The sequence below is a fragment of the Gordionus sp. m RMFG-2023 genome, chromosome 2 (genome assembly GCF_954871325.1).
Source record: "Gordionus sp. m RMFG-2023 chromosome 2, tfGorSpeb1-WG-v2, whole genome shotgun sequence".
Taxonomy (NCBI): domain Eukaryota; kingdom Metazoa; phylum Nematomorpha; class Gordioida; order Chordodea; family Parachordodidae; genus Gordionus; species Gordionus sp. m RMFG-2023.
The window spans coordinates 36,840,752-36,983,224 of record NC_088776.1 but is presented as its reverse complement, the minus strand read 5'-3'; the positions used below and the strand labels follow the sequence as shown (position 1 = coordinate 36,983,224).

The window sequence follows — 142,473 nt, the reverse complement described above, 5'->3', positions numbered from 1 at the left end:
TTTTAGTGATGCAGATATTTTTATTAAGACAATTTTAAAAATTTACAATCAAAATTTGATTTTAATAACTTTATTTACAAATGTATAAATATTATGACCTTGGAACAGAAACCATCAATTCATGGTTTTTATAATTTAATAAATATATTAAAAATACCGAAAGACATTGATGTCTTATTTGAGGAGATTGTAATTCTCTCTATTTTTTATGATTCGCCAAAATACTTAAAGTTAGATGGTCTATAAGCAGAGGAGAAATAGGTAGAATATTTTCGTAATTACGATAAATCCCCATGCTTGGAAAAAATATGCTAGTATATCTTCTCCTTACCTCATTCTAATGCCTCATCCGAGCGCATTTTTAGCCTGATGAGGACTGCCTGGAAAAAAGAGAGAAATTGGATTGCTTTAACAACATTAGAGGCCGGGCTAATGGTTAAAACAAATATATAATATGTCATGCCAGGAATTTTATAAATATCTCAATAACGACGGTAAACATTTAGTTCTATTATTTAAATCTCAAATAAAATATAATTAAGTTTTAGCAAAGGCGCCATAAAATTTATTGTCAATTTTTAACTGTAAAGATGAACAAATCTGCAGCATAATTTTGTGAATCTTTGTTAAGATTCTTCAGATTATAACTATACTTCAATAGCTTGTAGATTTCCTACATGTGAAATCATTCCTAAATATACCTCTGCCATCATTATTTAAGAAAATTTCAAAATGTTATGACAGCTTTTATAATTTTTATTTAAGAAATATATTTTTAAAGGTTTATAAAATTTTAAAATTCTATCGATGGCGGGTATTAGTAACATATCGCAACCAACATTGTGCTGACTCAATCTGCAAATTAGGGCTGTGCCAATATTAAATATCAGATCGGATCGGTACAGATATTTAGCGTTTTCCAAAAATATCGGATCCGACCGATACTTGCAAAAACCCCGATCCGATCCGATCCTTTTAATAAAAATGCAATTCTTAAAACTTTTGAGTAATGAAACTTTGAATTATTATTACATCATATTTATTATTTTTTTATTAAAATTTTTTTTTTTATTTAAAAAAAATAAATAAAAAAATAATAAATTTTTCTGAGTTTCAGTGAGTTTCTATTTTATATTAATAATATTTTCTAAATAATTTTTTTTTAAACAATGCAAATGTTATTTATTTTTTTAAATAGATTTTGAAAGTTTTTTTATAAAAATAGAAAGGAACACCCAAAGTTTTATTTATTTTTAATTTTTTTAAAAAATAACACTAATTTTATTATTTATACTTTAAATTAAAGAATTATTTTTTTCTGAATTATGGAAATATTTTGATAAAAATAAATAGAATTTAGCAAAATGCGTTATCTGCGGAATTCTAATTTCACGGGGAGGAATAATGAAAAATTCATTGAATACAACAAATATTAGGAAACATTTAAAGCGATACCATCAAACGGAATTCGAAGAGCTAATACAAAAAGAACGAGAAATATTAGAAAAAACAAATGAAATTTTTTTAAAAAAAGCCATGAAAGTCAGCCAACAATATCAGCCATGAAAGTCAGCCAACAATATCAGCCATTCTTAATAAAACTAATATTGTGAAATATTCTGGCCTGAAAATCTAGAGGCTTTTATATTTATTTTAAAAAATCTAATATATTATAATTTTATATGTTAAATATTACAATTTCATAAACCAACAAAAAATGGATATATTATTATATTTATTTTATCTATTATAATATAATTTTTTTTAAATTATTGTTAAAATAAAAAAATCAAATTAAATGCATAATTCTTTTGCATAAAAAATATCGATTTCTTAATTACATTTGGTTCAAAGAGGGGTGGTGAAAAATCAATATAAATTTTCGGATCGGTTTTGAACAAATACCGGATCGGATAGGTGAAAAATATGTGGATCGGCACAGCTCTACTCTAAATACACTCTGTTTTTACAAAATTCACTGAGGCATTATCAGATCAGAAAGTTGACATGCAATTTATTGATAATCTCGAATCTGCTATATTTACCATTATATGGTTAGCTATGTATTTGGATTTTTCACTATTTGAGGGGAAAAAATTTAATAGTTTTATTGAAACGACCTTAATTTTGTTGAAATATAGGAGGATCAAGGGAAATATTTTAATATTTCCCTTATTAGATGCATCTGTTAGAATTGCATATGTATGTCATCTTTCAAATCGTCAAGAATTGACCTCCTGGATTTAGGTCCTAAAACATTGATGATAGCCTTGCTCATTTTTGTTCTAAAAGTATAGTTTTCATTTATACTAGAGTAGTTAAATATTATGGGAAAAAGATTCTACCAACATTGTGATAAGTATATCTGTGAATGTTAAACTACAAGATAAATGATTACAATTGCCGCAACTGTAGTTGCATCTGTATTATTTCTTATTTTTGGAGTACCTTATTATGTATTTAAACGTGATACGTGATAATTAAGCGCCTATCCCTATAAAATTATACACACACACGGTAGATTTCCAATGGTGGTCGTTTTGCGGGACATTCGCATAAAATATATTTTTAATTTTAAAAGTAAAATCGTTTTTTTTATAAAATTTTATCTTGTTTACATTCTTTTATATTTAAAAAATATTGTTGGTTTTTTTATATATATTAATATATTTTAATAAATCAAGATGTTATTTTATTTTGAAAAATAGTTACCGACTTTGTATTTATATAAACTAATTATAAAAAATAATAGGCGGATAATTAAGTCAATTCAAAATCCCGGCCGAAGGCCGGCACTATGAGGGCCTTCAGCCCGCAAATTTTTTTTTTAGCAATTTTCATATTTCTCCCCCATAATACCAAATTTCTCCCTCAATTTAAAAATTTTGACCTGGCAACCCTGGTCACAATGTAATTTAGATAATGATTATTTACTTGTTTTAATATGAATGTTAATTTATATATTATGAACGTTTATGGCAAATAAAGAATTTGAAGGGTATAAGTCTAATATTTTTGTTATATGTACAAATGGCAGCAAGATTATAGGAAGGGTTGAGAGTAAGGGCTACTTTACAGTTGTTGACCGTGACCTAGGATCAGGAACACAAAAGTTTAGGTACATAACGCAATTATTAACCACTATACAGGGTGTTAGAAAGAAGTGAGATTAATAGACTATAGCATTTTGTTTTAGATATTTGGAAAATAAGAAAAAGGATAGAAAGTATGAAGTGAGTTTTAGGACTGAAAAGGAAAATAATTAATTTATTATTTATATATGACGTATAATATATATTATTGGTTAATGATATTTGATTCATTTTGGCCCATTTAAGACAATAATATTTGTGGTATCATATGTCTAGATTTATATTTTTACATCCAATGTTTGACAATAAGTTATTGTCTTATTAATTGGTAGGCCTTAAGACTCATTGAATGGCGAATAGGTTTCCATCATTAGGAAAACAGACCTCACGTAATGCAGGACAGAAAAGATTGCTGAATATTTAAATGTTGGGGATTATAATGAGCAGGGATATATGTGTATATATAGGGTTAAAAAATATTCAATTGGTGATTGTAAGTGTGATTAAGATATAAATTTGTGTAATTGAGGATTTATGAAAATATATATAGAAGTGGATTTGTGAATAATTTGTTATATATTTATGCATTTGGGTTTTCAAAGGGATGGACATGTGTGGGATGGTTTATTATTAATTAATGTTACTAAATTGTAAATGTAATCCCGTTTCAATTAGGGTTGATATATTATTAAGGGATCTATTGGGAGTGTGTTAATGTTATTTATTTTGAAGTAATTAACCATTTTTATGAAATATTGTGAAATGTGAATTACACATATGATATATTTAATTATTAATGATAAACATATATAGGATACATTTAGATTTAAAAGGATATCATTGGTGAAAATATGAGGTAATGTGTCTGCAGTGTTATGTAATAGCTTGTGAAATACATTAAAATTAGAGGAATTGAATTATGATGAAGTCAGAATAATATCTATAATGTTATACGTGGATAATTATTTTTGATTTCATGTATGAATTTGATATATATAAATTTGGTATGGATTTATATGATATATGGGTAAAATATGAATTTGATATATATATATTATATATATATAGATTTGGTATGGATTTATATGGTATATTGGCATAAGTTTGATACATATATAAATATGGCATGGATTTATATGATATATTGGTAGAAATTATGGTACTTAATATATTATTTTTTTAAATTATGAAATCTTTATATTTAATATTTTTTTTTTAATTATAAAATTTTATAAAAATTTTTATTTGCATGTATTATACTGTGTTTATTGTAATGTTTATTAAAAGGAAAATATTTTTATGGATAAGGTTAGCCATGTGTTGTTGGGTATGTCTTAAGATGGAAATATTGTTTAGTTTAAATACTTGAGAAAGTTTTTTTTTTTTTTTAAATTTTTTGTAAATTTATTTTGTGTATTACATTTTTTTTTATCTTTGTAATAATTTTATAGCACATCACATTTTACTATGTATATTATGAACATAAAAAAAACTCAGATTATTTTATATTGTGAATGTTTTATTAAATATTCTCTACATATATACCATATAGCCCAGCCCATTACATTCTCAATTTTTGTTACTTTGCATTCTACATTTCTGTGAATTCGTGCTAATTGTGATGGCAGGGTTAAGTAGAAATGGTATATTTTTCTTAGGATACTGAGTAATTCCTAGGAGAAAAATATTTTATTTTCTACATATTATATATTTTTCCTCCTAAAATATTAAGTTTATGTCTATACATATTCCTTGTGATTTTATTTAAAATCTTTGTTCGACAAATTTTCGCCATTATTTTTAATACATAAAAATGGATTTTTCTATCTATTTTAGGAGATATTTATAAAAAAATGTAGCTTTGCTATTTTTTACATGACCAGCGTCTACATGAGAGGGGGTAGGGAGGGGGGGGGGGGGTAGGAACAGTTTGCATCCTAATATCTATAAAGGGGTAGGCATTTTGGGGGGTAGGCTATAATCAGCGTCTACATGACAGAAGAAAAATTACATGTTGTTGAAATTGCATTTTACACATGAAGCATTTGTTCACATTACAGTATTGTATGTAAAATAATTATTTCCTAATTCCCATTAATCAGACCCTGAATAATGTATATTATAACTCATATTTTCCAAATGTATTAAAAGGAATTAATTAGTAAGTTTTGCTTATATATTATATTGTCAATATTACTGTTCCATAGATTACAAATATGGATACCACGATGTAAATGTTGAACATGGATTAATATTTTATTATAATGGTTATTATTAGCGCAAATGTTTGTATCTTACATTAATTAAATTAACACCATTTTTTCATTTAATTGTTTAATAGACTTTTTGTATATATAAAGGATAAATTTATAATAGTTTTTTAGTTAATTTGTAGTTAAACATTTTAAAATATATTTATGTAAAAAATTTTGTTTAATCTTGCTTTGATCCCTGCCAACCTTTACATGGTGGCAGCGAAATTTACGACTTTAAATTAAATTTATTTATTTTCACAAAAAAATATAAATTAGATCAAATGGATCAATCAACTATGAGAAGAATTGTTAAACTAGATATCAAACTAGACGGAGCTATCATGGATAATGGAAATGATTACTAAAATTGAGCTATGATGACTTACAAAATATTCTAAATCCACAGACAACATGATTTTAGCTACTGAAATATGGTCAACTAGATAAAAAATTCTGGAATGTTATATTTATTCTAAAAACATGTAAGAAATAATTAATTTGAAAAAGTAAAAAAAATTTATTAAAATTTTAATTATAAAATCTCTAAAATATTTATAAAATAAACATATTATAAAAATAAATATTATGATATTATCTTTTCCGGAGTATAGAGGCAACATGCAGTCTTATATTGCTGAGGCTGAGAATTTTTTTAAAGATAGTAAGCTCAACAGTAGTTGTGAGGCTATGCTATTAACTGTTAATTTACCAGATAATATCTTTAGCTTAATTAGAGCCATGTCGACAGACGAGGAGTTTGAATCTCCAGATGCTTTGTTGAAAAGGCTCAAATGGATATATAAAATTAATGACATAAATCTTATAAATAAAAATATTGAATTGAAACCCAATATTCAAAAGGAAAGAGATTCTTATAAACTAAAAGAAATAAATTATATAATAAAATTTGAAACATATGTTATTATAGAAAATAAGGAAATAAACTTTAAAGAAAATAAGGAAATAATCATTAAAGAAAATAATGAAAAAAAAAACTTGTATAATTGATAAAAAATTAAATAAAACTGTGAAATGTAAAACAATTAAAAAAGTTTTTAAGAATATGATATGGAAATCATATATTAGATATGGAAGGCGAAATAAAATTCATTTTAGAAAGAACAAATTAAAGATAATTTATGATATTAAAAAGTTGTTTATATTGAAAAACAAGGAAGTAAAATTTAAAAAAATAAAAATAATTGAAATTTAATATTAATAAATTATATAATACGCTACAATTAAAGATATTTAAAAATAAATAAATAAAATTGAAATTTAATATTGATAAAAATTATTATATAAAACGCTATTATTTAAAAAGCAATATTTATAATATATAAAATTAAAATAAAACGTGACCAATTAATTCATATTATTTCGATTATTCAATATTTGATTAATTTATTCTACTTCAAATATTCTTATTCAAATTCGATATTCATTAAATTAATTCTATTTCGATTATTCGGCGATTCTTATTCAATAATACATATATTCTAAAATTATTCAAAAACAAATTATGATAATAAATAACAGAAGGATGACAAAGTCGAATCACATACTAAACCGTTTTTTTAAAGATTTGGAGGGAGCAAGGCAAGATAAGATTTTACAACCAAAATAACTATCATTTATCAAGACGAAACTATGACAGATTTTATGATCAATATAGATGGGAAACTCCTTGAACACAAAATATTTTCATATAAAGAGAACCCGGGTTTCCTGTAGAGGGTGGAATGTTGAACATGGATTAATATTTTATTATAATGGTTATTATTTAGCGCAAATTTTTGTATCTTACATTCATTAAATTAACACCATTTTTTCATTTAATTGTTTAATAGATTTTTTGTAGTGCTGTAAACATTTTTAAAAAAATCGAACGCGTTCAACGTTTATTGACAAAAATAACGCGTTCACGTTCAAATTCAAAAAAAGGAACGCGTTCAAGTTCATGAACGCGTTCATGCGTTCAAAATTTTATGATAAATTTTTTTTAAAATTTAATTTAATATAAATAAATGCCTTATATTTTTCAACACAATATATTAGCCATGATAAAAAATAATAGTTTTATTTTGATAATATAATTATAAATACATTATAATAGAGCGATAAAAAAATATATAAAAAATTTTTCTTATTAATTTTTAATAATAATTGCTTTTCAAAATTTTCATCTGATAGGCATGAACGCTGGCAGTTAATACAGCGTTAGCTATACTAAAAACTCGCTCAACAGGGGCAGATGAAAGGATTGCGGTGTTATACTTGATAAACAATTCTTTTAAAAGGGGGAATTTATTAAAAACATTTAATGTTTTATCCATTGTTTCAAAAATTGAGCTATGCTATCATCCTCCAATCTGCCCTCTTCTTCCTCGTCAAAAAAAAAGATATCTCGGAAATGACAGTTCTTTCATTATCAATTCTTGGGGTTTCAATGCCTCTTTTCAAAAGAGCATAAGTTTATTCTTTAAAGGTTCATTTTGTGGAAGCTTTATCCAAGGCCATTGAAAATATCGGATGTATAATTGCTGAAAGAAGATATTGATCTTCATATATATGTTGAAATCTTTAAAAAGAATAAAATATATGTAATTAATTTGATAGTGATAGGTTTAATACCTTTTATTAATCCCATTTAATACAGCATCTATCAATGGTTGCCCATATTTTAGACCACTGAGTTTGTTTAATTTTATAATAACTATTGTTATTGTCGGGGTTAAATATCCCAAATGCATCTTTTCCTCACTTTCTAAAATAGTGAGAGCTGTTGCAATAGGCTCCATGATCTATTTTAATATTTAAAAAAATTTATTCTAAAAAATTTTATTAGGACTTACAATACAGTACTCTTTCAAAAAAATTTTATCTTTGTTTGAGAGTCTAGCTAATCCTCCCATATCACAGACGTTGTCAAACAAACTAGAATTTTCTTTTACTAAGGAATCTATTAATTTCAAAAAATTATAATAAGAATTCCATCGGGTAATAACAGGCCTAATAAGTAATCTTGACAAATTACTCTTTAAGTCTGCAGCAAATGATGTTGACTGATTTTGTTTGTTCCATAAAATTTTGCATTTATCAAATGCACTATTTAATATTCTTTTAAAAGATACATCTTCTAATGCTTTTTCAGCATCAACACTTGCCACTAAATTAAGATTGTGGCAAGCACAAGAGTGATGTTTGGGGAGATAGATAAAGTTTTCCTCCCTATTTTGATTTTCAAACACCTCATTTAATGATAATGATTCAATTTCATTTCCCTCATCTTCAGATATTTTCTCAAATAATCTATAATTTTTTTTAAAATATTTATACCTAAAGGCCTTTAGAAAGTTTCTTGCATTATCAGTGACACATAATGTTACCTTATTATGTATTTTAAATTTCTTTAGAAGGTTTGAAATTGTTTCAGTTAAATAATCATATGTGTGTTTGCTAGTTAGCCTTTGGCAAGCTAAGCATGCCGATTTTCTTTCTAAAGTGACAGCATCTAACCAGTGTACAGTCATGCCTAAAAACGAAAACGAATTGATATATTCAAAGTTTAATGTATAAAATACCGATGGTATGATGACCATGAATCTGCTGTGATGCAAAGAATTGTTTGATTGCCTAAACAAGTTATCATTTTATCTATCATGATATTATAATCTTTTGATATTCTTGACACAAGGGTCGGGCGTGACATAACCTTTTTATTTGGTTGTAATGTGGTTATCATTTTTACAAAAGCAGGTTTTTCAACAATATTAAAAGGCTCTAGTTCTTCTATAATGAAGTTAATTATTGCATCATCAATTTGTGATTGAATCACATTTGATGCATTTTTTTTATAATTTAAGAGTGTCTGTTGTTTAAATTTCTCAGTCTTTACTTTTTTTTATAATTGTATCACTATAATTTGTTAAATGATCATTAATTTCTTGCATCATACTATAATGAGAACTCTGTAAAAATTAGGGAATTTTTGATAAATTATGCTACAGATAATATTATTTTATTAAATTGGTAGCAGTACCACGAATACTTGTTTATAAGATACAAGATCCTTTTGTATCTTGTACTCAGTACTTTTTGGCATTTTTAAGTAATCTGAAAAGAATCTTTTTCATTTTCTTGACAAAATATATATTCTTTTTAATATTTATGTTTTTTAAAATTTTACATATCACAGTATATATCTTATTTTCCCCTATTTTAAATACATTGACAAACAAAATTAGCTCCCATAAAAATACTAGTTTCCCTTTCATATCTATGCTAAGAATGGACTAATACTAATATTAAAATGCCTTATTATAATTAACTATATATATATATTATGTAATTATTTTTACTTAGAACAATTAAAATAAATTATTAACTGGCTATATAGTTATACATATAAAATAATTAATGTTACAATCAGATGTCTTTTTAAATTGGAGCTTGAAGATGTTGACACTGATATAATACTTTTTGGACACATTTTACATTTGGTAATTATTGAATTACCTTTTGATTTTAAAACAGTGAAATATTTTTGATATTTGGGCCATGGTAATTCTAATTCATCTAATATTGAATTTTGATTTTCAGAATCTGATGATGAAATATTTATATCCATGCAAATGCTAATCTATTAAATTAAAATATAAAATATTCAAATTAATAAACTTTAATCTTATCTTCTCTAGCAGTAACACGTTATGATACGTTAATTGCAATATGAAAGAGGAAAAAGTAAAAACAGCTGATTAAAAAATATAAGACTTTTTTGTTAAAAAATTGGATTAAATATTAATTTTTTAAATAAATAAAAATATAAGACTTTTTTGTTAAAAAATGCGGATTAATATTAATTTTTCAAATAAATAAAAATAAAAAGTGTTTTTAAAATTGAACGAACGTAAAATTGAACGCGTTCATCAAAGAAAAGGAACGCGTTCACGTTAAAAGTTCGTCAAAAAAAGGAACGCCGTTCATCACCTTTTTTCAAAAAAACGAACTTCGACGAACGCGTTCATTTTGAACGTGTTCGTTTACAACACTAATTTTTTGTATATATAAAGGATAAATTTATTATAGTTTTTTAGTTAATTTGTAGTTAAACATTTTAAAATATATTTATGAAATAAAAAATTTTGTTTAATCTTGCTTTGATTCCTGCCAACCTTTACAGTAAATGTCATTATTGATTTTTTTCAGCGATTATATATTGAAATGTATCGGAGATATTATACTATAAACCATCATAAAAGGAGACGATTCGATTAATTTCCTGAACGTTTTCAAGGCGTACCGAAAGTTGATACAATTCAAATGACGATTCGATACAATACCACTAGAGAGAGAGGTACGCTGGACCTGTGAAGGGTGGGCGTGTTGTAGCAGTTAGAAAAAAGAAGAAATAAATTTAATATAATATACTAAATGTCAGTCAATTTTTCTGACATGAACAGTTAATTTTCCTTGGGGAGTAAAGTGTGATGTGGAGATCACGGGATGATGTGGGAGGACAAAATGATCAAGAATGCACGGAATATATTGGATGAATTGGACTGATTTTGAAGATGTCACAATGTAATTTAGATAATGATTATTTACTTGTTTTCATATGAATGTTAATTGATATATTATGAATGTTTATGGCAAATAAAGAATTTGAAGGGTATAAGTCTGATATTTTTGTTATATCTACAAATGGCAGCAAGATTATAGGAAGGGTTGAGAGTAAGGGCTTCTTTACAATCTGGACCCCTATCTTTGTTGTTTTTCATATGCTTGAGGCATATGATTATTTATTGTTCTGTTATTGGTTGTACAAAGTTTTGACATGGGGAGTGTTCATCTAGATTTAGTATGTGGGGATTAAAGTTGAGAAGCTCCTGAAAATATTCTTTCCATCTATTCATTATTTCTTTTTCCTTTATTATCAATTTCCCATCTTTATTTTTGATTACTTTCGGAGCTCCGTATCCCTAGAATTCTTTTCTCACCGTTTGACTAATCTGTATATTTTATTTCGCCCTTCTTTGGTATATAGTTCTTCATACATGTCATCGTATGCCATATCTTTGGCCCTAGCTACCGCCTTTGTAGCTATTCTCTTGGATTTTTTGTTATTTGTCTTGTATCTGGGTTTTTGAATTTGTACCATATTTTATATAGAGTTTTTTTTTCCTGTATAGTGGTTTGTGACATCTTCAAAATCAGTCCAAGTCATCCAATATATTCCATGCATTCTTGATCTCTTTGTCCACCCACACTGTCATCCCGTGATCTCCACATCACACTTTACTCCCAATGAAAATTAACTGTTCATGTCAGAAAAATTGACTAACATTTAGTATATTATATTAAATTTATTTCTTCTTTTTTCTAACTGAACACAGATGATATTCCAATAGAAAGTCTTAAAGCACTAGGAGTTGGTGGAATACATCTCCTCACAAATCTGTACAATAAAATACTGGGAAATAAAGAGATCCCTCAAAAATGGAGGCAGAGTTATTTAGTTCGTATCTTCAAAAATAAAGGGGATCCACACAATTGTCAAAATTACAGGGGCATAAAACTAATGTTACACTGTTTTAAACTCTACGAAAAAATAATAGAAAAAAGGTTAAGAGACATAATCCAAATATGGGAGACTCAGTTTGGCTTTATGCTTAGAAGATTAACAACTGATGCTATCATGCAATTAGGCAAATGAGTGAAAAATACAGGGAAAAGAACAAAAAGCTACCATGGTCTTTCTCGATCTAGAAAAGGCCTTCGACCCAAGAAAACATATCTGGCGGGCGCTCACTAAAAGGTTTCCGAAAAATATATAAGAATAATACAGGATATGTATATGGGCCATACCAGGGGCGTCGCTAGCCTTTATAATCTCAGGGGGCTCAACCCTAATTTGCGGGCCTTCGGCCGGGTTATATATTAATATATTTTTAAAAATCTAAACTCTTGAAGGATTATTCTTATTTTCATATTTTGTTTTTTATTATATTATACGTACAAAATAAACTAGAATATAAATAATTAAGACTAGAATATTGATCATTAAGACTAGAATATTGATCATTAAGACTAGAATATAAATATCATCGAGACTAGAATATAAATATCATTAAGACTAGAATATAAATAATTAAGACTAGAATATAAATAATTAAAACTAGAATATAAATAATTAAAATAATACATTTCGACAAATTTTTCAATACAAAATCGATTTAATACAGTATAAAGTATTTTAAATTGCTGATATAAAAAATTTCGCGTCTAAAGAATTACAAGTGATAAAACCGATTAATTAATTCATACATATGCCTCAATTGTTAATGTTTTAAAAAACCCCATAAGGCAATATAATTCTAAGCAACTAACATTAACAAAAGGTCATGAAACTAATATAACTCTCTCTTACCATTTTAGACAAAGTTTTATAGAATGGACTAATAAGGAAAAAATTATAGGCCTAACCAAATCAACAATTCTTGAAGAAGAGAATATAAACGACCAATCCAAATCATAAAGCTATATGGTGGTTAGAGCTTCCTCTTAGATGACATGATGGAAGCTAGATAAGTAATAGAGAAAATTATTGTGAGATATTAAATTTCTAAAAAATTATCTTCCATTTTTAATCCTATATAAACTACTGGACAGTTGATCATTGTTGCTCATCTTAATTATGCAATCATATGCCTCAGAGCTGTAGTAATAATCTTAAATTACATAGCCACACAAATAATAGATGCTGGTGAATTTGCAGTCATAGCCATTTGCGTTTCAAAAATTATAAGGTTAAATTATTTATAAAATAAGTTCTCTACGCCGGTTAGTCATTATTGCATATTCATATATAATGTGATCTATAGGAATGGTATTAATAATATTTTTTTCTATGCTCAATAGAGCCAACGAATTTAATCGTTCCTGACCCATTGTCGATCGAAGATATGTTTTCACCCGTTTTAATGCTGAAAACGATCTTTCACATGAGCAGGAATTAAAAGATATAGTTAACGCAATTTTAAGGCAATTAAATATACGAGAGAATATATCTATGGGTAAGATTTTTATCAAATCTATTATTTATTTACACGTAGATTCGTGTTTTTTATTATAGGTTAAAATATAGCCTTTAATATTATGTATTCTTCCATTGGATCAGGAAGATTATAATGTAAGATAAATGGTTTAATGATATCATTATTTAAAAAAAGGGGGGAGAAGGGATGTAAAGAATTTATAGCTATTAAAATATCTGTGTTTTCTTGGCAAAATCTCTTTTTTAATTCATTTATCATAATATCCAAAATTGGATAAAAGACATGACACTTATAAAAAGTTTCTGTTTGATCAGAATGATTAGAAGAAACAATATCATCTATTTGAATATAATTATTCAAAATGGTAGAAGGTATATTTGCTCTTTTATTTGTTATTTTTATATTATATAAATTGCAAAATTTATTTACTTCGGTAAATAATGAATAAAAATACGAATTATTTCTTAAATTTGACAAAGAACTGATAAGAGACTCAATAAGAGCCAATGCAGTTGATATGTCCGAATCTGATTTTTGCAAAAAAATAGAAATATTGGAACACATAGATAATAATTTTTGGAATAAAAACATACACATAATTGTATCATATTGTAAAAGAATATATAAAATTCCCTTTGCTTTCACCACATCACCATGGTATAATTTTCTAGATAAGAAATAATTGCAGGGAAAGTCATTTTTACTGCCTCTATAGGTCTAATATGGGATCCCCAACGTGTAGAACTCAAGGCATCAATATTTTTGGATTTTAACCCTAATCTTAATTGCAAATCAATAAATTTATTGTGATGGATAACAGATATTGAGAAAAAGCATGAATACCTTCTAATACATTAAAAAACTTTCTAGATTGAGGTACTGATTTGCAGGCAGAGATCAGTACAAGGTTGAGTTTACGCGCATAGCAGTGCACATATATACCATTTTGTGATTTTGGCGATATCTTTCCTGGACTCCTGAAAGATGGCCTTTCATAACACTTGCACCATCATATGCTTGATCGACGCAAATTGCATTTATGGAATTGTTGTTTAAGGTTGTTATTAATGTCTTCGTTAAAGACTCTGCATCTAAATCTTCAACTTTTTGAAAAGATATAAAAGATTCCTTTGGTGTTTTTGTTTTATCAACATATCTAACACATATACTAAATTGCTCATATGAGATAACATCACGAGTGTCATCAGCCATGACAGCAAAATAGCCTGCCTCCCTTATTTCTGATGCTATGCACTTTACGATTAAGTTTCCAGCTGCAGATAGCATTTGATTTTGTGATTGAGGTGAGCAATAATGAGCATTGCCTGGTGGTTTATATGCTATTAAAAATGGATCATACTCTTTCAAACAGTTTAATATTTCACAATAATTTCCTTGATTATTGCTTGTCTTACTTTCATAATGACCTCTAAGGGGAAGTTCCAACTTACCACATAGTATTATAATTTTGAATAATCGTTTCAAATATTCTCTTCTTTCAAGTATTGTTGATTTAGTTAGAGCTATAAATTTTTCTTTATTGGTGCCTTCTATCAAAGATTGTTTAAAAAGGTTCCAGAGAATTACATTCGTTGCATGACCATTTGTTGCTCCGTGAGTTGTTAAGTATTCTTTTACCTTACGAAATTTTTGATAACCTTGATTAAAAAGGTATCCTTTATGAGGTTGAGTGGGAAAATTACGACAAGGAAAACAAAAAATAGAGTTTCTGGTTATGCCAAGGGAAAGGATTTGTACCACTGAGTTTGAAAGCATCGTTTATCTTTACCCATTCCAATATATGGATAGGCACCTAATATAGGTTGCATAGGACCAGTTGTTTTAGTATCCAGATCTAATTCTTCTGAAAAAAGTGATAAAAATTAATAAATGAATTAAAATATTATTGGTTTTAGAAAATTATGACAAATATTATATATTTGAAGAAAAACATTGTTAAAATAAAAATAATACTTGTATAAGCTCTTCTAAAAAAGTGACAAATATTAATATAAAAATTAAAATATTATTGCTTTTATGAAAATTATGACAAATATTATATATTTGAAGAAAAATATTGTTAAAATGAAAAAAATACTTGAATAGTTGTTATTTTTAGATTGGGCCAAAAGTATAGCTTCTATTATTTTATAAATAAATATAAAATATCTTATAAACAAATTAATTTACTTATTTCCTTTCCTTCTGTATCTACAATATTTATAATCATGTCATTCACAATACTTTCTTCATTATTTAATAAATCTAAATAAGGTTAATTTTAAAATGTATTTCATCAAATGTAATTTGTTGTAATAAAACTTCTTTATCCAATATACCTTTATATTTACTGCTATCAAGAATCTAGCTTGTTGTAGTATCCTCTTCAGAATCGATGTCTAAAATTTTATATTTAATTATATTTAAAAAATTAATACCTTCAGAGATATCTATACATTGAATCTCACATATATCTTCAGATTGAGCCACACATATTGCTTCAATTATTTTATAAATAAAATATCTTATATATAAATTAATTTACGCATTTTCTTTCCTTCTGTACCTACATTATTTACAATCATGTCATTCACAAATCACAATACTTTCTTCATTATTTAATAAATCTAAATAAGATTAATTTTAAAATGTATTTCATCATATGTAATTTGTTGCAATAAAACTTCTTTATCCAATATACCTTTATATTTACTGCTACCAAGAATCTGGCTTGTTGTAGTATCCTCTTCAGATTCTATGTCTATATAAAATTTTATATTTAATTTAATTATATTTAAAAAATTAATACATTCAGAGATATCTGTACATTGGATCTCACATATATCTTCAGATTGAGCCACACATAGTGCTTCTATTATTTTATAAATAAAATATCTTATATATAAATTAATTTTTTACCTATTTTCTTTCCTTCTGTACTTACATTATTTACAATCATGTCATTTACAATACTTTCTTCATTATTCAATGAATCTAAATAAGATTAATTTTAAAATGTATTTCTTTTCAGTGTATTTATTTTTGTAAATATAATATATAAAAAGTAATATTCCATATTATAGTGTCCATTTTTCAAAAATATATATAAATAATCAAACTATTCTAAATTTATTTAGCATTTTTATTAAAATATAGTTTATTATTAAGTTAGGATAAACAAATAAATATATAATTATCCAATTATGAAAGAATGATTGAATAAACAATTTAGCCAATATTATCTTTATTAATGTAAAAAGAATAATAGTGTATGATTTTTTAAGATATTAACTATTTATATAGAAAATATTTACTATGTTTTATTTAGCTAATATTTTGACATCACCTTATGTGATTATAATAGAAAAATTAAAAAAAAAATTTCCATTTCTAGTGTCCTGCTCCTGAAAGGTGAAAATATATTGTAAAGCAATTTTTGCTTGCCTTGAAAACTAAAGAAATCAATATTGTTTAATACTCTGGTGAAAAATGACTTAAATAGAAATTCTATAGAAATTAGGCAAATTTGGGAGAAAATAGGAAAAACATATAACTTCAATTATGATCAAGTGAAAAAGAAACCTTCCATTAAAATAGATAATTAACTAATAAATTTATTTTTTCTTAAACTTAAATGTCCAAAGTGTTTTGTTATTAATTTGTGAAAATTTTAAGGATTTTTTCAAAACATTTTGGACACAGACTTATTTATAAATTTATTTACCTATTTTCTTTCTTTTAACATTTTTGTTTTCAATATTTATATCTTTTAAAACTACAATTAATCGTCTTTCAACTAAATCAAAGTTTGAATTTTAAAAACTGTATAAAATATACTTTGTTCATCACCAGCTTTATTATTGAATCCTCTTCTTTGGTCCTCAAGATTATTGCTACTTTTATCTTTAGTTTTTTTCATAAAGTCTTTAATGCTTAAATTTTTAAATCGCAAAGTCATTTTATTTAAATAGTGATTTTAAACTCGGTTTAAAATATTAAATTTGTTAATTTTCAATTAATAAATCTTTATATTTATTTAATTAGGGTTATATAATAATTTAATTAATAAAAATCAATTAAACTTCAACTGTTAATGCTAAATTGATATTTAAACATTATGCATGGTATTGATATTTTATTTTTAACAAAGAATTTGATTGCAAGCTGACATAGTGAAACTATAATTTATATGTATTAATCTAATCTAATAAAATTTAGATAGTCTTATTAATTTTTAAATAATAAAATTAAATCTATATATTACTTAATAGAATTATAATAAACAGGGGACAATCAAAAAAGGTTCTTTTTAGTTTAAGGGGATATTAAGAAACCATTAAAAAAAAATTTTTTTTGCTTCAGGGGGCTATTCAAATTTTTCAGGGGGCTTGAGCCCCTGAGCCCCCCCCTCCTAGTGACGGCCATACAACAATGGTCCGTAGCACACAATAGCCGAGGGAGTTCATCAAGGGTCGGCTCTCAGCCCCCCTTCTCTTCATAACAGTAATAGATATATTACCAGAGTCTATACCACAAACAGTCCCGTGTAATATGATAATTGCAGATGATATTGTGATATTTGCCGAATCTAAAGATGAAATGAAAGAAAAATTAATGATCTGGATAAATAACCTAGAAAAGCACGGATTAAAAGTAAATAGAGAAAAGACGGAGTATATGGTGATAAGAGGAGATGAAACAGAGAACATTGATATAAATGAATGGCAGATTTCTGTAATTGAAAGCTGCAAATATTTGGGCTCCACTCTACAAACAAACGGCACAATAGAGAAAGAGATAAAGAGTAAAATTAATCAAGGGTGGTTAAAGTGGAGATCTTTATCTAGAGTGCTCTTTGACAAAAGAATCCCACACAAATTGAAGGGAAAAATTTATAGTTCCATAGTACAACATATTCTATACATTTCGGAAACTGGCCAACCAAAGAATCAGACGAGAGAAGTCTACAAACTATGGAGATAAAGCTGAGGATGATTGCTGGGGTAACAAGAAAGGATAAGGTGAGAAGTACAAGAATACTAGGAAGTTTAAAGGTAGTGCCCATTAAGACTAAGATAATGGTAAACAGACTTAGGTGGTATGGGCATACAATGAGAAGGCCTATGAACTACATAAGGTTGAGAGTTTGGAAGTGATGGGTAAACGTAAAAGAGGAAGGCCAAAACTTTAATGGGGCCATAAAGTTAGAGCTAATATGAAAGTATACTTTAGATAAAAGAGATATAACATAAAGTGGAGAGAGATATTGAAGGAGTTTACCACCAGAAAAAATGAAAGCTAAAGAGAAAAAAATGTACTAATAAATCTAGTCATTATCACCTTTGGGTTACGCGCGCAGAATAAAAGCAAATATGTATATTAATATAAAAAAATTAAAATACTCATATGTCTAGGCATCAAAGTTATTTTCTTTCAATAATATTGTGTAGAAATTAGGCAATTATATTTTTTGTTGCATAAGAATATCTTAAGTTAATTTAGCAGTTTATCAAACAGCTGATAAATAATTTTATAAAACTCCAGCTATGGGAACGAAAGAGCGAAAAACAAAAGAGCGAAAAGTTGGGAATATTCCCTCTAAATGTTCCCAAGATGGAGAAAATTTTTGATATGGAGAAAATGGAGAAAATAAATACCATGAAAATCCCAACTGTCGCTGATAATTTGAAAACCAGTTTTAGGCGGAGGCAATTAGATATTCAAGTATATAAACTTTTTATAAACTTTTTAATTTTTTTTTTATAATTTTAGAAAACTCAAAAAAGACACAATTTCATAATCTATAAAGGTTATGAATATATACTTCATAAGAAAGGTAAAAATGCTACTTATTTTACGTGTAGAAAAAGGTGTGGTGGCCGAGGAAAATTGTTGGCAGGTTACAATTTTATCATAAGTGTGAAACATGATATAAATTGTAAGTCAAATCAAGGTACATAAATTAAATCTGATATAATAAATAATTTCTCTTCTAGAAGCCCAACCTTTACCAAGTATAATATTTCATAACATACAATTCCAAATAGGTATCTCTCAAATTATTGAATTAAAAGTTTCTTTTACTACATTTGTTTTATTTATTAATTTAAGGCTCAAATTTTCAGCTTAATGGCAATAATGATGCACAGGCTTTGCTCACTGCCATTGAAAGTAGAAATTTTTTTACCAATTAGTTTTTAATAAATTTAATGATTTTAGATGCAAATTCAATACAATCTCCAAGCAACTCTCTATTAAGACAAAGCCATGCCTTTGCTGCTGAAAGTATAAATTTTTTTACGAATTAGTTTTTATAAATTTAATGATTTTAGATGCAAATTCAATACAATCTCCAAGCAACTCTCTATTAAGACAAAGCCATGCCTTTGCTGCTGAAAGTATAAATTTTTTTACCAATTACTTTTTATAAATTTAATGATTTTAGATGCAAATTCAATACAATCTACAAGCACCTCTCTATTAAGACAAAGCCATGCCTTTGCTGCTGAAAGTATAAATTTTTTTACCAATTACTTTTTATAAATTTAATGATTTTAGATGCAAATTCAATACAATCTCCAAGCAACTCTCTATTAAGACAAAGCCATGCCTTTGCTGCTGAAAGTATAAATTTTTTTACCAATTAGTTTTTAATAAATTTAATGATTTTAGATGCAAATTCAATACAATCTCCAAGCAACTCTCTATTAAGACAAAGCCATGCCTTTGCTGCTGAAAGTATAAATTTTTTTACGAATTAGTTTTTATAAATTTAATGATTTTAGATGCAATTTCAATACAATCTCCAAGCAACTCTCTATTAAGACAAAGCCATGCCTTTGCTGCTGAAAGTATAAATTTTTTTACCAATTACTTTTTATAAATTTAATGATTTTAGATGCAAATTCAATACAATTTCCAAGCAACTCTCTATTAAGACAAAGCCATGCCTTTGCTGCTGAAAGTATAAATTTTTTTACCAATTACTTTTTATAAATTTAATGATTTTAGATGCAAATTCAATACAATCTACAAGCACCTCTCTATTAAGACAAAGCCATGCCTTTGCTGCTGAAAGTATAAATTTTTTTACCAATTAGTTTTTATAAATTTAATGATTTTAGATGCAAATTCAATACAATCTCCAAGCAACTCTCTATTAAGACAAAGCCATGCCTTTGCTGCTGAAAGTATAAATTTTTTTACCAATTACTTTTTATAAATTTAATGATTTTAGATGCAAATTCAATACAATCTCCAAGCAACTCTCTATTAAGACAAAGCCATGCCTTTGCTGCTGAAAGTATAAATTTTTTTACCAATTACTTTTTATAAATTTAATGATTTTAGATGCAAATTCAATACAATCTACAAGCACCTCTCTATTAAGACAAAGCCATGCCTTTGCTGCTGAAAGTATAAATTTTTTTACCAATTAGTTTTTATAAATTTAATGATTTTAGATGCAAATTCAATACAATCTCCAAGCAACTCTCTATTAAGACAAAGCCATGCCTTTGCTGCTGAAAGTATAAATTTTTTTACCAATTACTTTTTATAAATTTAATGATTTTAGATGCAAAAAAGGTTAGTATATAATATTATATAAATATAATCTTCCTTTTTTTTCAACCCTTTAAATAAACATATTTATTAAATCTATTTTAGATGATGATGATTATCAAATTGATGTTGCTAATACGTTAATTGATTTACATCAATACAGTCATAGTAAAATAAAATATATAATGACTAATTATTTTTTTATTTATTAAGGCCCTCGTTTTATAAAAAGCCAACAAGGAAAAACATTGTTATTTTATAACAAGTTTTTGTACAGAATTGATCATAAAAAGGATCTAATTATTTATTATCGGTGTCGAAATAAAAGCTGCAAAGGTAGATGCAAGTTTGATGGAACATATTCTATCACGTTTATGGCGAAAATGCCAAACATTGGGATTATCATCATCGTACATGGGGCATTCGGATGTACATAAAGTAGTCCGAAGAATGAGCACACTTCCATTCTGTAGGGAAGAACATGTGGCAATAGTACGTGATACTTGCTATCAAATGGCTGCTAACAATAGTTTGTTACTAAGTTTTATGCAATATATGGATACAACTTGGCTCGGAGTTAGACCACTATTTCCTTATAAAATATGGTCAAGGTATAAAAGATATTAAATTATATAATATCTAATTTATATATTGTTAATTTAGGTATAGAGTACTGGGTCCCCGCACAAATAATCATTTAGAGGGATTTCATCATGCCCTGAACCGAAAAATATCCTATGCTCATCCGAATATTTATACATTAATAAAAATTTTAATAAACTATCAAAACAGTAATGATCTAAAACTTATTCAAATAAATAATGGATCAACGGTTAATCGCATTAATTACTCTTACGAGATAAAAGATCGTATGATCTCAAATTTAACAGATATTTATGAAGAAAGCGAAGATGTTATTACATTTTTGGACGAGGTTTCCAAAATCATTAAATTAAAATCTTAATTTTTTATTTTATTTATAAACATTTTCACAGTTATTATCGCTCCTTTACAAATATGTATTTCCCAATTTATCCAATTAAATATTTTTTATTACAATTACATGAAATTTAAATAATTAATCAAAATCTATGCATATAATTTTAATGTAAATATTCCGTTCGCTTTTATTTTACAGGTATATTTTTTATATGATTTTTTTAATAAATTATTTATTTTGTTATATTACATTATATATAAACGCTATATTACTATTGGCATAATTTTATATATATTTAATTTAATATGAATTATGTCTATTCAATTTTTATATTTTATGATCGCATATTATATCATGATTGGGTTTATTAATATTATATATTATTCAGTGCAAATATAAATGATAAATCCTTCTTTGCAATGTATAAATACTTAAGATAAATAATTTATTAATATATATATAGAAGGCTTTAACACTAAAAATCAAAAAGTGAATGTAGAGATATATTTAATACTGCCTTTTTAATTCTAGATTTTTCTTAACATAATAGAATGAAATATTTGAAAAACTAAAACAACACTTGCTTTATTGAATGTTTAGGCTAGTGATAAAAGATATAGATTAGATTAAAAATATATAGAACAAAATGATATTAAGAATAATTTTAATAAATTATTTTTATTATATATTTAAAAAATTAATATTAAACATTAAAAAATACTTAATATTTACCATATATAACTATCAAAATAATAATATTTATTAATAGAATTCATGACTTTTTTAGTGGAGTTATAAATTATGGGAACATTTTTATCAAATTTTTTTTCGCTCTTTTGCTTTTCGTACCGAATTCAAAACTCCAGTACAGACACACAGCTATTATTTCAGTTAGGCCAAGCTTATAATTTTTTTTAAAATATTTTAGTCTAAAAAAATTAATTATGGATATTCAAGATTTGCAACAAGTAAAATTATCAAAGAAATATTTGGAAAATTTTAGAAGTATACAATTACTAATTAATGAAAATTTGATAAAACAGTTTTCTCATGAATCTTTTGAATATCTAACATTAAAACATATAAATTATAAGATTGATAACTCACTTGATCCATTTGTCAGCTTTTTCTGGGATGTTGATATGGCTGATAATTCACAATCTCTATTTGTTGATCAAAATATGTTGATAGCAATCCCTAAAATTATATATTATTCCTTTTCATTTGCAACAACTGATAAAATTGATGAATTCTATAATAAATGTTTTAAAAAATTTCCAAATGATAAATTAATATTTTATTATTTAGAAGATGAGAATGAAAATATGGAATCTAAAAGAATAAGTGATGAATTGAATTTATATAACATTATGCAATATGATACACAATTTATTTTTATCAGTTCTTTTAATCCTGATTTACTTAATCTGTTATATCAAATTACAAAATCTTATGCAGAAGCTGAAAAAAAATTAAAATTATATGATTCAAAGTTTGCCTTTCATCCTGCTGGTGAACATACACAGTCAATCAAATTTCCTCGTGTCTTTGATGACAAAATAATTGTTAAATGGAAAGTAGATATTTGGAAGGCTCAATTATCATCTTTTAATAATGTTGGTAAAGATGTAGCAGAGGCTATAGCATCATTTATACCATCACCATCTAGTTTATTAAATGCATATCAACAAATAGAATTGAAAAGCAATGGTAACAATTTGAATACAATAAAAGAATGTGAAAACTACTTGAAAGATGTTAATGTTCGAAGAGGGGCAGGTATATTGCAAACTACTAGAAGAGTTGGACCAGAATTATCCAAAAATATTTATAAATTTTTTACAAGTCATGAACCTTTAAACCAAATATAATAAATTTATTTGTACATTATTTACAATATTTTACAAAATTATATCAAATTATTGTGATTATAAAACCAATTCCAATTTATATTTTACATAATAAAAATGTCATTATTTTTTACTTAGTCTGAATGAATTCCTAGGCATATCCTGGGTTTTTGTAAGAGGGCAGGGTACTTTTGGGTACCTTTTTTCATAAATTGCTTTGAAATATTTAGACCCCTTCAAAGGTTTTTGGCCAGATTACTATTATAAAGTGTTTTCCATTGCACTGGGGGAGGGGGGGGGTGGAAACAGGGCTCTCAATCATGGGGGTAGGTGATCAATTACATCATTAAAATCCAAGGAAATTATCCTCTTAACCCAAACCAGAGTTGTTAAAGTAGTTTGTGTAGCACGCTATCTTTTTTGATAGCAATAGCTAATAGCATTCTACTTTTTTCCAATTATTAATTTTTTTTAGCACGCTCCTTTTTTTGAAAGTAGTAAAAATATAATGAATGTAACTATAAACATGAATATTTAAATATCATAATTAATTATAATTTTTATGATTTATTATTTATTTTTGAAATTTATACTATAAATCTAAATCATCTTGTGTAAAATATTTAAAATGTCATCGCAAATGGATATCCAAATCGATATAAGTGAGCAGGGGCGGACTGGCGACGCTACAGCCTCATGGGCATTTTTTCATAGCGACCTCATTTCTGGGGGCTTTGCCCCCATAATGCGGGCCTTCGGCCTGCTTTTGCCCGGTCTTCAACCGGGTTCCCTTATATGGCTTCTTCGATTTACATGATTTTTATTATTTCTTGTAACATTAGTAACGATTTTATTTTAATATATTGTAAATAATGAAGGTTTAAGCTATCAATTTAAACTTTTACTTTATATTAATTTTTATAAGAAACGTTATATTATATTTTATATATTTAATATTAAAATGATTTATTTTTGTATATATAAAGAGATCATTATTATATAAAATTTTACTAGTTAACTTTTGAAAATAAAGAACTTAATTTAATATTTTAAATCGATTCTTATTTATTCATACGTTCAAATCAAGCCATCACCCCCGCGCAGTGTCATGAGCGGGGGGGGGGTAGGAACAGTTTGCATCCTAATATCTATAAAGGGGTAGGAATGTTGGGGGGTAGGCTATAATAATCTAGAAAATTTTCCATTACATTTTTAAATTATCTATGGATAACATTTTAGTATTTTTAGGGGGGTAGATATATATTTTTGAGGGAGGTTTGCATCCAGTGAATATACTGTCATGTAGACGCTGCCCCCGCGTATCGAATACTTCTTATTTTTGAAAATAAGTTCAAAAGATTTACATTTTTAGTAAAAAATCATATATTTTATTTTGAAAAAATGCACATCTAAGATCATATTCACTACCAATATAAAATAATAATCATTGCACATATATATTTTATATCAGATTTATAACGATATTGCACTATAAAATAAATCATAAATCACATGTTAAATATAAAAAAATACATACTCAATATATCAAATCAATTAATTTTACGAATATAAAATTATTCAGTTATATAATATAACAGCGTATAAAATTGCTGCACTTATAATAGATATTATAAAATTCATATAAAAGAATTAAGGAAATATATAATTTTTACGTTAATAAATCTCTCATTAACTTTGAACCTTTGCTCAAATATACAAGAATATCTTCTAGTTCAATCTGCGCTAAAGGTTCTCATTCAACTGCATTAAAAACGCTTCTAATTTTTATTGGTCAATATTAACTCTCAGCTTATTTTTATAATTTTTAATTTACTAAATGTTTTCTCGCAAAACCTGCATAAATGACAAAGTTAAAATGTATTAATATGTCATATATAAATTAGTGTCACTTGTAAGCATATTGCAACTTTTAAAAATTTCATACACGCATATTAACTTGTTCCATTTATTATCACCTCTGAGTTATCATATTTTAATATTCCATCTTCTTCATTTGACTCCTCACTTGTACTCACGATCATCGTCCGTTTCATTTAATTCTGCTACCAAATCTTTGAATACACTGGCAAATGAACATTATTCGTTACGTAATTTAACACACAATATATATATCTTTACTATTTATTTCAACAAAATGTATAGGGTGCAAATATTGCACATTCAAAATAAGCTCTCAATTCGCAGAGAGCCGTTCCGACAAGGTGTTTATAATTTGATCAATTATAGGACGAAATACTCCGAACCTATAAAGATCAATCGATTCTTGAGGACGTTTATTTTGGCATTTGTCACTATATATTCTCTTCGCTCGTCCTATTCGATTTTTTAGCAGAGTATTCTGTACCCTGATACTCTCCGGGAGCTTTAAATATTAAAATGTTTCATAAATTAGAAGCCATTTTATTGCTTTATTTTGAATCGATGTAATAATCGATGATACAGAAGACTTAGCATCTTTTATCATTTCCCATGCTGACAAAGTACCTAATTTTTTAATTTGAAGATATGACAGTGGTCCAATTATTTCAAAAATTTCTAATATATTATAGCTGTACTTAGAGTCTAAATTTACATAAATTATCAAGTTTTTGTTTCAAATGATTTATTATCTAATATAAATTGAAGTGCATTTATCGTTATTGGGAGAAAGCTCTCTTTACCATATATCCTCTAAGAGCTTTTTCACGTACCCACCACCTTATCTTACCTATTTTTTGCAGCTTTCTCAGCTTATTTTGGCCAGATGAATTATTCTGTTTCACCCAAGCATCCATCCTTTTATTTAATTCACCGACCTGGATTTTATTTGATTTCAATGAATTAAGTACAAGAAATGTTGGCCATATTATTTCTACAATAAATCAATGTATAAAAATGTAATATAATAAATTAATCAAAACTTAGCTTTCACTCCACTCAAACGGAAGCGTTTTTACTTCATATTAAAAAAACAAAGAGAACGTGGTAATGATGTATAGCGACAAGCGACGTTACTGATATTTTATGCATAAAATTATAGTAAACGACATGACAATTGTCAAGGAATGTGATATTCAAATCATAGATATATCATCAAAAATAAATAAATGATAAGAGAAAATAATGTGAACATAATAATATACTTTTTTTCTAATCGGCTTTCCTCTGATCGGCCTCAAAAATCGACATTTTCAAGCGGGCTCGTGGGCAAAATGCCCACCTGGTCTTATAGCCAGTCCGCCCCTGTAAGTGATTCATAATGATGATATTAATGAAATGGAAGGTACCCTGGAAGAAAATGTTCTTGATTATACACCATTTACAAAAGATGGCTACAAATTTATTTGTTTAAAATAAAATATATCCTCAAATAAATCTAGTAATTATAACTTAAAAAACACATAAGGTAATTGTTATTTTTAAATTTTAATCAATATTTTTAAAAAGATAGAAAAATATCGTAATAATTTTAGTATAATGGAGACTACATCTAAAAAGACTAATTCAATTCAAGCTAAATTGATTAATAATATTGCACATGCCAATATTTCTCAAATATTGGCTGATAAAGTCACGGTCGATTTATTAGATTTTGAAGGGGGATCGGTGGTTTTTCTTCGGTTTATATTCTCTTAATTTCCCTTTGGTAGTTCTACGAAAGATATTATATTTTATTTTACTACTTGACACAAATGTAGCAATTGTAAAAATTTCACAAGAAATAAATTTGAAAGAAAAATATTGAAGACAAAATAATTTTGAAAACAACAATTTTATTTCGTTTTTTTTCTCATTTTATATCTACTAAAAAATAAATATAAATTGATTAAAAATATAATTAATTTACAAACATATTACGTAAACATTTTTTATATTTAATCTTTTTTATTTCTTTTACAAATAATATATTAAAAGAATGATTGCGCAAAATAAACAAAATAATATTCATCACCGAAAATGAATGATTTTACAATTTAATAGAGAAATATGACCCACATAACATGCTTTCCCCTCTCCACAATTGAAAACCAAACTTGGCGCTTCAACCTCGCATCCGGCTTCTGCCCAAAACTATTGCCTTTCATCGTACTTCCAAGGATTCGCACAGTAACATTCTTATTATTCTTCTTTAGATCCTTGAGTCTTCCCTCTTTGTTCGACGATATAGCTGATTCCCTGTAGAAATCATGTCTTGGTTCGAATTGGCTCCATTGATCATTTACATATCCCATTAACCAATTTATCCCATTAACCAATTTATCCCATTAACGACTATATTGTTGAATCCCCTTTTCATTATTATCATCATTCGCCCAGGTATTAAGTTAGCTTATCTTTGGCTTAGTCATTCCCTTAGACCTTCCTCGGATATATTGAGCACTATATTAAGATAAATATTTTTCAGCCACCTTTACCCTGACAAAATTTTTGACAATGTACCATTATCATATTTTTTTTAATGAATTTCCCATCAATTACCCTCTCCTATTATTAGTCCCGATCGTAATCTACCAGGTTCCACTCCTCTGCGGAGTTAGTCTTTGTGCCGAATACCTTCTCTACCATAAACTCCACTCTGCTCAATTTGCATCCCATATTTTCTACAATCATTCCGAACTTCTATTTTGTTATCCCCAAACACTCTCGCCCATAATTTCTTTTACCATAAATTCACTTCTTTTGTCTCGATCAGCCCCTTTCCTTGCATTGCTGGCCTAAGCGAATCCAACAAAATCCTAGTTCTCTTTCCTGAATACCTCTCCGCTAACGATTGCTCCTCCCCCTTTTTTTACTGCTATTGTAATATGTCACTGCCATCCACATCTCTCCGCCTATATCTTTTGATTTTCTCAACCAATTCTTGACTACAACTACCATCCTCTCCGCCTGCCTATTCGAACTTGGATGATGCTGTGGCGCCAAAATGTGTTTTGCTCCGGTTTCCGCACAAAAAACCTTGAACTGTCTACTAATAAAAGCTGGACCTCCATTCGACACTATTGTTGTAGCGACTCCGAATTTAGTTCATAGATTTTTCAATGTTTTTACCACCACTTGGGTTGTTAATCCTCTTATTTTCTTGCATCCACCACAAGTATATATACTTTGCTGAAATCCACACGTGTATGGGCTCCCACGGCTTAGTTGCTTTCGGTTACACACTTTCTTTGTCTTTTCGGGGCAGAGCCCAGGAATTGCATCTGACACAAACTCGACTGATATTTTCAATATCTTTATTCATTCCTGACCACCACACATATTCCCGTCCCCATTGTTTCATTCTCTCCATTCCTTGTTGTCTAGTATGAATTATTGCCATCACTGCTTCCCTTAACTTGAACTGCATAACATTCCGACTTCCTCCCACTAGACATTCATCTATTATTGCCAACTCCTTTTCTATATGTTTGAACGTTTTGTTTCCATCCTGCCATATTTTCCGTTCCTTTAGACACTCTTGATTCGTCTCAATTCCCGATCTGTTAATGTCACTCTTTTAATCCTCCCATGTCACCGGCCCACCTCTGGGTATTCAGGCCATGGTTCTAATAAGTACTTGCTCATTTTTCTCGTCTCGTTCTTCCTATTCTTTCTTTCCGAAATCTTCCCATCTCCACATCTAAATAAAATGTCAGGTAAATAATTTTCTTTCCCTCGGCGATATTTAACTTGTGCGTCAAATCTGCCTACTAGCAATAACCATCTTTGTAACCCCGTCGATAGCATTAATTCCTTGTTGTCCTCTTGAATAAATGCACAAGCGGTTTATTTTCCGTATAAATAACAAACCTGTATCCAATTAGATATTCTCGGCATTTTGTTAATCCAAAAATAACGGCTAGCGCTTCCTGCTTAATCACGGAATACCTGGTTTCTGCTACTCTAAATATCCTTGAGAAAAATAATGCCAGCCTTTCTAATTCATCCATACAATGTAACAAAGCTTCTCCTACACCTTTATTAGGCGCGTCTACAGCCAATAATATCTCCAATTCATTATTAAAGCATACTAAAATAGGTTCTTTATCATTTCAACTCTTTAAAGGCTGCCTCTTGTTCATCTGTCCATTCAAATTTCTCTCCCTACTAAGCAATTGATAAAATGGCGCGACTATTTGAGCAAATCCCTCTACGAACCGGTGGTAATATTTGACCATTCCACTGCTAAGTCTCCTCATAATGTTAATTCATGTCATATTAATGTCTACAGGTCTCACCTCCTTTCCCGTAATTTTGTGCCCAGGATATGTCACCTCCATCACTCCCAACACACTTTTCTCCGCACTGGCCCGCGATCCTTTTTCTTTTATTCTCCGAAATACTTCCCCCAATCTACGTTCATGTTGTTCGGAGTTCTTCCAGTCACCATCACATCGTCCATATAGTAGAAAACCCGCTCCATTCCCTGAAAAACGGCAACATTTGTTCGTTGAAAAATAGGAGCTGAGACATTAAGTCCAAATGGCAATCTACAAAATGCAAACAATCCCTTAGGCGTAGTGATAGTTAAAAATTTCTTTACCTACGGTTTTACAAATAGCGGTAGATATGCATTAGAAAAATCCACTTTTAAAAAAATAAATACTTCCCTTTAATTGGTGACAACGGATATTTTACCTCCACAACCCACGGATTTAGTAGCATGACCCAAAAATCTGCTCATAGACGGAGCCGGCCATTGGCTTTCTTCGCAGGCACCAGCGGGGTTGCCCATATACTGTATTCCACGGGACATACAATGCCTTTCTGTACCCATTGATACATTTCCATTCCTACTTCTTTTCTCCATTCAAACGGTGTCCATCGTAACGCACAAAATTTTGGAACACAAGCATCTCTTAATTTAATATCCACTTCATAATCTCTGAAGCACCCCAAATCTTCGTTAAAATTTCCTGATAATCTTACATTAATCTCCGAACTCCCTCTTGCACTTTGGTCATTTCCAATTTCCCTCCATTTTATTCATTAAATAGCAACTCCTCTTCACTGTGCTGTGTCTCAGCATTCATTAGCACTCAATTTTCTTGATGCCATACATCCCTCCGCCCAGTCTTTCCTTTCTCCTCCCGTTTCTTAATATCACGATATTCTTTACCAAGTCCAATTTCCCCTGGTAATTTTTACAGAATTATTTTCCTTATTTCGCTCACTGAATTATTTCCCCTTATTTCGCTCCTAGAACTATTCCCCTTTGTTTCGCTCCTAGAATTATTCCCCATTGTTTCACTCCTATCATTATTTTACCCTTTTTCTTTCTTAGAATTATTTCCCCTTATTTCGCTTCTAGAACGATTCCCCCTTGTTTTACTCCTGGAATTATTTTCCCCTTACTTCGCTCCTATAATTATTTCACCTTATTTCGCACCCCTAACTAATTCCCCTTGTTTTGCTCCTAGAATTATTTTCCCTTGTTTAGCTCATAGAATTATTTCCCCTAATTACTCTCCTAGAATTATTCTCCCTTGTTTCGCTTCTAGAATTATTTTCCCCTATTTCGCTCAAAATTATTTCCCCTTATTTCGCTCCTAGAAGTATTTCCCTTTGTTTCGCTCCTGGAATTATTTTCCCCTATTTCGCTCTGAGAAATGTTTCCCCTTATTTCGCTCCTAGAACTACTCCCCTTGTTTCGATCCTAGAATTATTTTCTCCTATTTCGCTCTTAGAATTATTTGTCCTTACTTCGTTCCTAGAATTATTTCCCCTTATTTCGCTCCTATAATTATTTACCCTTGTTTCGCTCCTAGAATTATTTCTCCTTATTTCGCTCCTAGAACTATTCCCCCTTGTTTCGCTCCTAGAATCATTCTCCCCTATTTCGCTCTTAGTATTATTTCCCCTTACTTAGCTCCTAAAATTATTTCTACTTATTTCACTCCTAGAATAATCCTCCTTGTCTCGCATCTAAATTTATTTCCACTTATTTCGCTCCAAGAACTATTTCCCCCTGTTTCGTTTTCTCTTATTTCGCTCCTAGAATTATTCACCCTTGTTTCGCTTCTAGAATTATTTTCTCCTATTTCGCTCTTAGAATTATTTCCTCTTACTTCAATCCTAAAATTATTTCTCCTTATGCTCCTAGAACTATTTCCCTTTGTTTCGCTCCTAGAATTATTTCCCCTTATTTTGCTCCTGGAAATATTCCCCCTTGTTTCGCTCCTAAAAATATTTTCCCCTATTTCGCTCTTAAAATTATTTCCCCTTATTTCACTCCTATATTTCCCCTTGTTTCGCACCTAGAATTATTTCCCCCTATTTCGCTCATAGAATTATTTCCCTTTACTTCACTCCTAGTAATATTTATCCTTATTTCGCTCCTATAACTATTTTCCCTTGTTCGCTCCTAGAATTATTTCCCCTTACTTCGCTCCTAGAATTATTTCTCCTTATTTCAGAATTCAACATAGTCTCAAATCCCGACATCACACTCTCACTCTCAAACGTCATAACTGCATATTCATCACTAGTTATTGGTACAAATACACCGAACTAGTGTTGTTAAACGACTCACCTGAGTCGACTTAACTACGACTCAAGTCGAGTTTTGAGTCGATTAGTCGACTTGTTTTTACTCGACATGAATTTGAAGGGTCAACTAGTCGTGAACTCAAGTCGCAACTCGAGTTTTGAATTTGAGTCGTGAACTCAAAAATATAATTTAAATTTTATAAAACTCGATTACTTATATGAGTGTTATTTATTGGTTGGTTGCGTATAATCCAGATTCGAGGCTTGGGTCTAAAAAAATCGATTAAACTAGCTATGAGCACGAACCCCGAGCACAGACCAGGGTTCAGTCAGACCAATATATTTTAAGTTGTTTTTTCTTGACCTTATTAAGATATATAAATATATGGTTATTAGAGGTATCAATAGATAGTATTAAATAATTAGCAAACCAAGCACCAATTCTCGATGGCGATTGCTACGTAGGTCAGAAATAATTTTATCAGCACCAAATATTGATATAATGATGGATGGGTATCAAATAAGTCTAGTTCTACCTTAATATGGTGTATATATATTTCTGGTAGCCGGGGTAAAAAATAAATATGGTCACTCGTATATTTATTTGTAAAAAAATTTTCTTGACCATCGCGTTTCTTTTAATGGGCATGTCTAGATCTCAACATTTTATTTTTAATTTTTGTACAATATTAAGAGAAAATATCTGCTAGATTGCCAAATTAGGGTTTAATTCGGGTTCAGGAATTTTAAACTCTATTTAAAGGAAATTTTGATAACATTAACTTAATCGAAAAAATCAATTCCTAAAATTATTATCCTTTGTTTGGAAATAAACAAGAATTCCTTGTAACATTACCCAAAAACCGTTTAAAAAAAACATTATGTATGGAAATTATCTTATTTATTATTGCTTAAGCTCTTTCCTGATTTACATATGGAAGATTATAATCTTCAAGAACAGTGTTAGACATAATTAGCTAACTAAAAGGCTAATTTTGAGGATTAAGATGTTTAATCATATATATTTTTAAAATAACTCCTAGAATTTATGAGCCCCAATCTATTTTTCTCCTGAAACAGTGTCCTGACTTTGGAATTTTAGTAATTTATTGATTTCTTTAAAACAAATTAACAGGAACTAGTTCGAATCAAGGCTTGTTTATTTATTAAAAAATATTATGACTCAAATTTTGTAGTGTTCAGAACTCCGCTTTGAAATTTTTTTACTTAAATCTTTATAAATTAGGAGTTAAAATTTTACAATTACAATACAAAAATCTAATAAATAAAAATATTATAATATAAAACATATCGTCTCATCTTTCATTTGCCAAATCTTTTACTTCCGGAAAGCTTCAAAATAAATATAAAGATATATTAGAAGAAATAAAAAAATCATTATTAAATTTTACTAATTTTTAGGAGGGAGGGGAGGTAAAATTCTTGTTTAAAGTTTAAAAAAAAATACTATTCGAACTAATTATATGTTATGGTCTACACAATCACAACAAAGTATATGTTTTAATATTTATATTTATTCTAATAGATCTACGTCTTAATAACTCAGGCACAGGCATTATTTTGTATTTCTGAAGCAATCCGATTTCTTTTTTGTCATACAATCAACCGCTTTGCTGAAGGTCCTCTCACTTGCAACACTTGTAGTTTGTTGTGCTAAATAGTCCCTCGCCAAACAATAAGGTGGGATATATGGCGGCGTTCTTTGCCCACCAATCCAAAATATTTGTCGATGTTGGCGCAACGGGTTCCTTAAGATATTCCACGATCTCATCTCTCATAGGTCTTGGTTATCAATAGCATCTCTGAAAATAAATATAAGAAAAGGTTAATTATATTTCAAACTATTTATATTTCCTTTCGCAACTTATTATGCATAATAACTGAGTAAGGTTGAGAATCAATGTCGTCAGTAAATTTATAAACCGTTGCTTGTTTTCATGGCCAGGCATTAACATTGTGTATTAGTTAGAATTCATCATATTTATTATTTAATATAGATTTGGGCATATATTTCAGTTTTGTTTTGGGATCTATGAATCAAGATATGTAATTCGTAAAAGTACCAAATAAGCCTTCGTAGGCTTTACATTTATTCAGAATTAATTTTGCCGCTTTTTGATATCATCCTTAACGTGTGAATTAAATGTTTCATCTAAAAAATTCCCCATCGAAGCGACGAATAAAAGCGCCGTCCCAATAGTTGTATTTTCTGATGAAACTTCACATGTAATCTTGAAAAAAATTTTAAGAAAGTTTTCACTTTCCTTTAAATATTGTGCCTCATTGACATTAATATAAAATTCATCTTTGGGAAGACATTCTTCCCCTGATCGTTTAATTGCCTCTAAATTCTTTAAAATAAATATATTATAAAAATAAAATTTAAGATTATTATTCACTTTATTTATTGTAGAAATCATAAGATACTTAGAATTCCACCTAGTGACCACGTCAAGTGGTAACCTTGTGCCATCAGAGATAACGATATATTTTCGCATGAACTTGGGCGACAGGTGAAGTGTTTTCGCCAATTTGTGTATTTTTTCTAATTTTGGATCAAAAATAATTAGCCTTTCTTTAACGATTATATTAATAATATGAGCTATAGTATTTTTCCAAATAATGATTGGTCATATTATCTGATGCACTTATGATATTTTTAGCATTATCATGTATTATCGCTATAACATTTTTTTGAATCTCGAATGTTTCAAGAGATTTTAATAAATAATAAGCTATATCTTGTCCACTGTGCGGGTGAGGCAGTTCTATTAAATCTAGAAGGTAATTTTTTATTTCCCAATTATTGTTATATAATGTACAGCAATCGAAAACAAGACAAGGAGATTATTCCTATCCAAATATCCGTGGAAAGGCTAATTTTGCTTTGTACATTTTTATTTTGCTATAAGTTTGGATTTCGATGTTTCATAAATCGAATGCAAGTATATTTCCGCAGTTTGTCTTGTCCATATTTTTTCCTTTTTAAATATAAAGGCGAATATATCCATGAATTCACTGAGATCAAATAGGTTGAACAGTAAATTATTTTTAACAATATATCTGAGTATTAGTTTATTTTCCTCGGGTTGTAGTTTTCTTATACCCGATAAATTTTTGGGAATTATTTCTTTAGTTTGGAAAATCAAATCCGGGTGGGATATTTTAATATGATTTTTAAGGTTGGCTAAAAAATATTAAAAATGAATTTTCGAAATATATTATACTTGTAGCCGGATGAAGACTAAATTTTATCATAAAACACATATTTGGGCCGAAATTTATTAGGTATTTTGAAATATATTTTTTATATTGAAATTGTTATTATATATTATTAAAGAAGTAGATGAGGTATTAACTATTTAGGAGGTAAAAGAGCTTTGACTCAAATTATGGTCTTGATTGATCCATAAAATTTGCTTACAATTTAAAATTATGTTTTTAGCAATAAATATCATAATTACTTCGGAATCTATCGTGTCTTCGATATCGATGTTATTCATATAAGGTGGGGTGTTAAAAATTTTTATTAAAAAAGAAGGATTAAATTTAAAAAATTTTTTATTAAAAAAGATGAATTTAAAATTTTTAGATATTTTTTTTTAATTTCATTCAAATAAAAATATAATAATTTTATACTAAATCTCTGAAATAATAAATTCTTATTCTTAATTTGGGTAACACACTAAAACTCGGGGAAATTTTTAATATTATTATTTTTTAAATATTTTTTATTTATTTTTTTAAAATATTTTCAACAAAAATTTTTTATTAAAAAAAGAATATGTATGCGATCGTCTGGATATTGGTAGAAATTTTTGATGTAATTATAATTCAAAGTTTCATTATTCAAAAGTTTTAAGATGCATATTTTTTTCGTTCAATTGGCGTAATTTTAGATTATTTTATTTTGTTAAAAAATATACCATTGTCTGGATATTGGTGAAATTAAGGGAAGCATCCTCAGAACTGGAAGAAAATCTTTCTTTCATTTATTTATATGTGAATATTCTTATTTTCGTAATATTAAAAATTGTCAAATTTAGGTAAATTAATTAAATTTTTAAATGATATAAATTTAATTTATATAGAACTATTCAGGCGCGTAGTCCCCCCCCCCCCCCCCCCCCAAAGCCTAAAAATGCAGATGCCGGATTATATTTTGCAAAAATATTATTGTTAATATTAATTTATATATTTGTTAAAATTTTATTTATTCCTATCTCATATATATATATTTAATTACATATATTTTTCACATTCATCTACTTTATTTTATCAATTAATTTCGATTTCAAGTTTTCCTTGGCGTAATATTTACTATTATTTTAAAATTTTAGTGGCATAATATTTATCTAAATTTCTAGTTAAATAATAATTATCCCTGAAACTCCTTGTCCAACAGGGAGAAAAAAATTGCAAACTTATCCAACGAGATCGAGTCTCAGCCATTAAGCAGTAACAGCTTTTATGGAGTTAGAAGAGGCGATTATTAATGCTATTACTGAAATATTACAATGGCTTGAAATAATTTCCTCAGAAGCAAGAAAATTATTGGATTCAATACTTATTCCAATTTTTTTTTCTCATTTGAATGTATTATTTAATTATACAACTATTTATGTAATACTTTTCAAAAACATGACATTAACTTGATTAAGAAGATGAGAATAGCGCAGAGCATTTTATTAGAACTCAAGGAAATTAGAGCTAATGTTGATCCATATTTTATATGTTATTGTTGAGTCAAAAATACGAGTTTAATATTTATCCCCCTCGACTTGCAGCAAGTAAGCTCATCGTCAAAACATTCATAAAGGATCAGTAGAAGAGTATTATAAAACAAATGTCCCCTCTCTTAGATACATTTATAACCCAAATAAATGAATGGTTTTTAATTCGTCATGCAGCACTTACCAATCTGCAGATATTACTTCCACAAAAGCCTTCCCAACCTTTTTCAGATAATGATAGAAAAAAAAAATATTTGTTAAATTTTTATCATGAAGATGTTAAAGTATCTTCTGAATAACTATGGTTGATACAGTCCCAAAAAATGCTATGGATGCTTTGCATTATTTCAAACACATTTTAGATTATATTCCCAATGTATTAAAATGGTTATATATATTAGCATCTCTTCCCATTAGCAAACTAATGAGAAAACATTCTCTTTTTTAAGAAGAATAACAGAGACCTGCAGAGGTACCATTAGCAGGGCACGGCCTGAATTTTTTTTTTCAAAATTTTTCGGCTTTTTTGAAAATAAAATTTTTAGGTCCGGCCCGAATTTTTTAAGAATAAATTATATTTATTTTTGATTTTTATAGCTAATAATGGCGATTTCAAATATTTGGTTTTAAAATATACAGCCGGTCCGGATATTTTTTTTAAAAAAATTTTCAGGCCCAGCTGGGTGTTTTAAAAAAAATAATTTTCAGGCCCAGCCCGGGTGTTTTTTTAAAAAAATTAATACGGTCCTGCCTGGGGGCCGGGCCTGCAAGTCTCTGAAAAACATACCTATGAAATGAAGTAACTTCTGAAAGTAGATTGAATGGTTTGGATCTTTTGAATATTCATAGGCATTTAACGCCAAGCAAGGATGAGATAATTGAAAATTTAGCTCAAAATATACAAAATACAATTATTCCTAAGAAACTTTTTGTGATATTTCCAACATTAAAATTTTTTATACTTTATATATAAATTTTAAAGGCTAAAAATATTCAAATTTCAATTTTGGGTCATTTTAGTGATTCATATGGTGGTTATATTTTTATTTTATAATTCACATTTATTTTATAGTTTTTCAGTTTTTAATTTTTTCTTAATAAAACAATATTTTATTTATTTTTGAGCATATCTCCTCTTCCGGTTTTTATATTTTCTGGATTTTCTTATTCCCTGAGCCTCTACTAATGCCCGGTCATAGTTATCGAAATTGACTATTCTTTCCTACGATGATTTTCTCCAACAATTTTTTATATAAGGTCGTAGATAATGTCCTCTCCATTCACGGAAAATATCGTCCCTTTTCAATTCTCCCAAAAAAAAAGAAGACATCTTGTCCAATTAAAATGTCGATTTCTAAAATATAATAATCTACACTCTTCAAAGATTATATAATATTATACCAACATATTCGTAATAATCAATTATCGCTCTTCCAACTACTTATCAACATTCGCGGAAAGCACAATTTTCGAACAATAAAAAAAAAACAATATTTTATTTATTTTTGAGCATATCTCCTCTTCCGGTTTTTATATTTTTTGGATTTTCTTATTCCCCGAGCCTCTACTAATGCCCGGTCATAGTTATCGAAATTGACTATTCTTTCCTACGATGATTTTCTCCAACAATTTCTTATATAAGGTCGTAGATAATGTTCTCTCCATTCACGGAAAATATCGTCCCTTTTCAATTCTCCCAAAAAAAAAGACATCTTGTCCAATTAAAATGTCGATTTCTAAAATATAATAATCTACACTCTTCAAAGATGATATAATATTATGCCAACATATTCGAAATAATCAATTATCGCTCTTCCAACTACATATCAACATTCGCTGAAAGCACTATCGAGGGAGGCTTGTCCTATCAAAACTTTCTTTTTCAAATAGTAGAAACGCTTAACTTCTTTTGTGTAACGAATAGTTCTAAGACAACCTTAAGATTTCCCTATTTTGCGGCCGTAGAAAAATTTCCTTAAGTTTGAATTCTTTTTACATTACCACACCCTAAAGATTTCCCCGACAAAGTTTAATTTTTTTTTTTTTGCATTTCTTGCCAGTATTTTCGATTATTTTTTTTTTTTATTTGCCATTGCATCTAATTTATTATTATTTTAAATTTACCAACCCTCCTAATTTCGATTGTTCATAATCTTTCTTTTTTCTTTCAATTTTTGATTTTTTTCTTTCCCCCTTTTTTCTTGTTTATACCCCCCCCCCCTTTTTTTTTTGTTCGTAATAATACTTTTTATACTTTTTGTACCTAGTCTTATTTTATAAATATTATTGTTTATTTATTATTATTTTTTTTCAAATTTACCAACCCCTCTAATCTCGATAATACTTCTGAAAGGATAGATCAGGTATTCCTCTCTTCCCAATTTTGATTTTTTTTTTCCCCATTTCATCTTTTTTTTTTCTTCCAATCAAAATTATATCCGTTAATATATATTTTTTTTTTGTGTTTTCTCCCTTTCAAAGCCATCTCATGGTTAACTCTTGTTGTCAAGTATGCTTAAAAATAGTTTCGCTTAATTTAAATGGCGTGTTTAGGAAACATGGTTCACCCGCGTGCCACAATTCTGGAAAATTTCCCCTCTCTTACGGCCTAGATCCTTTAATTAACGCTCCTCACTCGTATGACCCCATTCCACCATGTTCCTCAAGCTCTGTTGATTTATTCCTTAAAGCCCCCAGTTCTTTCTAGGATCCCTATAGCCGCCCGAGAGTCTATCTCTAGGTTCCTCATGTCACTTATAAATAATTTGAATTCGGATTTCTCCTCACTACCCTTATGGTTAGACCTGGTTAGTTTTTGTTTTCGAGTCCTAGTTAAACCCAAAAATAAAATAAATAACTTATCTGCCTTAATTAAGGAAAAAGTTTCCAATTTTGAAAATACAATTATCGATGAATTTTCTCCTTCGTACGCTTTAAACCCCAACTCCTTCCGTCACAAATTGATCTCCGAAAAATTAGATCTTGGAGATATTAGCGGTGCGGCCCGAATATTGTCCTCCGATGACTCTATTTCTCCTATCAACGTTACCATATTTAAACAACTTCTTGAAAAACATCCACGAGCGTCCCCTTTTAACATCCACCCGCATGCCTCCTCCCCTATTCCCTTTACCTGTGACGAAGTACTTAAGTGCTTAAAGTCCTTTAAAAAAGGGACGACAGGGGGGTTGGACGGCTTCAGACCTGGTTTCTTTGTGGAGTTAATTCAATGCCCTGATAGTGGCTTCATTGACCCTTTGTTGAAAGCATTAACCGAACTGTGCAATAATATCCTCGTACGCGAAGTTCCCCTTTGCATTCGTCCCATTATTTTTGGCGCCCGTCTTGTCTCCTTGACCAAACCGGATGGCGGCGTTAGACCCATAGCCATAGGGTCATTCTTTCGTCGCTTAGTCGCCAAGGCTATCGTAAATAGGATTCGGCCTAAGGCTAGTTCCTTCTTATTTCCTTCACAGTTAGGATTTGGAGTGAGAGGTGGGTGTGAAGTGGCCTCACATGTTGCGCGTATTTTTATAAATACTGAGGCCGATAAGGTTTTCTGCAAGTTAGACTTCAGAAATGCCTTCAACACCATCCATAGGAGGGCATTCTTACCATCTTTTTTACACCATTTCCCAAAATATGGGAATTTCCTTAATTCCTGTTATGGATTCCCTTCGTTACTCAAATTCGGGGAATTTTCCATCTCCTCCGAAGAGGGGATACAGCAAGGTGATCCTCTAGGCCCCCTGCTCTTTACTATAGGGATTCATGATTTGATCAAAAATTTAAAGACTAATTTCCAATTAGACCTTAATTTATGGTATCTCGACGATGGCTCTTTTGGCGGTTCTTTATCCAATGTTATGTCGGCCATAGAGTACGTTGAAATGGAAGCTTCGAAAATTGGTCTTTCCCTAAATAGGAAAAAGTGTGAAATTTCCTCCCTCAACAATAAGGATTTTATTCCTCCCTTAGATTTTACAATCATTCCGCATGAGGAACTCTGTCTTTTAGGTTCCCCTATTGGTTTTTCAATCTCCTTTTGTCAAAAAACTTTTGAGGATTTGATCCATTCCCTTTCCAATTCACTCAAGAATCTTCCTCATCTCCCCAAACATCAGTTCTTCTTTCTCACCAAAAAATGTCTTTTTCTACCTAAATTCTTACATTTATTTAAATCTTCCCCCGTTTTCCAGTACAATACTCTCCTTAAGGTCTTCGAATTAAAATTTAAACATTTTATCGAATCCCTTTTAGGCTTAAATTTTTCCGATTTCAATTGGTCCCTCGCCTCTATGCCCGCTTACCAGGGTGGACTGGGATTGTTACCCCCCTTCCTTATGGCAATTGCGTGTTTTCTTTCATCTCGAATATCCTTCGCCGATTCTATTTCCTCGCTTATCGAGTTAAACGATCCCCTTCTATCTTCAGCTAAACAAGAGTGGCTTACTCTAATCACCCAAGGCTCCGAGCAGCCAATTTCCTGCCATCTAAAGAGCTTCCTGGTCCCTATGCTTCAATGCTCGTTTGAAAAACTTTGTATGTATCCTGAGCTAACTAACCTTCAACTGCTCAGAAACGCAAAAAAAAACTCTAACGGCCATGAATGGCTAGACGCGATTCCGAGTGGTAAAAAGGAAAGGTTACTCACAGACGATGAGTTTCAAACTGCCATTGGCCATAGGCTTGGTTGCCATATCCCTTCTGTGGACACCTGTGCCGCCTGTCACAAACAGGTTGATCCTTTCTCTAGACATTGTTTCTCGTGCCTCAAAGTCAGTGGCCGTTTCCTGAGGCACGACAACCTTAATAGGTTAATCGGCAAAGCCTTGATTTCGGCCGGTTTCCCCAATAGCTTGGAGCCATTGGGGCTCCTAAATGCTGACGGTAAGCGCCCTGACGGCATGTCTTTAACGTCTTGGCACGGCGGCAAAAGACTTGTCTGGGACGTCTCTTGTGTTACCTCCTTTCCGGCTAACGGAAATACCGACCCCTTGGAACTACAAGAAACCAATAAGTTTAATAAATATAGATTCCTCCCTAACTCTTTTATATTTATTCCCCTAATTTTTAGCGTCCTTGGAAACCCCGGTCCCCAATCCCTAAAGTTCTTAAATCAATTGGGTAGAAGAATTTCGTTAAGGACAGGGGTCAAAAACGAGTCCCTATCTCTTAAACAAAAAGTCCAATTTGAAATCCTAAAGGGGAACTACAAATGTTTCTTCGAAACACTCCCATTTCCCTCCTAGTTTATCAAATATAGTCATTGTTAATTTTATATATATTTTGCATCGCAACTATATTTAGATTTTAACCACAAAAAAAAATATTTTTTCGTTATAATTAAACAGTTATGTTTTAATATATATATATATTTTTTTTCCGAGTATGTACTATATTTCTTTTTTATATATCATAAGAAGATCAAAAATGCTTATATATATATAATTTTTTTATAATGCACATAATTTAAAATTGTGTATTAGAAAAGTTATTAGTCCTAATAAATTTATGCTTAATATTTTTAAATAACTATAATATTTCTTAAAAAATTTTATTATCCCCCCCCCCCCCCACTCCTCCCAGACTAAATTCCTGCGTATGCGCCTGGAACTATTTATGTTTTTCCTTGAAATTAAATTATATATATCTATATATCATCAACATATATATTATGTTTATTCAAATAAATTGTTTAATTATCTAGTATTTGATAATAGTTCTAACTTAATTTGGTATCATCCAATATTGCACATGCCTTTTTAAATTTTGAAATAATATACTCAATTTTTAATGTAAAATTAAAGAATTGTGAAAATTTTCACCAAAAAAAATTTATAGTTCTATAACTTAATAACATTTAATATACCACACCTTTTCCATTTTAATGTAAAATTAAAGAATTGTGAAAATTTTCACAAGAAAAAAATATGGAATTCTTAAAACTTTTGAGTAATAAAACTTTGAATTATTATTTCATCAAAAAATTTCCATCCATGTCTAGAGATCAACAAAAGTGCAGGCCAGGTTTGGGTCAGGTACGGGTTAAAATTTTTGTTAAATATATCTTAAATTAAATATATCAATTTTATGTTAAATTATTTAAAATAAAAATATTTGATTTTATTTTTAGAAGAAACTATACGCCATATAACATATATCTTTTATTTTGAGTAATTATAAAAATGAATTTCTATATTTAAATAAATTCGGGCAGGGCTGGTATTTCAGGACGTGCCGGCAAAATTTTTTAAAAGAATTATGATCCGGGCTTGAAAAATTAAGCTCGATGCAGATCACTATCCATATCCACACGATCGCATATTTATTATTTTTAAATAAAAAATATTAAAAAAAAATAAATAAAAAAAAAAATTTAAAATTAACAATAATATTAAAAATTTCCCCGAGTTTCTATGAGTTACTCTGTTAACGCCTAGCTCCTATAGGGGAGTGGGGGGAATAATTTTATATTTTTGGATATACAAATTCAATATTTTTTTATTTAATTATTTTTTTATAGTTGTATTTATATAATAATGGCAACAAGAAAAATATTTTATTATATATAAAAATAAAAATTGAATTATTAAAATTATTTTTTATCAGATGTTTTTTAAAAATTTAAATATAAATTAATTTAATTTACCAAGTTACCTTTTCCAACTTAAAAGGCATACCTTAATAAAATTAAGAGTACTTTATTATTTTTAACTATAAATATGTCATTTTGTTCAGCTCTATTAGTTTTATGGTAGGCCTAAATTTCAAAAACATATATAATATTTTTTCCAATTTTATTTTTTCTGGAATTTTTTTTAGGAAAGAGTGAACCCTATCCGGGGACGAACGAGCATTTGCTCGGGGCTATTATAAGCTCTGCTTAATTTTCCACATAAAAGTTATATTTTTTTTATTGGAACATATTTAATGATTTAAAGCATAAAAAAAGTAATATAAAATCATTTATAAACAAAAAAATTGGAACATTATTCACAATCTTTGCAAATAAAAAACGGGTTAAAATTGCAACATCTTCCATTTGATCAATATCTATATTTACGACATTGAATCAGTTTTCATTGTTATGATGCTTGCATAATTTTTTTTGCACACTAAACAATTGTTTTTTTTATTAATAACATTTTTTAATTTTTTTTTCTTTTATTTCTCCATGGCTTTTTTCCCATGATAAAATTTAAAGAAAATGGGGAAAAAGGCTCATTCTTATAAAAATAGCCCCAATGCCACCACTTTGATTAAGATCATATTTTGAAGTATTTATAATATCAATTTTGATCGGGTAAATTGATATTCTATAAAATAGGATTTTTCCTTTTATATAAGATTATTTATGAATGGTAAAAATGTATATTAATTTTTATTTTTGTAAAATAGTAAAGGTTTAATAAGTTACTTTTGCAGGTACGAATCATATAATGCATTATACAAGCTGTCCTTGACATTTGATGTATTATATTAAATTTATTTCTTCTTTTTTTCAACAGCTACAACAATCAGGACAATATTTTAGGAGAATAAATTCTAGGAGTTGTTTAAAAAAAAAATATCAATTAAACATCTTAATCCTCAAAATTAGCTCTTAATTACCTATTCGATTATGTCTAACATTATTCTTAAAAATTATAATCTTCCATATTATAATCAGAAAAGAGCTTAGGCAATAATAAATAAGATAATTTCCATACATCACGTTTTTTTCAAACGGTTTTTGGGTATACGAGGAATCATTCTTTATTTTCAAACAAAGGATAATAATTTTAGGAATTAATTTTTTCGATTAAGTTTATTTTATCAAAATTTCCGTTAAATATAGTTTAAAATTACTGAACCCGAATTAAACCCTAATTTGGCAATCTAGCAGATATTTTTCTCTTAATATTGTACAAAAATTAAAAATAAAATGTTAAGATATGGCCATTAAGAGAAATGCGATGATCAAAAAAAAATTTTCACAAACAAATATACGAATAATCATGTTTATTTTCTACCCCCGCTCCCAGGTCAAATATATGAACACCATATTAAGGTAGAACTAGACTTATTTGATACCCATCCATCATCATATCAATATTTGGTGCTGATAAAATTATTTCTGACCTACGTAGAAATCGCCATCGAGAAGTGACACCTGGTTTGCTAATTATTTAATACTATCAATTGATACCTCTAATAACCATATATTTATATACCTTAAAGGTCAAGAAAATCTACTTTAAATATATTGGTCTGAACCCCTGGTCTATGCTCGGGATCTGTGCTCATAATTAGTTAAATCGATTTTTAGACCCAAGTCCCGGATCTGGGTTTTACACAAACAACCAATAAATAACACTTATATAAGTAATCTAGTTCATAAAATTTAATTAACCTATTTATTGAGTTCACGACTCAAGCTCAGAATTCGAGTCGTAAAAATGAGTCGACTAATCGACTCAAAACTGGACTCGAGTTATTGCGACTTCGACTCGGAGTCAGGAGAACTTGACTATTTAACAACATTAATTTTTGCAACAAAAAAATTAGTCCAAAATTAGTAACTAGTACTAGAGTATTTAATATAGCACAATCCTTTTCCATTTTTAATGTAAAATTAAAGAATTATGAAAATTTTCATTTTAATTCTTAAAACTCTTGAGTAATGAAACTTTTAATTATTATTAAATCAAAAAATTTCCACCCATATCCACGCGATCGCATACATATTATTTTTAATTAAAAAAAATAAAAATTTAATGATTTTCCCGAGTTTCAGTGATTTACCAGAATGTGTTTTTATTAAGCTAAATAAAAATATACGAAGCAAAAAAGGTTTAGGTTATTTATTTTTTTATTTATTATCTTGGAGAAAAATTATTATTAAAAATATAAACAATTAAATTAATATTAAAAAAATAAAAATAGAAATAGAAAAAATCATAAAAAATTAACAAAATAAATAAAATATAACATTATATCTCCCGAAAATTAGGATATTAAAACTATTTTTTTTCCTCTTAATATATATAAAGGTGCGGTAAATAATGCCCCACACGTTTATAATCTTGGTAATAAATAAACCTGAAGATATTTTGGCCTGGTTTTTATAGTATTTTTATAATTATTCAACACTGAATTAATAAAATTTGTATTTTAATATTCTTTTGGTGATAATACTATAATTAAAACATATGAGTAACTATATTACATATTTTTTACCCACCCCCCTCCCTAGGTTATACTCATATACACCATATTAAGGTAGAACTAGGCTTATTGCATGCATAAAATTAATCCTGACCCCCCCCCCTAGTAATAACTTCACCCATCGAGAGGTAACGCTTGTTGCCTATTCAATAGGTTTTTTTAATTATCTATCGATTGATACATCTTTTAACCCTACATTTATATACCTTAATAAGTTCAATAAAAAATAACTTAAAATATAAGGGTATGTGCTCAGGGTTCGTGCTCATAGGAGATTTAGTCGATTTTAGAGCCAAGCGCCGGGTCTGGGTATTGCTCAACCAACCATAAGTAATTGAGTTTTATAAAATTTAAGTTAACCTGTTGAGTTCACCATTCAAATTCAAATCTCGAGTCGCGACTTGAGTTCAAGGCTCGAGTCGTAAAAAGAGTTTACTAATTAACTCAAAACTCGAATAGGAGTCGAAGTCAGAAGAACTCGACTATTTAACAACACTACCAAAAACTATACCATGGATCAATTCTAGTAATCCTGCCCCCCTCCAAGACAGTTTTTATATCTCGATAATCCATAAATCCAATACCTCGATCCACTCACCCAATGTTGCTATAATTTCCACCCTATCCATAGCCACCAACTGTGTTACGTCGAATTGCTATATTCTTAATCTCTCATTCTCTATCACCCCCCCCCCCTCCAGCCAAATACTCTGATACCTATTTTATCCAATTATCGAAATAGCTGCCCCGTATCAAACAACATAAGAACCATTCTCCCATTTAAAATTATCATCACTCTGGAATAAGGAACATGTACCACACCTCCTGTAGCATATTTACGCAACCTCCTTTATTTATTTTTTTCTTAAAAGCCCTTCCTTTGTCACTCTTAACCGTCTCGCCTCGATCATTTTGCAGTTTTATGCCATCATATAATCACAAATTTTCACAGTCCCTCGCCACGTGTCCCCCTTTTCGGTACCTTAAGCATTCCATACTTAATTTCCCAGTTTTTTTAATATTATGGATAAGAACCTCTTCCATCTTCTCCCTTTAAATAGTCCAAACATTTGTAGCCTTCTGGTCCAACCCTCTCTGTAGAAGACCACTTTTATTGTTGTACATATTATATTCCTCCTTATTATGACCAAACCGGCCACAACCCGTACATCTTAATCTCTCTTTTTTACCTGAATAATAAATGGCTATATGTCCAAATTTTCCACAACCAAAACATTTTGTCTCACGGCAATCTCGGAACATATGACCTGGTTCACAATTATAACAATTCACCCCCCCCCCATCCCTTGAGACTCAAAATTCTGTCTTATTTCTATTCTCCTTCCCCGAGAGTCCTCTCTTGGCTCTCTATTAGAGATCTGCAAAAGTAGGCCCGGCCCGTACCCGGCCCGAACCCTACTCAGCCCTAACGGGCTTTGGGTTGGGCTGGGCCTAATATTTTTTAAGAAAATTCGGGCCGGATCGGGCTTGAAAAATTAGGCCTAATGCAGATCACTACTCTCTATACGGTCTCAACGCTTGGTCATTATCAAAATTTTGTGTTTCAGAACATATATATATCTATCTGCTTACATTACTATCCGTTCACCCCTTAATTAACTTTTGAACCGGTAACCGTGTTACTTACATCATATCTTCCTTCCCATTATGCCCCTCAATGATCAAAGTCTGCCCCTCAATGATCAAAGTCTGCCCCTTTAATTTTAAGCTAGCACTCCTTCTCATTCTTTTGCCGCAAATTAAACTACATATACATATTACTAAGATTACTAACGCTCCCAAAAATATTATATTGTATTTCCCAATGTCTTACAAATTTCAATGTTTTCATGTTTGCTTATAAAAAATTTACTATTGCTTTTAAAATGAATATTTTAACTATTTTAAGGTTAAAAGCTATGTTATTATCGATATAGTAAATAATCCAAAAACACATATATATCCACAATTTTTAAAAGAAAAATAAACTTATTTCCGATAAAATGTTGTTTACGTCTTTAAGTTTTATAATTCACATATACGACGGTTTCTTCACCTATTTCTCTTTGCGGGGAAAAAAACTGGCAGCATTTCCGTACATTAGGTCAAAATTTGAGCAGCACTTTCGTGTAACAGACTTTTTTAATTGAAACGCCCGACACACGGGTGAACTAATTCCTCAACTAGAAAACTGTCTTGGCCACCACTATTAAATTTTTAAAGGGAGGTAATTTATTTTGAAGGGGACTCTCTTAATTTTCCTTTGGTAGTTTGTTCTACCAAAGAAAATGTATTTTTATTTACCTTTATTTATATTTACCTTTATTTTTTTAATTTACTCCTTGGCACAAATGTATAGACAAACAATTCTAAAAATTTCACATAAAAATACATATGGAAGAAAAATAATAAGCAGAAAAATATTGAAGACAAAATAATTTTGTAAGGAAAACAAATATATTATTTCGTTTTTTTTTCTCTTTTTATATCTACTACAAAATAAATATAAAATGATTAATAATATAATTAATAATATAATTAAATTTACAAACGAGCCAGTTCTATTTATAAATCATATGGAAACTATGATAATATTATTATAATAATACCCAGGATCATCCCCATTCTTCTATACGGAAGCGATATCTGGGATGTAAATAAAACTCAAACTAAAAAACTTCAAGTCTTTATCAATAGATGCCTAAGACTTATAAATGGATATATATATCCTAGAGTCATTACAAATATTAGTCTATGGAAACTATCCAAACACATTCCAGTCGCAGTACACCTAAAGAAAAGAAGAATTCAATTATTTGCGCATATTCTGAGAAATGCGGGAAATAATATGAAGCTCTGGACTGGCTACCGATCTACAAAAACAAAAGATACTGTAATTATAAAACATACTGGTTAAATAAAACTATATTTGACATTCTGAATTTGAACATAAGCCTAACTCAATTTACACATCTGAATAATAATAAAAGTTCAATCAATAAACTTCTTAAAATGAAAACCAACTACCTTATAGATCGATAGTTTTTTTTCCTATGTATTCATTCAATCCCTCTAGGAGATTTTAGAAATTTCATTCTCCTCTTTACCATTTTCAAGCCCATTCCAAAATTTTTTTCTATATAACCTTTATATTCCTAAACCTAATACTGTACACTCATTGGATGGTTCGATTTATTATTGCTCAACGTAAGTTTTCTTTAACCTTAGTTTTAGCATACTACTCTAACATTATGTTATTATATTTATTTAAACTGAGTTATTATTTATTTTTCAATATTATTTCAAATAAAATCAATATAGCCAATATTATCCTTCCATAATCTAGTTTTATTTTAATCGGGCATGGGCTTTTTATTTACGATAGATGAATATTATAATCATTTCTTATTTCTAGGTTCTTATTTCTAGGTTCTTATTTCTAGGTTCTTATTTCTAGGTTCTTATTTCTAGGTTTCTCACAATGCAAATTGAAAGTAAAATTAATATAGCCAATATAGCCCCTCCATAAATAAACTTTTATTTAATCGGGCATGGGCCTTTTGACCTCTTCTTTTACTCCCATGGGCGTTTAAGTAAGGGGATTTGCCTCTTGCGCGCACAGGTAACTGCGGCCTGCCCAAAAAACGTGGATGGTTTTCTCTTATTTAGTTAAATATTTCCCCTTTTTATCTGAGTTAGATGGGCTCTTATAAGAGAACCAAGCGTTGCTCTGTTATATATATATCTGATATATATATATGGCATCTTAGAGCTAGTGCACTTAATATCACGTCACGTAAATTTACAAACATATACATAAACAATTTTTATAATTAATCCTTTTTATTTCTCTTACAAATAATAATAATACAGATTTAATGAAACATGTTGACTATTAAATTAAAACCCATCCTTATAAGAATATTTTGTTTGCAAAAATAATTAAAATAACAAAAGGAGAAATAAAAGAATTTTCAATAAATCTTTGTCTATATTTTAATTATTTTTGCAAACAAAAGATTTTATATGGATGGGTTTTAATTTAATCGTCAATATGTTCAATTAAATCATCACAACACTGTATTAAAAGAATGATTCCACAAAATAATCAAAAAAAATATTCATCACCAAAAATGAATGAATTCACAATTTAAATAACGACCCACATAACACGATTTTATAATTGATACAGTTCAGCCAGTTCATAATACATCATTTATCATGATGATTAAAACTCTATCCACTGGTATAACATTTTTGTGTTACCAGACACTAATGATTAAAATAGCAGATAACTTTGAAGTGATGAAAGGTGCTCTGCAGAGTTGTCAGAGATATCATATATATATGTAGCACGGCAGATATCTGGACACATAATAGAAGGTAAAAACTTATTTATATTTATAAATTTATCTGATATTAATGTTTTTAGAGCTTATTTGGGAATCACAGGCCATTGGCTAAGACTTTAAAAAGAAAATCTGTAGCATTAGCCCTCAAAAGGATAATAGGTTGCTAGACATACGATGTACTAGCTAATAAAATTTATGATTCATCCCAATTTAAACTAAACTGACCATATATCAATTCCGATGATGCTAAAGATCAACGTGAAAGGCCCATGGTAAAGCCGAATTAAACAAAGATGCTAGTTAAAACTACAAAAACGACTTTCATTGATAATTTTTTTGAATTAAAGGATAAGGATACTAATATATTAGAAAATTCTTTAGACACATTTTTTAAATCTAAAAATACTTAAATGAGTATTTTGGATAATTTATATTAAAAAGTATATATAAAATTAAATACTACCTTGCCCTCAAGTGCTAGTGTTGAGAGATTATTTAGTTAGGCGAAATTTATACTTTCTGATCTTGGCTCTAGACTGGGAATGATAGTATAGGATTTTATTATCAAAATACAACAAAATAAATAAAATATGAATATTACCATATAAAGTTAATTTTATTATATAAATTATAGTATTTTTTACATAAATCTTTTTATAATCAAAACTAACTATATTTAAATATTTATAAATGTTGATTTTTATGTATTATATGGCTGTACAATTACATTATAAGCAATGAAACAAATTTATTTTTAAATATTTTTTATAAAAAGTAGCCAGCGCTACTTTTTTTGATGGGTAGCGATAGCGGTAGCGCGCTACTTTTAAAAGTAGGGTATAACAACTCTGTTGTAAACCTCTAAGTCAACGATGATTTACCCACCCTCTCCTATGCCCATACAAAATTAGGAAAATAAATATGCTTATATTACTTGTTACTTTCCAAAAATAATAATGGATGACCTTCATTTTTTTCTAAATAAGCATTTTAACAAAGTTACTTTGCAGCACTGATTTTCTTATTGCAATATGAATAAATGTTTTATTGCAATAAATTTAATATTTCCTATATCAGTACAAAAATTATATATTATTTTGTATTTGGATATGATATTTATCAGGATTCAATCTATGCTATGAACTATTTTTAAATATAAAAAAAATTGATATTATTGGAAATTAATTCCATTCCACCATATATATATCACCTAGTCTGTAAATTTCAGACAATTTTTGTCATTAATATTTGTGTATTTCTTTTCTAATTTATATGGAAAATCTATATAAAATTAATATAAATGAGTAGTTAAAAAGTTAAGGATTATATTGTCTACAATTTAGTGTGGGTAATCTATTAATTCTGGTATATATTTCCCATCGAATCTGCCTTTTCAAATAAAAAATCGCGATATTGGAAGATTCTGATTAGATTTCATATACTAATACATTAATTTTAAATAATAATCATAATTTTTTTGTATCGTTTTCTATGGCTTAATATTTTGTGAAAATTTTAAAGTAAAAATAATTCCGCCTTGAGAAAGAGAATTTTCATTTCCTTTATATTATTTTTAAATGTGAGAATTCATGTGAATATTCCCCGATTAAAATTTTACTCCAGGATTTTCCCTGCCTAAATATTTTCACCCCAATATCAATATTAACTCTGTCATTCAACAAGAGGCCAGACAATAAATATTCCGATTCTACCTCGTAATATTCTATTGATCCCGGTTATAGCTAGCACTCTTAGCCACATTAGTACGAAGGAGCAGATTCTTCGTTATATAGGCTTAAAAAGTTCTTTAAGATTTATTTCTTTAAACAGGCTAAAAGTTGAATTATTTATAAGTTTCATATGTTATTCTGATACCTTTTCTCCACAATTTTTATATATTCGTGCAACTTTATTTGTTATTTTAATTGTTCCATTTCATCTTATACAAATCTGTATATTTTATTATTTATAAAAATAAAAAAGTTTCTATAGAAATAAAACAAAAATCTTGTTTTTAAATTTCTAAATGAAAATTGATCATATAAGTAAATCCAACAGAATATTTTATCTAATTTTTGCCATTTCTCGCCCTTAAATTTAGAAAAGAACTTAAAATCTTAAATTTAAAATTAAAAATGAGAATAACGGAGATGTTAGCAGAATTTTTTTTACTCTCTACATCCGTCAAAGATATTAATTTATTTTATCAAAAAATGAATGAACTCTTTAGTTAAAACTAATCTACAAAGAAACTGAGAAAAATTGAGATAAAAAAAATATTTAAGGTCAAAAGTAAAATAAAACATAATTGGATTCGAGATTTTGATAGGCTGAATGAAAAGGGTAAATGCAATGCAGTAAATAATTCCAATTATGTTAATGAAAGATATTTTATATTAATCGATTAAAAATCTTTCGTTATTTTTTTTATGATAATATTAATGAAGTTAAATTAATCACGGCAATATATCGGAATTAAATTTTTTTTAAAAAATAAAATCTATTTCAATTAATAATTTTACAAAAATATTTTCAAGAATGTCGATTATATTCCCTAGTATCGATGGAGACGCTACCGAGTATTTAGCTGTTAGCAACCTACTTATCCACTATGAAAACTATTTTGTAAAAATATAAAAATATTTCTTGTGGTTATTTATAATTTCATATTACAAATTAAGCACGTTCATATAAATCTTCAAGAAAATTATATGAACAGTTAAAGGACATGTAGAAAATTAGATATAACAGGTACTCCAAAACATCGATGGCAATAAAAAGCATATCTGAAATAAAGTTTATTCTTTCGTTATTAATTTGGTTACATGTTTCATCTAAATGCGAAAATATTTGATTTCTTCAAATTATAAGATTAGTGATCTGCATCGGGCCTAATTTATCAAGCCTGGCCCGGCCCGAATTTATTTAAATATATAAATTAATTTTTATAATTACTCAAAATGGCGTCTAGTTTCTATAAATAAAATCAAATATTTTTATTTTATATAAAAAATTCAATATAAAATTGATAAATTTAGATATATTTATAAAAATTTCCAAGGCCCGACTTGACCCGGCCCGAATTTTTTTTAAAATATTAGGCCCGAACCCGGTCCGAAATAAAGATGTAGATGCAAATTAAAACAATTACCGTAACACACTTAACATCCGTCTTCAAAATATTATTTGAGGATTTAAATTTTAGAATCTGTATTGCTATTTTACTAATTCTCTTATCCTAGAGAGGTACACCTTTACTGATATCTATAGAACTTATCAGGTCTATCGAAACTCTCCCTCGTTGCTTCTCAAAGATGCAAATCTGGATATCTAAATCACATCCTTATTCACGGTTAATCATATGTTAAATTCTAGCAGTTAAACTTGCTATGATATACACAAATTCGATTTAACATTGGAAAAATGAATCCTCCCAAATTACCTCTCAGGTAATTTCCCAAGGATTAAGATTTCTATCGATATTATTGTCATTAAAAAACTTTATTTTAGAAACATCATTCGAAAAATTTCCATTAAAAAAATTTACACAAAAATTTCTAAAAAAAACATTCAGTTAAAAAAAACATAAAGCAATTAAAATTTAATCTCTCTTTTTATGTCACTCCATATATAATCTGCCAAATTTATTGGCCTAATAAATGTGTCGATAAAATGATGGTCATCCCTGTAATTAGTGTTCATCGAGCCGACGTTATCTTGTTTAAAATCGAATTTATTTTTATTATCCACTCCTAACTCTTTCACATTTAGATAATTAAATGTATAGTCGCTATTTTTTAAAAGAGTGAAACTGTTTTCATTTTCATATAAATTTGATGATACAGGGGGCTGCCAGATATCATTGTTAAGGACTTTATCAGGAATTGGTAATAAATTGTAATAAGAGGGTCTGAAATCATAAGAATCATTATAAGGCTGGTTAAGAACAGGAACCTTTTGATTGTAATTAACGGCGAGATTGTATGGACTAGCGCGAAAATCAATAGATGCTTGTTTGCTTTCTAGTCCAGGTGCATTCAAAAATATTGAGTTATAAGGTGAATTAACATAAAGATTTATAGCGTTAGGATTAAATTCTGATTCAAAACGTTGGTCCCTTAAAAATAATTATTAGTTGATAATTCATTAAATATATACTTTATAAGATTCATCCTGCTATTAACACATTTAAGCTTTAACTCAAAGATCTTGCAATTTCAAAATAAACATATTTCAAAAAATTATAATAAAACATGTCAAGAAATTGCGTATTTGTAATCATAACATTTATAGTTACATGTGACATAGTTAATTAAATAATTACATAATTAATCTATCCTTAGTTTCTATGTTGTGTGAGACTTAGTTAAACATTTTGTTTTAAATGAAATAGTAATGTTCTCACAATCCATCAACAATATTAATAATTTCAAATTCAATAACAATAGCAATGACTCTTACTTACCAAGGAAAGGGGGAAGGGGGGAGGGTTCTTTTTTACATTAAAAAAAATATTGAGTGCTCGCAATAAACATATAGCTAAGTGGATTAAACACTTAAAAGAAAAGCATTCACATGAATAACAGATTCTAAAAATTAGTGAGCTTGCAGCTATGAAAAGTAAAATCAGCATGTCAGAGAGTATATTTTTTTTGTGAATTTTTGCCCCCACAAACAAACACAAATAAGATTGTAAAAGATACTGATTTCCGAAATATATACTAAATGCCCGAAATAGGTTATATTATGTTATGTGAATTTACCACTTATGTCCTTCAACCATTGAAGAATTTTCTTATTCATACCCATCGCCTGCACCATTCTCACCAACTTCGGTAGCAAGGCTCAACGTTTTTTCAAAGATTTAGGCAAACGGATCCGTGAAAAAACCGACCAGCCAAAGGAATCCCTCTTCTTACGCCAAAGACTTGCTACCGCCATCATTCGTTCCAACTATCTAAGCTTCATCTCTTCCATTGAATAACCTTCCATTTTCCAAGCTTCATTTTTTTTATCCCCTATCCTTTCCCGTAAATTATATTTCTACAATTTTTCACCTTTATTTATTTTACCTTTTTAAAAAATTAATTATTTGCTAATATATTTTGACATCATATCATATCAGTAAATATTCAAATAAAGTATCCCATGACCGGAAAAAAAAATCAGAGAATTGTATATTTCTTTTATGAAAATATTATAAATAAATATCACATTATAGCTTCTGTCGATGACAATGTTTTGCCCTATCTATTAAAATTTTACAGGCTTTCCTAATTTATTAATTTTATGTAAAAATTTATTAACGATTCATTCCAACTTTATTTTTAGCATGTTATATGAAATAATTTAAAATGAACTAAATTGCCAAATTTATAATTGAGACATAAATATCTCCATCTCCAAAGTCCAAACTCAACCACCTTAAAAATTTACCAATTTAATTCAAAACAAAAAATAATTACAATTTTCTCCGGGCAGACCTAACCAAAAAGTGACCTCCAGTAGTTATAAAAAAATAGTTGTTTTGCAATTATAAAATATCGATTACATTTCACTCATTTTATTAGTAAAATATTCTAATCTGCTCAAAACGTTAGTTATTTTATAAAAATAATATTTAAAAAAATTTATAAGTAAAAACAGAGCATAATATAAGGATTTTACTTAAAGAACGAAAATTTAAGCTTTATTACACAATAATTTTTTTTTAATTAACTACTTATCCTTCTTTCAGATAATAAGAATCTCAGGACTCACTATTTTTTAAAAAAAAATTGCTAGGTTTCTTAGAAGCTGATCGGATTGTGTAAAATACATATTATGCAATTTAGGGATATAAATTTCATTTTTTCGAATGCTATATAATATACTATTAAAATCAATAAAACAATTATTTTATGTTGTTAAACATAAGTAAACGAAACATTTCTAGCAATTTACCTTAGAGGTTTATTTGCACTCTGACATTTTGCCAGATCCTATTATTGTTGCACTTAGGCCAATGGGTTGTTAACTCTTTCCTCACTTCTTCATTCGGTAAATATTACGCTGATCCTCTTTTAATTTAACAAGTGGTCTAATTTTATTTCCATTTTGAATCAATGGTCATCTACAAAGTTTTTGAACAGGCGTAACGTACCCCGGGAGGAGGGTGCAAGGCAAACTTTTGGAGATTCAGGAGCCACAAGAGACTTTTAATTATTGTGGGGCCATAATATTTATCGAGAAGCCCAAGATTTTTTGTGAGTCTGTGATGATTATGTTAAAAAATACACCGCCTGAATGTTGTCACTTCCCTGAATTTAACAGAATCAGTGTGTCCATTTCTTTTTAACTATTTATCGGTTAAGAAGTTACTATTTGGAAGTAGATTTCTATGAAAGGTGACTACTATAAATTTCTATTTGCGCAAGCACTTGTAAATATGAAAATAAGTCAATATTTTGTGTTAGTAAAACCTCCTTAACAGATCAGGTGCGTACGCAGAGGGGGGGGGGAGGGGGGCAGGTGTTTACATTTTTTTATCATACTCACAGCAGAAATAAATGCGCTATGCTATGAATTATTTCTATATCAAATTTTTCTTGGTGTTATATTTATCTACCTTTAAAATTTCCCATAAAAATCATTTGAAACTTTTTCACTGCAAAACTAAAGCAAAATATTTCAAAAAAAATGACCTCGATTTGATTAAGACTATGAGAGTAGTTGAAAGCATTATATTGGAACGTAAAGAAATTAGGCAAATTTAGCTGAAGAATTTCAGAAATTATGTCATTGTTGAGTCAAAATCAGAACTCTAAGAATTTAATATTTGTCTACCTCGACTCCCAACACGGTCCCGTTGTTCCAATTTAATATAGGACCAGTCGAAAATTAAAAAATAAATCCCCTCACACTTGGATGCTTTTATAACTCATTATTGATTAATCAGGCAGCACTTACAAATCTGCAAATGTTATCCCCGAAGAATCCTTCCGAATCTATTTCAAATCTTGATAGAGAAAAAATTAAATATTTGGCAGATTTTTATTGTGAGGATGTTACATTCGTCCATGATGCATTTCTAATTAAAATAAAATTTTGACATACCATAAGTCAATTAAAATTTTTATACAGTTTAAGCAAATATACTAGGACATTAACCAGTCATTACAGGCGATAACTGATAACGTTTATATATTTCATATATGTAGGGATTAGCTCAGAGCTCAAAATTAGGATTATAAAGCAAACAGTAAAATTCCAATAATATAATTTTAAAGCATAAAAAAACGAAGTTGATGTAAAATAATGTATATTGTTTTTAAATATTTAACAAATAAAAAATTAAATATATAAATTTTCCATTATATTAACTTATCGCAGCAAGCAATGTCCACAAAGAAAAATATATATAATATTATAAATAAAAGACCATTAACATATAAATTAGTATATTACTACAGTATATAGAAATCGGAATCTATTAATTTAAAACAGTTTGAAAAGTGATAATTTTTATTATTCGATTTGAATTATTTGTAATCAATATTATATTAGCATCATTTGTAAATATTCTTTTATATTCGTAATTTTTATGAAATATTTTATTTTTTCGTTAATAAGTAAAAATATAAATAAATTTTTCTACTTGAAATTTTTTTTAAATTTAAATAATTTTATTTTTTTTATTTCTATATCTTCCTAAGTTATATTTTTTGATTTCACATTACAACATAATATTAAAAATCACACTAAAGTATAACAAGTTTTATTATATAAAGGTGTTTAATAGAATGAAACATCGCAAAGTAAAACATTAAATTATTGTATATAAATTAAATTAATCTTTTAAAATATTAATATTATTATGTATATTTTTTTGGGATAAGGTTATGAAATCATTGGGTTTTATTTCGCTTGTTATTTTCTGAAAATTTTGATATGCTAATGAGAATTAGTTTAGTTTTACTAGAATTCTTAGAGGTGTCAGTTTAAAATATCCACATTATTTTTTATAAACTTTAGAAAAAATTTCGAATATAGCATAATTATTCGATTCGAAAATTTGAATTGAATATGAATATTAGTATTATTCGATCCCATTCGCTTTTTTGTAGGCCTAATTCAAATAGAGGTAGAATAATCACTCTGTGAATTTAATTTTGCAGTGAATTCAACTACTATTAATTTATATAAATTTTTACATCGATTATTCATATAAATTAAAAAATAGACAAAATTTCTGCCGAAAGAAATAATAGGGTAGGTAGTAGGTTCTCTGCACATGTTGGAAAATCAAATCAGATTTTTCATTTTTAAAAATCGTCCTCATCAAATTGAGGTACATAGGACTACCGCCAAAATTGTCTCTTTTTCAAGAATAAAATATATTTGATGAAAAATAATTATTAGGCATACACAACAATAGTTATTAAAAACATACTTTCTATCAAATTATTAAAAAAGGTTATTTGTCACATAATTTTAAAAAGATCACTTACGAGATTTAATATATATAATTATTTCTAGGGGCTATTTCTCTACCGATAAAAAAATTAACTTAAAAATTTTTTTAAAAATATCTCCTTGGCAAATACATGTTAATTTTATAATTAACATTCTAAATAGTTTTTATAACGTTATATTTTAATGGTATACACTTTATTTAAACAGGTATACAATAAATATAAATAGATAGATAAATAAATAAATAATTTTGTATATAAAATGTTATTTAATCATATATTTCCACTGCCACTGAATTCTTGCACTGAAATCGAAATATCCGGAGTATCAAAATATCTAACTCGTGTTATGACGTCAAAATTTTTAAAAAATTCATCTTTTCTGATTAAGGTAGGTTGAGACGATAGATAGGTTACGTCTCCGACTTGATAGAGAGGGTAAAACAATATGTGGTTGTTTCGGTAATTCAAGTAAACTGTGTGTTTAATAATATAATTTTTAAAATAAGTCAAAATGGTTTTCAAAAAAGTAAAACTCTAAGTTATAAACTTTCTCTTATAGCCTAACCTGTAAAAATAAATACCAATTTTCCCCAACATTGCTAGATTGCATTAAAACATAATTTTAAAATGGTCAAGAGTGAACCATTATTACTGATCATTAAAAATTATTGTATCTTAAAAAGAGTTCTAGAAATTATAAATTGAATGTATCTATCATCTTACAAGGTAAGGGATTGTCGAAGGATGGTCTCGTTGAAAATGATGCCAGAGCTTAAAATGATATTATGGATAATATTTAGCATATGTTTATAAAATGCCTAACATTAAATATATATATATGTGTATTATGATTTTTAGAGGCTTCCTATGTTTTATGATTAAAACGCTTCCCACTTTCAAAAAATTTCTAGTCAACCGAGAAATATTAAAAGCGAGTAATATTCATTAAAATGTTCAGCAAACGATCCTAACCGATTTTTGAAAAACATATTCAGATTAGTTGAGGTTTTAAATTTTAGCTATAGTATAGAAATTCTATGATTTTTTAATCAAAATTAAGAATTGGCATCCCGCGCGAATTATTATTATAATTAAAACAAAAAAAAAATTAAATGGAGATTGCTGAAAAGGAATTCTAGGTTTATCTATAACCTTAAAATACAACATACAAAATGACTTTCGCAATTTCATTGATAATATCATCGAATGCAATAACTCTTCTTCATCAAGAAACCATTGAAAAATATTTTTAAAAAAATAGTCAACCCGATTTGTATTATATTAGCAATTCAGCAGAAAAATAGTCATGAAAGAAATCCGCTGTATAGCATAATCAAATAAGGCAATTAACATTGGTAAGGTGTTAAATATTATAAAAATAACCAATTAAAAATTTCCGATTAACACAAGAGTTGGAATTCTTGTATACAAATAAATATAAGTGAATGGGTAACGTTATCCAAAATGTATGAAAAGAAAGGATAGCGTAGAATATGACATAAGAACCTTACCCAGGAATAACCAAAATTTAAACATTCTTAACTTTTCAAAGGAATAATGTATTCCTTCACAAACTATTTTAGTTAAGGTAAAGTTACTTTAAAATTGTTTATCATAAGAAAATATAAATGTTAATAAAGGTATATTTATAATATAATAATTGCCTCGGTAAAGTGAGTTTTTTCATTTTCGAAATCTTTTAAAAGAGGGAAATATAATTTCTTAAAAAAATATATAATAGTAAAGATCAAAAATCATGCCCGAACCGCAAAGCCGAATTTATTTAAAAAAAGGGTCTTTAGTTCAGTCTTCGCATGTCGGTGGGTACTTGTAAATCAGACATTTATTTGACCACCTTAAGGCCGGTCTCTTTTCTATCTAAAACACTTACTGAATGCTATATATTTATCAAAAAGTAATCGTCATTAAATAGCATTATGGAAGTTTCGCAGTGCTTTAAAAATCGGTTGGGACGGTTTGATACCGGGCTTCGGATTCGTCTTTTACTTGGTATCGATTTCCGGTTTGGTCCCAGCTTTGATTTCGGTCTGGTTAATCTTCACTATTATTAAATTTAAGAAAAATATATAACAATCAAATTAAGAAATCATCTAGGTATTATTATTTACCAATTATAAATGTTTTTTAAAAAGAATTCAATAAGAATTCTATAATAATTAGGAGAGACAACAGTTTTCTTTTTATTTTAGTAATTATTTATATATTTGTTGTATCTAATAAAAATTCTGACATTAATAGGCTATTATAGTAATAAGCATGTCTTAAAAAAATAATACCTGGCTTAATATTTGTTTCGAGTAAATGAGGCAATTGAGGGCCATTGAACACAATTGGATCAAACCATTCATCCATAACTATTTATATTAACAAAATTGGGAAAAAGTTATAAAACATAGATATAATAAACTTTCGTTATTGTTTTAACTTTTACCGAAATTAATTAAATTTTTCCAGCAGTGCTGTAGCTATAACGATGGTGGGGAATCCTCCTCATGAAATTTTGCAATTTATAAATATGCAATATAAATGATGCAATGATAAAAGTACATTTTAAATAAAAAATGAGCCAATGACATAAATTAGCCATTTAAAACCATTTAATATATGACAGCTTCCCCCACATCCCACAAAATACGGCTCTTTAAACCCTTTTTATACTATTTTTTGTCATTCATTTATATTCCCTATTCGGCATAAAATTGCCACATTATGAAAAAATATTTCATGAAAATGTTTGGTGTACAAACACTTCTGATTAGCTCAGAAAAAATAATTACAAATTTTTAGCCGAATTTTATAATTAGATACCTTACTAAAATTATAATCAATTTTGGTCTAAATTTCGTAATCATGATTATAAAATTTAAAAAAAGGATAAAAATCTGAGGAAACCAGAATGATTATTAGTTAGTGCGTTTTTATATTTGTGTGTAAATATATGGGGAAAACCTAAAAATTAAAAAAAAATGATAGGTTTCTTTGATATTTAATTTATGAGTAGGTTTAGAATAAAAAATAATAGAAACCTTGTAAGGCACATATTACTGGCGTTATTAATCAAAATCTCTTCATTTTTATTTATACGCGTATATCTAAGTGTTAAATATTATTTCAAAAATTATTCTAAAAATATTGTGATTTGACCGATTGCCGAGCTCAAAACCGACCACTTATTAAATATTCGATCGACAAAATTTGCTAGTAATATCAATTGAAAAATGTTCCTTTTTGTTTTATAAATCTATAAATAAGTGTAAAACATTTTCCCAAAAAATATTTTAAATATCGTGATTTGTTGATCGATAACCGATTTGAAACCGATCTAATGAATAAATACTGAATTGTTGGCGTTATCCATGGAAAATTCTTAATTTTTGGTTCATACGTGTACATTTATGGATTAAACATTATTCTAAAATATATTTTAATATTATGAATTGACCGATTGCCGAACTCAAAACCGACTACTTATTGAATATTCGATTGACTAAAATTACTAGTAGTAAGAATTGAAAAATGATCATTTTTGTTTTATATATCTATAATTATACATTATTCCAAAATAATTTTAAAAAAATATCATTGTTTGACTGTTAACCAGTTGGTTATGAGTCGGGTAATATCATAATATTTTTTAGGATAATGTTTAACACGTTAAATGTACACGTATAATCCATAAAAAAGAATTTTCCATGCATAACGTCAGCCATGCAGTATTTAGTAATTGGATGGGTTTCAAATCGGTTATCGGTCAAATCCCGATATATTTTAAATATTTTTTGGGATATACATGTATCTATAGATATACAAAACAAAAATGAACATTTTTCAATTGATATTACTAGCAAATTTGATCAATCGAATATTTAGAAGTGCTCGGTTTAGAGCTCTGAATTTGGTCAAATCAAAATATTTTTAGAATATTTTTTGGAATATTACTTAAAACGTAAATATATATACACGTATCAAATAAAAATAAAGAAATTTTGATCAACGCCAGCAATATGACCCTTGCAAGTTTTCTATATTTTACGATTCTAAACCTACTCATAAATTAAATAGCAAAGAAACCTATCTTTTTTTTAAATTTTAGGTTTTCCACATGTATTTACACCCATAAAAAAAGTGCTAATCAAAAATCATTTTGGTTTCCTAAGATGATATTTTCATATTTATGCAATTAAATTTGTTAAATTTTAAAATCTAAAAATAAAATTTAAGTAAATATATTTTTTTACCATTAATATTAAGTAAAAATAGAAATGAATTATTTATATTTAATCTCAATTTTTTATTTAATAAAAAATTTATTTATGTATATTAGAAAAATTTCTGAAAATTATTTTTAAAAAAAGATTATATAATAAAATTTTGATTCATTATGATTAATTGCTTCTTAGAAATTCATTTTAGCAATGCAGTATTTAGTCATAACCTATATATCTATTGTAATTGACAATATAATATGATTCAAATATTACATTTAAATAAATAAAAACATTTTAGTTATCATATCAGGATAATTATTTTGGCCTGATAGTGATAATAAGATCCAATTAATGTTATATATTTAAATATAGAATTAGATAAATTTTGAGTAAATTTATTATTATTTTATTAGGTATAACTACTACAAATTTTTAAGACATTATAAAAAATATTAAATAGCTGATAATAAACAAAAAATATTTAAGAAGAGGAAATAAAATGGTTTAATATCTAAATTCATGAAGTAAAACTTTTTATGGTTTATCTGTTAAAAAGGTGTTAAAAAATTAATGCTGAGATTTTACCTCATCTCTATTCAAGAAGCAGCTTCTAATAAAACAGTAGAATAAATAAAAAACAATGTTAAAATAATAATAAAGATGTACGTATTATATGTAAACAGGACTATAAAATTTTCATAATTTTGAAGATTGGTTTCAATGCAGAGTATATAAAGATTGGGCACATGAGTCCCATGCCAAAAAGCTATTTTATTTGTTATAATTGTAAATAGAATATTATATAAATAAAGCATATATGAGAAGATAATTTTTTTGTGTCTCATAGGAAGCCTAATAAATCACTTGATTCAACTAGCCCCATCAATGATCTGACTAACAATGGGTTGGAGATAAATAATTAATAACAGTGTATATTTATAAATAAACGTTTAAGAAGATTCCAAATAAAACGTTTTGATTCTATATCTCGATCCTCCAAGTTGGGATTCGGAATCTCAACAAATTCTATATCCTAGAGTTCATTTATTGTTTAAATTCTACATGATTGCTTTAACAGAGTTAGCTTTAAACCCTTGGAAATTGGTCAAATTTAAGAACCGGAGGCCAGAGCTCACTTTTCAAAATTAATTATAGGAACCAACTGGCCCACTTTTTTAAAATATTAACCGGAGCGATAACCATTTGTAATCGGAGTTCCAAACTCTGAAAAAATATACATATTTACTTTTCATAAAAATTTGGGGTTAAATAAATTATTATTGGACTCTAAAAATAAGTTTTCAACATTGGTGTCTACTCGTTTTTCTCCAAAAATAAACCTTTCTCGACTATTAGCTTAATGTAAGTGCTACTATATATCTAATAAAGAGTCATTTTAAATTATGAAAATATATAAAGATAATGAGTTTGGTCTATTTCCAATTTTGACTTTAGAAGGCAAATTTAAAAAGAAATAAAAATTATAGCAAAGTATGTTAAATTATTTAAAAATTTAACTTATTTTGAGGTCTGATCTGATCCAAGAAAAAAAAATTAATGTTTGTCCAACATTAAATATTGATAAAAAAATTCAAGGATCAAATTCCAATCCAACATTTTATTTTAGAAATTCAACCTAGTCCAATTCATTATTGACCTATTGAAAGAGTATGATTCAATTAAATCATAAAACTTTTAAGTGCTAAAGGATAATAAACAATTAATTATGAAAATTGTTGTGATTGCATTATTTTGATTTGCACTTATTTAAAATCTTGTGTATATAAATTTGAATATTTATGGAAAATAGTTTTTTTTTATATATATAAAATTGAATATTTAGAGTTCATATAAAATTTGAATATGTATATTGTTAATAATACGAGTATTATATTATAGAAAGAAAATATATTTGGTTTATTATAAAAATCTTCTGGTTTATATAAATTTTTGAATAATGATTTAAAGTTATTTATAATCAGACGACATTTATTATGTTATAATCGGATGATGTTAATTTTATACAAACACAATTTTTATAATCTGATGGACTTTAATTTTTTTTTTACTTTTACTTAATTTTTTCACATATAATTTTTAATTTTTTACTTTTTCTTAAATTAATTTTATTTTTCCCTTTATATTAATTTATATAACTTATAATTAATTATTAATATTTAATAAAGTTCAAAACTATAATTTTAGTATTTAATTATATTTAGGTTTCAAATCTCCCAAACCAAATTTGCCCAACTGTGACAAAAATAATATTCAAAAAAACATTAGGAAAAAAATATAACTAAAATTTGAGATCCAAACACATTTTAAAATCTAACTCTGAATCTGACCAAGTCTGAGAAAATGTCTAAGTTTGATTGGACTTTGGACCAATCTGTTTAGGGCTTTAACTGAAAAATAGGTGTCTATCTAATTTTTATGGCATATGGGTGTTAATTCTTGATTAGATTTAGAAAAATTAATTAGTTCTTTTTCATATGAATTAATAAAAAATATGAAAATTTGAGAGATAAATTATTAGCAAAACAGTGTAGTAAATGCTTAAATATATAGACCCATATTAAGTTCTATTGAGTAGAGCAAAAAGAGATAGCTAAGACCAACTTAAAGAATTATGGCATAAGCAATACTCCATTATTTAGAACATATTGAAGGCTGCTACTGAATCTACTGGTTTTATTGATAATAATGATAAAACCATTGATGAGTTTGAAATTTTACTTTTAGGAGAAAAAATTAAAATCAGATAAAATGGAGGAACCACCAATTCCTATTACATCTCTATTTGAAAAATTCTCACAGGTTAAGAGAATATCAATGCAATTATTTTAAAATTGTGGAAAAAAAATTCTTCAATACACTATATATCCTATCAAGAATCGACATGGGTTTGCCAGCTAGTGATGCAACATCCATTTGTTCTAATTTTTAAAAAAATCAATATAAAAAAATTTTACCTAAATTTTTATAGCTAAAATATTGAGTTCGTTATTTTTAAAAATCAACTCTAATCAAGTTATTTACCAATACTACTCAGTACTAGCATTAGCACAGACTAATCCAAGGCTAAACAGATTGTTCAAAAATTTATACTAGCTGGGTTTAAGTTTTAAAAAAGTTTTCAAAGTTAATAATTAGGCAAATTTAGGTCATCTTTCATAAAAATTATTTTGGCCCAGGTTGGGTCAAAAACCCTGGTATAAAATTTCCATAGGAATGGTTATAGCAACCTAACCAAAACACCCCTGTCTATTAATATTGTTTAATGAGAATTAAAAATAAATAAAAAATTTATTATACTTGCAGGAGATAAAAAGTAAGCATTATGTGGTTGATAAGATAAGCCAGTGTTATATGTTTTATATTTGGATATTTTGGGTACATATAATGCTGGTTAATAAAAAAAATATCAAATTTTACTATAGATATTGTTAATAATATTTATTAAAATTTTTAATGTTAGCAAAACTTAACCTTCATTTAGATATTTTCTTCTTTGGTATTTTCTGAAGGTTATATTTAAAAAATTTTGAGAGGTCGAATAGGATTGATTTGTCACTATAATAAGAATTATTTAAATTATCAAATTATATTTACAGTTAGGTGGAATTCCACTTCCTGAACCAGCCCAAAAATCAACATCTATATTAAATTATTATAATAGATTTTTAACTTTACAACTTTGTGATTTGACTTGTAGCATTAATATATAAACAATAAATAGTTTAAAAAACAAGCATTTATTATTAACCATTCAATCATAACATCGATTTGAATTTGAATAATCGTAAACATATGTTTTTGGTTTTTGACAACGTTTTTGCTATAGAAACCAAATTTTAATTTTTAATATAAATTAATCAGCATTTAAGATTAGAAAATATTGGATTTTCATCGCTAAATTAACTAAAAATAAGTACCATTACACAATAATATATATTTTGTAATTTGTATATATTTATAAAAAAAATATCATTTTAAATGTTTATTGCCAATCATGATAACTTAAAATTATCATATCTAGATTTTTGAATATATTAAGAAGAATAAATATAATATAATAATATGTATACTAATACGTTAGTCTGTCGTGGTTTTTATAGTTATCTAATGGCAACGAAAGTTAATAAAATAAAATTACACGGATATTTTAATCTAAATGGCCTCAAATGTTGGTGATATAACCTTAAATCTAGCCCTTAAATAATGGTGATTTAGCGAATAAAAGAAAACTGATTGACTTACCCACTGTTAAATTTGATAAACTTGATGGAGAGAGTTCAATATATTATTATATTTCTACTCGGGAAGTCAGTTTTCTAAAATATCTATCTTCAACTCAATTTCAATAAAGAGATATCTTTATAAATTCTTTTGGCAATAGAAATGAATTAGTTGATCGTGGATGTTATCCAAATTCTATTATAACGTTATCTATTAAGAAAACCAAGTCAATGTGTTAATAAATATTTAAACCACTTTGAGAACTTTTGGGTCTAGATTTGACCTTATTAGAATTTGAAGAACAACGGAACTATAACTAAATATAAAATTATAACAATTGACAAGCGTTGTTGTTAATGGAGATTGACTTTTTAAATTTGTTTAACTTAAATTGCTTTTATTTTAAACATGTTAGCCTTTAACCATGTATTTCGTTATTGTTTTTTTATAATACATATATATATATATATATATACCTTATTTTATATTTATTTTGAGTATCATTTTTAGTTTTAGATAAATTTATAATAAATAAAACATTTTTTCTTGTCCATACAACACCACCTTTATTGATATATAAAAGTTGTCAATATCTTAAAAATATTTAGGAGCGTTTATGTCATCAATTTATAGCTGGCAAAGGGATTTTTTTGCTCTAAATTATGACGTCTAGATAGGGATAATAATGCATTGACTTTCCCATTTATTTTTGATCTAGGGATTGCTTATGTCTGAACATGCAGGTAAATAAATGGCGTATAAAAATATGTCCGTTGTCAATAAGGTAAATAACAATAATAAATAAAATGATAATAATAATTATTATAAACATCCATTTAAATCGAATACTTTTGATAAAGACCACAATAAAGCAAAATAAAATGATATGATTGATAAAGGGTATAATAAAGCCCAATAAGTATAAGATGTAACGAATTAAAAATATTTTATTTTCCGTATTTAATTCATTATAATTAATAAGTAATTTCACATAGGTGTAGCCAGGATTTTCCTGGAGGGGGGGGGGTTAAAAAATTACTGGAAGCTTCGCTTCCAGACCCCACTTTGGGCGGTTCTTCGGCCCGCTTTTGCCCGGCCTTCGGCCGGGTTACTTTAGTCTATATATAGTCATAAAATATTTTTACAAGATAGGAGGTTAATTTTAATAAAAAAAGCCTGCAACAAATATGAAATATATTTTTATTAGTTTATATAAAATATAACAAATTACTTGTATATAAATTAATATAAAAGCATGGTAATCATTTATTATTATTCTATTTTTAACACAGAATTTGACTGCAAGCTGATAATCGAAAAAATAAAATAATATTCATTTAAGAATAATTTAGATAGTGTTGATATGACCGATTAATACTAACCTTTAAATTGTTTTTTTATGTTGATATAAATTGATTTTTTTATAAATTGTGTAGATTGATTTTTTTTATATATTAATATGAAAATTGTTATATAAGCCTGATTTTTTAGTTTGATAAAATGATGTAAAATTTCAAAATTAATTAAATAAAATTATTTAAAATAAAATAAATAATCTCGCAACAATCATTTATTTCTAGAAAACTTTATGGTGGCAGTTCCGCTACATATTCGAGGAAATCATAAATAAATAAATAAATATTAAACAGATTCCCAATAATATGTTAATATAAATATTGAATTTCCAATATACTCAGGCAATGGCGATCTTTTTTTGAGTAGATTCGAAGACATCTTCAAGGACACTCAGATCTCGGACATTGAAAAAGCAGGTTCCTTTACGAGAAAACTACCAAATGAGGTATATATCAAATTAAACGAACTAAATAAATTTGGGCTATAATGACTTACAAAATATTCTAAAACCCACAGACAATATGATTTTAGCTACTAGAACATAGACAACTAGATAAAAAAAAGTTCTGGAATGTAATATTTATATCATTCTAAAAACACGTAAGAAATGATTTATTTAAAAAAATGAAGAATAATTAAAAAAATTTAATGATGAATCTCTAAATTATGAATAAACCTATATGGGACAATAATAATAAAACAAAGTCCATTGACAAGTTAAAGATTATTTAAAATTTCATGATAATAAGAATACTCAGCTTAATAGGTAATTTACCAGATGAATTATATTTAGTCATGTAAGCAGTGTTTCTAAGAGAGTTAAATTCAAGTTATGATAAAACATTATCTATATTATAATTTTCCGATGTCCTCACTACGTCATCGTGACGTCATGTCATCGCTACGTCATGTCATCGGTACGTATTTATTTTTATTTTTTTTATTTTTATTTTTTTTATTTGTTGATTTTATTTATAAATTTTATACAAACAGATGATCCTATAACTTAAGTTTTCTATGCAACTGTAGGAGGCCTGTCAAAGTAAACGTTATTTACAAAATTTACAAATTATTAATATTTTATATAGAAATTCAATTTAACTTGTACGTCAGATATTTTTTCTCCATAACTTTATTTTTGGAGTTATCTCCAATAATACAAGGTAATATTTTTTATTTCTTATAATAATATTAGGGCAGACCTTATTTTGTCATGATTCTCTAATAAGTGGTTTGCCCAGGCTTTCTCAGTTTTCCTTATTACGAATTCACATGTTTTTTTTGCATATATAACTAGGAGTTAACTCGGTATATTAAAAAAAATCAAAATACTGTCTGGCCTAGGGGCCGGGCCTGCAGGTCTCTGAAAAACATACCAAAAAGTACAACATGTGAAAGTAGATTGAAAGGTTTGGATCTTTATATTCATAGGCATTTGACGACAAGCAAGGATGAGATAATTGAAAAATTAGCTCAATCCCAATGAAGGATTTTACATTAATATATAACATACAAAATACAATTATTCCTAAGAAACCTTTTGTGTAAAGGCTCAAAAAATTCAAATTTCTATTTTGAGTCATTTAAGTGATTCTTTACATATAATTTTTTCTTAATTCACATTAATTTGAAATTGTGTATTAGGAATAGTTATTAGTCCTAATAAATTCATGCTTGATATTTTAAAAAAAACAATAATATTTCTTAAAAAAATTTATTATCCCCCCCCCCCCCCCAGACCAAATTCCTGTCTACGCGCCTTGAATTTTCTCTTAATTTTATCAAATACACAAAATAATAATTATTCCTCATTATTTTTTAAAAAAATTAGCCTAAATTTATATGACAATTCTTAAAAAATATATAAATAATTTGCATATAAGTTTCATTAGTGTTTAATGGCATTTTTGTAATTTAAATAGATAGCATTTTTTTTTACTTAACATAAAAATATATATCCTTTATCAAATTCTTTGACAAATAATTTCGCAAATGCAAAACATATATTAAATTTATCTGAAAAACAACAAAAACCCAATATAATAAACAACAATTTATTTTTTAGATATAATTTTAATTGATCATATTACCAAAAAGTATAAGAGTCGGTTATTTTTATTTTATTTGATTCTCTAATAAGTGGTTTGCCCAGGCCTTCCTAGTTTCCCTTAATACGGAATTCACATCGTTTATTTTACATCTTAGACTAATTGGTAAATCAGTAATTTCCCCTTCATGTGATGATAAATCAATTAAAAATGTAACTATCTCCGAGGTGGGAAAAAATTTTCAAAATTATATTGGATACGATTGGGCTTGGAACCTCAAAAATAATATTAGCTTGCACCTGACTTGGGAATATCTTTTACAAATGATTAAGGGTTGAGCTGGGATTGATAAACATTTTTATAATTAAAAGATCTTGGATGCTTCCTAATATTGTGAGCTTGGACCTGGCATGACTATCGTAAAAGAATGAATAAAAATCTCATTCCCCGTCATTTTTGACGGGCTTTCTACTAGTATACATTAGTGTTTATGTAATTATAAATCGGCTACAGAAATAAAAGAAAATTGTTCTAATAAAAATTTTAATAAATCTAACAATGAGAATTATTATAAAAATAGAAAATTAGATAAAGAAACACATTATTATATAAGAAATTATCATTATAATTGTAAATCTTTAAAAAATTGAAAAATATTGAATTAAAACCCAATATTCAAAAGGAAAGAGATTCTTATAAACTAAAAGAAATAAATTATATAATAAAATTTGAAACATTTGTGATTATAGAAAATAAGGAAATAAACTTTAAATAAAATAAGGAAATAAACTTTAAAGAAAATACGGAAATAATCATTAAAGAAAATAATGAAATAAAAAAACTCTTACTAAATGCGATAAAAAAAATTGAAACTTATAAATTTGAAGACAATTAAAAGTATCACTAAGAGAAGTCATATAAAAACTAAACGTCTTCATTCTAAAATAATACTCAAGGATGTGATGTAGAGATCTTTTTCTAAAAATTTAAGGCTCAAAAAATTATTTTTTACTAAAAACAATCTTATGAATAATTATTATTTCAAAATACTTTTTAAATTAAAAAATAAGGGCATAAAGTTTAAATTTCTGAAGAGAGAGATGGATGTACAGACGTACATATCATCTTATCATCTTTTATTAAAAAATATATATAAAAAATAAAAAAAAACGCTAAAAATATTATCTAACAATCTTGTTGATTTACCATCCTTATATTATTCTAACATCCAAATTTGATCGATTCTCTAATTATTCATATATTCCGAAATCCTATTTAATAATGATAATTTTACAATTGGTGATGATAATAATTTTGTAAAATTGACAATGATAATGACGGAGCTCGACGAGCCAGCGTACTCAGAACGATATTAACAAACCAACGTGATAGAATCAAAACGACTACAATGACTTATGAACGACTTGAACAATCATATGCACAACCAAAATAAATATCATTTTCCAAGACGAAACTATGACAGACTGCTCGATAAGATTCACATGCAAGAAAAACCTGAGTGGAGATCATTTTTTTAAAGGGTGGAATGTTAATATGACCGATTAATACTAACCCTAAAAATTTTTTTTTTTATGTTGATATAAATTGATTTTTTTATAAATTGTGTAGGTTGATATTTTTTTATATATTAATATGAAAATTGTTATATAAGCCTGATTTTTTAGTTTGATAAAATGATGTAAAATTTCAAAATAAATTAAATAAAATAAATTATTAATTTAAAATAAAATAAATAATCTCGTAACAATCATTTATATTAGAAAGCTTTAGATAGACTTAATTTTTAAATTATAAAATTAAATCTATATATTACATTACTCAATAGAATTATAAAAGAAATCATTCAGTGGGCAATCAAAAATATTTATTTTTAGTTCAAGAGGATATTAAGGAGCTATTAAAAAAAATTTTTCTTCAGGGGGCTGAGCCCCTCTTCCTAGTGACGCCATTGCTTATATAATATTATTTTAGCTAAAATCTTAATCGAGCCGTTTTGAAAAATAGACCCAAATCGGGCTTTTTAACAACACTTGTCATTGCTTATAATATACCCAATGATATATATATCATTGAATCAATGACATATATAATACTAAAAGCAAATCAGCTGGATCCGATATTTTGGTAACACATATAGTAATTAATACCATGTTAAAAACTACTATTTAATTGATAACTTGCTTCCTTATTATCTCGATGATCCGGTAATTCTTTAATAAAGTTTGCGTCAGATATAGGATTAAATTAGGCTCTCGTTTAAAATTTTAATAATGATTTGTGTAACCAAGATGGCGTCTCCAGCTGATTTGCATTGATATACACTTTTAATGAATGAATTATGTCATTGCATTGAATATACCATAATAAGTTAACCGACAAAATACCTAATTATAATTTAAAACAAGTACAAGCGGTACTATACCTTAAATTTCCTATACACATGTGTAGTTTTAAAAAAGTCATACGTTATCTGACTATTTTGTTCTGTGTTATTAAAAATGCAATATCTTTAGAATTAACAGAAATAATAGATGGTGGTAGAATTTCATGCTATCATGTTATGATGAAACCTGGTCAAAGATTCGAAGTGGATTATCAAGTATTTATAATTAATTATTTTTATCTATAGTTCTACTAGGTTATTGATGGAAATGGTGACATACATCTAATGATTATAGATCCAAATAATCAGCAAATATTTGCTGAAATGAGCAAGAACATTGGACGTTTTGAGTTTATAATTTTATTGATTATTATTTTTACTTTATTATCCACATCAAAAAAAACATATTAGTTAATTTAATAATCCTTATCTTAATTATTTTAACTTTGTCATAATTACTGAAATCAAAAGAGAAAAAATATTATATTTAAACTATTAATTTAATGGTCAGCTCAAAAAGTACAGGCCATATTTTTTTTTTAAAAAATAGGTAGAGCTGGGCCTACTTTAAAAATAAAATCAAGTTAAGCTTGCACCTAATAAAATATAAATAATTTTTTCTTTTCACTGAAATAGATTTTTTCTGGTAAAGCAATTCTGATTATTTTTTATGTAACTTTATAAAAATGTACTTAATTTATATTTCTATAACTATTTGGGCTTAAGCATAAACTTTTTACAAAAATAAAACAAAAAAATTGAATTTGCAGGGATCTACTTGTAATAGTTATATTTTTATAGTTTTTAATGATATATTTTATTTTTAATATTACCATTGTTTAACTGATCATATAACCAAAAATTATATCTCTTTATAAACAAATTAAGTTAGCTCTGGATATTTAAAATTTATATTAATTTACAAATTTTTAATTAACCTTATTACAATGAATTGATTATAATTAGTGATTACATATTTTTATTCAAGTATAAGATTTTCTTACATTACTCAAGGCAACTTATAAAACTTTCTAATTTTGTAAATCAACTACATACAATATTTAAAGTAATTTCTTTGTAGTCTTAGTATAAATTCTATATAAGTTTTTATATTCATATTATATAATCTGTGATTTAATTTCACAGGAATTGAATCTTGCAAATTCTATTTGCCAAATAGAAATTATCTGTTATTTTATTTAAATTATTTGAAATAAATAATAAATTTAATATTAATATACATAAATATATATTTATAAACAACATTTTAAGAAACAAATATTTAATTATCGAAAATACATAATCATAAAATGTATTTTGGTCAGAGTTGTTAACGCTCCTTTTTAAAAGTAGCAAGCTCCCACTCAAAAGGAGCTAGCTCCCTCTCCCACTAACATTTTTAAAAGGAGCTAGCTCCCGCTCTAATGGAGTGCCACTCTTTAACCTCTTTTTTGATTTTCATTTTTTTAGAAGGTACATAAAACAAAATCATATTTTTTTATCAAAAAGTTTTATTTATATTAAATGATCTATCAAAATATTTATAACCTTTTATTTGCCTTTAAAAGTAATAAATTTTCTAAATTAGAATCTAACAAACATCCACGCCTCTCCCCTAATACCTGTTTTGCAATACTAAATAAGCGCTCCATAGGAGCACTAGAGGAGAGCGGGGTAATGTATTTTATTAAGATATTTTTTAATTCAGGTATAAAAAAGGAGGTTGAACAAGTAATGAGAAAATTAAAATAAATATTAAAATATTATTTAAAAAAGCATCATATCTAACAACCCAAGCTCAACTATAATGAATTGCCCAAAAATAATTATAAAATAAAAAAAATATAGTTATCATTTTGTAAAGAAAGATTTTTTACTTTTATATGCTTTTTTGGAGCTACTCACTTTTGAAAATAAAATACTTTCTTAAACACAAAATGCATTTTGCCCTTAAATTTGTTTGATCATTTGGATCAACATCTTTAGAAGTTTATTTTATAATGCAAATGAAAATTCGATTTCTTATTCTATGATCTCTAAATCCATAATATCGAAAACTATTTTTTATTATATATCTATAAAATGAATATTAATATGATTTACAAGATTTTCCACAGAATTTTCAATATAAAAATGAAAAACTTGTTGTTTAATATTTAAAAGATTAGAAGAAAAACCAATATAAAACTCGGCTCAACATTTAATAATGGATAAATTTAAATAAAATAAAATTCCATTATTATCGAGCGTTCCTCCACTCCAGCCTTAAAAGGAGCTAGCTCCCACTCGCGCTCCTCATTTTTAAAAAGGAGGGGCGCTCCATGTGTTTTTAAAAAAATGTAGCGGCGCTCCTATAGTTCCACTCCTTAACAACTCTGATTTTGGTTGTTTAAATTTTTTCAAGCATGTAATTTAGATTATTGTCTAAATATAGGAACTAGAGATATACCAGATAGTGAATCAAAAGTATTGAGATTTGACCACTGAATTTTTAACAGGATCTTAAACTCACTCCTGTATTATTTATAGTTAAAAATATTTTCTTTTGATTCTGTTTAATAAGATTATCTATGTGGACATTCCGTGTCGAATCGATCATAACTTGGTCAACCCCTTTTAAAATTGTTAATAATTGGTGGAATATTTAGATCAGATTAAAAGAAATAGGCCGTTTATTTTAGCTCACTAGCATACATAGTTCCCAATAGAGGCCCTCAAAGGTGAGAAAATGGCGATGCATCTGTAAAATTTTTAAATTGCTTATATGGTAAACATAAAACAAATACAACATTTTATAAGTAAAAAACTAAAAGTCTATAGAAGGAAGATATCGCCAATTTCCGGTTTACCACTTACGCGTGCTTTTGAGCAATTAGGGGAGTTTGTTTTCGAAAAAAAAAATTTGCCCTATATTTGGAACTTTTTACCATTAAATAATCATATATAAATATAAAAGATGTCAAGGCAAAAAATTTTTTTTGAAAACAACTCCCCTAATTGCTTAAAAACACATGTAAAGCCTTAAACGTAACCCGGAAGGAAGACTCAAGTGCCAATTTTTTCACCTTTCAATACACCTTTAGAGATTTTTTTGCCTATAAAATAGTGTGGTTAACGACTCGATTAGAGCCGATTTTTAAAAACGTCTAACTCGATATTTTATCCAGAAAAAAAATATGCAAGTCGAAGATTTTGGTCATCGATGGCACAAACGTTTGAACATTTATTAGCGAATGCTTATGCAATCATTTTCTGACTAAGATATTGAGTTAGCCGTTATAAAAAATCGTCTCAAATCTATCCGTTTTAACAACATTACTACAAAATAATGTTATTTTATGTTTACTTTAATTGATTTTTGAGATTAAGCAATTTAATAATTTTATTCGCACTTTTGAGCCCGGGAATACAATTTTAAAGGAAGTTGGCCCATAATAAGCTTTTTTGATCGATTTGACATGGAATGACTCATATATAGTCAACCCTTACTATGCTATCATGCAGGGTTGTTATCTAGATATTTACTTTTATCTTATCTAGATACATTTTAGCTGTCCATGCATCTCCTTATAGATAAATTTAAAGGATACATTTTGATTCAATTATACTTTACGTTTTTTATTATATAAAATATTTAAATTTAATACTATATTTTTTATTAATAAATCTGTACGATTATTTCTTTCCGATTCATGACAAGTTTTATTTTACACAAGGGATGACCAAAATATGATAATATTTATATATTATAAATTTTTAGATGATTAATATTAGTGAGTTGAAGAAGAAATATTAAATCAACATATATTGTTTGCAGTGGCCCGTTCAGACCGACGGCCAGTCCACTTCGGTCTCATCTGACTCTTGGGTCCGACGGGCGGTCCGGTCAGACAACACTGTCCGATGGTCCGTTCCGACCGAAGACCGATTACAGAAGATAAAAGTTTACTATGAATTGCTTTTTAGTTAATGTACATGTGCATGAACACATAAAACATGATTATACAATGCCCAACACTTTATAATATCTCATTCATCGTTTAATTTTTATATCTTCCGTTTCATTCAATTCTTTCGTCATGTAATTTAATTTATTAGGGTATTTTGTATTATATAATATAATAAAGTTGATTTAATGATATAACTAAAATATTGGTAATTTAACACTCTTCATTTTTAATAAATTTAATGCAGAATAAATCTTTTATAGATTAATGATGGTCCCACCGTCTGGCCTCACTTGACTTAAGAGTCCATGGGTCCTATCTCATTTTAAAAAAAGACCGGAGCGGACGGGACCGGATCATTGCATACCCTATCAACATAGCATTAACAAATTTTTCAAACTTGATTGGGCTTAGTTTCAAACAAATACCAGAAAATTTAAGAAAAAAATGAATTGACTCAAAGCTTACAAATAAATATCCTAGAGTAAATCACAGGATAAAAATATAGAAAGATTTAATATTCAGTACATCTCATATATTTTTCAATTAAAAATTACTAGGCTCTGACTTAAATTCGGATTATATTCTTTTGTTTAACAAACTTCTTCAAAAAATCTTTAAAATATTTAAACTTAGTTACATTTTTTTAAAACTATATTGCATAAGTTTTTACTAAATTTAAAAAAATATATATGGTGAATTCCATATCAAATCAACCAAGGTTTCAACCCGACCCTCTCAGAATTTTTTTAAATTTTGTGTATATTGGTATGGTAGTATATATATATATAACTATTAAAAAAATGAAATTTTACTTCCTTACGCCATTTACACGTTAAGATATATGCGTTTAAAGAGCGGAGAAATGATAATGCCCCTCATTAATTTTCAAATATCTCAAGAATAAATTAAGTTAGAGTAATAATTTAAATTTTATTTTATAGCTTAATAATAGTTTAATATGACACATAAATAAATGTGATAGAAACTCGATTAATACCAAAAACTGAAAGTACAAAACAGGAAATAGCCATAGAAAAAATAAGATATTTTTTCATAAATTTATGTCTGTAGATGTATAGACTGCTTTATGTTTGTACAAAATCCTAGACTTGGCTGGACGTGGGTCTTGAAGTTATGACCCTTTATATCAGAGATTTGAACCCTCCTAAAATGGGTTTGGGTTCAGTGAAAAATCTCTGAACCCGAACCGGGTTCAGAGTTCGGAGACCTGATAAATAATGACTTTAATTAGTTAAAATAATAGAAACATAATTTTTTTTAAGATTTAATAGCATTGCCATAAAAATAATTTATCATCATAATTATAATATATTAGTGATTTTGTACTTCTCTTTGTCTTACTATCAATTTAATAGTCCACAAATAACAATATCGTAAAATAAATATTTTATATTATCATCATTTATAAAAAAACTTTTAAAATCTGCTTTGCTCGGTAAAATTCAATCAAATATAGCCGACTCTTAAATAACAAAGATGATTACACGAAAAATGATCAAAAAATGTTTTTTTTAAATTAATATTTTTTTTGTTTAAAAAATAATTGTTTTAAATAGGAACTCTTTTTAAATAGGAAATCTTTTATAAATGAAAATCATAAATTACATGTTTTTTATATTATATTATTTTTAACATATAATTTAAAATAAATAAAATGAAAGTTTAAAATAAAAAAAATTTTTTTAAAAAAAGTTTGGACCCTGAACCCTAAATTTTAAAAAAGAGTTTGGGTTCAGCGAAATATCGAGGGTTTGGGTTCTGGTTCTCATCCTTGCTTTATATGGCTAAAATTGTTCAAAATTTAACATAAATATCATCATATTTAAATTTAATGTATATTTTCATAATAATTTTTATTTAAAAAATATGTCTAAATTAATGTTGTTAAAAGTCACTTTGAAATATAACTAGTTACAGTTACTAGTTATAGTTATATTTAAAAAGTAACTAGTTACATAATAAGTTACTTTATACATCATTCATAAACGCTTTATTTATTTACTGAACGCATTTATTTAATATAAAAAAATTAGGGTATAATAATTATAATCAATTATTTGAAAAAATATACAATTTATTTATATAAATAGTTAAACCGAAAAAAAATATCGGAAAATAGAATATATTTATTAGAAACCTGCAGGCCCGGCCCTAAGCTCGGTCCGAGTACACAGGCCGGGACGTATTTTAATTTTTATAAAATATACTCAGGCCGGGCTTGAAATTTTTTTTAAAAAAATATCCGGGCTTGGCCGTATATTTTAAAACCAAATATTTGAAATTGCCCTTATTAGCTATAATAATCAAAAATAAATATAATATATTTTTTTTAAATTCGGGCCGGGCCTGAAATTTTCTTATTAGTAAGTAATGATTATTAATTTAGTAGTTTATTCAAAAATTATTTAATTCTAAAATAATCTAAAACTTTGTCGTTCCTTATACTAAGTTCTATGATGTAATATAGTAAAATTTTTAAAAAACATTTATATGAAATAGCAATACCAGCAACTTGAGGGCAAAAAATATGGAATATATTGTGCTAAATAGGTAAAGAAATATAATATTAAAAAATAGGTTTATTAATTGAATTTGGTTACAAAATTATGAAATCCAGCAATGTAACAATTTAAGAAAAGAAAATCTATTTGGACGGGAAATTATATTATTGTTGCATATCCTTTGTCAACACAATCAGACATTTAAACAAAATTTTAAATTAATAAATTTCAAAATAAAATTAATTTATCACACTCTTGAATCGGACTGCCCACCTGAAAATTTTATTGTAGCGGAAAAAATTAGCTTTACCCACCTATGTTCACCCATTGGAGGTGAAAGTGCTATATTTCATTTCAAAGATGAATTTCTTGTCAAATTCAATAGAATGAAAAATATTTTAAAACATTTACCTGCTCATAAGGTATTTATTTAAATATTTTTTATTCATTCCTAAAATTTCATGTCACTTGAAATATTATTAGACCTTGAGATTTATTATAAAAAAATATCAAATTCTCTTCACTCTTCATTATGCAAGCTGCCCTTCCACCAAAGCTAGGTGGTATAGGTATCCATTCTCCCATCTCCTTAAGCATTTCAGCCTTTTTATCCTCAGTTGCTAAATTTCCATACAGACTTGGATATTTGGATACTATCGAATCCACATCATATGGCAGCTTAAACCTCTGGAGCAAAGATTCTCCAAGCCGTTCATATCCAAATTTAAAACAAAGAGACTGGAATTTACCATTGATACAGCATTGCGTGCTTATACTTCAAAGCTGTTCAAAGAAAATCTCCATCGCTCTTTCTCCCCTTAAATCCAACCCCGAGTATACAGAATGACAACAATAGGACTCTTTTACTGTATCAAATAATTCCAGCCTCAGCCATATGCCACCCTACGAATGGTTAGACACTATACCTCTAATTTAGGCTTGTTTATTAACCAACGAAGAACTTAGAATATCTATAGGTCTTCGTTTTGTGAAATCGTAACGCCAACACCATGTGTCCCTTGTGAAACTCATATCGATAGCCTTAGATACCCCCCCCCCCCCCATACTGTCGTTTTTCATGAGGCAAATTATCCAGGCACCATGCCATCAATTCGATCATCAATAGAATTTTGAAATCCGCAAATATTCCTTCTACCTGGAACCCCCTGGCTTCAGCCCTGATGGAATGACGCTAGTCCCTTGGGACCAAGGTATACCCTTCGCTTGGGATTATACATGTATAGATCGTTTTGCCAGATCCTTTTATTTCAACTCTATCACGAAAGCTCAATATACAAAAACAAATAAATATAGCCACCTTAATAATATTTTAGCCCTAAAATAATCAAAACAATAGGGCAAAGGTTACGTTTAATCACAGGTGATCCAAAAAGGCTTCTACCTACGACAAAGAATATGTATATCTATACATGGGTCATTAAGCCCCGCCGGCCAAACCCAAATATATTATTTAATTTAATTTCTCTTCTTTTATTATATATTTTTACATAGAATATAGATATAGTATTATAATTTTAATAAATAGTAAAAAAACATATTAAAAATAAAATTAATTACTGGAATATATTATTTAGATTTATACCAGAGTCTTTTAAAAGTAGCGCGCTACCGCTATTGCTATTTGTCAAAAAAAGGTAGCTCGCTATTAGCTGCTATTTTGTAGCTTTAGCTACTTTTAGGCTACTTTTTATAAAAAAAATTTAGAAACAATTTTTTTTTATTTTGCATATAATGTAATTGTATAGTAAATCTAAATAATATATAAAAATCAACATTTATAAATATTAAAATTTAGTTAATTTTGATTATAAAAAAAATTTATGTAATAAATTTTAAATATTTATGGTAATTTGTTGAATTTTAATAATAAAATCATTTCAATATTATCATCCCCAAGTCTAGAGCGACGATCAGAAAATATCAGTTTTGCCTTACTAAATAATCTCACGACACTAGCACTTGAGGGCAAGAGATTATTTAATCTTATATACATTGTTGTGTCCAACCATCAGCCGTGGTACATATATGAGATATCTCTGATAATTCTACTATTAAAGCATCTTTCATCACTTTAAACTTATTTGCTATTTTATTCACAAGTGTCTGGCGACATAGTTATACTAATCATAGTAAATGATGGATTATCAACCAAGGACATTGGCTGAACTGTATAAATTATAAAATCCACAATAACTTTATCAGTTAATTTCTGAGAAATATTGGCATTTGTATTATTAATTAATTTTGTCTGAATGGAATTAGTCTTTTTGGATGTAGATTCACCTATGCCAAAGTTATTTAAATGTTGTTTAATTTCCTTAAAACTATTAGCATGAACAGTCTTTTAAAATAAATATTATTATTTTATGTAAAAATGATAATTTACCTTTAGGTGTTTCTTGGTTATAGCTACTGGATTGATTTGAGGAAATATTTTTTTTACATTTTAAACATAAATTTGAAGTCAGTTTTTGTTTTAATATTTATCTTGAAAAATTTTTGAAATCTAGGGATGGGAAAGTATTTCTATGAATATCATTTTTATCCCTGGTATCTTCCATTTCATTAATATCATTGTCTGACTCTGAATCACTTTCAACGATTTGGATATCCATATGCGATGCCATTTTAAATTATTAACAGGTGATTTAGGTTTATAATACAAATTGAAAATATATTTCAATTTCAAAATTAAATAATAAATTATAAAAATTATAATTAATTATGGTATTATATTTAAATTTTCGTGCTTATAGTTATATTCATTATATTTTTTATAAGTAGCTAGCTACTTAGCTACTTTTAAAAAAGGTGGCGCGCTAAAAAATTAAATAATTTCAAAAAAAGTAGCCGCTATTAGCTATAGCTACCAAAAAAGATAGCGCGCTACTTTAACAACTCTGATTTATATATACATATATATTTTTAAAAGTAGTTACTTTTGACAGTAACATTTCAAAAAATATATCTAGTTACAGTTACTAGTTACATTTTTTTAAATATAACTAGTTACAGTTATATTTTAGCGAAAATGTAGTTAGTTATAGGTAACTAGTTACTTTAACAAAACTAGTCTAAATGAATGCCTTTACTTTATTATTTGAAAAAAATATTTGACAAGAGGGTGGGGTATTTAGTTTATTTAACACTTTGGTTAATTTAATTACTTAGCTAAATAATTTTTAGTATTTTAATTTAGCATAATATAAAAATAAAAGAATGCTTATTTACTATTTGACGCTAAACATTTCTTAAAACGCTGATAAAATTCGCCAACTAATTTCTAGATTATTTATCCAAAAAATAAATAATTTGATTCCTCATTCTTATATGCTTCACAATATTCCTTATTTCAAAACTTATTAAAATCCAATTTATATGTTGGCGAATTCTAAGTTATTACTCGGCTTTCAGAAAATTATTCATTTGTAATGCAGGACCATGCATAAAGATTTCATTTGACCAATAGTCGGGCCACTACTTTTTATGATATATCTTAAGACGGCTTAATTAAACTAGTAAATTTTGTTGTTATATTAGATTGTTTAAAACACAACGCATGTGCATTTTATTTATTCCAAATAAAATTGATCTCATTCTTTAAAGAAAGGGCAGAGTAGCCAAAGTTCATTATTTTTCTGATTGAGCAGTTGCCTAATATAAAAATTAAAAAAACTTTATTAACCTTTACAATCATGGAAATGATTTTGTGATAAAGGCTGAGTGGCTTATTTGCACCACTTCTGGTAAAAGCCCCTGCGACAGTTTCGGGAGCATTAGTAAACTGTTAGCAGCTCAAACTAGCTTGCAAAGTTCATATGATCATATATTGACAACAATGGATTTATATAACTATGCAAGAATTAATATCAGAGGAATAAATTATATATTTTATAGCAATGATGAATATCTAAGTATTAAATATCATCTTAAAAATAAGTTTTAAACAGTAAAATAAATTTCTGGAACACAAAATTTTGTACTCTCATCCACTAGGAGAAAATAAAATGAAAGTGAAAATTTATTCAAATTCTTCAGATGAATTAATATATGATATATTTTAAAATTTTAATATAATATAAATTTTTGATTATATTACGTAATTATAGAAATTATTTTGACAAATGTTTTAAATATGTTTAAAATTTTGCCACGTTATTTTAATAGAAAATTTAACTAAAGTGTTAAATAAACCACATTGCTTCCCCCACCACCTCTCAAATAATTTTTTTAAATAATAAAGTTAGGACCTTTCAATTAAGCATAATCTTTAAATATAGACCTACGTTCAGCCCAGTCTAAGATTTTATACAAATATATATAATAATATACAGAAAAAATACCTATTTTCTACGGTCATTTTCGGTTTTGTACTTCCGGTTTATGATATTAATCGGGTGTCTATCACATTTTTTTAATGTCATATTAAAGATCTATTATTAAGCTATATAATAAAATTTAAATTCTTGCTCTTACTTAATTTATTCTTGAGATATTTGAATATGGTATTCACCATATATATAATAATTAATAAATTGTACCTTTAAATATAAAATATTATGTTAGCATAAACTACATTATTTGCATTAATTTTTTTATTTCATTAGGACGCGTCCGATACCAGGTCCCCTCCATTTACCCAAAAGCAGTCCATCATTTAGGATGCGTCCACCCCCCCCCCTCTAACAATAAAGACCAGTACAGATGAATCGTCACTATTTGTGATTTATTGACCTTTATAGCAATTAGTGCTGTTAGCTTATTTAAAAAGTAACTGCGTTACATTTCCCATTACTCTATTATAATATTAACATCGTTACAACTACTTTCTTAAAAGGTAACGACAACCCAATTCATTCCCTATATCTATTTGGTTTCCTGCATGTAAAAAACAAATAAAAATTGAAATTTTTTCCCATATTTTGGATCATTTGATGGTAAACTACATATATCAATTTTTTATGGAAAAAGAAGGCCATTAATTTTAATTTTACCTACAATAAATTTAGTTTTCAAGCTCAAGTAATGGGTGAATACAGAACGTGCTTCAATAACATTCGTGATAATAGGCGAAAGGCTGTTTATTTCGAAATTTTGATTGATGGAAGAGAGTCGGATGACATTCTTCATGAACAAAATATCAATAAATTCATCCTCGCGGCCGAAGATCCGTTCCATTACCGAATAGAAAATGCTACGGTCTCTTTTTTAATTAAGATATAGCTTGAATAATTTGACGAATATTTTTTGATAAGCCATTGAGAAATAAAAATAACTTACATTTATTTTTACTATTTAGAATCAGAAGAAACAGCTTTTATCTAGTTACTAAAATATTTTTAGATGGTTATATTTTGAATAAAATTTTAAAAGCAAAACTTCTCCCTTTGCTTCTTTTTTTTTAAAATTATAAGCCATTGTTGGAATAATAAGATATACCGTTTTACCTATAATAATGTGGCGAAAGAAATAAGTGTAGTGCTAGTAGAATTATTGTGAACCATCTTCATTGATGACTATTGTTTGTTTTTTAATTGATACGATTTTATTACACTAAAAATGTAGATATTTTTTTATTAATATATAATTCTATTTGTTTAGTTTACTTGAAATTTAGATTTAAAAGTACCTATTTAAAAATCGGTATCTTATAGGTTTTAAAAATCAACTGAACCAATTTTTAACTTAAAAGGTCAATATCAACGCCCATCCTATTCCGATTTTAATATTGGTGCTCCCGAAATATATAATTTTGTCATATTTCGAAATTAATCTTTTTTTTTTCTCGCATACTTTAAAATTAAAATTTGGTAAATGATCATTATAAGAAAAAATTGACCTCTTTGTGTTGTATGGTTAACTCACACAGAGAGTCATCTATACTAGGTTTTGGTATAAATATTAATTTGTTAAGGTTTTATTCTTATTCTCTAATTGATTTTTTTATAGAACCGACTGAACGGCTTGAAGAATCAATTGGACCTTAGTTTGCACATTATTACTCTTCGCAGGATTATGGAGACACGAGATAAAAACATTTTGGAGCATAATCTTTCCTTAGTTAATCGATGGTCTTTCATAAATTTGGCGATCCTACTCACCGTTTCAGTTATACAAGTCATTATGATAAGGAGTTTATTCGACAATCAGAGCAAAATCAGGAAAATTCTTAAATCCAAGACTTCATGGTGAAATCAATTTTGGAGCCGCTATAACGTAAAAATTGTAAATGTGAGTGTAAACAGAAATCATATTTATTATATATTTATCTAGAGATCTAAATGTATATAGTTTAATATTATGTTAGGTATTATAGAAATTATTGTGATTGTCTAATTTTTAAGTAACAATCAATGACTCCTTTTTAGGTACAAAGCTAGCGGGGGATGAATCCTTCCCATAGCAAATTTTTGAAAAAATATAAAAAGGGTTAGGCGCGTAGCCAATGGGGGTGGGAAAAGAAAAGAAATCCCCCTACCCGTAGCTCGTTTTCTAAAAAATATAAAAGTGCTTCATGAATTGTGAATTACATATTTCAAATGGGTTATATTCTATTCTAAATATTAACAATAAGTTAAAATTAATTTTAATATTTATTCCTTGTATATTAATATTTTATCCCACGAAAATTTGTTTTCTTACATTTTTTAAATCTTAAACTGATGGATAAGAAAATTTTATCAACCGAAAAAAATCTATTTAATTTATTTTCATTAATAACTATGATAAAATTTATAGAGTGTATGAAATGTTTAGATGTCTTCATTGACAGAATTTTCTGGATATAATATTTCTGAGACACATCTTGTTCTACAGAAAAAAAACAGCAAAAAGCCTACATAACAAGATGGAGCCTTCGACATCAAGTTGTTACAGGTTTTTTGGATCTAGATGAGGTTATTTTGTATGTATTGAACTGGGAGAAAAGTTCAATTTAGAATAATTTTGATTTAGAATAATTTTGAATATATTATTGAGCAATGGTGTAAAAGTTCAATTTAGAATAATTAAATATATCTTTTATTTATATAATTTAAAAAGAAAGAATTACAAGTTATTATAATACAAGCAAAAAAATAAGTAATTTTAAATAAAAATATATATATTTATATATATATTCTGTTGCCTTAAGATATATAACTAAACTTTTAAATATAATTATTTGAATATAACTGACATTTTAAATATAAGTAATAAAATAATAGCGTACAATAGCGCACATGCAACAGTATGTCCTTCTAGAAATATCAGAATCATCTGAAACAGATATTTCGCCTGAAGCGGATTCATTATTAGATTTAATATGACTGCCAATTTTTCATTGGAATATATTATCTATTATATTACAGTTTTTGCAATATTTTTCACAAAAATGGATTTGGCTGAAGTTTTGCGAATATTATCATATTACAACTTAGAAATTCCAAAGATAATATCCACCAGGAATTTTTCAAGATTTATGTGATTGTTGAGGTGAAAGCGAAATTATATGATTTTGAGATTCATACGCCTCTACTTTCACCGACAAACAAACCGCTTAATATTAATGTGCACTCAATTGGATTATTATAAAATAAACGTTTTTATTCTACTTTTGGATTTAATTTTGACTCAAAGCAATGTGTGATTTATCAAATGGCTCTATCCAATTTACAAATACAATATCTTATAGCTCCCTCTGATCTGAGAATATATCAAATCTTGATATTGAAAAATTAAATATTTAGCTAAATTCCTAGGAAATAAATGTATCTGAGAAGGCCAATTAATTTCAGAATTTAAAGGGTATGAATGAAAGATTCATTTTTATACATAATCCTCCATGAAATAGAGTGGAAGCATTGCTTTCTTTAAAATATATTTCATGTTTTCCAAATTATTATAATTATTATATATTTTGGCAATGATAACTATTTACAAGCACAAATGAAAGGACCTTTTCTTCATGACTATCAAATTATAAAATGATTGAATAACCTCGTTTTACTCATTGAGACTAATCCCCAACACTAGTGGTTAAAAAGCAGAAGTCGGAGCCGAAAAATTGGCTTAAGCTCAAGCCTGCTCAGGAGTTAGCTCTAGTCTAATTTTGAGCCAAAATTTATAAGAATATAATAAATATCTAAAATTTGTGTACCATGCCAAGTTTTCTCATATATATTAATATATTTTTTTTGTTTTTAAATTTTTTTAAAGGGATTTATTTATTTTATGTTTTTTTAATAAAAAAAAATGATATGCTGCTATTGTAATATTATTTTTGCTACAATTTATTAGTGATTTTCATGCTCAAAATTTTAAGCAAAAAATATTTTTAGAAGTTCAAAAAGATTTTTGAACCTATTTTGATTTGATAAGAATTTTAAATCTTGTTCGTAAATAAATCTTTTTTGAGGAATTCTTTTGTGATCTTTTATAGTTTTTTTAATCATTTTTGTAAAATTATTTATTTTTTAAATATATTAAAAAGAGATAGATTTTTCTAAATAGTTTTTTTTTAAAATATTTATATTAAACTTTTTTATGTTATCTTATATGATCTTTTTAAGGATAATATTAATGTGACAATTGTCATTAACGTTATTTTATAACATTTTTGAAATTTTTAAAAATATATTTATATTGTAAAGATTTTAAATTATAAATTCATTGAAGATGTTCCTTGGAAAAATGACAATTATCATAATTGGTATTTTTAAACATATTAGATTTTTTTGATGCTAATGGGCAAAAATATGTATTTTTAACATGTTAAATTAAAATTTCAATTAAGATGCAACATATAAAAGTGACAAATATCATAATTGTTATTTTTAAAGTTTTTTAAATTTTTTTGACTTAAATGGTCTAAAATAAGTTATTGCTAACATGTTTAAATAAAACTTCAGTGAAGATGTACCCTAGATAGATGACAATTGTTATAATCCTTATTTTTAAAGTGTATAATTTTTTTAATGGAAATGGGTAAAAATATAGGTTGTGTAAACATGTTAAATTAAAACTTCAATGAAGATGTACCTTAGATTGACAATTGTCATAATCGTTATTAAAGTTATAGATTGTAAACATGTTAAATTAAAATTTCAAGATGTAGCATAGAAAAGTGACAATTTTCATAATCGTTATTTTTAGAGTTTTTTTTAATATTTTTTTGAGAAATCATTCAAAGATTTTGTTTAAATTTTATTGAAATAATTCAGAAAAATCACAATCTTCTTTCTTTAACTTTCTTATTTTTTTTATGAGATATATGATGGTACCATTTGGCAAAACAAAAAAAAACAAATGACAATTTTCATGCTCATAATCGTTGTCCCTTTTATCTTGCTTAAAATTTGATAAAAATATGCAGTGATTACTAAAGAGAGTTGTTACTCAAAGTTAAATTCTAAACTTTTAAGATATGGATTCACAATCTTATTCCTTTAATTAATAAATTTTAATTATACATCTATTAAAATGTATAACCCTGCATTCACAGTTAGCAAAATTTTTTGTATACTCACGGGAAATCGTGCTGAGTCTGAATTCAGGGTAAGATTTTTATAAAAAGAACATAAAAACCATATAACATGTTTTGGTTTAAAATATATATTTTAACCCATTTACGTCAAAAAAATTCAAAAAACTTGAAAAATAACGACTATAATATTTGTCACTTTTCTATGCTACATCTTGATGAAATTTTAATTTATCATGTTTACTATATTTTTACTCATTTGCTTCAAAAAACTTTAAAAATAACGATTATGACAATTGTCAATTATCTAGGGTACATCTTCACTGAAGTTTTATTTGAATATGTTAGCAATACTTATTTTAGCCCAATTACGTCAAAAAACTTTAAAAATAACGATTATGATAATTGTCACTTATCTATGGCACATCTTCACTAAATTTTTAATTTAATATGTTAGCAATACTTATTTTTGCCCATTTCCGTCAAAAAAACTTAAAATAACGATTATGACAATTGTCACTTTTATATGGCGTAAACATGTTAAAAATACATAAAAAATTATTTAGAAAAAACCACTTCTTTAATATACTTAAAAAAATAGATAATTTTACAAAGATGATAGATTTCACCTAAAAGATTGTTTATTTATAATAAAATTCTCAAAACAATTCTTCAAAAAGGATTTATTTTCTAAGTGAATTTAAAATTCTTATCAAATCAAAATATGTTCAAAAATCTTTTTGAACTTAAAAAATATTTTTTGCTTAAAATTTTGAGTGTGAAAATCACTAATAAATTGTAACAAAAATAATAGGCACGTGAGCTACCTAAGAGTTCTGGAGCCCACTCATGTGGCTCAACGATCCAACAGGAGACAAAATTTATATATTATAAGGTAAAATCTTTGTTGATAAGATAGAAATATCAATAATCAACTCATACGATTGTAAGATGCTGGTTAGACATAAAACACCATTAAAAAAGTCCGGAACTGACCGGCTCTGAATATATAAAGCACGGACTATGTCTAAATATTTTATGAAAGTTCCTAGCTAGGCCTAATTTTTTTTAAAAATAAAATCCGGGACGATTTCTTTTTTAAAAATTCGGGCCATGCAAATGATACCTCTGCAGCTATCTGATAAAATAATTAATATTAATATTTTAAAAAACCACATTTAAAAATTCATAAACAATACTTAATATTAATAAAAACCACCTTTAAAAATGTTTAATAAAAAAAATTAATTTATTTACATCAAATTTTATGGAAATGTAAAGAGATAAAAAAAAATTAATTAATATTTACAACAAATCTATGGAAAATATAAAGAAATAAAATGTTGACTTAATGAAGGATTATTTCTCAAAATATTTTTAGTATAAAATATGATGTAATGTAGGCTTGGAAACAGAAGGTCCCAGGTTCAACTAAAAATTTTCGAGTTTTTCTTCGATGACGGATGTGTATAGACATATAATATGATGAATTTCTGAGTTAAGAAATGCCACCCCGGTCACCGACAGGCTTGGACAGCCGGGTGCTAGGATACTTGTCCAATAAACCAAATAAGACGGCCAGCTGAACTCGTGGGTCATTAAAGGATGATAACGATTTCGTGGCCAGCGCTAGGATAATGGTGACCTCGGGGGCCTTTCAAGCTCAATGTCTGTCAAGATACAATGAACTTCATAACGATACTCCGTTGGGAGATCCATCGGGGATTGATACTTCGGTGGGAGATATGTAATCGATAAGAATACTCCGGTGGGATATCTGTCGATTTGATATTTCTGTGCGAGGAATACTCCGATGAGATATCTGTCGATATAAATACTTCGGTGCGAGATCATGATACTAGATACTTTGGCCTTGATAGCGATACTCCAGTGGGAGATCCAAATGGAATCGATCAGAAATACAAATTAGATAAAAATAGATAGCATGAGTAATAAAATGGAGAAAGAAAGGAGCTTACCACCTGAAAAGGTGAAAGCTAAAAAGGGGAAAAAATGATTTATATTTTAATTTCTATACCTATAAAATAAAATAACATGTACAAAAAAAAATTTAAAAACAAAAGGTTACTACCACTTTGGGGGGGGGGGGTATATTATTTTTATTTTATTTTTTTGTTATTCTTTTATGATATTTTTTTTTATCAATTTTTTATTTTTAAGTTATATTTTTGAGAATTTTGCATACAAATTTAATTTTTTTGTGGTAAAATATAGGAATTATTAATTCCGCATATTTAAGTTATATTTAGTAGAATTTTGCATACAAATTTAATTTTTTTTGTGGTAAAATATTTAAATTATTTTTATAGGAGAATTTTGCCTACAAATTATATTTTTTATTTAGGTCTACAAATTTTTATTGACCCCACCATATAGTATTAAATAACGCAATTAAATATAGTATTCAAATTTATACAGGATATATAGTATTAAATACTCAATTTTATTCATTGAATTGAAATATATTATTAAAGTTAATACAATCATTTATAAAATGAATAAAAATGTCAGAACGATTTAACAATTTATATTTTCTAAAATATCTATATTCAAGAAGATATTCATGAATATTATCGCGATCCCCATGTCTTTTGTAGTTTGTTTTTAGATCCCGCCACAGCCTTTTGACTTTTTGGGTGTGGATGGATCTGTCATTAGGATCAACAAATTTTCGAGAATGATTGACCCGATAATGGAAATAATTAGCTTGTTCTAGCCTATTATATCTAAGATAAATAGATTTAAATTTATTACCACTTTTGATTTACAGGAAAAATATATTTGCATACCCTAACCACGAGTCAGTCATTATCGTGGAATCTTGCATCACATTATATTATGAACCTTATATCATTCTTTAGTGCTTCATTAGTAGAGGTTAGTGCTTCAATCACTTTTGTTGCCGAATTTAAGAATAAAAAGTTATTGGCGAAAAAAAAACAAAAATAAATAAATATTGGCGACGTGCCAAAAAAACTAGAGTAGTACTAAACATCCGGTTTTCGCCATTATTTAGTGCTTAGTTAATATATTTAAATTCCGTTATTAATTTAGTTAACCGCCATATGGAAAAAAATTTATTAGCTAAATTATGACGTCACGATTTAAGCGTGAGGTTGGCCGAACTGTTGAAAGCACTAACGATGAAACTTATATCATTCTTTAGTGCTACGTTAGTAGAGATTAGTGCTTCAATCACTTTTGTTGCCGAATTTAAGAATAAAAAGTTATTTACGAAAAAAACAAATAATGGCGACGTGCCTAAACAAAAACTATAGTAGTGCTAAACATCCGGTTTTCGCCATTATTTAGTGCTTAATTAGCAAATTTGAATTCCGTAATTAATTTGGTTAACCGTCTTTATAAAAAATTGTAATACGCTAAAGAAATGTTTAGAGGTCAAATTATGGCCAGAAAATTATGAAAGCACTAACGATGAATTTTATATCCTTCTTTAGGGCTTCCTTAGTAGAGGTTAGTGGTTCAATTACTTTTGTAGCCGAGAATAAAAAGTTATTTGCGAAAAAAACAAATAATGGCGACGTGCCAAAATAAAAACTATAGTAGTACTAAACATCCGGTTTTCGCCATTATTTAGTGCTTAATTAGAAAATTTGAATTCCATAATTAATTTGGTTAACCGTCTTTATAAAAAATTGTAATACTCTAAAGAAATGTTTAGTGGTCAAATTATGGCCAGAAAATGATGAAAGCACTAACGATGAAATTTATATCCTTCTTTAGGGCTTCCTTAGTAAAGGTTAGTGCTTTAATTACTTTTGTAGCTGAATTTAAATATAAAAAGTTATTTACGAAAAAAACAAATAATGGCGACGTGCCAAAACAAAAACCATAGCAGTACTAAACATCCGGTTTTCGCCATTATTTAGTGCTCAATTAGTAAAATTGAATTCCGTAATTAATTTGGTTAACCGTCTTTATAAAAATTGTAATACGCTAAAGAAATGTTTAAAGGTCAAATTATGCCAGAAAATTATTAAAGCAATAACGATGAAATTTATATCCTTCTTTAGGGCTTCCTTAGTAGAGGTTAATTCTTCAATCATATTTGTAGCCGAATTTAAGAGTAAAAATATTTTGCGATAAAAACAAATAATGGCGACGTGCCAAAACAAATACTATAGTAATACCAAACATCCGGTTATTTAGTGCTCAATTAGTAAATTTGAATTCCGTAATTAATTTGGTTAACCGTCTTTATAAAAAATTGTAATACACTAAGGATTATGAAAATATATAAAATTATATTAAAAAATTATAATTTATAATTATATAATTAAAAATAAAATTATATAATTGAGTCCCCAAAAATGAACCATAATTGTGGCTAAAAATTTCTATTTGAATTTTTTGTCGAATAAAATAAAATTCTCTGGGTTTATTTGTGAAAAGTCGTATTTTATTACGCAGATTTTTTAAAAACATAAATGTTGAAGGCGAAAAATGCCCGTTAGTAGAAGTCACTACTGGAGTGAATATGAAGTTTTTATAATTTTTGAATTTGTTTGTCTTTTTAATTTCTGCCTGTGTTATTAAATTGAAATTTATGTTTGAAGGGAATGATAAGACACACGTGTAGTCCCAATGAGTGATTTGCCGAGGACCTAAGGTATGGTTGTCATACCATCAGGTCTTAAACCATCTACTTGCATTGGCGTACGCAGCGGGGGGCAGGGGGACAACCCCCCCCCCCCCCCCCCCCCCCCCCCCACAAAAAAAAATGCAGATGCCGGATATATTTTTCAAAAATATTATTGTTTATATTAATTTATATTTGTTAATATTTATTCGTATCTCATATTAAATATATATTATATTACATTTATTATCACATTCATAAGTTATTTTATCAATTAATTTCGATTTCAAGTTTTCCGGCGTAATATTTACTTATTATTTTCAAATTTTTAGGGGCGTAATATTTATCTACCATTTTCAAATTTCTAGTCAAATAATAATTATTTCTGAAACTTCTGGTCCAACAGGGAAAAAGAAATTGCAACCTTGTCCAACGAGATAGAGCCTCTTCCATCAAGCACTAACAGCAATTAAGGAGTTAGAATAGCCGATTATTAATGCTATTACTGAAACATTACAATGGCCTGAAAGAAATATTTCCTCAGAAGCAAGAAAATTATTGGATTCAATTATTCCAAATTTTATTTCTCATTAGAATGTATTATTTAATTATACAACTATTTTAAGTATTACTTTTCAAAAACATGACAATGATTTGATTAAGAAGATGAGAATAGCGGAGAGCATTTTTTCAGAACTCAAGGAAATTAGGGCTAATGTTGATGAAGAATTTCATATTTTATATTTTATTGTTGAGTCAAAAGCAGAGCTATACGTGTTTAATATTTGTCTCCCTCGACAGCAAGGCAAGCTTATCGTTAAATTATTAATATAGGATCAGTAGAAGAGTTTATCTTAGATGCAGATACATTTATATTAAATAAATGAATTTTTAATATATCATGCAGCACTTACATCTGAAAATATTAGTTCCACAAAAGCCTTCAACCTTTTTCAGATGGTGATAGAAAAAAAAATATTTGTTAGATTTTTATTATGAAGATGTTAAAATATCTTATGATGCCTTACTAGCTGAATAACTATGTTTATAAGATTAACTATAGTTGATATAGTCCCAAAAAATGCTATGGTAGCTCTGCATTATTTCAAACACATTTTAGATTAAATTCCCAATGTATTAAAAGGGTTTATAAACTCTTCCCATTAGTAAACTAATGAGAGAACACTCTCTTTTTTAAGAATAATAACAGAGGCCTGCAGAAGTACCATTTGCAGGGCACGGCCCGAATTTTTTTTAAAGATTTTTTACGCTATTTTTAAAAAATTTTTTAGGCCGCTCGGCTTTTTTTTAAAATTTACAGGCTCGGCCCGGCTTTTTTTAAAATAAAATTTTCAGGCCCGGCCTGGATTTTTAAAAAATAAATTATATTTATTTTTGATTTTTATAGCTAATAATAACGATTTCAAATATAGGCTGTTTTAAAAAATACAGCCCGGCTTGGGTGTTTTTTTAAGAAAATTTAGGTCCGGCCCGGGTGTTTTAGTGATCTGCATCGGGCCTAATTTTTCAAGCCCGGCCCGGTCCGAAATTTTTTTAAAAAAGTTTTGCCGGCCCGGCCCGAACCAGAAATTTTTTAAAAAAAATTTACCGATCCGCAGTCTTGCCCGAATTTATTTAAATATAGAAAATAATTTTTAAAATTACTCAAAATAAAAGACATATGTTATATGTTGTCTAGTTTCTATAAATAAAATCAAATATTTTCATTTTACATAAAAAATTTAATATATTATTGATAAATTTAGATATATTTAAAAAAATTTCTAGCCAACCCTATCCGGCTCTTTTTTAAAAAATATTAGGCCCGAACCCGATTTATTTAAAAAAAATTAGGTCTGAGCACGATTCGACGGGTACTATATAATATTGTGATCTTAATATAACTAAAATTTATGATAGGAATAAATATATGCGTAATTTTTTCGAATAAAATAGAACTATGTAAAAAGAACAATTTGAATTAAGAATAAAAAATTTCTGAGAATGTTTTTAACCATATCATTCAATAACACCTCAGAATAATAGATGCTGGAGAAAAAATGTAGTTGTTACAATAAAATAATAAAAATTATATAATTATTACACAAGAATGGGGTTCAATGGACCCATTTAGGCAGTAGTGGAAATAATATTTTGTGACTTGGTTATAGCTATTCATGTATTTTGGGAACCTTAATATATATAAACTTCTGAAACATTATATTGCTCAAATATGGCAGATGATCTACGGAAACAATTGATAGGTTAAGTGCAAAAAGACAATATGCATTTTTTAATTACTTGGGGTTTTTAATCAAACTAATTAGGGTTTAAATTTTACAAAATAAGTACTAAATAATGGTGAAAATAAAATGTTTGTCGCTGATAGATTTTTTGTTTATTTTGTTAATAACTTTTTTATTTTAAATTAAACTATTAAACTGATTGAACCACTAACCTCTACTAAGGAAGCCCTAAAGGATATAAAATTCATCGTTAGTGCTTTCATAATTTTCTGGCCATAATTTGACCTCTAAACATTTCTTTAACATATTACAATTTTTCATAAAGACGGTTAACCAAATTAATTACGGAATTCAAATTTGCTAATTAAGCACTAAATAAGGACGAAAACCGGATGTTTAGTACTACTATAGTTTTTGTTTTGGCACGTCGCCATTATTTGTTTTTTTCGCAAATAACTTTTTATTCATAAATTCGGCAACAAAAGTGATTGAAGCATTAGCTTCTACTAAAGAAGCCCTAAAGAATATAAATTTCATCGTTAGTGCTTTCATAATTTTCTGGCCATAATTTGACCACTAAACATTTCTTTAGAGTATTACAATTTTTTATAAAGACGGTTAACCAAATTAATAATGGAATTCAAATTTTCTAATTAAGCACTAAATAATGGCGAAAACCGGATGTTTAGTACTACTATAGTTTTTATTTTGGCACGTCGCCATTATTTGTTTTTTTCGCAAATAACTTTTTATTCTTAAATTCGGCAATAAATATGATTGAAGCACTAACCTCTACTAACGAATCACTAAAGAATGATATAAGTTTCATCGTTAGTGCTTCCAAAAGTTCGGCCAACTTCACGCGTAAATCGTGACGTCATAATTTTTATTTAGCTAATAACTTTTTTCCATATGGCGGTTAACTAAATTAATAACACAATTTAAATACATTAACTAAGGACTAAATAATGGCGAAAACCGGATGTTTAGTACTACTCTAGTTTTTGTTTTGGCACGTCGCCAATATTTATTTATTTTTGTTTTTTTTGCCAATAACTTTTTATAAATTCGGCAACAAAAGTGATTGAAGCACTAACCTCTACTAACGAAGCACTAAAGAATGATATAAGTTTCATCGTTAGTGCTTCCAAAAGTTCGGCCAACTTCATGCTTAAATCGTGACGTCATAATTTTTATTTAGCTAATAACTTTTTTTCCATATAGCAGTTAACTAAACTAATAACGGAATTTAAATACATTAATTAAGCACTAAATAATGGCGAAAACCGGATGTTTAGTACTACTCTAGTTTTTGTTTTGGCACGTCGCCAATATTTGTTTTTTCGCCAATAACTTTTTATTCTTAAATTCGGCAACAAAAGTGATTGAAGCACAACCTCTACTAACGAAGCACTAAAGAATGATATAAGTTTCATCGTTAGTGCTTCCAAAAGTTCGGCCAACTTCACGCTTAAATCGTGACGTCATAATTTTTATTTAGCTTATAACTTTTTTTCCATATGGCGGTTAACTAAATTAATAACGGAATTGAAATACATTAATTTATCACTAAATAATGGCGAAAACCGGAAGTTTAGTACTACTCTAGTTTTATTCATATGCAAATTTCCGTTAACTGTGAATGGGGTGAGGGGTAACACTGGAGAGCTTTGTTTCATGTCATGTCTTAAAATTTGAAATAAAATATACAGTTCCAAAAAAATTTTCCCCCTCTGTTTGTTTTTTATTTATTTTTTAGGATATTCAATTTGGTTAAATAAGGATTTTCAAATAAGTCGGCAACGATAAATGACACCTTATTTGTTGTAACGTGTCACTAGTTCGCATCACATAGGTTATTGCATTCACAATGCAAGCGATGTAGCTTGGTCTAAATTTACAGCTAGTTGAGTTCTCGAAATTCTTTATTAATTTTTCCTTATTAATATTAATTTTATCTTTAATTCCACGATAATTTAAGAACTATTAATATTAATAAATAAATAAATAATGATCTCAAAATTTTATAATCTCAATCCGTTATTAAATTTCATATAATATTTTTTTTAGGCATGCGCAAATTAAATGATTTTGCATCTCGCTAACGATGCCACAAATTTATTGATATAATATATAGGTTCATATTAGGCCTAGCCAAGATTTTCCTAATGGTGTTTTTTGAAAATTTTTAACGGATGTGTCGGTTAATAGTATCATACTAAAAATTTGTTTTAAGCCCCATATATATACAATTTTTTTTTGAAGCTAACCCTATACCGCTGACATTATTGCAAAGCAAAACCCTCTCCAAAATCAAACATTTGCCTATATCTGATATATATATATACACTAACTCCACTAGCCTACATCAGGCATTGGTTTTATATCAATTTAAAATATAATCAAACTTAAAAAAAATTATATATCTACCTTGCCCATGAATGCGAAAGAACGTTATATCAATTTTTAAAATAAAGTCAAACCTAAATATTAAAAAATATTTACTATGCAATCTAACCACTTATTTCCAATTATTTTTTTTGAAATCGATTAACATCAAACTGACAAAATTTTATTAAATTTTAAAATTCTAAATAAACACGTGGGACGTATAAGTTATGAGATTCTTGTACTCATCTTGGATATAAAATAAATTAGATGGTTTTAATTCTAAATAATTGAGCTTATATTTAATTTTTTTTTAGCAGATAATAGTATTTAGTGATATACCCTTTTAACTTTATGAAGGGACCATCAAAAATATTAATTATATGTAGGAAATTTTACGGAGACCTTAATTGTAAAAAATATTAAATACTGTTGAAATTTTCGGGGCCTTGATTTCTGAAGGTTAATAAAGGCGGGAAAAACATTAAATACGGGAACATTTATCGAAGTTCTACTGTACTTATTATATTTTAAAAATTATTGTTAATAATGACATATTTTATTAATTTAAGAAGGTCGGGTGAGTGGGTGGAGTGTAGAGGTATATTTCATATTTATAATATTATTTACGAAAGCTTTCAAATCTATCAAGCTTCCCCCTCCCTGGCTACGCCTATGGTTCATATATAATATTGATTGCATTGTGTAAATATATTTTTTTAAATTTATTTAGGTATTATGGGAAATTATAATCGGAGAATAGAAATTATCACTATGAATGATTTATTACGAATGTATTTAATTTCAATGATTGTTTATTTATATATTAGTAATAAATTTTAGAGGTATATTTTCAATCCTATTTATTTCAACGATTTTTTTTATAATAATTTTTAAATTTATATGTGAATAACGATATTATTTTTTTTTTTACTAATATCAAAATTATATGTTGTTTGATAAGAGTTTTCTAACTCCACTTGGGTCAATTTTACAGGTTTAAAAAAATGCCATGTCGAACTATCTTTAATTTATAGAATCATTTTAAATTGATCCGTGGGTGTTTTTTTGTAAAAAGATGAAGGGCAGAGAAGGCCCATGGTTAAAATTTTGAAAAATTCAATCACGACATCAAAAGTAGAATTAAAACCTATAATTAGTAAATTGAAAATCTGTTAATTACTCTCATCCTCGAAGCGCTATCCGAATCAGTCAAATTAAGCTTGAGGCTTATTTTTATAGTTAAAAAAATAATTACTTTTATTTTTGACAAACAAAATTATATAATGGAACAGAAAAAAATTATATACCATATTCTGCGACAAATCAATAAGAGTTTCGACCTAATTCCATCTGATTTTTGTTAAAAAATTTATATATTTACAGTAGATGTTGATTTTCGAGCTGGGCCGAACAACTTGTACAAAATAATTTTACGGCCGGCCTAATAAACATTTTCAAAAATTTTAACACACCGGCCCAAAAAATCTTTTCAAAAATTTTCACTGGTCAGTCCTCGCCTTTGATATAGCACCTATAGTAATTGAGGAAAAAAATATAAAAGTTTAAATTTTGTCCTCGTGGGCTCTCATAGTGCATAAATGAAAATTTTTCTGGAAATTTTTGCGCTAGCAAATTTATTCGAATATATTCAAGTAGTTTTTAATATTGACTCATTAATATTATATGTAAATTTAATTGACGAAAATAGTATAGCTGGAAGTGATTATAAAAAAATCGATTTTTATTTTTATTTCTATTTATATATTTATATATATAAGTAGATTAATCCTGCAGGGCAATAACATCAGGCCCTGTCCGTGGTTCAAAAAATATTATTGTTGTGTTTCCTTTCTTTTCTTCCTTTTTATTAACTGTTTATTTTTCACAATTATCAAATATATGTAAAATAAGATTCAAGATGTGGGAAATTTGCTATTCATTTAAATATAAATTTTGAAATTAATAAAAAACATCACTAATTATCAAGTTATTTCTGAATATTTAAATATAATATATAAAAATAAAGTAAAATAAATTAATATTTTGAGTTTAAGTTTTTTTTTCCCTGCAAAACTTTTTTAAAATTTGGGTCGCAACGGATCTTCAATCTTGAAAAAATTTGCCATTGGACAGTGGGCAGGTTGGGAAGTGGTGATTTCTTTATTTACGTACATCATTAAAAAATATGCTATATATAAAATCGAATTTTTTTATTACGAATATAAATAATTTATTTATATTATAAAAATAATATCACAAATTTAATACCACCGATATCTATATTTTCCATAAATCTTTCATTTCTTTGGATTTTTTTTAAAAAGATTTTATTCGCTTGCGATGATTCCTTTCTCATATTTCGATACATGAATCTGGTATCAATTCTGATATATCTAAGCTCAACTATTGTTTTATATTTATTTAATTTGTAGCACTGGCAGATTTTTTTTATTTCTTCCCTCCAAATCGTGCATCTAGGTTTTAAGCAAATATTTTTTATAAAGAATATATCGGAAAGAATTTCTAAAATAAAAAAATAATTTTGTTAAATTTATCCAAGTCATTTTACCATCGTTTTTAATGCTATTCATTAGACGGGACTGCATGATTTTTGCTAGAGAAATTATAAATTAGTCTATTTTTAATCTTAATAGTTTTGGATTTTTTAGAAATAAAATGGTAATTTCTGAATTGAGCATTTGTAAATATTTATCTACATGAGAGAGAGGGGTAGGAGCGATTTTCCTCCAATTTTTTTTGTAGGGGGTAGGGCAAAGTAAAAATAAACACTATTTATAAAAAATTTATTAATAGATATTAATTGCTCACTCATTCTCAACATTTTACTACAGTTTGAAGTCATACATGCCCATATCTAATATTTAGAATACGGTTAATAACAGCTAGTTATTATCACTGATGAATGCATATTTATTATTTCTAGTTATAAATAATAATGAGGACTGAGAGTCTAATTATGATTGCTTGGAGGTTATAAATAACCGCTCATAGGATTTTTAAATTATTATCTTGGGGTTGTTTTAACAAAATACAAATACTTTCTTGTATTTAGTATTTATTTGAATATTTTAGAAAGTATTTGTATTTTAAATAATAAAAAGGATTTTGTATTTATTAAGGTTTCACGATTTTCAGATGAATACAAATACTCTTTTATTTTTTATTATAAATTTAATTATAAAATATAAATGCAGATTTATTTATTTAAATATTAAATTTGTGGCGTAAATTAGCTAAAAAATTAACATCTTTTATTTTAAATCCTATTTTATTTCCAAAATAAATATTACCGAAACGAAAATATAAGTTTTTTTTTAAAGATGAAGAAGAAATAGTAATTGAAGAAAAGGAGTTTTTATTTAAACTATTATGCTCACAAGTTATTTTAGCCGCGATTCTGTGATAACCTCAACATCCTCTTATAATTTTACAATTTTGAATGTAAATTTTTTCGAAATATTTAAAATCAATAATATAGTAATTAAATGTAATATCTGCTGAACTAAAAATAAAACCAATATCATAAATAAAGCGATTTCATCCTATAGCAATTTATTATATATTATAAAACGACAAAATTAATTATATTTGTATTCATTACATAAAATTATTAATGATATAAGTATTAAATTAAAAATTTCATCAAAATATTTGTATTTAAATACTTTTTAAATTTTTTTACAGGTATTCAGTATTTATATTTAAAATATATTCTTTTAAAAGGTATTTGTATATATATTTAAATAATTTTTATGAAGTGTATATTTATTTATATTTGAATATATTTTTTTAAAATTTGCCCAATCCTGACTCAATGTTTTTGGAAAAGGTATTCTGAAATTAATAGAAGCGATCGGAGCTCAATAAAACCTTCCTCACACGACAATCCAATGCCATTGATAGGAAATATTTCATAGTTCTTCATTCTGCACTAGCATAGTTTTATTTATTAGTCTTCTTAATAATTATTTGTAAATTTTATATTTACAATAGTATTTTAAGTAATATTTATTAATATAAAAATATTGAAAACTTTATGCATGCACATAGACAACACTGGATTTTGCCATCTTATAAATTGTTGGAAATCTAAATTGAGAAATTCACTAAGTCTTATAAAAAAACAAAGCCCTTCAATGCCACTTTTTATACATCTCTTTTCATATAACCCTATTGTAGTAAAATATATAAAAAATCCAATTAAGTCATATTTGTCACATCACAAAATGCTCCGTTAGTTGAATAGCAACTAAGTCATGTTAAATAAAACACCTATTAGATTTTTTTAATAACTATCTTAAGTAAGCGAAATAATGGCTAGTCGGCCTAATTTTTCAAATTATTCTTAATCCGAAAATAATCATCATATTAAATGTAGTTTCATATAAAGTTTTCCTTAATATTTTCAAATTGTAAATTATTCAAAAAATTTTTAAATTATGTGCTCGGGTCGATGGATCGAAATTTGGTTGCTTTGGTTTTGGTTCATTTTTTCGACCAAAAAGCCAACCAAAAATCATCAAGCAATTTTACCACACTACCCATAAACATAATAAATGCAAATTTAGGCTATGAATGGTTGGTAGCCATCCCCAGTTCCAATTTTGGTCTCCTTATGACTGGCAAACAGCTATGTATATCCATAGCCCTTTTTCTTAGCTGTAAGGCTGTTGTACCCTCCATTTGAATTGATTGTGGCCAGCCTATCAAATCGAAAGTTGACCATCTCTAACCCCGCCATAAATCCATCAACAAGATTCCTCTAGCTGCCCTCAAAAAAGTTAATATCCCATCCACTCTCCTAGAATCAATGGGCCTTTCAAATAAAAACGCCATTGGCCCCGATGGTATATCCTTCATTCCCTGGACAAACTGTCTCCCGCTGAATTGGGATTATACTTATGTCGATTTTGCAGCAAAGTTCAACCTCTCATTTTCTGCCATCGAAAAGGCAGAAATCCTTAAAGAAAACAAATATGCTGGCCTATTCATACCAATACATTAGGCATGTTCGGAAATGAGGTTCTCAATTTCATTAGAACATCGTGAAAAAAAATGAGAAATATATCTACGGACCTATGAAGGATTTTACCTTTGGACCGGCAGATTTCTGGTCCAATTTTTTAAGCATTCACTCTTCTCTAAGATGATATGATATGTACCTTTTTTTAAATATTTTTAATTTCTTTTTTAATGTTTTTCTTTATAAAATATATATTTTTTTTTTCAGAGTTGTTAAAAGTTACTTTTTAAATGGATCTAGATACAGATACATCGTCTAAAAATTTATATAGATACAGATACAGCTTCTAAAAAGTTATCTAGATACAGACACAATTTAAAATGTATCTAGATATATATACATTTTTCATTATACTCTTAGATAAGGTTTGTATAAACCTAAATTAGGATTCTATTGTGAAAATTCATAAAATGTTCTAAAAAATTTATTGACTTGATATCACATTTATCAAAATATAACTAAAATAACGATTTTTAGATATTAAATAATATATGATTAATATAAATTATTATTATATATCATTAATAATATAATATATGATTAAATGATTATAATTTATAAATAATTATTAGATTTCATTCAGTAATAAAATATTTTCAAAATTTTGGTCATTAAGACATCCTCGTTTATCTGTAAAGATATTTTTAGCTATACTAAAAAGTCTTTCAACAGGGGCCCTGGAAGGGGGTTACATGTCAATACCGCAAAAATTTTAGCGCGAAATGTATTATCGCGAATGTCGATTACCGCGAAAAGATATTATAGCGAATGCATTACAGCGAATGCATTATCGCGAATATAATATAGCGAATGCATTACCGCGAATGCATTATAGCGAATATAATACAGCGAAAATATTAAAGCGAATGTATTAGCGCGAATGTAATACCGCGAAAATGTTATCGCGAATGTATTATAGCGAATACATTACAGCGAATGAATTATCGCGAATGCATTATCGCGAATGCATTATCGCGAATATATTACCGCGAATGCATTATAGCGAATGAATTATCGCGAATACATTATAGCGAATGCATTATAGCGAATCCATTATAGTGAATGCATTATAGCGAATGAATTATCGCGAATGCATTATAGCGAATGAATTATCGCGAATGCATTATAGCGAATGCATTATAGCGAATGCATTATCATATCGCTAATGGAGTTTCATGAAAGTTACAATTTTATATTTATCGACTTTTCGACTGACTTAGTTGAATCTGAAAATTAAGTTAAAATGGGGATTGGCTCTAAAAACATTTTTTTATTGAAATTAAAGCTAAGGCTTTTCTTTTTTTTGACTCAAAATATATAAAAAAGATTCTAAGTAATAAAATAGATTTCTCTTTTTCATCTAATCATTTTAAATATTAAACATCAAGTTTTTTCTTTTTAATTTATTGAAAACTTGTAGGGGAGAACGGGGTTATGGCGAACCCTAAAGGCAAACCTTAAGAATTATAAGTACTTTATCATTTTTAATAAAAAATATCTCATTTTGTTCAGCTCTATTAGTTTTATGATATGTTTAAATTTCAAAAATACATCTCTAATAATTTTTTCAAAATATCATTTTTCCTGGAATTTTTTTTGGTAACCGAGTGAACCCTACCCGGGGACGAACAAGCCCTTGATCGAGGCTATTATAAACTCTACTTAATTTTCCATATATAAAAGTTATATTTTTTTATTAGGATATATTTAATGAATTAAAACATAAAAGTGTTATATAAAATCATTTAAAACATTCACAATCTTTGCAAATAAAAAAACAATAAAATTGCAAAGCCATGTAACTAATAACTGACATTAAAGCAGTCTTGATTGTTATGCTTGATATAATTTATTTGCATACCAAACAATTATTTATCATATAATAACATTTTTCGATTTTTTTTCTTTTAGTTGGTCTCTCCTTGGCTTTTTTTGCATGTCAAATTTTTAAAAAAATAGCAAAAAAAAGGTTCGACCTAACCCCATAAAAATAGCCCCAGTAGCACCACTTTGATTAAGATCATATTTTGAAGTATTTATATTATCAATTTTGTTCGGGTATATTGTTATTCTATACCCAAACCCCAGGCTTGTAGATTACATTGGTTTATTAAGTCTCCTATAGGATAATTGTTATTATCAATAATACACCATTTGTATATAAATAATTCATAAAAAATTTCAAAATGTGATATTTTATTTTAAAAAATGTTTAAGTTTTAATGAATTTTTTAATTTTTTTGATTATCAACCACCAGAAAAGGTGAAAAAGTTAAAAAGAAAATTCCAAAAATGTCTAAAGATTTTAATAGAAAAATATTATTTCAGCCGCTAAGTTATTTTTGAAAGGATAGCTTTATCAACGCCAAAAAAAATATACTTTTATTAATATTTAGCTATTTTTTACAGTACAGACAAAATTGAATTTAACATATTTCAATGTCATAATTAGTAATAAAATAAATAATATAAATGTCGTAAATTAATATACCTGTGTTCTTCGGTCTGCATTTTTTAGCTCTGATTATTTAAAGCCTAGCCCTAAATTTTCAAATTTCGTTATTTTGAATATTTTCTCTGTATTTTATAAATTGTTTTATACGGAATTTAAGATAAGTAAATAATATTAAAGCATAATTAAAATGTTTTTCACTATAATATTAAACGGCATAAAAATATGGATTTGTGGACTTCTGTCTCTCTTAAAGTTGAAATTGTTTTAAACCATATCATTAATAAACCAATTTGCATAGTGAGATTTAGAAATAATTAAATAGACAGAATATGAAATTAAAAAATCTTCTTTTCCCATTTCAGAAAGTCTCATAATCATTATGTTTAAAAATATTTATTGTAGGCATTCCCTTTCAGGCAGAATAATATGATTTGAAAATAACTTACAAAATATTAAATTTGAACTAAATTCACATATCATCTCTATTGAAACCACCAAAATATATAATTAAATATATTTTTTATCATTTTAAGATTTATATTTGAAACAGGAGTTGGTATTTATTATTTTTAAATTTAACAATGTTTAAATTTAAAAAAGATAAGATTTTGTTTTAAAGCTATAAAATTAATAATTTTGACGATTACAAAAGATTTAATAAGATAGAGGTCTCAATCCAATGTTACCCTTCATCTAATCTTATTTATATATCAACATATTTTTTTAACGCTGGAAAGGGTTAATCATATCAGTAACTAGGGGCTAGTAGAATTAGGTCGAATTAATTATATTATGCTTAAAAATATGATATAATAAGTATTCATTGGCTATTATAGCTTAAATTCTATTTTTTTCCATTTAACTTTCACCTTTTCTGGTGGTTGATAATCAAAAGAAATAGAAAAAAAATTAAAAAATTCATTAAAACTTAAACATTTTTTAAAATATCACATTTTGAAATTTTTTATGAATTATTTATATACAAATGGTGTATTATTGATAATAACAATTATCCTATAGGAGACTTAATAAACCAATATAATCTACAAACCTGGGGTTTGGGGCTTGTTGAGGCAAAAATTAACTTTTACTAGAATCAATCTTAAAATATAAAATATTAAAATATTTATTAATAGGGTCTTTTGTAAAAAACGACTTAATCTAATCGTTAAAAAAATTGAGTATACCAAATTCCACATATTTTTTAATAAAATACGAAATTCATAAATAACAAGTGACGTGTTTTAGAGGTAAATAATTTTAAAACGCTACTTTAAATAAATATAGACAATTAAGCTGGTTCTCTGGTTTTTTGGAACTTAATAAATGGGTTAAATATAATTTTGTCAAATATAAATCACTATTGCATTGTGATAATGTTAGTTGTAATGCATTCGCGATAATGCATTCGCTGTAATGTATTCGCTCTAATACATTCGCTATGATACATTCGCGATAATACATTCGCTGTAATGCATTCGCTATAATATTTTCGCGGTAATGCATTCGCTATAATACATTCGTGCTAATATATTCGCTATAATACATTCGCTATGATGCACTCGCGATAATGCATTCGCGGTATTACATTCGCTGTAATGCATTCGCTATAATGTTTTCGCGGTAATGCATTCGCTATAATGCATTCGCGCTAATATATTCGCTATAATACATTCGCGATAATGCATTCGCGGTATTACATTCGCTGTAATGCATTCGCTATAATATTTTCGCGGTAATGCATTCGCTATAATGCATTCGCGCTAATATATTCGCTATGATACATTCGCTATAATACATTCGCGGAATGCATTCGCTATAATATCTTTTCGCGGTAATCGACATTCGCGATAATACATTTCGCGGTATTGACGTGATACGCTGGAAGGGATATGAATAAAATTTTTATATCAGGATATTGTTTAAAAATACTAAAATCTATCTCGGCATTCATTTTTGAAAAAATATTTAAAATTTGTTGATTATCTGAATTTAAATCTTTAACAATCATATCTCCTGCTGTGGGATACTGAAAAAAATCGGATATTAAATATTGGTTTTTTTTACACAGGTTTATGATTCTGATATTCCAAAATCCTGAGCAGTAGTATAAAGATCTGATATTGGTGCAACTGTTCATCTTCCAGATCATCTATGGATTCACTAATATTTCCAATTGGCTTGAAAACTCTATCATAAATAAGTAATATTATGTCAATATTTATAAAATAAACCTAAAAGACTTAAAAGTTTTTGGCATTATTAGTAATGCTCTTTGAGATTTTATTTTGTATGCAATAATCCTTTGCTATATCTTGTAAATTTTTTGCTATTTTATCATATGCATGACTACCAGTCATTCTTTTACAAGCCAACGCTACATTTTTTTTTTCCAAACTTGTTAGATCTATATAGTGTGCAATGACTCCTATGTATGAACTAAAAATTAACATTTATTAAAACTGCTCAAATAATTTGTTTGTAATTAAATTATTATACAAATTTAAATGTTAGCTATACCGGCGTTAGGCACTCCAACAATCTGCTGTTGTACATATTAACGATGGTTCTATTAGACTTTTAATGATTTCTTTTTTTCTCCCATCTTTGGGAGATACTAGCAACCACTGTCTGTCGGCAAATTATATTTTTTTGTAGAGCTAATGTTTTGATCATTTTTATAAATGAAGGATTTTCAACAATTGAAAATGGCTGAATGCTATCTATAATAAAATCAGTTATTAAATCATCTAAAGTGGTTTGGGTTAAAGTCTGAGGTCTCTTGGAAAAAAAATCAATGGATGATGAGCCTAATCCAATATTTTCTTTAATAGATTTTTTCTCCTTCCACTTTTTTATTTGGATTAAGAGTGTTTGATGTTTTCTCTTAAAATATAAAATTGTAAACATTTATTTAGTATCTATACCCTTAAATGTTTTACAATGTTGCAAGTTGAGTTAATGCTAACTGAAATTTGCATATTTTTTGGTAGACATGGCAAACATTTTACTAACAGAGATTTGTTTTCTTTATTTTGAGAATTATTTTAAAATATGGTCTATAATTGGCCATGGAAGAATGTCGTCATTTTCATCATCAATATTAATTTTAAAAATTAATATAATAGAATAGAGTAAAATAAAATACCAATTCCATTGCAATTAAAAATGGCAAATTCCTTGAGATGGATTGTAATATCAGAATTTGCTTGTTATTGATAACTCGGACAATATTTAATTAATATTTATATATTCTTTTTTATATATAGGTTTTAATATTTTACATATATATATAATTTTTTAATATATATATTAATATTAAGTTATATGCTCATATGAAATAAAATATATTTTACATTCAAGTATTTTTATTTATAATATAAAAAAGCGTTAAATAGAAGTATATCAAAATGTATCTTAAAAAGTATCTAAAAACAGATACAGATACCTCTAAAATAATATCTAGATACAGATATAGATACTTTAATCAAAAATCTATCTAGATACAGATACCACTACTTGTATCTAGATACTTTAACAACTCTGATTTTTTTAAATATAATTTTATTTGTTTTTTTTAAAATATATTTTTAATTTAATATTGTTCGTATTTGTATTTAATTTTTATACATTTTTTTATGATGAAAAAAATATTCATTAAATAATAAAGATCAAAATATAATTTTAAAAAAATAAAATAAATTAAAAAAATTTTTTGTCCAGATAGATTCTTATAGAACGTTATATTATAATAAAATGTGGACATATAAGATTTACTAGTTTTAAAATGAAATCAAATGAACTGATGAGCCCCCTGCACTATCTAACCCAATTTTTCCTAAGATTAATAGATCAAGGCTCACTCCTATTTAATGAGATGTGTGAGTTAATATTAACAAATAAGCTGCTCATCGTGTCTTTTTTTCTTAATAATACAAAATAGCTGTCATTTTTAGACTTAACAAAAAAAATAGTAAAAATTTTAAAGGTATCATCTAGTGTTGTTAAAGAACACGAATTTGGTTGATTTTAAAAAATGGCTCGGTGAAGATTTTTTCAAACTCTGCTTATACCCATATTAAAATTTAATATTCTAAAAAAATGATGTATAATTTTCGTTTGCCGAAATGAAGATATCTACTCTAAACAATGCAAGAGACAAACTCTCCATTCATAAAATATTTCAATTATATATATTCTTCTTATGTATTGTTGTAATTTGTTTAAGAAAATAAAAATGTCCTAAATAAAAAAATATTATAGTATGTATACATTTACATATTAGTATATGTTTTGTCATTGATTGCCTTATTTTTTTTTAAAAATATTTGTGTAAAGTATGTCATGTTGTTATATACTTATGTATGTAATAAAAATAAATAAAAATAAAATTTCAATTGGTAAAGAAAAACATTTCAATTGAACACAAAATATTCTCTTCTCTTTTTACAAAATTTATTAAAAATTATATATATATTTTTTTAGTATCAATCTATGTAACGTCATTCTTGTCTGGGTAACAAGGTAATGTTTAAATTATAATTATTTCTTACTCGTATTCATCTCTGTCAGTATATTTTTTCCAAAACGCTTCCTTTTCAGTCATTGCTTTTCTATAAGATGCGCCCATTTTAACTTCAATTTTTGTATAATAACTTATTAAGGATTTTATTTTGGTTTTGGAAGGAGCAAAAGGTAATATACCATTATATAAAATTACACAAAAATACATTACATTCCTTTAAATTATACCTTGAGAATTATCACCACCCTATTCATTTTTGAAAAAAATTTTGGAAACGGCAATTTAAATAATACGCCTATGATCTTATTAACCAAGTTAAACAATATTCGAGATACCCAAAGCCCGGCCGGGCAGATCAAAATTTAAAGGGTCGGGCCGGGTTGTAGATAATAATGAATGGGCTGAGCCGGAAAAACAAGGCCTGCCAAATATCTGATTTTTCGTAAAATTTTAATAAGCCTACCGGCATTAAAATTTTGCTATATTTTGAATTTCAAGATTATTCACTTAATATGATTAATACTATTTAAAAATAAATTAGGGGAGACTAGGGCTAGGACCCCGGGGCTTGGCAAACCACTAAATCTCATTTTAAAATTAAATACATCAGAAGGTTACAATTTGATCCTAATATAGTTTTTATTAGTTTTCATCTATAGACAAAAAATCATAAATAAAATTTTGATGAAATTTTCAAAAGATTTTTACATGACAGAATTTTAATTTTTATTATAATATATAATCATTTACATGTAAATTAAATTTTATAGCAAAGTTTAAACACTCTTCTTTAATTTGGGAAAGTTTTTTGAGTATTTATTAAGTCTAGATATTATTTCAATCATGAATTGTCAATTTAGAGCCAACAGGGCTTGCTAAATCATGCACGTCAATGATGGCAGTTAATAATGGGAAAAATTTTAAAATCTTGAAAAATTTTTTTTATGGCTGTTTATGATTGGTATTTAGGATTTATGCTAAGAAACACAATTTCTCCTTAAGATTCTTATTTTTTTATGTCCAAAAAGTTTATTAAATTAATCGAAATTAAGTTTCAATTTATATATATAATTAGCTTCAATTTATAAGTATTATAATATTTTGAACAATAAAATTATTCTATACGTATCATTATTAATAAATAAAGATGCATTTCAATTTATTATGGCCCTAAAAACACCATTGGTTTAGGAAGCCCCTTAAAGTGGTTTGCCTCACCCCGCTATTGGGGCTTGTTGGACAAAATTTTCCCTTTTACAAAAAATAAAATTTTTAAAAAATGATTAAACTCTTAAAAATCTCTATAAGGCACCTTTATAGAGTATAGTTTTAGGTATCTAATCATATATTATTTTTTATATTATCTAAAAAAAACCCAGGAGCTATAGCCAATTTTGTAAAATCGGTTCGACTTACCTCAGTCTCCCCTACAATATGCTTATTTCTTTATATTTTAAGCGCTCTCTAACTAAAATACTAGTTATATAATATAAATAAAATAGTAAATTCACAAAAAATTAAACAAGTTATTTATGATATGATCTAATTACAAATTATCAAAACACATTTGATCTTTAAAACAGTTGTTATAGAAATATAGATAATCACAGAGTAGAGTAGAGATATAAGAAAGTTAATTGACATTTGGTAAAGTTAGATATAGACATAAACATTGAAAATACGCTGACGAAAATTCTCTAAAACAAGTTAAAAGATCCTAGCCGGGTCTGTTTTTTGTAAAATTTAGCGGGGCTGACTGGGAAATTCGAGCTGAGACGGGGCAGGACGGGCGAAATTTTACAAATAATTTTGTGTAGGGTATTGTCTTGACTATTAAATTATAAATCTTAATACAGACCTATAAATTGGATAGGAAAAATCGTCATATAAACATTTTAATAAACAGACTAATTAGCATAAAAAATTTAATGAACAGGGAATCTAGTAGAATAGTTAAATTTAATTTAGTTATTTATCCAAATAAAATAATTCATCAATCTTATTTCCGCAGGCAAATGACTATTTTTTATTGGATCAAACACTTCGTAGTTCCAATTTTATTTGTTTATATAAAGTAAAAAAAAGGCATACATTTTTTTTTAGCATTTGTTAAAGTTTTTCATCCTGATATGACTTTTAAAGGCAATTTATAAAAAAAATTCTCTGGTAAGATTCAAAATTTTTATGCATAATAAATTTGGTAAGCATTATTTATTTCAACCCTAATTAATAATATGGTATTTAAATCGTATTTCTCTAATGGTCGAAGGAATACCCGTTATTAGCTCCCATGTACCTTGACTATTATCTTTTGAGTCTGCCACCTTTGTGGCGGCCATGAAAACGACTGTGAAAAACAAACGTATTTGTGATATAATTAATTTTTTTCCTTCTAATGTATAGGGTAGACTAGTGTTAATGTGCTTAGCAGCGAACACCTCATAACTTCTAGAATAAATATTTATTTAATATAAATGGTATCTCATTTTATATATCTAAACATTATTGATTTAAATTTTAAAGAAAATATTATATAAATCGAAAATGACAAAGAATGCTTCCTATAGTAATTTTAGCCATACCCCGGGCCAAAAGAGCCATCATTTGAATCAAAATTGAGTCCTTTTAATAAATTATTTTTGTCCAATTTATATAAACATCTATTTTATACGACGAGAAAGGAGATAAAATTAAAAGTTCTATAAAGACCAGATTTTGGTCACTGAAACCCATCCTCATTAGCTATTATGAAATTTATATTCATTTTTGAAACAAATCAAACTATTTATTTATTTTTGATCCAAAAATAAAATTGAAAGCTGTAATCAAATACTTATATAATTTCATATCCTTGAAATGGGGTGTAATTTTTTTCTTGATTTATATATTTCTGAAGAGGTGATAGTTTTTTTTATCTGAACGTTTAATTGTTGAACAATATAAGTTATCCTTGTTATGTTCTTTATATTGTAATTTGATAAAAATAATTCAATTATTTATTTTTCACCTGAGTAAAAATTTCTTGTTGACCAATAAAGTTCTTCTGTGATAAGATCTCTACCAACAGCTGAATCTGGTGATTTTTCTAGTTTCAATAAAGGTACGTACGATAAATAAGAAAATATTATATATAAAATAATACCAATCACTTTCACTTTGATGTAATTATTGGATTTTATAAAAGTATAAATAGTTTGTTGTTTCTTTGAATATTCAATGAGCTTGAAGGTGATGGCATATTTGGTTTTGTACCTTGTAGAAAGATATAATTAAATTAGAGTGAACTTATTTATTTACTTTATTTAAAATACAATAAAATTTAAAAAAAACATTGTGTAAAATAATACCTATCAATCACTTTATAGTAATTATTAAATAAAATTAATCCAATATTTGTATTATTCGTGATTCATAATCATAATACTAATAAATAACGAAAAATTCCATTTAAAAAAAAATTTTTTTCTCATTTTTTATTTTTCTCCCCCTGACGATAGAGTACTTGCTAATGCACTCCCTCTTTCCGGGCCTTACACTTCCCCCGGGCCAAGTCTCTAACCACAGCTGGAAAACAGACTTAGGAAAAATGCAGTACACTATATATATATACCAAAAGAATCCAGGGAAAAAACCCTCAGAAAAAAGAATCCCCAGGAAAATAAACCCTCTCCCTCCCCCAAAAAACCCCTATTTCCATTTTACATGTTTATAAAATTTACTTAAGACTTAATATTAATGAATTTGTTTGCTATAATGGATACACTCATCTTTATATATAGAAAAATTAGTAATTTAAAAAAAATATTTTATTAATATGCTAAATTTTTTTAATGACCCCTATTCATAATTTAAACGTTATTTATATACCCTCCATAAAAAATGCTTGAACACGATAAAATGCTGATGTTCAAAGTGGTTCTGAGGAAAATACCACCGTATAACCCCCTGTATTTCTTATTTTCGTAAAATTATTTTCTATAGTAATAAATATAATATCCATCCACAATTACGATATAAAGTAGACTAAATTTTGTTATAAGATATATTTATTTTATTGGTAAATCATCATTATGTATGTACAAATTAATTTAGAATAATAATTAAATGAGTTGACATCGAATATTAAAAGAAATCGCTCTTATAAAATCTGGAAGGCTTTGCACACCAATCAGGCTCGTACGCAGCGGGAAGGGGGTGGCGGGGGAGGGCAAATCCCCCCCCCCCCTCCAAGCCAAAAAATGCAGATGCCGGATTATATTTTTCAAAAATATTATTGTTAATATTAATTTATATTTGTTAATATTTATTCCTATCTCATATATATTTCATTACATTTATTTATCACATACATCTACTAAGTTATTTTATCAATTAATTTCGATTTCAAGTTTTCCTTGGCGCAATTTACCTATTATTTCCAAATTTTGGGTGGCATATTTTTTATCTAAATTTCTAGCCAAATAATAATTATCTCTGAAACTCCTTGTCCAACAGGGAGAAAGAAATTGCAAGCTTGTCCAACGAGATCGAGTCTCCGCCATCAAGCATAACAGCTTTTATGGAGTTAGAAGAGCCGATTATTAATGCTATTACTGAAATATCACAATGGCTTGAAAGAAATATTTCCTCAGAAGCAAGAAAATTATTGGATTCAATACTTATTTTAAATTTTTTTTCATTAGAATGTAATATTTAATTATACAACTATTTTATGTAATACTTTTCAAAAACATGACATTGACTTGATTAAGAAGATGTGAATAGCGGAGAGCATTTTATATGAATTTAAGAAAATCAGAGGTAATGTTGATGAAGAACATATTTTATAAGTTATTGTTGAGTCAAAAGCAGAGCTATACCTGTTTAATATTTGCCCCCCCCCCCTTGACTTGCAGCAAGCAAGCTTATCGTCGAAACATTAATATAGGATCAGTAGAAGAGTATTATAAAACAAATGGCCCCTCTCTTAGATACATTTATAACCCAAATAAATGAATGGTTTTTAATTCATCATGCAGCACTTACAAATCCGCAGATATTACTTCCACAAAAGCCTTTCCAACCTTTTTCAAATGGTGATGGAAAAAAAATAAAGTATTTGTTAGATTTTTATTACGAAGATGTTAAAATATCCTATGATGCCTTATTAACTGAATAACTATGATTAAAAGATTACCTATGGTTGATACAGTCCCCAAAAATGCTATGGATGCTTTACATTATTTTAAACACATTTTAGATTATATTCCCAATGTATAAAAATGGTTATATATATATTAGCAACTCTTCTCATTAATAAACTGAGAGAACATTCTCTTTTGCAGAGGTACCATTTACAGGGCACGGCCCAGATTTTTTTAAAAAAATTTTTTCGGGTTTTTTTTTAAAAAAATTTTCAGGCCCAGTCCGACTTTTTTAAAAATATTTTATATTTATTGTTGATTTTTATAGCTAATAATGGCGATTTCAAATATTTGGTTTTAAAATATACAGCTCGGTCAGGATATTTTTTTTAAAAAAAATTTCAGGCCCCCGGCCCGGGTATTTTAAAAAATTAAAATACTGTTCCGGCTCGGAGACCGGGCCTGCAAATCTCTGAAAAACATACCTATGAAATACAACTTCTGAAAGTAGATTGAATGATTTGGATCTTGAATATTCATAGGCATTTAACTCCAAGCAAGGATAGATAATTGAAAAATTAGCTCAAAACATACAAAATACAATTATTCCTAAGAAACTTTTTGTGTATTAATTTATATTTCCAACATTTAAATTTTTTATACTTTATATATTTTAAAGGCTCAAAAAAATTCAAATTTCCATTTTTGGTCATTTAAGTGATCCATATCATATTCACTTTATATTTTATAATTCACATTTATTTTATAGTTTTTCAATGCCGGTTTATATATATAATTTTTTTGTAATTCACATTAATTTAAAATTATGTATTAGAAAAGTTATTAGTCCTAATAAATTTATGCTTAGTATTTTTAATTAACAACAATATTTCTTAAAAAATTTTATTATCCCCTCCCCCAGACCAAATTCCTGCGTACGCGCCTGACACCACTGTATTCTTCCCAAAGTTTTAACCTAATCTAGGCATTTTAACTGCGATTTTGTTTTTGGTATCCGACTATCTATATGCCATCGTTCAAGTTTGGTTTCATCTGTAGCCACCTCGCATTTCTTTTTTTTAATCAATACCCAGATTGATGGGTGTTAATTTCAACCAAATTAGAAAACTATTATTCAATCCAATTGATTGTTCGTATCTTCTTTGCCTGATAGAGTGCTCTGGTTCACGTTTCAAGTTTTCATAGGAAATTGAGGCTCAATTCGACGTATCTGGGACTGAGAATTGCTTGTTGTGACCTCCCTTGATATTCCATTGATATAATTAAAGCCGTCCATCATTCCACAAAAGAAGTTTAGAGTTTCATCGGTCCTCTATTGGCTTTCCGGACCTAGATTCTGAATTTACTTATGGGTACTTTGACACAAATGGTAGAAGCATCCTCTGATTACGATGTGATCCCCTAATTGAAAAAATAAATATTAATAATAAAACTTATTAATAACCATATCAATGATAGTTTTAACCGCGCTCATGATAGACTTTTTGAAATCCATATATTATAATGGATCAGGAAATAAATCCCTTTCATGGCATTTAGACATTATTATTTCGAATATTTTTTCGTAAGTAATGCGTTTTTTTTGGAGTATACAATAAACAGCTATGATAAAAATAGCGTTCTTTGATACTCTAATGACTTATAATTGTAGAAAATATTTTGGAGACATGGTATATGAATTTTCATTCATATACCATGCTGTCGTATTTGCTATTAAATTTAAAAATTTATCCGTTGCAAACTCATGTTAGAAACGGATTTTATTACTACTATTCTATCAATATTTGATGATAAGTATGAGTTGTTTCAAGTACCAGGTCTTGATTTTCGAGTGTTGATGATGATATTGCTCAGCATTTAATAGATGAATACTTTAAGCAGCGCCATCTTATCTTGTTTAAGTATTTTTTATGGATGGTATATGAGTAACCTTTAAATACGACTTTTCCAGGGTGAATCAGATCCATTCATTTTTTTATAAAATATATATTTTATGACTTAAAAATTATATTTGTAAATTATCAAATTAAAATACTATAAGAAATTTTTTTTGTCTTTATATAATATAAAGATGATACATATTATTAATGCTTTATTTCCTAAATACCAAGAATTATAAGGTTATTTGAACTGATGAATATTTTGTTGATTAAAAATAAATTTTAAACCTGAATGATAAAGAATAAGATAATACATCTTATTAGCTGTTCATAATTTACTTGCTGAACAATTACAATTTTTAACAAATTATTAACTTTCAATTGTCTAAATACCAGGAATTATAGCGTTTTCAATTCTGATAAACAATTTTAATTCTGTTGATTAATATAAATTTTAATCATGATAAATAATAAGAAAATACATCTTAATAATATTAATGATTGTGGCACTTGCTTTATTAAATTATTTATCAATATAATATATTGCCATGGGCACTCGTTTATAAATTTACTTAACAATATAATATATTGCTATGGTATACTAAAATATAAGTGTGTATAAAAAAAATTCTCCACCTATTCCCCTCTTCTTCAAGAAAGTAAATCAAAATAAAAATTAGCAAAAAAGAGATATAAATCCAAATTTTTAAAAAATAAAAGAAAAAAAATATTGGAAGAAATCCTGAGAATTTTAAAAGTGTTATTTATAAGCATCAAATTTGATTTTTTTAAAAAAATATTATTTTTATTTGAAATTTTTAAACAGGGGTTCTTCCTAAAGTATTTTCCTACAGAAGTACCATTTGTACGGCCCGGCCCGGATTTTTTTTAAAAAAATTTTTAGCCCGGATTTTTTAAAATTACATATATTTTTTGTTTTTATAGCTAACAATGTCGATTTAAAATATTTGGTTTTAAAATATATAGCTTGACTCGGGTATTTTTTAAAAATAAAATTTTAGGTCCGGCCCGGGTATTTATTTTTAAAAAAATAAAATACGGCCCGGCCCGTGTAATCTGGCCGGGTTTAGGTTCAGGCCGGGCATGCAGTTCTCTGATATATACTATATAATTTAATTTATAATTATTTTTAGTAAGATCAATAGTATTGCTAGCCCTTTCAACTTGAGGAGAACTACCTTAAAAAAAATTCTTTAAAATTCAGGGTGGAACCGAATTCGGGTTTAGAAATTTATAATTGTTTAGTTAAACATTTTGAGATTACAGACCAAGAAGAGACCGATTTATGCGTAACCCATCGAACCCGGGTTGGAGGGCCTTTTTTAGAAAATCGAATTCGATTAAGTTTATAAAAAATTCAGCTAATTAGAGTTTAAAATTCCTGAACTCGAATTCGGGTGCACAACCCTGCTACAATTATCAAAAAAATAAATTCAATTTTTTTTTATTTTAGCTAAAAAAGATTAAAAATTTTTTAGGTTGCTCTTCAAAGTTTTTAAGGAGCTATTGAGACCCTCCTCCATTCAACGAATTCCGATGAGTAGGGGAGACCAGAGTTATATTGTCCATAATAAATTAAAGGCTTATAAAAAAGAGAAGAAGTAACTTCTTAAAATAATTTAAACGTTGTTTTATTCTTTATATATTTAACTATGGTAGAAATTAATATCTATGAAGAAAATTTTATATATTTTAAAATCAAGTTATGAACATTGGTTATGAAAAATAACGGGAGACGTTTTATCCTTTTGTGGGGCATGTTTTAGGCTATCATTTTCTATAAATTTTATTTATTTTTTTCATAAAAAAATACAACAAATATGGTAATATCCTTCTTTGTTGATCCTATAGAAAATATTGTAAAATATTTGTCAAATAAATATTAAATTTACCAGTTTCATGTTATAAAAGATAAAACTTGCTATCACTTATAAAACTGTCTAATAATTTTTAAATAATAAGCCACACATTTTTATATTGAAATTGGTGGGCCTAGCTTAACTCGTAACCTCTGGTATTCTTAGTGACATTGATGGATTTTTTAAATAAATGTACTAAACCATCCTCAGCTGTTTTATTTATTTCTCAAGAGTTCGATATTTTTAAATTATGCGTAGCCATTTGAAATGCTAAAATTTTAACCCAAATATAAACATAATGTAATAAATTATTTAAATATTAAGTTAATCTCATAAAAATCTAAATCTAATTCTCAAAAATTTTATTCTGAATTTAGATTTCAATGTTTTAACATTAAATGCAATCTCCTGTTAAAATTATTAAATATGATTTTGATGCAAAAATACTTGATTATAAATATAATTAAATTTTATCTAATTTTTGTGAATCTATCTGTTTCTATACAATTTTACAAAATTCATTTATTTATATAAAATAATAAAGAATTAAAATGCTAGTTTAGGGCATATCGAAAATAGTCTTAAAAATTTTATCAAAAAATCAGTTAATATTGATTCTTACATTGGATTAAATATAGTTCTACGTATTAATTTTTCTTGAAAATCTCTTCTTTATAAATAATCTCTGACACCACTTAATACTTAATTAAATATATAAATTTAAATATAATCATTATGTATCTGCCATAAAAAATTAGTATTTAAAGCTATCGATGTCAAAAAAATCTTCTTCATTGAATAATTTCCTCTTGAATAACATTATTTTTTTTGTTGTTTTTTTAAAAATAAGTCCTAACCATTTTATAAGTCATTTAATGAATGTACGACCCGCTAATACCTTTCTCAGGTCCTCAGAACCATTATTAATTTTTAGATATCAAATTATCATAATTATTTTCAATATTTTTATTATGATAAAATGGATATTTTTTTTATCATTTGGAATTAATATTAAATCTAAACAACTTTTATAAAAAAATTTATTAGTGAAAATGTATTATTTCAAAAAGTTACTTTTGGTATGTTAAAATTTAAATTTGCCTTAAAAATTTTTCATGAAATTTTGTGAGAAATATTTTTAGACCTACTTAAGCACCTTATTAAAACATTTTTGGCCTAAATCTCAAAGTTTATTAGTTTTTAAATTATTTGAGAAGAATTACCTACCCCGGGATTGGTCTTCCTTATGGCAATTCATCAGAATAAAAGTGCATGCACATGACTATTTCTTTTCAAAATTGATATATATATTTTTTTTACCCAATTTAAATTGATATATTATAGAAAAAGTGAAAAAAGGGCTTAATTTTTTTTATAATATAATTTTAAACAATGTCTATACTGACTTAGTTTATTGATGCATATTATAACTGATAAATTTTTAAAATGATTATCAGTTTGAGTTCTTTAAAGTTGTTAAATATTTTAATCAGCCGAACACGTTAAAGTTTTTATATGATTGGGAGGTATAATAATAATTCTTTTTTGTTAGACATTTCGGTTGCCCAAATTCATAGATCTAACACATGTTTACTGAAAGCTAAGTAAAGTTGATTAAATAAATGATTGTTTTTTTGAAAAAGGGAATGTCATTTGTTACTTTTAGGTATAGGCTAACTTTTTGCAAAGCTTTTAAACAATTTAGATATTTAATATTACTTATAAAATTAGTATGATATGACATATATCATATTCGTAGTAATGATATTAAAGTAACTGATAAAAGTAGTGCACACAAGGCTTGAAATCCAAAAGGAATGAGTTACTCCCAGGAATTTTATTCGTTAAAAAACCTCTTCCTGGAATTCATGGCGCGATTTGTGGTAAAGTGCACAAAATATGCTGTATCTTTGTATTTTCCTCCGCCAATTTGTGCTAACTGTAAATTTATGGTAATAGAAAAAACGATACTCTCGTCTGGCTTTTAACCCTGAATCGTTTAGTCAATTTACCAGGATTAATGTTGGTCTCTCCACAAATTTTAAGAAAATGCTTGAGCCCATTAAAATTAAAAAGTTATTTGGATTTAAAATTTTAAGTGTAAATTTATGTTTTTGTTTTAAATATTTTTTTTTGGTCAAAGCAAAATCCTTACTATAGCTGATGAATCCATATGTTTTTTAATTACCAATGCAAACGTTAATAACCTTTTTCTTGATAAAAAAATAAGAATTTCAAAATTTAATTAATTTTTTTAATTATAAAAAGTAAAATAAAATAAAAACTTACAATTTAATTATAATAATTATTTAAAATTTTCTTTTTTTCGTGCAAAATATAAAAGAATATAAAAACGCTTCTTTTTTATCTAACCCCCCCCCCCCCCCCCCCCCGCCTTTTAATTTATAAAATAGAGAAAAAAAATCAGGGAATTGATAAAAAAATCTCTAACTATAAAATCAATCAGCTAAACCACCCGTTTTTTTAAATTTCAAAATAAAGTAATTGCAAATAAAATACAAGAGAATAAAATTATGGCAAGAAAATACTTTTTCCGCCAAACTAATAAAAAATAAATAGGCATACAGCTTAATCTCCTTAAAAATAAAATCAGTCTGCATCTCTAAAAAATATTAGCAGATAAAATATCACCAAAACTATTCTAAAAATGTATACATAATTCTATATTGCTAATACTTTTCTAAAAATAAAATGATTCTATATTGATAATTTCCCAAATTCTTTTATTATACAGAATCACTATATAAAAATGTCACATGATAAATTCTAAGAGACAAAAGGAAAAAAGTATGTTATATATCTCTTTTCCTAAAATAGTCGAAGAACTTCCATAAATGTCAATTATATATCAACAGATACAACAATAACAATTTTTAGATAAAAATAATATATTATAACATCCTAGATTTGTCACGCTGGTTAAAAGGATTTTTAAAGTAAGCTTTTTGCAACATTTCATTTAGATTCTAGATAAATATCAATATATTTTAACCTAGCCCAGATTGGGCCTTTTGTTTTTTTATAAATCTTTTCTTTATCTTTACCTAGTTTTGATGGTTATAAAATCAACTCAAGAAATAGAAAAATATTATGAAAAAAATAAAAATCTAAATGTTTCATTTTTAGTTTACTATATATATTTCTTAAAGAGTTTTAAAAAACTCTATGTTGTAGTTTTTGGTAATATGCGAGACCTTAATTTGAGGAGCTAGACTAAAATCAATGATCTATATAACAGAAAAGTTTCTTTAGAACTTGACTGTTGTCTAGATAAAGAGGAACCTAGACATGTTATCATGAAATTTCATTTATTTTTCCTACAATTAATATGGTTACTAATTTTTTGTCATGTAAGAAAGAAAATAAAATAATTTAAACAGCGATTTTATCGATATTCAAGTATGTGTTAAAAATAACTTTTAAAAAATATATATATTCTATATTCATATTCATTATCAATTTCATATTATTATCTTCATCATTAAAATTGTATTAATAATAATCCCACTCGACACGTGTCATTCTCCACAATACAGATCAATGCATCCTTAAAATAGACTTCAAAAATGCCTTCAATTCACTAAGAAGGGAACATTTTATACCCTCTTTTTGTGAAATATTCCCAGATTATTCAACATACATTTCTGCATGTTACAACCAATCCACCTTTTTAAAATTTAATGATTCTATCATTCTATCTAAACAAGGTATCCAACAAGGAGATCCTTTAGGTCCAGCATTATTCTGTCAAGGTATCCAATTAATCATAAAGGAAATTTCTTCCAATTGTGACCTTAAACTAAATGTTTGGTACCTGGACGACGGCACTGTAGCTGGCCCATATAACGAAATTATAAAAATTCCAACAATTATAAATGGCTTAGCCCCTATTACAGGACTGTTACTAAACCCAAATAAATGTGAATTTTATTCACCTCTTGAATCAGACTGCCCTCCTAAAAATTTTATCACAGTAAACAAAGCTAGCTTTACCCATCTAGGTTCACCCATTGGATGAGAAAATGCAAAATTTCATTTCAGAGATGAATTCCTTGTCAAATTCAATAGAATGACTATTTTAAAACATTTACCTGCCCATCAGTTTTATTTGCTTAAAAATTTTTTATTCATCCCAAAGATTTTACATACCTTCCGTTCATCGACAATCTTCACATCCCCTGAAATACTATTGGACCTCGAAGTCCATTTAAAAATTACCCTAGAATCCATTTTAAACATTAAATTCACATCACTCTCCTGGATGCAAGCTGCCCTTCCACCAAAGCTAGGAGGTATAGGCATCCAATCCCCCATCTCCTTGAGCATCTCAGCCTTCCTATCCTCAGTTGCTAAATTTCGTCATACACTCGGAGACTTGGATACTATCGACCCACATCACACGATAGCATTAGATCTATGGAAAAAACGCCCCAAACGGCTCACATCCCAATTCTATAAGACAAAGAGACTGGAATTTGCCATTGATACAACATTGCGTCAATTACTTACACTTCAAAGCTGTTCAAAGAAAATCTCCATCTCTTTTTCTCCACCCAAGCTCAACCCCATGCATACTCGATGTCCATAATACGACCCTTTTATCAGATCAAATAAATCCAGCTCCACCCATATGCCATCTTAGATATGAATGGTTAGAAACTATCCCTAGCTCTAATCTAGGCCTACTACTTACCAACGAAGAACTCAGAATAGCTATAAGCCTTCGCTTAGGCTGCGATATCGTAACCCCTACGACTTGTGTCCTATGTGAATCTCACATTGATAGTCTAGGACACCACCCCCTACACTGTCGTTTCTCAAAAGGCAGACTTCCTACATTAATTCAATAATCAATAGAACGCTGAGATCTACAAATACTCCCTCCACACTGGAACCTACCGGTCTTAGCTCCGATAATCAAACCAGACCGGATGGTTTGACGTTAGTCCCTTGGAACCAAGGTTTACCTCTCGCTTGGGACTATACCTGCGTTGATCGTTTTGACAGATCTTTTTCTTCCAACTCCATCTCAAAAGCGGAGAATACAAAAACAAATAAATATTGCCACCTTAATAATATTTTATTCGCTCCGGTAGTCTCAGACACCTGTGGATCATTCGGACCCCAAGCCTTAAAATTATTCAAAACAATAGGGCAAAGGTTACGATTAATCACAGGTGATCCGAAAGAAGGTTTCTACCTCCGCCAAAGGATTTCAATCGAAATCTGCCGTTCAAACTGTATATCCATTCATGGGTCATTAAGCCCCGTGGACCACACCTAATTAGATATCCCTCTTTTTTTTTTAATTTTTTTTTCTTAATTTCCCTTCTTTTAATTAAATATGTTTTTATATTGATTTTTTTGTTTTTAATATATATTTTTAATTCAATAGTGTATATAAATGTTCATGTTCATGTTTTAATTACAAATAAATATCAATTATTAATTTTAAAAATTAAATAATATACCTTATTATATATCAATATATTAAATTTTTTTACATGTATAATTATATTATAATTTATTGAATAATCATGTTTTACCATAATATATTTACTTTTTTTCAATTATCAAACACCCTACGTTATATACTACCTTCATTGCTTTATTATCTTGGTTTCTGAAATTAAAGTTTTGAGGTATAATATTCTTCCTTTATTCAAACCATAAATAATATCTTCAAATTTACTATATATCTTATTTATATATAAACACAGAATTACTTTTGAGATTTTATTTTTATTAATAAGTAATTAAGGAACTAATTTTAAAGGTTTTAGGTTAATTTGTTATATAAGAAAAATTAGATATCAAAAATTAAAAAAGGAAAGAAAGAATAATTTTACTAAAGAAGTGAAAACCGACCGACATGTATTATAATTATAATATTAATTAGTTTTCTTATAATTAATATAACCTTTTTAATGTTATACTGTTAAAATTAATTTAATTTATTATACGTAATAAAATAAATATTGTAATGAACTTGAGAGTAAAATAATTTATACTCTATTTTATTTATTATAAAAATATTTAAAAAGGTTCTTAATTTCGAATCGTTTTAGCATATAATAATTGAAAACTATAAATTCCAAATTTCCTTCTTTTTTCGTTAAAAAATGAGAGTTTTAAAAATTTGGGACTATTTCTGCTATTCGCCGGAGTGGAACGAACCCATTCCATATAATCACAAGCTATTTAACGAATCTTATTTCCTCGAAAATGGTCCTAGTTCTAGATTGTACAAGCGTTCTTTCTACGATAGCGCAAAAAAATATAGAGGGAATTCTTTTACTCGTTGGTGCGAAAATAAATTGCCCAAGGACCACAACCCAAAAAAGAGGAAATTTATCAAAACTACGCCATTATTGATTGGAGGTTCCCCACCTAATTCCGAAGAAGTTATCGATGAATGTCTGAAACAAATGATGGTAAATTATACTATCTTTCTATTTTATTCTTATAATTAGGCGATTTAAAAACATATCATTTATTTAGCATGCACAAATTTTGTTTAAGCTTGCAGCTAGTGTGTTAAACTGAGTCAATTTTTTAAACACGGATAACTCAATATTTTATCTAGAAAATATTATGTAAGCCTTAAGATTTACAGGTTTAAACATCTATTAACAAAATCTCTAGGCTTAGGCAATATTTTTCTGGGTAAAATATTGAGTTGGCCCTTTTAAAAATAAGCTCAAATCGAGCCGTTTAACAACACTTATTAAAATTAAAGGTGGGTAAGTTGGAAATTTATACTAGTGTGTATGGGGTGGGGGATTAATATCCTCACTAGCTTAGGGGGTGGGAAGGGCGAAATCACAGATTAAAATTAAATTTATGATTTTAAATATTTTAAAATATTGAAAATTCCTATTTTTTTTATTATTTTTTTCAGAAGGATTTTGGTTTGAACGATAAATCTAAGAATGATATTCTAAAATTGGACTCGAAATTCAAGTGGCACATTTACTGCACCTATAGACAGGTTTATAATTTTATATTATATCTCCAAAAAATCTTTTAAAATAAATTATATGATATAAGTTTAAAATTTGTACTGTATTCCATCAAAGCTTTATATAGCGATTGAACGGCTTTGCATATTGAAATTTACTCTGACTTTCTCTTAATAATTACAGGAATTGTTTTTTTCGGCTAGTTGTATTGCAGATTTTATGAAAAATATTTCTATAATTTTTTTGATAATAAAATATCTTGAAAAAATTGATAAAATGGCATATTTATATTCTTAAGAATTTTTACAGGTTAAAAATTTTTTTATTTGGAAGTTAATTAAAAAATATGGTGAAGTTTCCCATCACATCTGTTCAACACTGTAAACGTTGGCACAACTATTTACAACCGTATCTCTAATTACTTCTTAAATTCTTACAGGCCCTTCTACCTCTGCAAAGGGCGTGGGGGTATAAGTATGACATAAGATCAATATTGAAATTGATGAGTAATGTGTAGTTGTAAAAATGTTATCGTCTTTAGAATAAAGGGCTAATTTTGCTTGTATTTCTTTTTTTGTAATTCTTTAGGGGGTGTGGGATAATATTTCGAGGGGTAATTGGTGGAGGGGGGTTATTGTCATTCGTTTAGAGGATGTAGAAGTGAATCCTTATACAATAACTTATCATTAATGCACGCTAGGATTCTAAAATGAAAAGGAAAATATTTAAATTTCCGTTTATCCTTTTATACTATCGCGGGAGTAGGTAGTTACCTAAGAAATTAGTTAATTATATAAGCATAAAAAAATTATGTAATATTTAAAAACCCTATATGAGAAACCATCAATCCCCTTGAATTTCTACTCTTTTTATCTCATAATTGAAATCTTACATCAATTTTATATTCTTATGATTTATTAGGAGAAATGCGATTTGATGTATTTAGCCAGATCATATGTCAACTTATTAAAGGAATTTAAGGTAAAATTAATAAATATTACAATAATATAATCTATCTTATTATTATATAAGACTCAATCGGTAAAATTACATTGTACGCCTAAATTTTCTCTTTAAGAGTTAACGCATTTAATATAGTTATTTCTTACAGTTATATGATCTATAAATTTTGAAGTATATCATATCCATCCAACTAATCCTATTATGTTGTAGGAATATTTGCTTAAAAGTACTTCTGCGATACAACTAGAGTTAATATCCAAAACATTTGGGTTATTAAACTCTTTAATGATTGATTTGAGATGTAAGCCACCATTTTTCATTCGCGAATTGATAGGTTTATCAATCGTGGATCTAATTTTCAATCTGATCAATAGTCTGGCTTACCGATATTTATCCTGGACAAACACTTATTCTGTTCAAAATTTGGAACGTAGTCATACCACCATGAACACTTTTCACGATAATTCAATTTGCTGGCAAATACTTATGGTGCAATATTTAATCCAATGCTTGAAACACGTAACTTGTTCAACTGTAAGTTTGAATCTAATTTTATGATATCTTATATATTATACTTATATTTTAGAATTTGGATTGTTAAGTTATAATATATTTTGTTTGCCTAAATAATATAAATAATATAAATATAGTAAATTTTTTTATTATATACCTTTTTTAAAGGATGGGCTAATTTTTTATTATTTTTGGAAGATAAATTTCTTTACATTATTTTATTTTAAATCATGGCAATGGGCACATAAAAGCACATATTTTTTACTAAATACTCTATTAATATAGGAAAAATTAGATAAAATGTTCAACAATCCAAGTCATATAGAGCTACTTATAGCTCTACTAAACGATGTCATATTTTTATCCGATGAATTTTCGACAGGCACCTCAGAATCTGCGAAAGCAGGCATTATAACTTCTACAAACAATACTTTATATACCAACGCTCATAACTCCTTTGGTTCCGATATAGAACCCTTATCTATCTCTTTATCCTTTGATGCTATATTCGAGAAATTTGAGGATAAAACTCATAAAATTATGCCTCAAACTAATAATGGTTACACTCAAAAATTAAGTTCTGACAGCGATTATTTAAAATTTCAAAATTCCTTTTACTCCTTTAATTGCACGCTCAGAACAAAGGCATTGATATACGATATAATCAACTATATGATTTACCTACCATATTACAAAAGGACTGTTCTCAAATGTTTCGGCAAAATAAGGATAAGTCTTAAATACTCTTCCAGATTCCAAAAAATAATGTGGGATTTATCCAACTTATTGAGGCAGTACAGGCTAAAGTATTCTTCTAAATTAGAACATTTTTCAGCCACCACAAATAACCATTCTGAAATGAATAATGGTTCCTGTTTTCCTGCCGATGATAATACATACAAACATAAAAAAGATACTAATAATACAAAGGCCCCTAAGATAATTATCAATAATTCAACAACGAAGAGACTTAAAAATTCTATCTCTAACTTAAATATAGGCAGTCTCAATTTGATATCTTCCATAACATCTAGTCTACCAAAGATTTCTCCCTTTAAGAGACTTGGCACACTATTTTCCAATTTTTCTCCATTTTCTTTTACTATCTCACCCTTCGATCGTTCTGTTTTCATATCTTTCAATTTTAACGATCCTAACGACTCAGATTTCAAAAAATGTAGATCGGTTTTCAAAACACCTAAAATGTCTTTTAATTCTAAAGATGTAATAACACAGCCCGATAATTGCAGTTACACCAATCATGGTTTATCATTGCAAGACAAAAATTTGGACCACCCAGTGGTAAACGCCTATGATAATACTAATATGACAGACGACAAAAACTTACAAAAAAGCGGAGACAAATTTCATATAGATAATAGTGAGTCTTTAGCTGTAATAGAATTCGTGGCTTCTATGTTGGCTTTCATCAACGTTATGATTGATTATTCGTTTGATCGAGTAAGAGAATTTTAAATTACAGGTTATATACCTTGGGATAGTATATTTTATTATGTTTAAAGATTTCCATAAAAAAGGGTCTTAATTTTATTTATAATATTAAACAAATACTTGACTCAATTTATTGATGCGTATACTACATATTTTTTCAAATAATTATCAATTTGAGTTCTCTAAAGTGCTAAATATTTTAATCAGCAGAAACATGTTCAATTTTTTAAAAGGGAGATAATAATAATACAAAGTATTTTGAGATAGGTTTTGCTGAATTGGCCTGATACTATAATAGTTATATTCTGATTGACAATTATAATCTCATTTCATTGGTTTTTTTAAAATCAGTTTTATTATTATGTTACAGAGAATTTTATTTTTTTGCGAAAAAAAATTATGCCCAAAGAAGGCTTTGGAATATAGATTACATATGCGAAAAGAATTCACGGATCTGGGGCTACTAGATATAATTGAAATGATCGAAACTATTCAAGAAGATGATATTATAACTAAGTTTTTTTTTTAAAAAAACTTTTCTTTACTTTAGCTATATGTATTAATGACCGAGGCACATTTGGAAGATTTTGTAAAATGAAACCTTGTAAAATCAGTATAATAACTAGAAAAATATTGAGTAATATTATTATTCACCAGATAACTATAATTTTTAGGGGGATAAATTAAATAGATATCATTTATTTTTTAATTATTTTTATTAAAAAAATTTTTGAAAAAATAATTTAGACATTTGAAGTTTTTTACCGACCTAAAGAGGTTTGATGACCATATTGTCTTCGAAAGCTATAACAATGTAATATTTTTTTCATAATTAATGAGGCTAATCTAAAAAATATTTGACTATTTTATTATGAAATTACGAATACTGAATAACAAATTGTTTTTATAATTGTTAGAATATTATAAAAAATGTTTTTGATTAGACTATAGGCATCAGAATTTTAAAGAAAATCTTTGAAGATCATAAAATTGAAGATATATTTGATCAAAATAATTTTTACAAAAAAGATTTGAAGTTTTAGATAAAATTAGATCAAAAATCTTGTTGAACATTCTCAAAAAATATTATTTAAAAAAAATCTTCATTTTAAAGATCTTGTTAGAACAATTTATTTTGAATACTAATTTTTATTAATTTCACGTTATTATCTTCAGTTTTTAAAAAAATAAATGCAGTAATATTATATATGAAAAGGAACTAGTCAATATCGGGCTCTTTAAAAAGAATCAGATGGATCTGATATTGATTCGAGCTCGGACCGTATCGAACCCGGTATAATTCTAACGAATAGTAAATTATTCGATTTACATTATATAAATTAACTAAATTAGTCGATTCCTTCAATCAAATATATGAATATATTATTATTCAGTTCTATTCATTTTTTGGAGGCCTAATTAATATATGAATATTTGGATATATTATTTGAGCTATAAATTGTAACTTATCAAGCTGAACATATTTAAATTCTTCACTAATCTTAACAACATTAAATTTCTATATAATTATATTTGTTATTTATTCACTAAAGATTCCTTCAAATGAAGGTCGTATAGACCAATTGTTTGATAATTTAAATCACATATTAGAACCAACACCTTCCTACAACTATTTCGAATCTTTCCTATACCACGCGGTTTTAATATCAAGTATACATAAATTATTATCTATTAATTAAAGAATGAATAATAGATTTTTAATGGTATTCACAATGAAGAAAAATATTTCTTTAAAGTGATACTTCCGGCTTCACTAATATGATTTTATATTCCCTCCTCCCTCACAATATTTTTTAAAAATATATTATGTATAGGATTAAATGAAAAAAGTTTCTAATTCTTTTTTGCTAGAAAGGGGGGAGGGAGTTGACTACCACATATAAAAAGAATTCTTGAATATTAAAATTTTCTTTTCAATTGATAAAAAGAACAAGAAAATGTAGACAAAGTTAAAACGTCTTGGAAAAATGTGGATCTGTTTATTCAACAGCTATCAGCGCAAAATTTTGCCATAGAATTAGATAAATCTGTCTTTCAAATCGATCAGAATAAGCTACAAAAGTATAATAACATATATTTTTATAGTTAAGAGATACAAGGAATTTAAAGAATATATTCTCGAATTTGACTGTTATTTCAGATTGTAAAGACATAAGATTAAACAGATTTTAACTTTTGTATAATAAAAATATATATTATGCATATAGAAACCAATTATAACGTTTCTCGATGGTCCAGAAATTTAAAGCGAAAATAGGGAAACTAAAAATTGCGAAAAAAGCAGAAAATGTTATAAATTAAATATAAATAAGAAGAAAAGAGTTTTTTCAACAATTCTAAATTTTAGAATGTTTCCCCAAATAGCCACTATATAATATATCTTTTTAAATTAGCATTTATATCAATGATGAACCTATTTATTAATATAGAGCTCTGCATCTTTCAAATTTAACATGTATAATTTATAATATAGTAGTTCAACAAAACATGATGAAATTAAGCGTCGAGATGATAAATTGATCAAGGAGTTAGAACAACGATCGGATGGTTATCGAAGAGAATTAGCGACCTTGAAAATGGAACTCGAACATTACATAATCAATAATGTAATCTGAAAATTTTTTTGAAAACCATTTTGACAACCCAATAACTAGAAATTAATTTCATTTAAAGAGAGGAGACACAATCTTTACTTATCGTTTAATTATTAAAGTAAAATACTCCTAGTGTATCGTCCTTAGTTTCTAATTTAATAAATTATTGACCTAATACAGTAAAATATATAGGGATAAATTAAAATGATATAGTTCATTATATTCTAAGTTATTTTATAATAATTTATTTGATTATATTCTAAGTTATTTTTTAATAATTTTATAAAAAATTACCTGTATGAAATATTAGTTGGATTTAGTTATTATATTGTAATATTTTAAATAATATTTCTTCTAAAAGTTTATGTAATTTTTGACCAAAATTATAAATTAGTCTCCTAAATTAATAACTGTTTTATTTACTTAGTAGAGGTATATGAGGACAAATAAAAATCGTGTTATTAGACTAAAAATGATTATAATTGGTGAATAATTTATGAATTATTTTACTTTTCTTTTATAAACTAGTTAAGTATTTTCTAACGAGGAATATAAATGGTTTTAAAATGGAAATAAAAAATGCACAATTTTTAAATATAGTATTTTTTTTAGTCGAGTTTTAAAATATTCAGTCCAGCCAGGGTTTATAGTACAAAAAACTGATTTTAACAGTAAAATAAAGGTAGTTACTTTTAGAGTATAAATACTTATATTTTTAGTATAAAAGAATTGGCATGCGAGAAATATTTTTCATCATATCATAATTATCAACATAAGGTTTACTTTTGAAACTTTATTATTTTTAACCATTTGAAAAATTTAGTTTATTAATGATTTTATATAATAAATACAGTTAAGAACATTTTAATTAAAGTTTTCCTATTATCAATATTGCGCGATTCGATTATAATGGAATATTGCAAACCTACGCAAATCCAATTTTCAGGCCTGGTCCGGAGAATTTTGATTATTTTAAATTTTACTACCTTTTGATTTTAAAAATTTGGTCATTTTAAAAAATAATCTTATAAATAATTTCAAGGGAAAATTGAAAATATGAGAAGCGAATGCTATCTTAACTCCTGAAAATAAATATGCGAGCATTGGCAATGTTATATTAACCCAATTTGTCACTAGTATACACCTGGGCCAAGCAATTACTAATTTACCAAAGCAACTACATTGCTATCCATGGTTCAATGCCAATAAACTCTTCTTACTTTTTTAAAATATCTAACTGGGGGTTTTTAAAAATTAGGCGTGTTTTTAATACTCTTGTATTAGTGATTAGTTTTATACTAAATATTTAAAAAAAATGTTTAATTTAAATAATTTGAATTTAGTTTAAAAACTCGGCGCGCCCTGATTTGCAATTATTTCCATTTTATCATACAATTTTACGGGCCAGATATACTCTCCGGACTTGCGAGTTTCTGTGAACATATAATTCCTTCTATTTTACCTAATGAAAGCCTAAAAAATTGATATTTATTTTTTTTAATGATATTTTAATTATATTTATTAAAAAATATTATCAAATATTATCCCAAACATTTTTATAAAAATTTCTTAATTAATGACATCAATTATTTTTATATTTCATAATAAAAAATGCAAGGACGAGATGAAGAAGCATTTAAACGCGTTGAAACGAGAATATGATAAAGAGATTTTGAATAGGATATATGTCCAAAAATCTTTACCTGAACATAAAGCGGAAAGAAACTGCAATTACAATAATAATATAGATTCAGATTTCTTAACAAATGATTATTCAAAAAATTTGAGTGAGGAAGCAATATTTTCAAAGACAAAAAATGACGCGGAACACCAGAAAACGCCATTATTACATCATAATTTGTTATCGAAAGAATGCGAGTCGGTTAAAATTGTAAACAGCATGCCATCACCCCCGAAAGCACCACCCTTACCTATTAATTTGGGTTTGTATAATAATTTCTTTTTTATATTTAAAGTAAAAAAATATAGATGTGAGGAATAATGAATGATTTAGGGATAAAAGGGCAATGAAAAGAATAGGGGAAAAATACTATATGAATAAAAATATTAGTTTATGTTTAATATAAAACCTAAATCAATATTATATTAAAGTTTTTTTTATCTGATTAACTTTTATTGCTTATAACTCTTTTACAAAATGTAGAATCCGAACCCATGAATAAAAAGTGCAAGAATATACCTGCACCATCTTTACCAATGAAATCCCTAAATTGGAAGGTTTTACCGATCAAAAATGTAGAAGGTACTATATGGGAGCTCATGAATGAATTCAGTGTACACGCATATTTTATCTAACATTATTAACTATGCTATGATATGTGAAATATTTATTTGATATAATATGAGATCTAGTATTGTGCAACAATTTTTGATGATATTACTTTTCTTCTTGTTAAATTAGGAAAGAGCTACTTAAAATTCTGACAATCATTCTAAGTTTTTAACCAGTGCGTTAAAATAGTCACTTTTTATAGCTAATATTTAGAAACAAATTTTCATATTTTCTTTTATAAATAATTGAAAACACCAGATATACGAACAAATTGATATGGAGGAATTCGAAAAGTTGTTTTCGGCTTATCAAAAAACACAGGTAAAATATAGTTTAAAAATAATAATATTTATATTATAGAATTATTCCAAAAATCAGCGAAATTACCTGTTTTTTCTAAAGCATGCCAAAAATTTTTTTTTTAGAATATAATTGTTTTTTTTATTGCTTACCTATAAATGATAAAAGCTAACGGGACGGGGCCTCTGAATAACATAATCGTGAGGATTTCCTTAATATTTTTGTTTTACGAATAACAGATATCATTTGCGTTTCCGAGGCTTCATATTATATTACACATAATTTTTAAAAAATTTTTAAGCAGCTGAATGAAGATATGGTACTTCAAAATATTTATAATAATAACGATTTAACGAGCCCTAAAACATCTATCATACCAGGAGCCCCTTCGTTATCTTTGATAGAAAGTAGAAGAGCTCAAAATTGTACCATACTCCTTTCCAAGCTTAAAACAAATTATGTGCAATTAACTAACAACATTTTGAATCTGGATCCTAATAATGAGTTGCACAAAGATATGTATGATCAGGTAAACATTCTCTCTTACTTGCAATAAAAAAAAATAGCTTCATGCTTTTAAAATTATTATAGGGTTTTAACTCCACTTTTGGTTTAAATTAAGTTTGGTTCAAAATCTTAACCTATGGGATTCCATCCATTTCTTTACATTCAAATTTCTTAAACCCAGTTAGAGATCTGCAGATTCCCCTTTTTCGTTGAGGCTGTTTTTAGGCCCTTGCCCCGTCCGATTTTTAAATTTATTTTAAATCCGAATTGGGAAATATAAATTAAAAACAATATTTATAAAGTTAAAATCAATTTTTAGAACATGGTGTGTACTATCAGAGAATAGTCCAACCATCGTTTTATTCTTATTTTAGCAATAGGAAGAGACAAAATTAATGCTGAAACGAAATTTTTTAAGCTCAAACCGGGCCCAATTTTATGAATTTATTTATAGGCCCGAAATTATTAGCAAGGCTTTTTAACTCTATAGCATGTTTTTTTAATCACTTCCTATGAAACTGAGTTAGAATTCTATAATACAGCATTGATATATTGACAATTTTGCTGATATTCTCCCCTAAAATCTCAATCAATTATAAAATTGTTCTCTAAATGATCACTCTTCACCTTCATAGTCATTTCTTTTGAATTTATTTTTTAAAAATATGCATATTATAGTTACTAAGATTTATACCTACTTTGGAGGAAATATCGATATTAAATGAGCACTCAAACGAAGTCCACAATTTTGCCAAAGCTGATTTATTTTTGTATCAAATGTCCAAAATATATCGTTACGAACAAAAATTGAGGTATCTATGTTTCAAGAAAAAATTTAAGGGAAAACTTCAGGAATTGGAACAAAATATTATCAGTAAAACTTTAATTACATTCAATTAAATAGTTTGTTACTATAATGAATCAGAAAATTAACCAATACCTAATTTACCAAACATCAATTGCCTTAAAACCTATAGAGATACTGATAGTTTTTAATGCCATATTGCTAATATTACCATCTATTTTATTTTGAAAAAAAAATGTCATCCTTGTGTAATAAAGAACTCAGGAGTATGCTTGGGTAATTGCCCTATTTTTTTGTCCCTTCGGTTTCTGCTAAGAAAAAAATTGTTAAATTTAGATCTTAACAAAAATATCATCTTCTAATTTTTTATTTGAAAATATTGCTCGAATATGAAAAAAGCAGATATAAATTAATTCGCATCTCAATGCATAGCCATTTTCTTAGGCACGCAAAAGCAGATTTAGCCGTATTAGCTATCACTTAAATATACTCAAGAGGAATATTTAATACAAAAAATAGAAAAAGTATTTTTAATAAAAATGAGAAAATAATGTATTCTGACTGCTACATAATTTTTTAAATTTATCAACAGTATAATATATGAGAAAACTTGGCACTTTAACAACTTTGATGATAATATTATATTATTATTTTTATTATAAAATTTTTTTAGCATATAATATGGCATGTGAAGAAATTCTCTCCGAATGCACTAATATTTATTTCCCCCTGAATCAGGAACAAAAATGCAATCCTAAAATCCTAAAAACGATTCTGGAGTTAACCCTAGCCCTGGGAAACTATATGAACAGAGGAAACCGTAAAAATATTTGGGCTTATTCGCTCGATAGTTTGAACAACCTAAACGACACTAAGTCTAGCTTTAATTCTAATCTCACATTGCTACATTATACGGTGGGAATATTGGAAAAAATCGTTGACCCTGAAACCCTAGAATTTCACGTAGTTCCTTTGTGGTCGGTTTTGGAAAAAAATTTGAACCATATCAAGCCAGCTTCTAAGATAAAGTTTAACTTTTTTAAGAAAATAATAATAATATTTTTTAAACTATATACTTCGAATCAAGCTTGACTGAATTGGAATTAGACATGAAAAAATTGGGAAAAGGATTATTGGATATAAAACAAGTGATAATAAAATTAACGATATCAATCATAATTATATTATATACTTTTTAAAAAAATATAAATGATTAGGAAATAAAAATCCATTCCGAAGCTTTTAAAAAAGAGCCCAATCTTTTGGATATACGAGATACATTTATACCCACCATGACTGACTTCATAACTACGTCAGAAGGATTATTTTTCCGCACTAAGCACATGTTTGAAGACATGAAAATAATGGTTAAGAATAAAAACTTTTAATATTCTTTAACAAGAGGTGTGATTTAAATCATACTCGGTTTCTAATCTGAGTAATGAATTTTAAATTGAGAAGAAAAGTGAATTATTTTTTTTATAATTTTATTAAAAGCTCAACAAAGTATTAGTACTTTTTGCGATTCGCGACGACATCCATACTGACCTAAACGCATCAAAGAATAAACAGGATTCAGCAATTAATATCTTCGAATCTCTTGATAACTTTATAGTATCTTTCAAAGAGGCCTCCTTAGATCTTAACAAATATCTGCTAACTAATTCCAAAAAAGAGTCCATCATAATTCGACCACTCAATTTTGTCGAAAAATTGGAAGTAATTTTTTTTTAAATTTTATATTCGACATTCGTATAAAACGAATTAAATATTGAAAATTAGATTCGATTTTAAGAGGGTTACCTCGAATATAGTAAGCATTTTCAAAAATTTATGATTATTGCAAACTAATTTAACATAAATATTTTGTTAATATTAGAATATATGGTAAATGTTAGAATATTTGGTAAATATTAGAATATTTAGTAAATATATTTACCCAAAATTATATTTACAATGTTATCCTCATCAAGTTTTTTAAATTATTATATCATCATTTTTTATTTTTAGCCGACAAAAAAGGAAGACATGGTTACCCAAAAAGTAAAATCTCGAAGTTCGAAAAGCAGTGATTTAAATATAAACCCGTATAACTTAAATTCTGGCTATGAGCTAGAAAAAGTTAACAAAACAGGCCAAAATAAATGGTTCTTTAAAAAAGAACAGATGGAGAATCGCAAATTCAAAGAATTAATTGAGGTATTGCAAAGCTCAGGAAACTAAAAAAATTTTTTTTACATTGTACTAATATATAATGTGTTTTTAATTAATATATTATTTATTAAAATTTTAATGTATATAATTTTAAAAATAAAGTTAAAAAACTACTTTTAATTACAATAAATGTTAATATCTTTGATTAGCGATGAAAAAAAACGCCCCCTCCATCTTAATTTACACAAACGAATCTGATACAAATTCAGAGAACATGAAGCTATACATTATTTTAATATTTTTTAGCAGATCAGGTTGATATATTATTTAGTAAAAAGTGTCTTTATAAATATTTTGCCTAAAAGATTCTGGTTTTATTATTTTTCAGTTCAGCTTGTTCAGATAATTCTAAATTTTTTTTTGCTTACAAGAGTTATATAATATATTTCATATTTAATATTACAAAGCAATTAAGTATCGAAATTAAACCTATCTCACAGCCTTAGTTTGATAATAGTGGACCTATATTTATATATATTACTGCAATTTTTTTAAAAATGTTAGGTAATTAATATTGTACGCCCGAACTGGCCCGGGTATACGTCAAAAAAATTTTTCCATAAACCCAGGCCGGGCCGAATCTTAAAACTCTACATTTCTCCTTAAATACTTTACTATAATAGGATAAAATAGATAGTTATTAATTCAGAGACTATAGTTCTTATTTTTAGTCTCAATCATACAACATTACAAAATAAAAAATTTGGCCAAAAATGAACACAAATATACTCATATAATATTTTATCCAGAAAAATATGACACAAGCCTTAAGATTTTGCTCATAGATAGCACAAAGGGTTGGACAGATAATAGTGAAATATCAAGGCTTAATATTTTTCTGGCTAAAATATTGAGTTAGCCATTTATAAAAATAGGCTCAAATTTATCCGTTTAACATTAGAATTACTAGTGATGTAAACGTTACTTCAAAAAGGAACGCATTACTATTATTCCTTACCTTGTGATAAAAGGATCGCGTTTCTCACTATTCAAAAAAAGTAACTAAATTTTAAAATATTATAATAAATTTTCTTTTTATTTATCCAAATATAATAATAAATAAAATCATACAAAAATAGTATATTATAAGCAATGACATATAATAATACCTAGACCGACGATTCATTCATTAAAACTGTACATCAATACAAATCAGCTGGGGACGCCATCTTGGAGCCTAATTTATTCCTATCTGATGCAAACTTTATTAAAGAATTGCCTGATCATCGTGATAATAAGGAAGCAGGTTATCAATTTAATAGTAGTTTTTAACATGAAAATAATTATTATAAAGGTTACCAAAATGGCGGGTCCAGCTGATTTGCTTTTAACGACTCTTTAAAATGCATTTTAATGAATGAATGTCTAGGTATTATTATATGTCATTAATTATAAGATAAGTTCTTTTTTGTAAAATTTTTTTAATTATTTTTAACAGTTGATCAAAATTTTGTCAGATAAACAATGCGCTTAGTGCTTAATACAACTTTGGCTGTGCTAAATACACTTTTAAATGGCGCAGAGGATGGGAGGGTTGTATTATATTTAATAAATAAAATTTTAATTGGGGGAATTTATAAAAAGTATTTAAAGAATGATCTTTATTTTCAAAAAACCTATTAACTCGTCTTCATATCTTTATCAGAATGTAACCGGAATTCATATTTTTACCTTCATATGTTTTTAGATTTGAGTTGCTGGACATCGAAGTTCAAATATTTGAATTAGGGCGCCATTTACATTTACACAGTGTAGAATTAGTTTCTTTACTTTATTTGTATAAAAAATGTTTCATATTGGGGCCTGGGCAGGGTTAAATCATCTTCATCTGAAGAAATGAGCACTATTGACATAGATTTTTATAAAATGGATTTTATTATTAGAGAATATAAAATCATCCTTGATTGATTCAATATTAATTAGACTAACAATCTTGACTGTATGAAATTAACAACAAAAATGTAATAAATAAAATAAAAAGGAAGAACTTTGGTGGTTGATCTGAATTAAAAACTCGGTTCAAATTATTTATAAGATGTCGAGGTTCAGGGCTACCATGTATAATATCTACAGATCCTCCTCTATTTAGTCTATTAAATCTAGCAAGCCCTCCCTCTCCTATTGTTTCTACTGACTTGCCTACCAGTCAACAATCCCCCAACATTCATGGGCCAATGATTTTTTATCTCTACCCAACTTTCCCACCATATTCCGCATACCACAGGGTGCTCTTAATTCTTTTGCAGATTCCTTCAATAAGTTAATCGTATCAACAGTAAACAATCCTGGAAACCTATACAATTGGAAAAACTTACTATGTTTTACCAATTTCACCCTTAAGATCCCCGATAATAAAAATATTTTATTATCCAAACATACAAAAACATCAATATCCCTTTTCAACCCTGATTCCATACAAATCCCTACTCCCCGAACCTTCCAATCCTCCCCGTAGGGCTAAAACAGTCTCAAACAAAATAAACAGCCTTAACATAAACTCAGCCCTCATGGCTATGACCTCTGAAGTTAGCTCCAAAGAATAAGTCCACCTTAGAAGCTTTGTTTCTATAACACCCCATATGTGATTCAGAATTTGCCTTCTCAAGTCAAAACCACCATAAAGCTCCCGAAATCAACACTGATGAGACAATCAAAGCTGTTAGATCTTTTAAAGACTCTTCCGGAGGTTTTGATGGCATTCGTGCTATCTTCATCCAAGACATTTTAAAACCCAACATTTCATGTAGAACCCTTTTACAGAACCTTACCAGGTTACTAAATATAATTCTTAATGGACCCCTTCCATCACCTATCATTCCTATTCTCTTTGGTTCCCGCCTTATAGCCCTCAAAAAAATACGGAGGTATTCGTCCAATTGCTGTTGGGTTGTTCTTCCGAAGGACTGTCTCTAAGATTATTGCTTCACGAATAAAGGAATCCCTTTCTTCATTCCTGTCGCCACTTAAAATAGGGTTTGGTGTTCCTGGAGGCTCTGAAATTTCCGCTCACCTTGCTCGTTTAACTATAGCTAACAGTATACCAGATGACGTGGTCCTAAAACTGGATTTCAACATTGCATTTAATACAATAAAACGCCAACACTTCGTTCCCCTATTTTGCAACCAATATCCCGAATACTCTACTTACATCCTCCACAGCTATTAGAGCAATACTTTTTTAAAATTCAATAATAACATAATCGAATTTCAAGAGGGAATTCAACAAGGAGAGCCCTAAGGCCCAGCCCTCTTTTGCATCGGGATTCACAAGATAATCCAGGAAATTCAATCTAAATCTACCTAAATTCCTGGTATCTTGATGACGGCATCGTCTCGGGCAACCTCTCCACAATCACGTCCATCCCCCTCATCAATGAGAATCTCTTTCATATAAAAGGACTATCTCTCAACCTCCCCAAATGTGAGATTTGCTTCCTAAATCGCACTTCTATCCCTTCAGACATTGCATATCACGTCATCAACAGAGACGATATGACACACCTTGGATCACCTATAGGAGGTGAAAAGGCCATTGAAACATTTTTAAACAAATCCCTTAACAATTTATCCAAATTAAATACATTATTTAATTACCTCCCAGCCCATCAATCTTTTTTTTTAATAAAAAATTATTTCAATACACCTAAAATTCTTTACGCCTTGAGATCCTCTCCGATCTTTAAATGCCGCGACTTGCTCGTTTCCCATGAAACCCAAATTAAGGGTCTTCTTGAAAACATATTAAACCTTAAATTTTCCAATTCATCTTGGCTTCAGGCCATCCTTCCCAGCAAGTCTGATGGTATTGCTATCCGATCCCCAATACAACTTTCCCTCTCAGCCTTTATCTCATCTCGTCTTGCTGCTCAATCTAACATCGATAATGGATCCACTCCTTTAGATACTGACCTTTCGCAGTTCACCTTTTGGGACAGCACTGCTCACCCACCCTTTGTATCTTTCCAGCATTCAAAAAGACTGGGATGCTCCTCTGATCGATGGTTCCGTTGAATATTTCAAACAGGCCCTTTGAGAACAATCCCAATAATTTAGTATTATATGCAAGCTCAGGTTACGAATTGGAAGCCATCCCCAGTTCCAATCTTGGCCTCCTCTTGACTGGCGAACAGCTACACATTTCCATAGCCCTCCGCCTTGGCTGTAATGCTGTGGTTCCCTAAATTTTCATCGACTGTGGCCATCCCATCGAATCGAAAACTTACCATCCCTTGCACTGCGAGTTCTCTCATGGACGACAACCGCGTCTTAAATCTATTAACAATAATCTCCTAGCTGCTCTTAAAAGAGTTAATATTCCATCCACTCTCGAATCAGTCTTCCTCTCAAACGAAAACGCCATACGCCCTGATGGCATATCTCTCATTCCCTGGACCAATGGTCTCCCACTT

General features: G+C 27.4%; 5 protein-coding genes and 2 long non-coding RNA genes across 9 annotated transcripts; 4 read left to right on the top strand and 3 right to left on the bottom strand.

Annotated features, from left to right (window-relative positions):
- Positions 1–16,078: 16,078 nt before the first annotated feature.
- On the bottom strand, positions 16,079–16,371 carry LOC135925277 (uncharacterized). Its single transcript, XR_010571601.1, has 3 exons — positions 16,327–16,371; positions 16,217–16,279; positions 16,079–16,168 (listed from the first exon to the last, which is right to left on the bottom strand). It is a non-coding gene; the product is annotated as an uncharacterized LOC135925277 (long non-coding RNA).
- Positions 16,372–20,772: 4,401 nt separating this feature from the next.
- Positions 20,773–22,028, top strand: LOC135924666 (uncharacterized). 2 transcript variants are annotated; one of them, XM_065459761.1, is made up of 5 exons: positions 20,773–20,823; positions 20,871–20,919; positions 21,451–21,581; positions 21,634–21,904; positions 21,966–22,028. In XM_065459761.1, exons 3-5 carry the CDS (start codon positions 21,484–21,486, stop codon positions 22,011–22,013), a joined length of 417 nt encoding a protein of 138 aa, XP_065315833.1. In that variant the 5' UTR covers positions 20,773–20,823; positions 20,871–20,919; positions 21,451–21,483; the 3' UTR covers positions 22,014–22,028. The 2 variants fall into 2 exon arrangements, with proteins under 2 accessions (XP_065315833.1, XP_065315832.1); XM_065459760.1 differs by lacking the exon at positions 20,773–20,823 and adding an exon at positions 21,076–21,138 and having other exon boundaries at positions 20,871–20,936; positions 21,184–21,581.
- A 17,594-nt stretch (positions 22,029–39,622) lies between these two features.
- LOC135924303 (uncharacterized) lies at positions 39,623–42,235 on the top strand. The gene has a single exon (XM_065459358.1). It carries the CDS (start codon positions 39,623–39,625, stop codon positions 42,233–42,235), a length of 2,613 nt encoding a protein of 870 aa, XP_065315430.1.
- A 16,974-nt stretch (positions 42,236–59,209) lies between these two features.
- On the bottom strand, positions 59,210–113,168 carry LOC135924554 (uncharacterized). Of its 2 annotated transcripts, XM_065459618.1 has the most exons (8): positions 113,161–113,168; positions 66,930–66,956; positions 66,846–66,890; positions 66,723–66,806; positions 66,549–66,638; positions 61,299–61,376; positions 59,725–59,772; positions 59,210–59,474 (listed from the first exon to the last, which is right to left on the bottom strand). In XM_065459618.1, exons 2-8 carry the CDS (start codon positions 66,949–66,951, stop codon positions 59,272–59,274), a joined length of 570 nt encoding a protein of 189 aa, XP_065315690.1. In that variant the 5' UTR covers positions 66,952–66,956; positions 113,161–113,168; the 3' UTR covers positions 59,210–59,271. The 2 variants fall into 2 exon arrangements, with proteins under 2 accessions (XP_065315690.1, XP_065315689.1); XM_065459617.1 differs by lacking the exon at positions 113,161–113,168 and having other exon boundaries at positions 66,930–67,055.
- On the top strand, positions 73,305–99,331 carry LOC135924894 (transmembrane emp24 domain-containing protein 5-like). The gene is made up of 5 exons (XM_065460022.1): positions 73,305–73,496; positions 73,536–73,630; positions 84,783–84,972; positions 85,723–86,004; positions 99,222–99,331. Exons 1-4 carry the CDS (start codon positions 73,338–73,340, stop codon positions 85,963–85,965), a joined length of 687 nt encoding a protein of 228 aa, XP_065316094.1. The 5' UTR covers positions 73,305–73,337; the 3' UTR covers positions 85,966–86,004; positions 99,222–99,331.
- Positions 113,169–113,365: 197 nt separating the features above from the next.
- Positions 113,366–120,863, bottom strand: LOC135924555 (uncharacterized). Its single transcript, XR_010571330.1, has 4 exons — positions 120,643–120,863; positions 113,658–113,767; positions 113,523–113,600; positions 113,366–113,475 (listed from the first exon to the last, which is right to left on the bottom strand). It is a non-coding gene; the product is annotated as an uncharacterized LOC135924555 (long non-coding RNA).
- Positions 120,864–125,562: 4,699 nt separating this feature from the next.
- Positions 125,563–141,230, top strand: LOC135924302 (uncharacterized). Its single transcript, XM_065459357.1, has 22 exons — positions 125,563–125,874; positions 126,342–126,431; positions 127,324–127,383; positions 127,576–127,899; positions 128,164–129,339; positions 129,740–129,846; positions 130,078–130,144; positions 130,884–131,001; positions 131,280–131,412; positions 131,825–131,957; positions 133,564–133,888; positions 134,110–134,240; positions 134,497–134,559; positions 134,843–135,067; positions 135,724–135,919; positions 136,524–136,878; positions 136,938–136,998; positions 137,068–137,217; positions 137,348–137,569; positions 137,861–138,049; positions 140,655–140,750; positions 140,910–141,230. Exons 1-22 carry the CDS (start codon positions 125,563–125,565, stop codon positions 141,228–141,230), a joined length of 4,854 nt encoding a protein of 1,617 aa, XP_065315429.1.
- The last annotated feature ends 1,243 nt before the right edge of the window (positions 141,231–142,473 follow it).

Bases quoted from the DNA above. Each gene is read 5' to 3' on its own strand.
- LOC135924302 (XM_065459357.1), top strand. From the start codon at position 125,563: ATGAGAGTTTTAAAAATTTGGGACTATTTCTGCTATTCGCCGGAGTGG. The intron at 126,432-127,323 runs GTTTATAATTTT...ATGATTTATTAG, and splicing joins TTTACTGCACCTATAGACAG to GAGAAATGCGATTTGATGTA. The intron at 131,002-131,279 runs GTATACATAAAT...ATTGATAAAAAG, and splicing joins CCACGCGGTTTTAATATCAA to AACAAGAAAATGTAGACAAA.
- LOC135924303 (XM_065459358.1), top strand. From the start codon at position 39,623: ATGACCCCATTCCACCATGTTCCTCAAGCTCTGTTGATTTATTCCTTA.
- LOC135924666 (XM_065459760.1), top strand. From the start codon at position 21,322: ATGGAACATATTCTATCACGTTTATGGCGAAAATGCCAAACATTGGGA. The intron at 21,582-21,633 runs GTATAAAAGATA...TTGTTAATTTAG, and splicing joins CCTTATAAAATATGGTCAAG to GTATAGAGTACTGGGTCCCC. The intron at 21,905-21,965 runs GTTTCCAAAATC...ACATTTTCACAG, and splicing joins TTATTACATTTTTGGACGAG to TTATTATCGCTCCTTTACAA.
- LOC135924554 (XM_065459617.1), bottom strand. From the start codon at position 67,002: ATGGTTAATAATAAATGCTTGTTTTTTAAACTATTTATTGTTTATATA. The intron at 61,377-66,548 runs GTATAATAAATT...TAATATAAATAG, and splicing joins TTACTTTTTATCTCCTGCAA to TTATGGATGAATGGTTTGAT. The intron at 59,773-61,298 runs GTATTATTTTTT...TATCATTTTAAG, and splicing joins CGAAACAAATATTAAGCCAG to CTCTGGCATCATTTTCAACG.
- LOC135924894 (XM_065460022.1), top strand. From the start codon at position 73,338: ATGTGTAGTTTTAAAAAAGTCATACGTTATCTGACTATTTTGTTCTGT. The intron at 73,497-73,535 runs GTATTTATAATT...TAGTTCTACTAG, and splicing joins GATTCGAAGTGGATTATCAA to GTTATTGATGGAAATGGTGA. The intron at 84,973-85,722 runs GTCTCTTTTTTA...ATTTTTTTATAG, and splicing joins ACCGAATAGAAAATGCTACG to AACCGACTGAACGGCTTGAA.